Source organism: Heloderma suspectum, chromosome 6, assembly GCF_057233095.1.
Source record: "Heloderma suspectum isolate Gila_16-S chromosome 6, 16-S_ref, whole genome shotgun sequence".
Lineage (NCBI taxonomy): Eukaryota > Metazoa > Chordata > Lepidosauria > Squamata > Helodermatidae > Heloderma > Heloderma suspectum.
The window spans coordinates 100,388,245-100,517,128 of NC_139463.1; the positions used below are offsets into that span (position 1 = coordinate 100,388,245).

The following is a 128,884-nucleotide window of genomic DNA, read 5'->3' on the forward strand; positions in this document are numbered from 1 at the left end:
TTTGTTCCAGAAAAGGCAGCAGAGGAGTCTTTGGAGGCTGCCAGGAATGAGGAGAAAACTCCGGATGGCTGCAGGGGGGTCATAAGAACATAAGAAGAGCCCTGCTGGATCAGACTAAGGGCCCATCTAGTTCAGCATTCTGTTCACACAGGGGCCAGCCAGCTGCCTGTGGGAAACCCACAAGCAGGACAGGAGTGCAACAGCACCCTCCTGCCCATGTTCCCCAGCAACTGGTGTACACAGGCATACTGCCTCTGATCGTAATCTAATCATAACCTATTTGTCTGTGCCAGGAGTGGGAAACACGTGGCCCCATGCAGCCCCACTGCTCCCCGGTGTGCCTATACTCAATAGGGGACTAAAGTAGGTGGCCAGGTGTCTTACAAAACAAAGGATAGTCCTCTATTTGGGACAGCTCACAAAGCCCTGTCTGCTCTTTGAAGGCATCCTCTATTTGATGGGCTGCCCAGTCCAAGTCTGATGTAAAGATAAAGGATCAGCTAGCCAGTGTCAGGCCTCAGCAAGGGTCAAACTCTAGGCGGTCAGCTGGGGGAGCTGGAAGTCAGTCCAAGTGGGCCAGAAGCTGGTGCATGAGCCCAAACAGGCAGGGGCCTAGTTCCAGAGCAGCAACCAAAGATCAGAGGGAGCGAGAGCTTAGGCAGCCAACACCCTCAGACACAGACAAGTTATTCAGATGGAGGAGCAAGCTCCAAGGCTAGGACTATATAGGGCCTGGTGGGCTGGGATTGCCCTTTGGGGGGTCAACTGACTGAGCACCGAGGCAGGCTGGTACTGCGGCCTAGGAGGTGCCCCTGAAGCCCAGAGCTCAGTCTACCAGGCTTGCTGTGGAAACATTGGTGGCACGAGAGGTATGGCACCACTGGAAGCCCCTGGTTTCACACACACATGCTGGCACCCTACAGAGAGCAACTGCATGCATCAGTGCTGCTCACAGAGGTGCCCCCTGCGTCCTGAGCGGGGCTTGTTTCAGGATTCCGGAGGGCTCTTGGGCAAGCTGCTCTAAATGTGGCCCCCTTCCTCAGTGGGCTGGCCTCCCGCTCTTTGCTGCCCTTGCCACTGCCCATTTGCTTGTCTCTCCCTCTGGGCCCAATCCACAACACTTTCCAGAGAGAGAAGATAAGGTACGTGAGGCTCCTGCTTCTTCTTTTCCTTCCTTTCACTTTATAATTGCTCAGAGATACAGGTGAGCAGTGACAGCAGGACAAGGTTCCCTGTTGGAGCCTTAACAGGTGCCCAACAATGCTGACCCTTGAGGCCAATCCTGCTCCTGACTGCTACCAGTAAGGGCAGGAATTCCGCTCCGCCTTGATTCCCCCCCATCAGCAGCTAACAACTGACTTAGGGTGGCCATTTAGGCCTCACCCAAAAAGAGGACAAAAGGGGGTCCACATTTGCATGAAATGTGCACATTCTAATTTATAGCGAGAGATGCAACTTTGGAAATAATTACTCTAATTTAAATAGAAATATGGTACATCTCACCACAGGGTGGAAGACTGTGACCAGGTGACCTGTGTGCCTTGCTCCATCTGCTGTCCAGGTGCTGTTGATGGGCACCTTCAAGGCCCCTGGGCACTCCCTTCTTAGGGTTCTTCATCTTTAAACCAGGCTTGGACTGGACAGCCCCTCAAATAGAGGACTGTCCTCTGACAACCTTTCAAACAGGGAACTGTCCTCTCTAAAGTAGGACACATAGCCAGCCTAGGAACCATTTCACAGTCCACTGCCATCGCCCTCCTCATAACATCTTGTTGACAGCTAGCAATCGCTCCCCCCAGATTTCAGCAGAACATTCTAAACAACAGCCCACAGTTGCTTTCTAGCCAAAAATATAGATATCACAGTGCCTTGCTGAAGCTCTCACCCATCTCTCTACGGCACACAGGCTCCAGCTAACTCCCCCACGTAGAGAAGATCCCTGATGCATGACTCTCTCCATAAGCTTCAGGTGAATGTTATGTTTACACCATAATGATTCAAAGGCTGTCATTGCAAGGTGGTTCTTCTCAGGTAAGAACCCTTGTCCAAATGCTCCAGAATTCTTAACCTGCCAGACCCCTTTTTTCTGACCATCTTGGGTCGCTCACAGGACAATGTGTTTCTCTAGGACAGATGTGCAGGACCTCAGGCCCAGGGGCAAAATCCAGCCCTTGGGGTGTCCCTGGTGGCCACGTCCCTTCCCTGGCTCCACCTCCTTTCCCCTGTCAATCAATTATTTGATGGTTTCCTGGCTTTTGTGCAGTTTTCCCCTATTCTCAGTTATTGGCAGTAAGGGCTTTAAGCGAAAATATGCTGGTATTTTTGCCCCTGCCCCTTTTGGCTTTGGCCCCACCCACCACTGGAAGGTGGCCCCTGAGGGCTTCTCTGATATGGAATTCGGGCCTTGGGCTGAAAGAGGTTCAACAGCCCTCCTCTAGGGATCCCAGAGATAATCCCACAGTTGCTTATTCTGATGCAGGGATAAAGGAAAGATGAGTCAAGAGCATCTGATTTCTCTCCCACTTCAGTGCAGTTGACTCTCTGTTATTTCCCAGCCTCTCAAGGTCTGCTCTACACACGCAGTACAATGATGTGATAGAGTCCTGCAATGATAGAATGGACTGTACCATTTCAGAGAGCAGCTGAGGGAGGATAGTATTTTAATGATCCCCACTCCAAAGTCCTGCAAGCCAGCTTTCAGGTTCATTTTTATTGTTTAGCGGTTATAGAAACCTTAGAGAATTGCAACAGCCCCTGCAAGCAAAATATCAGCACATCAAGGGGAAAGCCTTGCGCTCAGCCCACTCCCTATCATGCTAGTTTTCTCCTTGTGGGGAGTTTTTCAGGTAAGGGAGCATTCCAAAATGTGATTTCCCCACCTCCAGTCTGAAGTGGTACAATCCAGTCTACCATCTCAAGTGTCTGATCACCTCATTGTAGGCCTCATTTAGGTCTTGAACAAGCAAATGGGAGATTGAAGTCAGTTCAGGAGTTATCTCCCATGATAACAACTGTGCTTTTCCCTAGAAAGTCAGGGCAACATACATTTGACTGAAGGCAGCATCCTCTTCCTTATTTCACAGGTGAAAGTAAGGATACGCTTGTAACACACTTTCTCTTATACCAAGGATTAGTACTTGACAACCCCAGCCCATCACACATGTATATTAAGAACATCAAAAGAGCCATGCTGCATCCGACCAAAAGCATATCAAGTCCAGCATTCTGTTCCCACGGTGGCCAACCAGCTGCCCATGGGAAGCCCGCAAGAAGCTCCCACTCGTGTTTCCCAGCAACTGGTGTACATAGGCATACTGCCTCTGAAATGGAGGTAATATACTGTCATCATGACTAATGGCCAGTGATTGCCTTATCCTCCATGAATCTGTCCAATCCCCTTTTAAAGCCGTCTGTGTTGACAGGCGTCATCACATCTCACTGTAGCAAATTCCATAGTTTAAGTGTGAAGAAGTGCTTCCTTTTGTCTGTCTTGTATCTCTCACCATTCAGCTTCATTGGATGACCCAGGGTTCTACAATTATGAGAGAGAGAAAAACATTATCCACTTTCTCCACCCCATCCATTCTTTTATAGACCACTTGTCTTCCCCCCCACTAAACTAAGTAGCCCCAAAGTTGTAACTTTTCCTTGTAGGGGAGGTGTTCCGGCCCAGTGATCATTTGGGTCACCCTTTATTGCCAAAGGCCCTGCTCCGTTTGCTCTATGCCGTCACATTTCCTGTACTGTTTTCGAAGCCCAGTTCTTTAGGTAAAAGCTATTTTAGAAAAACGTGATTGTCCAACCATCTGTTATCAACAGTTCAAAATGAGTCTCACCAGCATGTGAAATGGCAGGCTGTGCACTGCGTGATGGCTTAGAGTTCATGCACAGACGTTGACTTGCCTGTGCTCCAAGAGGCAAAATGCATCAATATCCCACTGAGAGATGTAACTTCTAGAGGTCTCCAGGGAATGAACAACCCTGAAGCATGTCAACGCTAGCAACGTGGCCTAACAAAATTTTAACAAGACACTATAAAGAGGCAACCATAGGCATAAAATCAAGACACTGATTGACCAGGAACAGGCTCCGGGAACTACAGACTAGTCCTGGTCCATAGAGACCTGGTCCATACAGCGGCAGAAGACCAACCCTACCATTTGGCAGAGCGAGGCAGTTGCCTCAGGCAGCTGATTTGGGGTGTCCTGAAATGTTAGTTATTTAATTTATTATTGCTGTATTTTCACTTCCAGGGAGAGGCACTTATTTATTTACTTGTAGTACTTTTATGCCACCTTTCAGAGGAAAGCCCTCTCAAGGCAGCTGACAGAAGATACATATACATAGCAGAGATATTATGCTTCCAGGTTATTTGGAGCACAATTCACTTGCAGTGCTTCCAGTCCAGGCCCCCAACGAAATCCCTTTTATCCATCCACTTCTGGTCCATTCTGCCATGCAGATCCACCCAGACTGTTCCCAGCCCTTCCGCCTTCCCTCACCCTGCCTCAGTCTGTAAAACTTTGCTCTAACGGCGGAAGGATTTTGCAATTTGCACAGCACCTGCGTTCATATAGTTAGACCATCTTGACTTTCTGCTCTCCAAAGCCCTTCACATCTGCATTGTCAGGCAGTAATTTGGTGGGTCATGGACCAAAGCACAATGGAGGGACTGCTGTTTCCTCTCCCTCTGCTGGCCACAGCAATGACAGTAGAAATTTGTGGGATCTTGTTCTTGCAGTATTCTCTTCGACTGATGCCCAAATAACTTAAGGTGCAATCCTATTGGATCCGCCCTTGATACTCACAAGCCTCTGAACTCCGAAGGTTTACGAGTAGCCAGCACAGAGCAGGAGGCGCAGTGGAGGTGATCTTTGCCTCTGCTGTGCTTCCCATGTTGCAATTTAGCTAGACAGGCTTTTTCGCCCATCTAGCTGGAGAGTAAGAGAGGGGGAGGGAAGGTGGTTGGGGAAGCCTCTGGATACGGCGTAAGCTGGCCCCTCCCCTCTCTGCCCACTGGCATGCCCCCTTTCCCTTCCCTCCAGGGTGGCCTCTGTGGCCTCGGGGAGGCAGCAGACGCGGTTCTCTCTGTGCTGGCTGCGAGGGGGTGGGACGGGGGCGGGAACCTCGGACTCCTGGGTCTGAAGTCAGAGTACCGTCTCTGACCGCAGATCCAGGAATCTAAACTATCCTATGCCCCCCCCCCCCCCGACTCTCTCTAGGGGCCATACGATTGCTCTCTCAGCTAGCCGTGGGTATTATGCACCTTGACTTGGTTGCCATGTGCTGTTCTGCCTCAGAGGCTATTTTACAGAGGACAGTCCTCTATTTTGGAGAGCTGGCAGAAGACAGTCCACTATTTGAAGGCCTGTCCAATCCACACAAAGACCAGTGCACCTTGCCTAAGGACTCAACATTTGAGCAATGTGTTCAGCCCTGTTTTCAGTGCTACTTTGGACAATGTCAAGTCATAATAAATAGAGGGTCACTGAACATATGCAGAGTGCACTGCCCTCCCCTTTGAATAAGCGCAGCCTGCTCCTGGCGAGGTGGCCAGGTGTCCTACTTTACAGAGAACAGCCCTCTATTTTGGAGAGCTGGCAGAGGACAGTCCTCTATTTGAAGGTGTCCTCTATTTGATGGGCTGTCCAATCCTAGTCTGGTTTAAAGATACTGAACCATAAGAAGGGAGAGGCAGGGGAGGCCCTGAAGTTGCCCCTCCACGGTTAGCAGCACCTGGAGAGCAGGCTGAGCAGGCAACCAGGGCACCTAGTGAGCCCTCCTCCCTCTGGCGAGAGGCCTGGCATTTCTATTTAAATCATGGCTATTATTTCTGAATTTGCACCTATACATATAAGTTTACATAGGAAAATGTTATGCAGATTGGTGTCGTCTTTTGAGTGACGTGTTTCCTCTTTTTTGATGATGGAAGTGGCCACCCTCAGGCAGTGAAATCTCTTGTCCTGGCCTTGGTGGCATGCTAGCATTTGAGCACGCTGCCGTGACGACGGTCTTACAGCCATGGAACATGGTTGCTAGCAAATCTAGAAAAAAGCAGGGAAAACACTGAAAATTGAGGATGTTGCAGTTGCAATGAAAAGCTTTGGTCTTGGGTCTTGAAAAGCTTTGGACCAGAGGGAAGCCTTTGGGGTCCAGGGTGCAGGACTGAGGGCCATCTACAGGCCTGGGCTGGGATACCCCCCCCATCACCACCAAATTGCCTGTTCAATAAATAATGTTGTGTTTGAAAGCGGAGTCTTTGAAGGGGACGTGAGCTGTGACTGCTGAGCATAGGGAAACATGAAGCTATTACAGGAGGAAAATGTACTTGGGAGGAGAGAGAAACAGAGACAGAAGACAATTCAGCACTTTGAGTTCGGGGTGCTGAGTTCAGTGTTATCTGACACCACCCTGCTGGTGCTGCTGCTGCTGCTTCTCCTCTGATCTTCTTTCCAAAATTTGACTTTCCAGAGCTCCTTCAGAATTGCATCTGGCCCTCATTGGCGGTATAGTTTGAGGATGGAAATGGACAAACTGGAAGCAGGCCTCAGCAGGGCCTGGTAGAGGGTGAGACCTTGAGCCGCGTAACACACTGGTGTGTTTTGATCCAGCCCAACCGGGGCTGTTTGCCAATTACTTTTGCTTCACAACTTTCAGTGTTAGGCAGTAGGGGCAATTATAACTCTCTGTATTCCACATGCATGTACATTTCACATTTGTGCAAGGAAGGAGGAGATGAAACCCTCCAGCAACTTGATCCTGAGGCTCCTATGTCATGGTAAGCAGGCCCGGTGTCAGCGGGCGACACGGGCGGGCAGGCACCAAGGGCCCAGAGACATCCCCGCCCCTGCCACAGCTGTTGCCACCAGTACTGGCTCCTCCTCCTCTCTCCTCCTCCTATCCCAGCCAGCCCCACTGGCCAAAGGAAGCACTGTGGCAGCTGGCCAGATGAGCCTGCATGGCCCGTGCCGTGCCGTTCCAAAGCAAAACTTTTTGTACCTTTTGTTTTGAGTGGCAGTGATCTGAACCAATGAACTGCTGCCTTTAGGAAGGGATGGCCAATGAGGGCACAGCAGTGGCAAAAAGGAGGGAAGGAGGGCTGGGCGGTGGCAGCATGGTAATGGTGGTGTGTAAGTAGGGGGGCCATCGGTAGCGCTATTCCAAGGGCCCATTGGAAGCTGGTGCTGACCCTGATTAACAGGCACCATGTTAAGGGCCCACTGGAGGCTGGTGCCAACCCTGATTATAAGGCACCAGGAGAGGTGAGTGGGTCTCAGACAGGAGCTCCCAACAGTCAGACTTCAGCACCTTACCTCCTGCCCCATCACCACTCCTCTTTCCACTACAAGCTTGGCAGATGGAGCTCTTGTTGAGGGCACCCTCTAGGCTCCGGAATCACCACCCTGCCCAAACATTGTCAGCTGACCACCAACGACCAATCCCTGGCCACCAGGCCTTATAAAGGCCTAGCCTCACAGCTTGGTCCTCAGTTTGAACAACTTGTCTCTGGTGTGAGGATGTCAGCTGACTAATCCCCTTCCCTTGATCGCTACTGCCCTGGAATTTGACCCATCCTGGTTTTGGCCGCACACCTGTTTCTGGCCCACATGGCTTGACAGCCATCTTCTACCACAACACAGTCTCAGAACCCGACCACCTGAAGGCTGATCTTTGCTGAGGCCTGACCGTCATTGAGAAGGGAAGAAAAGCTAAGGTTGAAAACAGTCTCTTCAGTTTTAGGAGAGTTGAAAGTGGTTTGAAAGAGGCATTGCTTCCCATGATATACATGCATAAATGGATTAAAGTAGCGGTGGGAAGAAAGCAGATCCAGATCTACTGGTAGCTCTCTGGGTGATTCAAAGAAGATCCACGAAGATTTCTGACTCCCAGTTATTTAACAATAGCAGCAAGAAAATCACCCACCCACCCCTGCCCACTCTAAATTATACTGCAGAAATTCTAGCACCCAAAACAAATTCTTGGACACAGAATTCTTTAATTCAAAGTGGATGTCTGTTGCACCAGGCTCTGGTTGGTGGATCTCAGAGTCTAGTAAAAGAAAATTAAAAATAAGTAGATCCTGCAAACTGAAGCTTGCCCACCAGAGTCCTAATTTGTCCCATTGATATTAATGAGTCTACTCTAAGCATGACTAAGTCTGGATTCAGCCCGGTGTCTGAAAGATCCATAGCTTCTGAATCTGAACTTTTTCACTTTGAGCTTCAAGAACTTTAGAAAATGTAAGGCTGACATGAACTGAAACACTCTGCTCACTCTTTTGCGTTTTAGTTTGTCTTCCTTGATTGTATGTGTGTATTAAACATTCATCATATTTATTTGATACAGAAGATGAGAGTTTCTGAGGCAAGGGAGCAACAAGAAGAGTCAGAGGCTGTGTTGTACAAAGGCCATGTTTGGCAGTCTCCCAGATTGCATTCCTGGACCAAAGGCTTGAAGACGGATTGTATTCTGCAACATTTGAAAGTACTTTCCCAACATCAGTAATCATATCCAGCATGGGAGCGGGCGAAGCTAGCATCACCAACATCACCACCTTTGAAGCTTGGATCTAACAGATTCGCAGCAGTGTAAATTGGCTGTGTAACAACGTTATTTTAAAACACTTCTTTAAAAAGTATTTCATTCATGCGTCTAAAATAGAAATGAGCTCACAAGATGGATTTCTGCCCCCCTGCAATTTCCCCCATATTTCCCATTTCACAGGGGGAAAATGTTTTTGGGGTCTTTACCCCACATTTTTCCTGCTGTTGCTTTTCTTTCCCCTTAGGGCCGGAGTGAGAAACCTCTTTCAGCTGGAGGACTACATTCAATTTTGGAGAAACTCAGGAGCTGCAGTGAGTTTGCAGTGGGGGCAAACGCGAAGGAGGTGGGGCAAAAGGGTCAGGGTCAAAAAGGCAAAAAGTAACCATATATTTTAGCTTAAAGCTCTTATTGCTGGTAATGAAGTTTCAGAAGAGGCATTTCAACCTTTCAGAATGCAAAAGCCAGGAAACTACCAACCAACTGGTGGTCAGGAGAAGGGGGCATGATCTCCTGGGGAACCCTAAGGGTCCCCAGAAAGGCTGTTGTGCTCCCAGGACTGAGGTTCCCTTCTTGCCCTAGACCTTCACATCTTTATTCAAGTTTTACCTCAGCTATGAATTCACTAGATGTATTTGAATGATGGAATTGTCCTACCATGTGTTATCCTCAGCGGCTGCAGTGTATATCTACATATGCACTAGAAATGACTGAGGAGCTTTTCTACATGAGGCTGTTAACCCGCTGCATCTACTCTCAGTTTTGCCAGAGAATTAAGATCCGAGCACTACACGAGGAGTGTTTCCTTTCTTGCTTTTCTGCTACATAACCTCTAGGTGGCACTGCGGTATAGAGGAATAGCGGAAATACACAAGTGAAAATAGTATTTTCTTTCGCTCTCTTTAAAGTACTCTTTAAAAACAAAAACAAAACTGGAGGATCGCAACATCATCTAAAGAATCCGTAAACAACCATGAGTAGGGAATTAAAAGCGCACAATAAATGCTTCATGTAGAAAAGCTCAAGGTGCATTCAAGCACCCATTCAGAGATGTAACTTCTGTTGATCCTGAGATGGGAGCTAAAGCCAGATGCCTGGCAAGAGTGGGATTCCCAAGTTAGTTAGAAAAGGAAGAGGGAATGGGATGATTAGAACAGGGGTGGGCAGAAGGTAGATCCGGATCTACTGGTAGATTGCTGGGTGACTGGTAATAGATGGACCAGCAAGTGTTCCCAGTTCCCAGTAGCTTAACTATAGTAAGTAAAATGGCAAGAAAAAAGATGGCTGGGTTTGTGTTAATTGCTTATGTGCCTCAGTATCATAAAAACATAAGAAGATCCAGTGCCTGACACTGAGCTAGATGGGCCAATGCTCTGTCAGTATAAGGGAGCTTCCTATGTTTAAGGAGGTAGGAAGAACCATGCTGGATCAGATCAAAGGCCTATCACTGTTCCCACAGTGGCCAACCAGATGCCCCAGTGGGAAGCCGCCAAGCAGGACATGAGTGCAATAGCGCCCTCCCACTCATCTTTCCCAGCAACTGGTATTCACCATCAGCAGGCATTTCAGCAAGCTTCATCAAGGGTGATGTGAGGGAGAAATAGGATCATTCCACCACCCATGCTGAAATAAATGCAGGTTGCTTTCCTGTAACTGTAGTTCTTTCAGTGGTCATCTGTGCATTCACACATATGGGTTCTGTGCCTGCACGGAGCCTCATTCAGGAAACTTTTATAGCTGAGGAAAACATTTTGGCGAGAACCTTCCCCCACTGTCCATTGAGCATGCCCCAGCGGGCTCCCACCTGTCTCCTCAGTTCCTTGAGACCGACTAGCTGATCTCTATACTGAGGATGACTTCTCACTCCAGCATTAACAACAGTAGCAACATTGACACTGAAGCGGGGACAGTGGGTGTGTTGTGTGAATGCACAGATGACCACTCGAAGAACTACAGTTACAGGTAAGCAACCTGCATTTCTTCTTTGTGGTCTCTGTGCATCACACATATGGGTGAATAACAAGCTGACTTACCAGGTGGGTAGGTGAGTCCTGATGTCCTACTGTAGGATGGACAACAGGACCACCCAACCAAAGCTGCAAACCTCTCTTGCTCGAACATCGAGCCTGTAATGAGAGATGAATGTCAATGGTTTCGACCATGTTGCCATGTTGCGAAGATCCAGTAATGACACACCCCTCCTGAAGGCAGTTGATGTGGACACAGCCCTAGCTGAATGGGCTCTGACGGGACCATCGAGATGCAGTCCTGCGAGCTGGTATACCAACTTAATGGCATGTACAATCCAAGCAGCCAGCCATTGGGACGATACCTGCAACCCTTCTTAGCTCCCTCAGAACATACAAAGAGTCTTTGTGTTTTCTGGAATGGCTTAGTTCTTGCTTTATAGAATGCAAGTGCTCAGCACACATCCACGGTATGATGCATAGTCTCCAATTGTGTTGATGGGGAAGGGAAGAAGGTCGGCAAGATAATGTCTTGATTTAGGTGAAATTCCGATACTACTTTTGGCAAGAAAACTAAGTCCAGGCAAAGAACCGCTTTATCCTTATTGAGAATAAGGTACAGAGAATGTACCTGCAATGCACAAAGTTCACTAGATCTCCGTGCTGTGGTAATGGCAATTAAAAACACCACCTTCCATGAAAGTAACCTCAAACCCACCATAGCTAGAGGCTCAAATGGTTTGGAAGTTAACATCTTCAGTACAACTGACAAACTCCACTGCAGAACAAAATTCCTAGTAGGTGGTGCTAAATTCTTAAGAACTTTCAAAAACTGATGCACAACAGAGTGAGTAAACATTGAAAAACCCTCACTAGGTGGATGAAAGGATGTAATAGCTGCCAAGTACACTCTAATGGAAGCGAGTTAAAGTCCTCTGTCGAAAAGCATATGCAGAAAGGTAAGTATAATCTGTAGCGGAGCAGAGTATGGATCGATGCCCCTTGAAGTTACAAAGGCAGAGAAAGCTTTCCATTTTTTATTATAAGAAAGTCTCATAGTCGGCTTACAAGCTGCATGTAAAATGTCCTGGACCTCCTTAGAAAAAGAAGCTACTGTGGAGGAAGTCTCCAGGCCGTAAGCTTAAGTGTGTTTATATCTGGATGACGAATGCAGCTGCTGTCCATTGTCAATAAGGACGGTATCGACAGCATTCTCAGGTTTGCTTGTTCAATCAACTGGATGAACCATGGCTGCCTGAGCCACAATGGCGCTATCAGGATGCAGTCTTTTCCCTCTCTCCGAATCTTTTGTAGGATTCTTGCTATTAGAGAAAACAGTGAGAATAGTTAAAAGAGGCTCCCTGTCCAATGAAGCTGACAAGCATCCCCCAGTGACCTCCTGCCCAGTCCCCCTCTGGAACAGTAGTTGCGACAAATTGCATTCTGAGTAGTAGTGAATAAATCTATTGTTGGTGTGCCCCATTTCCGAAATACGGAATTGAGTGAAGACTTTGCCATCTGCCACTTGTGGGATACTTGTGGGGGCCAGCTCAAAGAATCTGCCAATATATTATCCTTGCCTGGAATGCGAAGGGCTGTTAGTGTAAGGTCCATTGCAAGTGCCCAATCCAATAAGTTGACTGTCATTTCCACCAGAGTGGCAGAACGAGTACCCCCTTGCTTGTTCAGGTACCAGAGCAGTGCTGTGTTGTCCATGAGCACTTGAACATGCTTGTGCACAAGCTGAGTCTCGAAAGACTGTAGGGCCTTCTTCATAGCCAGCAATTCCAAGGCATTGATGTGTAGAGATTTTTCGTTGTTCTGCCATATGCCTCGAGTCTGTAGAGAACCACAGTGGGCTCCCCACCTGAGACAGGAAGCATCGGTCACCAAAATGCATGAAGGCATCAGAGGCAAGAAGGGCATGCCCTGTACCAGATTGCGTGGCTGCATCCACCACACCAAACTGTCTGCAACTATTCCTGGAATTGTTAGTTGCACTCAACGGGCTTTGGCAGATGGATCGAACAACTTTAGAAACCAGCTGTGAAGACAACACATTCAGAGCCTCACGCAAGCAATCACATACACCATCGACGCCATCAGCCCGAGAAGCCGCTGGATGTTGAACACTGTTGTACGATTCCGAAAGAGTTTTGTGGCTAAGTCAACCAGGGTGTTCTACCTGTTGGACGGTAGGTAAGCCCTCGCCGTCATAGAATCCAGGATTGTGCCAATGAATGGTATCATTTGAGTGGGTTCTAGACGCAACTTCTCATTGATGATTAGGCCCAACGAGTTCAGAAGATCTGTGATCAGCTGTACAACTTGGAGAAGAAGATGTTGGGATAATGCCACAATTAGCCAGTCATCTAGATATGGATATACCTCGAGTGCATACCTCAAGTGTGGAGGTCTGTACAAACGAGAGTCACGCACTTCATAAAAACTTGAAGTGCCACGGCCAATCTGAAAGGAAGCACCATGAACTGGAATATATCCCTTCCTATAGTAAAACAAAAGTACTTCTGGTAGACATTCCTGATGGCAATGTGGTCAATGTGGCAATGCATCTTTGGGATCCACCACTGTGAACCAGGCACCCTGATTGAGCAGAGGCATAATAGTGGCTAACGTGGTCATCAGAAACCTCCTTGTGCAGATGAACTGATTGAGATTTCTGAGATCCAAGATAGGACGAAGTCCCCCATCCATCTTCAGTACTGTGAAGTAGCAGGGGGGAAATCCGTCTATGGTCCTGTACAGAAACACTGTTCAAATGGCACCCTTTCTGAGAAGAGTATTTGTCTCATCGTGCAAAACTTTTGAAGGCGCTGTCACCTTCACGGTACCGAGGGGAGGGAGGACTTTGAATTCTCTCTGGTATCCAAATTGGATGATGTTGAGGACCCATGCATCCGAAGTTATAGCCATCCAAGTGGGTAGAAAGTGAGAAAAGAGGGAACCAAAAATTGGGAGAACAAAATTGAGGTGAATTGTGGAACCAAGTCAAAGTATCCATTTGGAAGAGTTGTCCCCTTAGGATGAGATTGGCGAAAATGACTTGGCTGTTGTTTTCTTTGTGAGTGCTGGGTAAACCTGGGTGTTCTATCTTGGTATTGACAGTGCTGATAGAATGGTTGCTGTTGGAACCATCTCCTTTGTCGATAAGGTGTGTGCTGGTATTCCTGCGATATCCCCACTTTCTTGGCCGTGTTCCTTGACTTTTGTATAGCATCCATCACCTCATCAGTTATTGCATTGAAAAGGCCTTCTCCATCAAAAGGGAGATCCTCAATACAGGGTCTTGCTTCTGGAATTAAACCTGCTGACCTAAGCCAAGCATGTCGCTGAAGAGCTACTCCACTGACCATCACCTTTGCATCACAATCTGCTTGGTGACGTGTGGTGTTAATTTGTTGGCATGATAATTATAGTGCCTCAGATTGAAAAATGCTTGCCAACTCTCATTGGTCATCTGGAAGGTAATCACAAAGTGACCCAATTTTTTTCCCACCAGAAAAGTTGATATCATGACATTGTGGCTTAATAGTTGGCCACTTTAAGTCCCAGGGCAGCAGAAGAATAGATTCCCCAGCCCAACAATCCCAAACGGTGCCCTTCCTTATCGGCTGGTGAAGCATCTATTTTCTGAGATTTTCCCTGCGAAGATTCTACAATAATTGAATTAGGGTGGGGGTGAGTGAACAAGAAACCTGCATCCTTATCCTGCACCTTATATAGGGATTCCAATCTCTTTGATGTAGGAGCCATGGATGAAGGAGCCTTCCATGACTCCTTAACTGTTTGGGGTAAAGTTGGCAGAAACAGAATAGAGACCAGTGTCAAGGATTCCGTGCATATAACATCTTGCAACCTCTCAGGAGTTGAGTTGAGTTTCTATTCCAAATTGTGCCATTCTCAAAATTTGGTCAGCAAAATGAAAAAGATCCTCTGAAGGTGAAGCACCCTCATGCGCACCCACAATATCATCTGGCGAGGATATGGAAGGTAGAACCGAAGAAACTGAAGATGAGTCTGATTAATAGTCCTCCATAGATTGTGGAGAAGTCACTCGTCCATGAGCTACCATCTCAATCTTCTCCTTTGGGAGAGACCATGAAGAATGAGGAGGAGGATGAAATGCATTAGTCAAAGGTGTAGACTTAGTAGCAGCTGATGGAAATCTGCCTCTGAAGATGGTTGGCCCCTTAATGAAGAGGATCAGGGAGGGACTGGAGGTGGAGGCAAGAAGGAATCCTCCACTGGCGGCTTTGACAGTGCTGCCTCTGGTGCCCAACTATACCGAGGGGAGGTGGCCCCAAGATAATGAGTACGCTCCTAACAAAATTCTCTAGGATCCTGCCAGTCCTCATACTGATATTGCATATGTGGGGGGGGGGGAGAGGCTAATCATAAAATCTGTTCCAAGCCCAAACAGGCAAACGGGATCTATAATATCTGTCCCTCTGGCAACGCTCATGATATGGCAACCCAGGCCTCTCGAAGTGAAAGGAATCCGGTGAAACATCATGAAGAAAGCATTCTCTTCATACCAACAATGAAGGAATCTGTGGTCACTGTGGTGAATCATGAATTACCATTGGAGGTGACTTGTCTCTTATCTCCCCTTCTGATATCGATGCTGTATGCATCTGCTCGTGCAATGGTATCGAAGGGGCTTTTGGCACCGATGTCGATACCAATGAAACTCTTGGTATAGGAGACTCCAATAATGGTGGAGACAGCGGAATCGGATTTGGTTGGGCAACAACAGGATCAGGGGTCTGTTTCTCATGCGATTTGGCCTTTTTCTTGACTTCAACTGAAGTCTTAGGTGCCCTAGCCTTTTTTGCCACAGAAATGGTGAGAGAATAGCCAGGAGTAGGCAGGTCCATCTGGCAGGTCCATCCAGCCCATGGCTAGAGCCGGGGACTTAGAGAGTGGAGGCGGTCATGTGTAAGAGTTCTCTGACATCGCCCCAGGCTGTGTCTTAGAGACCTTCAAAGGAATGGCATCCAGAGCTTCTAGCACCTTCTTCTACAATAGGGCATTTAAGCAGTCCGAGTGGTGATGCTTAGTTTGTTTTGTGAAGGTCAAACAATGCTTGCAGGACTCCACAACATGAGCTTCCCCCAAGCAAAGCAAACACAGGGAATGTCCGTCAGCGTGGGGGAGCTTTCTGCCACACTGAACACATTTACAAAAAGGAGTCTTAACAACTATACGCGCCTCTCGGCGATCCGAGATTGCGAAGAAACCAGAAGATCAACTAACTACTAATCTAACTTTTTTTAAAAAAAAATGCAGAATGGAGGAGGAGGAGGAGAAGAACATAAGAATGAGAACAAGAACATAACAGCTAAATAACAATCTCAAAAAGATGACGTTCCTAATGAGGTGACCTCTTATAAAGGCAGTCGAAAGAGAACTGAGGAGATGGGCAGGAACCCGCTGGGACATGCACAGTGGACGGTAGGGGAGGGTTCCCGCCAAAATGTTGTGTAAGAATTTTGTGTAAGAATCCCTGATCTGAAGTAACTCAGATGAAAAGTTGTCCTTGTATATTAGTACTGGTATATGCAGGCCATCCCACTGTATGGCTCATGGTGTGCAGGTAATTGGATCCATTCTACTAAAACAAAAATAAATTAGAACCCTCAAGGTTGAGGTTGGCCTGTGGAATACATTGTTTGAAACCCACAACTCCTTAGGGTTGTTTTTTTTTAGAAGAGATACCACCATAACCAAGGGAAAGGGGTTCATGCTATCCTCCATTAATTTGTCCAATCCCCTTTTAAAGCCATCTACATTGGTGGCCATCACTACATCCTGTGGAAGCAAATTCCATAATTTAATTATGCGCTGTGTGAAGAAGTACTTCTTTTGTCTATCTTGTATTTCTCACCATTCAGCTTCACCGGATGACCCTGGGTTCTTGTGTTATGGGAGAGGAAGAATTTTTTTCTCCACAGCAGGTTGAAGTCTGCCCAGTCATGGATTAGAATGGCTGAAAGACCTGACTCTGTAGGTTTTGTAGAATGGACATCACACCACCAAGTGGAAAAGGCTGGGGGTCTGGCCTTCTCAGGACTACTCCAGGCCCCTAACTTAATTTTTCACCATGTTCCTGGGGCATCAGGTGACTTCAGGACAGCAAATTAACTCTGAGGGTCCTCAGCTACTCCAGCACACCTGCGCACCGGGTGGCTCTTTTAAGTGCGCATATGCGCTAGATTTGCTGACACATGCCCACCTGTGGCACCTATTGCACATGTAACTTGCATGTGCCACACCAGTGAATAAGCTGAGTGCAGGAATAGTGGATTGCCCTGGGCATGTCATTGCTGATTCGCTGGGCAGAGAAGCAACCGGAGATGGGGAAAGAGTTGCATGTGTGTGTTTTAAAATTATATTTTTATTGAAATATTTTTAATTTTACAATTCAAAAAAGCAAAACACTGACACAAAAGCTGTAGACAGGGAAAGTTTGTAACATCAGTGAAGGAATACAGAAAGAATGTAACACAGCATCAGATCTATTAATGACATTTACTAGATAAATGGGAGTGGAATATAAGAGTATTCCATACTGCTCAGATCACTCGAGAAGGATTTATATTGGGTGAGTAAAGTAATGCTATAGTAGAGCAGTCTTCCTTAACCTGGTGCCCTCTAGATGTGACTCCCATCATTCCCGGCCAGCTGGGCCATTGGGAGGACACAAGGTTGGGGAAGGCTATAATATGGGATCAGTGGAGGCTGGTGGCTCCAATGTCAGTGGGGTAGTAATCCACTCTGGGTTTCAGTCAGAACTCTAAGGGAGCTATCCAAGCGCTCCACTGACATCGGAGCCACCAGCCTCCACTGTATCAGATCCTTATTAAATGTAAGAAATGAAACCAGTTGAGAATTAGTATTAGCTGCACAAATCTGTTGCGTCAATATTTCCGTTACAGTTAAGCTCCAAACTCTCTATCCCACACAATATTCGTAAGAGATTTTCAATTTTCTAAAGAAATATATAGACAAACAATCCTCCCTCACACCCCCTCGCCCCCCATTTTTCTGTGTCTGACTTCACATCTCTAGCTTTGCCCCTGGACTCCGACCGACCCTTCACTGCTGGGCCTTTTTCCCAGGCCCAACCCACACAGCAGATGTTTGACTTTCAGGGGTTGGCAGTGCTGTGACTTCACCAGGCCCCATCTTGTGCCATCACCAAGCTCCGCCTCTTGAGTCTCCTGCTTTGGAATGCTGGAAACCTGGTAACCCTTGTTTGGTTATCCTTGGTTAACAGCTGCTGCCAAGCTCACTTCAGCCACTATTTCTTTTATCTGTTCTAAGAATGAATTACAGGCTAAACCTACGTAAAAGAGAAGCGACCACCTACTCAAAAGAGAAGTGCAGGAGTCCCCAACATGGCGCCCGTGAAGTGCTCCTTGCCTTCAAAAATTTATTTTTAATAATACATTTGAAAAAACTTAGGGTGCCAGGTTCTCCTTCCAGTTCCTGAACCTGCCGCCGATCTGCTGTTCAGCGAGCAGCAAGAGAAGGAAAGAGTTGCTTCCTGGCCCCACCCAATCTTCTTCCATCCACACAGACCTTTCCCCATTGCTCTCTCTCTTGTCTCTCCACTCAAGTCCTCTAGCCTTGCTGTTTCTCTCCACGCACCTCTTTAGCTTGCTCTTTCTCCCCACTCCTAGCCTCTAGCCTCGCTACCTCTCTCCCCACACACCTCTTTTGACTAGTCAGGCCCCCACTAGCCACATCTTTACGCTGTGGTGGTGCCCACAACAATTTCTCAAATTCTGGAATGTGCCTAAGGGTCCAAAAAGGTTGGAGACCCTGCCCTAGTGTGTCTTATTATCTCTTTCTTGCTGGGATACCTGGAGAGCCAATGTGGCATAGTGGCTAGAGTGTTGGACTGGGACTCGGGAGACCTGGGTTCTAGTCCCAAGTCTGCCATGAAGCTCACTGGGTGACTTTGGGCCAGTAACTGACTCCCAGCCTAACCCTGCAAGAGGAAAAAGGCTGTTTTATAAATGTAATAATAAGTAATAATAAAAATATGCAAAAACAGGCAGAGCTGTTACCTCTGGTTGGTGGCATATACAGCATGGGTGGCAACGTGGGGGTGGAGGACACATCACATAGCTGCTACTGACTTAGAATTCCTTCCCCGCTCTTCCCTTCCGGTTGTTATCCCAGTCATATATTGTTGCTTGGGTCTTTGAGAAGTCACTGCATTTCTCTAGAAATTTGTAGCCCAAAGAAAATGTTACAGTGAGGACATGTTTGCCCCATGCCCTCACGCCTCCCCAGTAACATCTAGTAGAAGAACAGACAAAGGCCACTTGAACCTACCTGAGCCCTGATGTTGACATCGGAGATGCTTCTCTCAGACCTGTCATTACGAGATGAGCCTTTTCAGTGGTAGCCCCATGGTTGTACTCCCCAGGTAGATTCGCCAAGCTCCCTTTCTCCCCTCTATTAGGTGGGCTTTGAAAAGCTCTTAATTTGGAAGTCATATGTGCTGCTATTTAATGCTAGACTCCTGGATTTTATTTGTTGTATTTTTATTATTTCATGATTGGTTGGACTGATTTTAATTGCATTCCTAACGTGGCTTTATTGGGTTATGTAATTCACTTCATTGTTCTTGTTGTTGTAGTTATTATTATTATTGCTCAGTGTGATGTTGTCATAATACTGAAGGAGAAGGCAAGAAATGTTGTCATGTGTTGACAGTGGCTACACCTCCCCCATAATGCCAGTGTGATGGCCTAATATCATGATCCAAGCTGATCAGGAGTGATATGTAACTGGGACCTTGAGATGACAACCTTCTCATATATATATATATGTATATATATTAGAACAAAATCTCTCAGTACTGGGGCAGAGAGTTAAATAATTATGAGTGAACAGCTGGGTTAATCTCCTGGTTGATTAAAGACTAGAGAATAATAGAGCTAATAATGTCAGCAAAAGATCAAGAGATATATAGTTATGCCATAATAAATTTGTTAGTCTTCAGGGCAGCCTTCCCCAACCATGTGCCCTGCAGATTTGTTGAACTACAACTCCCATCACCCCCAGCCAGCATGGCCAATGACTTTAAGGTGCCACAAGATTTTTTCCCCTGTTTACATTGTTATTGTATGTTATTGGTTTTAATGAAGGAGGAACTTTTTTTGTTTTGTTTTTGTATCTTTTATATTTGATTTGATTTTAAAAAATAAACTTAATCTCTCAGCCTACTTTACCTTACAGAATGACTGAGGAGAAAGCAATTTTAAAAGATCCGCAGAGATAACGAATACCAAACCTTTGCTGTTTTCTCTCTACGCCTGAACCATCTTTCTCCTGTTGACTGTTTACACAGTCTCAAAACCTCATGGATTTCTCTCTGTCTTCCCTCATCTCTGCCACGGGAGCAGAGGGAGGCTGAGTTTGTATAGCTGGGGGAGTGAGGAGGGAAAAGGATAAAAGGCACCTTATGTTCTGTCACTGTCTGATGATAAATATATCCCCACATTCGCCCACACAAAATGCCTCGAGGCAAGGAATGGATGCCATTTGGTGCTTCTGCAGCACCTGATGCAACAGACGCCCAGTTCTGGAATGGGATAGGAAAGGACTGGCTATCTTGGTGAAGGATTGCGGTGGAAATCGGGCATTGGAACATCTAGTCTCTTTAGACTCTGGGAGTGCCTGGCAGTGGTCAAAGCTAGTTGATGGATCACTATGGAATGCAGGGTTGCCTTCTCCTTCTCCTTTCCTGGCAGGGCTCCTGGGCCTTTCACACTTGAATGACATGCAAAAATTCAGCAGGTACACAGAACACATCAAGCCAGCATGCCTCTGAGCATGGGTTGGGTGTTGGTCTCTCACTGTAGAATAACCCTGGCATCCACAGCTCTGTGATTAGGGGACACAGAACTCAAGGAGGCTTTTAGCCACAGTGCCTCTCTTTTTAAAAACTAATCATTGCACACATGCATGCACACACACTCACAGGGTCAGATGTCTGTTACTTTCTGCAAAACGATTACATGAACTTCCCCTCCCTCTGATCCTGCAGCTTTTGTCCACTCAATCATTCACCTGGCAGTTGGCCACAGTTCCTAATGGGACCTCAGCCCTACAGCTGTCCTTCTGGGGTTGCACTCCCTCCCTGCCTCTCTATCCCACCCCAGGATTATCAATGTCCCCTGAGTCCCACAGGTTGCTACTGCCTGGCCCAAAGAGCTTTAAGGCCAGTGGCCTCTTTTGCCTGCACTTCCCATCAGCCCGCAGGGTCCTTCCTTTACCTGTTGCCAGCTCACTGGGGCATCAGCTCTGCTGTGCCTCAGTCAAACCCTGCTGCTTCCCCTTTTTAGACGACGTCTATGTTCATGCAGCAAAATGAGGTGATAAAATGCTGAGGTGGGCCAAATGGGCTATACCATTTCAGACTGGGTTTGGGGCATGCTACTTTTGAATGCTCTCCCACATTTAAAAAAACAGCAACCCTGCAAACAGAAAGCTAGCCCATCAGGGTGAAAGGTTCTTCTAAGGCAGGGGTGGGCAACACGCAGCCTGTGGGCCACATGGCCATTTTTGTGTGGCTACCACCTAATTTAGCAGGGGGGGGAGCAGCAATTTTGCAAGGAAACAAGGTGTGTAGGGAGCACACACTTTGTTTGGAAGCGGAATCACGCTTCTGGGGGCACAGTGTGGTTCCTGGATGTTGTCCACCCCTGTCCTGAGCCAATGCTTTCCCTGGTGTGCTGATTATCTATTTGCAGGGAGGTAAAAAATAAATAAATAGAGGAGCATTAAAAAATTGTATCCCCACCACCACCACACACAGTCTGAAGTGGTACAGTCCAATCTGCCATGTCATTCTCTGGCATGTCTAGACCAGGCCTAAAGGGAAGCCTTTGTATCTTCAACAACTGCAGCAAAAGAAAAGCTGCCCATGGGACAGTGCCGTCCTATCTGCCTCCCTAGATCTCTTGGTGTTTTAACAGCCAGAAGTGTCAGGTACTGTAACGGTGAAACTGCCAGGACTCAAGTCTCCATGGAAGCTGCTTCCTCTGAACCTGGAAGCAACTTTCCTTTTGTCCAGGGGGGCACCTGTGGAAAGCTGGGTTCCTTCATTGGACCCCACCCCCGGCAGCTGCATCCCTCCCATGCCACAGTCACAACCGGAAGGTGCTGAGCAGCTGCATTCCCAGTGATTCTGCTGGAAAACAAGGTGCACGGGGAACATGCACCTTGTTTCTCAGTAGAATTACTGGGAATGCAGTGGCACAGCTGCAGTGGGGCCACAAAGTATCCCCTGTGGGGCCACATGTGGCTCACACCTGCCTTAGTGCATAGATGTGTGGGGCTGGAGTGTGATTACTCTGTCGTCAGTATGTTCAAAGGCTTTGCTCCTTCGTGCAATCTGTGGCTGCTGAGCCCTGGCCATGAAATCAGGTCCCATGAATGTGTGCGCAAATGCTAGGGCTGGACCTTAGCGATCCCTCCCTTGAGTCAATGGCCATACTTGCCGGGGATGATGGGAATTGTAGTCCAATACATCTAGACGACACCAGGTTGGGGGAGGCTGGCCCAGGCAGTAGGCAGACACACACACAGAGCGTCAGATGCACACAGCACTCAATCTATAATAATGATAAAGGAGGAGCTGTGTCTGTCTGTCAGTGCCATCTTTCCAGGGCTCTGAACCCTAGACACCTGAAACGTGGCATGCATACTAAGGGGAGCCTAGGGGTGTGCAGCTTGCGGTTATTTTGTTTTTAAAATGCATTAATTGTAATTAATTTCAATGTGCCCATGTTGTTGAAGCTTGCAGTACCACTGCCAGTCACTAGATGGCAGACTTCCTTAACCAGCATATAGTTTTACAGTCCATAGAGTTTGAAGGCAGGGGAGATTAGTAAACTGAGGGGCAGAATTATATGCTGCCCCATGGCTGTGGGGCAGCCCCCCCCAGGGGAATGGAGTGGACAGGCCCCTCCCTCAGGGGGCTATAGGGGTACTGACCACTACATTCAGCACCCACTCCTCTAGGCAGGGGGCGTGCCTAGAGGTGCCAGCAGGCATGGCTTCACTCATACGGGGCAGGCACAATGTCTCCAACTCTTGACAGCCGTGTAGATTTTCTAGAAGGCTTTGCTGTATCAAACTAATTTTGAGCTAACAAGCTATTCCAACCCATGTGAAGCCACTATCCACTAGTAGCTTTATAAGTGAAATGGAATATGCAAAGCGAACCAAGCAAGAAAGGACAGGAGCCTTTATTCCCAGGCAGCCTTCCCTGAGTATAGATCACTAGAAGAAACCTAACGTCCTTTGCAGTGCAGACAACTGGGGAAACACCCTGGAGCCCCAGAGTTTTGTTGGCTCCATAGCTGCAATGTTGCTGTGACATAATCCAAGAGTCCCTCCACCTAGGGATGGCAGAGAATTCCGCCACGGATTCCAGTGAGGCCAAATTCTTTAGAATCCGGCCCCCCCGGAATCCATGGCGGAATGGCCTCCTGCCCCCCGCCCCCCCTCCCCGCAGAATCCCCCGGGATGGAACTTACTTGGGGTGGATGCGGTGGACTCGGCAGCGGCGGCAGCGGTTCCGGCGGTGGCGGCTCTGGCAGCGGTGGTGGCTGGTCTCCTGGCCAGCTGTGGCCGGGCTGCTGTGGCCGCCATTGCTGTCCTTCTAGCTGTGATAGGCTACGTAAGAATTTACATAGCCTATCATGGCTAACCCCTAAAAAACCAAAAAAAAACCCAGCATACGCAAATGGTGGCGGCTATGGCGGCCGCCATTTGCGTTCTCTATTTTTCGCCGTTCTAGCCTACATAAATATTTATGTAGGGAATTACGGCGAAAAAAAGGGAACTGCAAATAGCGTAGTGGGCACTATTTGTGTTCTTTTTTTTCCGTTGTTCTAGCCTACGTAAATATTTATGTAGGCTAGAACAGCAAAAAAAAAAGAGAAAGAAACGCAAATAGTGCCCACTACACTATTTGTAGTTCCTTTTTTTTCACCATAATTGCCTACATAAATATTTACATAGGCTAGAACGGCGAAAAATAGAGAACGCAAATGGCAGCCGCTGTAGCCACTGCCATTTGCGTATGCTGGTGTGTATGTTTTTTTAGGGGTTAGCTGTGATAGGCTACGTAAATTCTTATGTAGCCTATCACGGCTGCCTGGCTGGATGCAAATGGCGGCCACTACAGCGTCCGCCATTTGCGTCCGCAGCAGCCCGTCCACGGCCGGAAATCCAGCTGCGGACGGCCCTGGCCGGCTGCTCTGCAGCCTGGCCGCGGAGCGGAGCCAGCCGTCGAGGATCCCAGGTGGAGGACCGGATTACCTCCTCCCCCGTCGAGGATTTCGGGGGGAGGGACGGAGCGCCCCCCCCATTAGCAGAATCCACGAACAGGTAAGTGACTTTCGTACATCCCTACCTCCACCAGATCACACTCTCAAAGAATGAACCCAGGAGTCCTGGTTCCCAAAACACGCCCAAGGTGACTAGGCAGGTACCTCCTAGAGACCTCCATGTGATGCTTCAGAACCGCGTTAGACAAGTTCAGTGGAGGTCCATCAACAGCATAAATGGTGCCTCCAGGCTGAGAGGCAGTATGCCACTGAATGCCAGTTGAGGGAGGAGCCGGCTGCAGGGCAGGGCTCTTGCCATCATGTCCTGCTTGGGGGCTTCCCAAATGCCAGTGTTGGGGGCCACTGGTGGATGGGACCAGAGCAAAGAGTGCAGGGCCACCTTCTCTCTGTGCGGCATGCCTCCCTCGGACTCCTCCGAGGACTAAGGGGAAGGGCAGGCTCCAGACTGAGGGAAGAGACTAGCACAGAAGCAGCCCCAGCCCCCTCACCACCTGTTGATGATCCATGCCCGGCTTCAGCCTCTCCAGAGGATTCAGAGGACGAAGTTCACTGGCCCCAGCAGAGTGAAGGCGGCTTCATGTAAAAGAACAACAGAGGCAAATCTCTGTCTGTTTAAGACGGAGAGGCTCCTAGAAGCCAGAGGACTGATTGCCAGCCGCTGCTCCAGGACACTGCAGTTAAAAGCAGGAAGCAGGCAGGGGCAAAACTGCTGGAGAACAACATTGTTTCCATGTGCTGGATCTCGTCACCCCACCTCGAACCTGAACCTCAGCCTTGCTTGTGAATCCCTGTGTTTGGACTTTGGACTGGAAATACAACTTCCCTCTGCTGTGTCGTCTTGGCTTTGTTTGAAGTTCCCAGCTCTGGCATTCCTCCTCCTTTCCTAGCCTTTATGACCCTGCTTATCAGCCAGTGAGGTATTGCTGCCGTTGCCTGCCAGCTGCAGTCAGCTGGCAAGGACTGACACTCTGACCCCCCCTCTTTCTTTCTGACACCCCTTCCCTCTTTCTGACACCCCCTTTACACTCTCTCTCTCTTTCTGACACCCTCTTTACACTCTCTGTCTCTCTTTCTGACAGCCCCTTTACACTCTCTCTCTCTTTCTGATACCCCCTTTACACACACTCTCTCTCTGACACCCCCTTTACACACTCTCTCTCTTTCTGACACCCCCTTTACGCTCTCTCTCTCTTTCTGATACCCCCTTTACACACACTCTCTCTCTCTGACACCCCCTTTACACACTCTCTTTCTGACACCCCCTTTACTCTCCCTCCCTCCCTCCCTCCCTCCCTCTATAACACCCTTTCTTTCTCTCCACTTGGTGGGCTGCCAATGGAGGAATATATTGCTTTTGCCAGACGTCTGAAGTGATAGCTTGCAGAGGGCCTTAGAAATTAGACCAAGAGCTGCATACAGCCCTAGAGCCACATGTTGTCCATCTGTAGATTAGATGAACCTTCCATTTGATCTAGCAGGGTTCTGGGTAATCCTCTTTCCACCCACTGCATCTTCTTAAAGGATTCTGGGGTCTTGTCTCCCAGTTTCTTCAACCTTCTCTAACCCATTGACTTCCTCCACACCAGCATGGATGGCATTAAAAGGGAATTAGGCAAAGTCAGGGAAGATAAAGTTATCAATTGCAACTAATCATGATGGTTATATATCACTTTCAGTTTCAGAGGCAGTATGGGAAAACTGGGATGTTGCTGGGGAACATGAGCAGGAGGGTACTGTGGCTCTTGTGCCCTGTTTGTGCCCTTCCACTGGGCATCTGGTTGGCTCTTGTGTGAACAGAATGTCTTTGGTCTGAACAGCATGGCTCTTCTTAGGGCAGGGGTGCTGAACCTCTTTCAGCCTGAGGGCCAGATTCCATTTCAGAGAAGCTCTCAGGGGCTGCATTCCAGCGGTGGGCAGGGCCAAAGGCTAGAGGGGTGCAGCCAAAATGCCAGCCTATTTTACCTTTAGGCTGCTAATGCTAGTAACTAAGCCTTAGGAGAGGCATTTCAACCTTTTAGAAGGGGGGTGTGCAAAGACTGGTAGCCAGGGGAAAGGGGGGTTCCATCTGGGGAACTGGGCAGTCCAGAATTGGGTCCAGGGTCTGAGGTTCCACTCCTCTGTTTTAGGGGGTCTGATTTCCAACTCATTTGATTCCCTTCAGCTTTCAAGGAATCCAGGAGTCCTCCACAGACTCCAGAACACTAGACTCCCCTCCTTTGTGCCTCCATGGCCAATCCCAGGAACTGCAGATAAGAAGACTCAGAACAAACCTCCTTTCCCCATTCCTCTCCTACTGCTGCTCACCCTAGACAGAGAGAGATGTGAATTCATGTGTATTACAGAGGTGTGCAATAAAGATGGGGGAGGAAGGTTATGCAGGCACCTCTGGCTTGGAAGTTCCAAGCCAGAGGTGCCTGCAAAATATTCGGATTATTCCTATAGCAATTATCTGAACAGGTTAGTTTGGTGGGACAGGGCCTTTTCTGTGGCAGCACCTCCACTGTTGAATTCCCTCCCTAGGGAAATTAGACTGGCCCCTTTCCCCTGCTTAGTTTTAGGCAAGTAGCAAAAGTGTTTTTATTCCATTCAGCTTTTGGTGGTTTTAAAATGGGTTGATAATTGAGTCTGCTTTCTTGGGTTGTTTTTTTTAATAAAGGATTGGTCTGTTTTAAATTGTCTTGTTTTAATTTGCTGTATCTCTCCTTGGAGGTCCTATGGGCTGACAGGTGGTTTATAAATATTTTAATAAAGAAATAAAATAAAATGATGAGAGCTGCTTTTATTAACGTTTTTAGTTAACAGTATTTGCTGGGCATTAGGTGTGACCCGGTGGTGGTGATGGTGGTGGTGGTGGTGGTGATGATGTAAATAAAAAAGAAAAGAAAGAAAAGAAGCCCCACCACACAGTGAATATCCAAAAACTGGTGGACGTTGCCATTCATATGTGAATGCTGACAGTCCCAGGCCAATTTTGTGAGTGTCGTAGGCACCAACGCGCGCGCGCACACGCACACACAAACACACGAAGGGTTGTACAGTACATTGTCTGAAATTTGTTGAACGCTGACACTTTTTATGAGAATGCTGATAATCCCGTTCAGCAACCATACACACAGAAAGAGCGAAAGTTACGGCAGATGTCTGAAGTCTGAAGAATGTCGACATTCCCCAAATGTCCGCACTTTCGGTGCAACCCGCTCCTCCTCCTCTTCCCTCGCTCCCTATCTGTTGTGTGCGTTTTCCTCACAGTCAAATCAGACCTCTTCCGCCTGCCCCCACCCCACCCCACCCCACCCCACCCCACAAGCCCGAATTTCCCCGGGCTGAGCGACCGAGCAAGCGTCAGCCCGGGCGGCCTGTCCCTTTAAGAGTGGTCCCTCTGACATCACGGCCAGCTGCAGGGAGCCGGGCTGGTGGCGGATGCTGGGCTGGGGCGATTGTGAATTCTCCTCGCGCCTCTCATCAGTTGCCAGCCAAGCGGATCCCGTGATCGAGCGGGATCTGGCAGCGGGGGCGCCCTGTGCGTGCCAGCCAGCCAGCCAGCCTGCCTGCCTGTGTGTGTGAGTGTGTGTGAGAGAGACAGAAAGAGAGGGACAGACAGACAGGCAGGCAGCCGCCTTTCGGCATCCGACTGCAGCATCACTGCCCGATCGAAGCCCCCCAGGACAAAATCGGTAGCAGCTTCCCTCCCTCCCTCCGCGCCTTCGCCGCATCCCACCTCTTTCCCTCTCCCCCCTCCCTCTCTCTTTTTCCGTCCAACGATCCCCCGCCCAAAATCACCCTTCCCCCCTTTTGGATCCTTTCAGAAACCATCTCTTGGCTCAGAGAGGATCTTCGCCCCTCCGCATCCCCTCCCCCCGCCTATTTATTTATTTCTCCTCCCCGCATCTCTGCCGCGTTCTGCTTTTTTTCTTTTTTTGCAAGGGTTTTCCTCCTGCTGCGATTCTTGATCGCGCGCTCTCTCTCTCGCTTTCTCCCTCCTCCCCGCATCTCCCCATTCTTTCTTTGCACCCCCTTTCCCCATCCCTCTCTCTGCCTCCCTCTAGCAATTGCGTCGCTTTTTCAGCCCTTCCTTTGCCTCCTCCTTGAACCCCCCTCTGCATTCGCCTCCCCCGGTGCCCCGGTGTCTTTCGCGCTCTCCCGTCGCTTCGCGTCCCTTCTGCAGCCTTTCGCTGGGGTCCTTTCTTCGCTTCCTCCGCGGAATCCGCTTTCACGGATCCCTCTTTCCTCCCCGCCCCACCTCTGCTGCACTCGTTTTCTCTCCCCTGCCCCTCGTTCTACCGTTTTTCCCGCTCCCCTGCCCTTTCTGCCTCCTTCTATCGCTTCTCTTCTCCCCTGCATCTGTCCTCTTGTCCCTCTGCCTCAGTCTGTCGCTCCTGGGGGCTGCTGCACCCTCACGCTCTCTTATTCCTTTCCTCGGTGCTGCTGCTGCATCCGTTCCCTTTTTCATCCTGTCATTTTCCCTCGTTGCTGCATTTGCCCCTCCGGCTCCCGGTTCGATAGCGAGCCATCAGCTCGCCCTCCACTACCTCCCCAGCAACTGCTGCATTCGCTTCCCTCGCTCCCTCTTTCATTCTGCCGTTCCCCCTCCCTCCTCTAGACCACTGCACCCTTTCTCTCCTCCTCCTCCTCCTCCTCCTCCTCTCACTTTTGGATGGAGCAAACTTCTGGATGGGGCCTTCGGCAGTAGAGCCCCTTTGTTTCGGGGTCGCGTAGCGCCGGCCCTTCCAGAGAGCGGCCAGATATCCGCCCCGCTTCCCCCTGAAGAGAGAGGGACGGGCGTCATCCCCCTCCGCACGCACGCCTCGGAACGTTGGAGCGCCCAAAGGGCGGGATCCAAGGCAGGAAAGCGATGCAGGTGCGGTGGAAGAGCAAGGAACGCCGAGCCCCCGCGGGATTCTAACAGCAAGGTGAGGGGGAGCCCCGCGCCCCGCGCCCCGCCTGTCTTTCCGTGTGCGTTGAAAGCCCCGTTAGTGTTATGTTAGTGCTACACCGTCTTCGCTAGCAGTGCTTTTCCCCTCAGCGCCAGTGTGGTCTGGTGTGTGTCTATCATCTGCGTTAGAGACGTCGAAACAGCAAGGTGGTATCATTTCTCAGAGCAGCCAGTAGTTTAAAGAGGAGGGAAGCTTCAGAGTTACACAGAACTCTTCCCGGAGAACCCCCCCCCCCGCCCCAAGTTCTACATAATTCAAAAGCTTGTGCGCTTTGTAACCAGCTGGTTGGTCCCGGAAGAAAGTGAAGCTCGCCAATTTCATGTTACTTTTTCGGGTTTCTATGCTGGCCGATTAATCCCTGTTGTGTCACTTTGAACAACTTTGGGCTGCGTGTGAGCTTATGGCCTTTCCTTTATGGCTAGTGGGTTGAGTGTTTTGTAGCACTTGTGTGTGCTGCAGATGCTCAACCTTTAAATCCTCTGGTTGGTGTATCTGTGAATTCCTTCAGATCCTCTTGGAATAGGTTGAGTTCTAACCGGCACATATAATACATATTGGCCAAGTGTCTTTTGATTCCTTGGTGACAGCAAGCAGGTATATGGTTTCCTTAAAATCACTTCTCTGATGCTCTGTTAGTGAGCATTGAGGCACACACTAAGTGTTTTAGTTTCCTTTTGCAAATTTATCTGGCTTTAACGTGAGCATGTATGTGTTAGGTGAGAGACTGACAAAGACACACAGAGAGACCAGCTGATTTTAAATATGGGTGCATGTAGCTGCCTTCACCTCAACTATATCATCTCCTATGGTGCTGCATGGATTAATCCCTTTGAACACTTGCCTGTCTTGCTAGTAGATGTTTGATGTGTAAGGTGTATGTATTTGATTTCTTGTAATAGGTATGTATTCCATTAATGCCATTTTGCGTTGCATTACAGCCAGAATTGCACATTATATGCATCACGCTATGACAGTATACAGTGTTGTGTGTGTTTGAAACAGTATCGTATGTAAATCCCTGTAACACCTTTCTCTGTGCACTGCATTAGTAGGCAGGCTGTGTGTTTGTGATTTTAAACGAGAGAGTGATTTCTTGTGGTGCTTTGTTACTATCTCTTTAGCACGCTTCTGATGTTGCGCTAGTATGTTATGCTTGTTTAATTGACTGCAATACAGGAAACAGTCTTAGAGGATATGGTATCTTTAACACCTTTCCCTGTGTCTTGCCCTAGTATTTGGCACATGTGTCTGTGATGTGTGATTTTCTACCATACTGTGTGTGTATGAGAGAGAGAGAGAGAGAGAAAGAGAGAGAGAGAGAGAGAGAGAGAGAGGGTTATTTTCTTCCATTCTTTTTACATCAATCTGTCTAGCAAGGTTTTTGTATGGAGTTTGTGCGTGTTTCGCTGGTTTCCTGAGGTTTTGTGTATGATTTTCATTAGCTCCGGTCTCTCTACCTTGTATTAGCATGTTGTGTGTGTAATTTCAAATTATGCTGTTAATGGGATTATTTTAATTATTCCCCCCACCACCAAGTGTTAGCACACATTGGGTGTGTGATTTATGGGTGGTTCCTTTAATGCAGACTTCCCCAACCTGGTGCCCTCCCTTAGGGATTTACCTACGAAAGGTGTTACATATGATACTGGACTACAATTCCCAGTGCTTCCGGCCAGCACAACCATTGGCCATGCTGGCCAGGGATAGTGGGAGTTGTAATCCAAGACATCTGGAGGGCACCAGGTTGGGGAAGGCTTCTTTAATGCCTCTGTGTTAGCTTATGTGGTGCATAGAGATGAAGATGTCTTTCCTTTTTAGTGTTTAAGGAGTCTTATGTGTGTGTCTTATTTAACTGTGTATGTGACAGTGGATTTAATGTTTGTATATTTTCTGTTAATTATTGGCTGATTGCACTCCATGGGAGAATATGTGTTGTGTACATACATTAATTCTTTTATCACTGGCATGTATGTGAATTCTCAACCCGTGTGTGTGTGTGTGTGTGTGTGTGTAAGAGAGAAAGAGAAAGAGAGAGAGCATTCTCAGTATAAGCACACAAGGATGAATTTTTTGGAATAGTGTCTCTCTCTGTATAGGCTGGCATTATAATATTTTTTTTAAAGTGTGCCAAGCTTGTGCCCAGGGACCACTGTACTGGCTGTGTGAGTCTGTTTAAAGAAGAGTCAGGGAGATCTTAAGTGAAAAACAGATTTTGCATTTGGAGTGTACATTTCCCCTCTACCAATGCTACCCCCCAAAACACTAACATCTAATGTAATCCCAGATGGTGACATTGCTGTGAGATTGTATTCCCCGCCACAAATGAATATAGTATAGTGATTGCTTGAGGGAGGTTGTGCAGTTGCTGTGGAATTGGGAGGGGGCAGAAAGACTTGGATCAGATCTGGGGTGAGTGTGCTAATGGGTGATTTAATTTTGCAAATGGGTGCAATAGCTGCAGAAGGGTCAAATAGGAAGTATGTTGCATCTCTGCTATTATTGTTACCTGAGAGCATGTGTGTGTGTGTGTGTGAGAGAGAGAGAGAGAGAGAGAGAGAATGAGAATAATTTATACAGTGACAACAGCATGGTATGGGGCTGAGTGTGAGGGAACCAGTGTGGGGGTAGTCAAGGTGATGGTGTTGGAAAAGGGATTCCTTTACTTCCTTCAGTGTGTTGCACTTGTGGGAGTGACATCCTTCTAAAGCTGATTGTGTGGGAGGCAGTGTGGTGGAGTGGCTAGAGTATTGTGCTTAAACCAGGGAGACTCTAGATCAAATCCCTCCTCATCCATCATGCTTCACTGACTGACTTTGGGCCTGCTACATTCTCTCGGCCTAGCCCACCACACAGGGTTGTTGTGAGGATAAAATAAGTTAGGGAGGACAATGAGTTCCACCTTGAGGGGAAGGTTGAGATTAAATTATAACCCTCAAATGGTTTCCCTTGGCATACTTCATTGTTAACTTTGGAGGCCTGTTTGCAAGGTAGAAATGGTCCCCTCAAATATATTCTTATAGGGATGTGCGAAAATCTCCTGAGAAATTTTATTAGTCTGATTGAAACTCATTTGGTTTCCTCTGAAATTCTGTAGAGCAGCCTTCCCCAGCCTGGTGTCCTCCAGACACCTCGGACTACAACTCCTACCATCCCCAGGCAGCAGGGCCATTGGGATGAGTTGCAGTGCAACACCTCTGGAGGGCACTAAATTGAGGAAAGCTCTGCCTGAGAAGGAACCTTCAAATTCACTTCCAATTGTACTTTCTGCAACATTTTGGCTGTTATTTCCCATTTGTGTGTTTAATAAGTTACACTAAAATCCCACCCTTCAAAGAGGTCAGGTTGGAATACATAGGCTTATCCCATTTTATTCTAGCAACAAACCTGCGAAGTAGGTTAACCTGGTTGAGGCATGCCACCTTTTTTACTGGCCTTGCCGGTATTACATTTCTATCTCAACTTCCAAAGAGTGATCCTGTCTCACCCACCTCACTCTGCCTCATGGTAGGGCCGTACCTGTGAACTAGGCCTAAGGAGATCCTTCACAACCCTGTGCACCCTGACTAACCCAGAGTCACCCAGTGAACTTCATGGCTGAGCAGGGATTTCAACCTGGGTCTCCCTAGTCCTAATCCACAGGGCCTGCCCTACCATGAGGCAGGGTGAGGCAGTCACCTCAGGAGGCAGATGCTCGGTGGTATGGAGGGGGCAGTGGTGGCAGCCTCCTGGCCATTCCCCTCTGTTGGAGCTGTGTGTTTTAGGCAGCCTGCCCTGAAGACCCTAAGGTAGCTTGTTGCCCTCAGGGGAGGTGGAGGGTGCTGTCCTATCAGCAGTGTTGATTCTACTGCTAATGTAGTCAGCTTCCATAGGTGGAATGGAGGTGGTGCCATCTTTGTTTCAGGCAGAAAAACATCTTGGGCCTGCCCTGCTGCTCCATCACTCCAACCACCACACCGCCATGGCTTAACGGGGGGGGGGGAGGGGAATGGTGGAAGAAGCTTCACCTGCTACATTTCTATGGCCCAGGCTACTCCAAAAGGCACAGGAATAAAAGCCGGGGGAAAGGCCGTTGCCCTTGCTATGCGAAAGTGAGTTGCGCAAAGGTTCAGGGACCTGGGACGTTGCCTCATGCCAGGCCAGACGATCTGCCCATTTAACTCAGTATTGCCTTCTCCAGCCTTGCAGTCCGACTCATCTGGAGGGCACCTGGGGTGGCCACTGATATAGCATCAAAAGAGAGGACATGCATCACCAAAAAGAGGACAAAAGAAGACACCAGTTTGCATAACGTCTGCATATACAAATGTGTGGGTGCAAATGTAACAATAATAACTGTTACTTAAATAGAAGCACAAGACATCTCACCCTAGTGGAGAAGACTGACCAGGTGACCTGGGTGGCTTCTCAGTGTACTGTCCAGGTGCTGCTGTTTGTGGATGGGCAACTTCAAGGCCTCCCCTGCTTCTCCCTTCTTCTTATGGCTGTTTGACTTTAAACCAGACTTGGACTGGGCAGCCCATCAAATAGAGGACACCTTCAAATAGAGGCCTGTCCTCTATAAAGTAGGATACCTGGCCACCCTTAAGGCACCAGGTTGGAGAAGATCGGTAGTGGTTCTCTACTCTGAATGGTAGTGGTTCTCACACAGATTAGTTGCCCCTTAACACTCTAGAAGGCATAATCCTATGCGTGTTTAGACAGAAAATGGTCCTACATTTTCCAGTATTTCCCAGCCAGCTATGCTGGCTGGCGAATGCTGGGCGTTGTAGGACTTTATTCTGTCTAAACATGCATAGGATTGCACCCTTAACCACTCTTTGGACTCATGGGAAAGGTTTTTTAAAAAGTGATTTTAAAAAGTGGATTTCTCAAACTCTTTCTAAACATGTTGATAAAGCAAGGATCTGACTGGAGCCAGCGATTGCTATTAATTACAGAGGGCAGTGGTTATTTTGGGTCAGTTACTTAGGCACAGAACGTCTCGTGTATGGACATCAGGACTTTGACAGTAGGTCGTATATCCATCGTATGTAATAAGGCAGACTTATTGCGTGATAAAACCACACACGCAGGGGCCAGCCAGCTCTTTGAACAACGACGCAGCTGCAATGGGGAGTTTCCACCAGTCCCTTTCTGAGCACTCCTTTCCTGCTGTTCACGTCAAGTGATCAGATTTTGCACACATACCTATCACGTTCCTGTGTGTGTGGATATTGGTATGAGAGTTTGAGAACCTGAATACGTTTACTGCCCTTAATTTTTAATCAGTCCTATCCTGGAGACTGAGTGTTAACAACAACAAACCACTGGTGGTAAATTATATACATAAATGACAAGAAACCTGTAATTCATTAAAGCGAGCTACAGAGAACAACCCATCCATGTCTGTCGAGTCCTATCTAAGCACCCATTACTCCCATAAACATGTGCGCAGCTATGCAGTGGAGCCTGGTGGCTCCAATGTCTGTGGGGCAGTGAATCCGCTCTGAGGTTCAGTCAGAACCACTCAGAACTCTAAAGGAGCTAGACAAGGTGCTTCACAGAGTAGAGTTCTGACTGGTTCTGACCTTGGCACCATGGATAGCTCCTTTAGAATACTGACTGGTTCTGACTGAAGCCCGGAGCAGATTCATTGCCCCACTGACATCGGAGCCACCACCCTCCACTGTGCACCTGTCTTTCATCCATCCTTCCTCTCTCTCAAGCATCCACCCTCCATAGAATCATAGAGTTGGAGAGGCCCTATGGAAGGCTACCTGGTCCAATACTCTGATGCAGGAAACCTGGAACAAGGGCATCCTCAACAGATGGGTGTCCATCCTCTGCTTGAAAACCTCACGGCCCCGAGGCCCATCCATCTCTTCCAACATCTATCTGTGTTTAAACATCTATCTGTTTGTCTGTCCATCCATACTTTTGTCTTTGGCTGTCCTTATAAACATCCTTCCCTCCTCCTATCTATTCCCATCAATGCCGGCTCCAGGTTTTGGAAGGCCCTTGGGTAAGACACCCTCAGTGGCTGCCCCCTCCTTCAGTAAGTTTAGCTTCTCACCACCACAGTCACTAGCTGCTATTGCTCATTTTTATCCACTTTCTCATCATTGCCACCACTTGCTTGTTTGACAGGCAGAGAACCAGGGAGCAAACAGGCACTGGCATCTGCTCCTCCTCCTCCTTGCCACCGCCATTGTCTAGGCGAGCGGCAGGTGAACAAGCAGGTTGCAATGGTAAAGAGGAGGAGCTTGTCCAGAGGTCTCTTGGCAATGGGCCCCTGCTGGGGTGTGGGCCCTTGGCAGGTGCCCAACCATGCTTACCCTTGACGCTGTGATTCTCACAAACTTATAATCTAGTTCTCTCTCTTCTTCACTCCCTCCTTCCATCCCTCCTCATGCACATACTCTTTCCCTCTTGTACTGTGTGTGTGTGTGTGTGTGCATGCACGTGTGCGCGCAGATCTAGAGCAGGAAGGGGGAATGTGTGTGAGTAGGGTAACCATATTGTGCCGCCTTCTGTAACCAAAATAAAACAACCGCATATGGGAGAAATCAAAGTGTCTCAGCCAGGAGTGAGGGGTAACACGTCACCGCCAGGGACTATAAACAATGCCTTGGCCAGGCAGAATGGGATGCTTTTCCCCAGGGAGAAGGGCAGGGGGGATTGAAAGTGATTCAAGAGGAAGGGCAAATAGAGTGGACTAGAGGAGGGCCCTTTTATCCCTGGGACCTTTAATAGGCTCTGCAATTCAGCTTTTGTCTCTCCGTCTGGTCTCCACCCTGCCCCCCCCCCGTCCTCTCTTCTAACCCAGATATGACTTTCCTATCCTTGACACACATGCATGCACACACACATACACGTGCACACACACTCAATTTGGTTGCGGAGGTGGGGGCTCCGTTTGGCACAGATGGAGTCAAGGAGGGCAAAAATAGAAACCCCTGGAGACACAAGTGAGGAAAAGTGCTTGAAAATTCATTGTGAGTGGGGATGATGCCGGACTTTGAAAGCACAAACATATCTTGGAGAAAACTATCACCATGTGACTGAAGAGACCAAGGCTTGATGGCGGGGTGGGGGTGGGGATAGAAGTGTGTGGTGTGCAAGGAGGCACGAGGAGAGGGGTGAGGGAGGTTGGGCTCAGGAGGTTGAATTCAGGGAGGTTGGATTCAGAATCTGTGGCGGAGAGGGATGCAGTCATGTTCTTGAAGCATCTCTCTCTCTCTCTCTCTTATACACACACACACACACACACACACTCCAGATGTGTCTCTCTTTCATGTGACTCTCATTGACGGGTCTGGGATTTGAGGATGGTTGGCACTAAATTAGCCACAGAGGCTTTAGGCTGGGTGGGCAGAGCGGCAAAAAGGAAGAACAGAATGCATAACTTTTCCTCTCTGCTCTTTTCAAGTGTGTTTCTAAAATGTGCACCATAAGGACCAGTACCATCAAGCGGTATTCAGTGGGGTGGGGGAGAGTGGATCAATATTCAGTTGTAAGAATGCATTGCATGGAGTGGGTAGATTGGGGCTAGGGTGGCCACTTATGCATTGCCAAAAAAGAGGACATGCGTCACTCAAAAAGAGGACAAAAGAGGACACTGATTTGTGTATAATTTGCATGTGCTAATTTATATGTCTAGATATAAGTTTAGAATTAATTGCTATAATTTAAATAGAAATACAGTACACCTCACCACGGTGTGAAAGCCTATGGCCAGGTGACATGCATGCCTACCTGTTCCGCCTGCTGTTCAGGTGCTAACTGTTGATGGGCAATGGTTCTTATGTTTTTTTATCATTAAGCTGGAATGGGACAGGGCAGCCCTTCAAATAGAGGGTGCTTTCAAATAGAGGACAGTCCTCTGGCAGCCCATGATCACCCAGGTGCCAGCATCAGGGGTTGGCATAGTCAGGCAACAGCTGAGGCCCCCTCCCTGAAGAGGGCTGACTGCCAACCCCCAAAGCCTCCAGGCCCTGCTGCTGTGCTGCTTCTCGCTGTCGCTGCCCGTTCACCTGGCCTCCCCAGACATGCCAGCAATAATAAGAGTGTGGAGATGGAGCAGCCTCCTCCACTCGCCTTGCACTCTCCCCCTGGTGGTTGTGCGGATTGGGCCCAGGCGAAGAAGGTAATTTAATAAGCAGCAGGGGTAGTGGCAAGGAGAGGGCACCCACTGAGGGGGCCTTGTCAAAGGGCCCCCCAAACCTGGAGCTGGCACTGGTGATCAATTATGGGGGTACTGTGGTTATGAAGGATTAGTGAAGGTCTAGAAGCCTGCAGCCAAACATTTGGCTAGTTATTTTAAACTGATGTGTGAATGTTAGCCTCCCTCCTGCTCTGTAGCTCCTGGTCATGGGCTGCACCTCTTTTCTGTGCACACCCAGTGTCCTTTGGCGCAGTGGAGGCTGGTGGCTCTGATGTCGGTGGGGTAAATCCACTCCGCTTTTTAGTCAGAACCAGTCAGAACTCTCAAGGAGCTATCCAAGGTGCTTCGTGTACTTCAGATAGCTCCTTGTGAGTTCTGACTGGTTCTGACGGAAACCTGGAGCACATTCACCGCCCCTCGGACATCAGAGCCACCAGCCTCCCCTGCTTTGGTGTGTGTTTTTTCCTCTCTCCCCTCCTCCCAGCTTCTCCTCTGGACTTCTCTTCTTCTCCTTCTGAAATTGGATAAGTTCAACCCAGCCCACCCACTGATTCCCTTCACCAGCTGCTCTCTTGGGCTCCTGCTTCCTGGCCCTGGCTTCATCTTTGCCTTCTCCCCCAACCCCAACCCCACTTCTTTAGGCCCTTCTGACCTCATTAATCCTCTGTAGAAGCCTTCCTCCAACCTGATACTCCCCAGATGTGCTGGGCTGCAACTCCCATAATTCCCAGCCACCATGGCTGTGGTATTATGGGAGTTGCAGTCCAACACACCCCGAGGGCACCAGTTTGGGGGAAGCCTGCTCTGTAGGATCAAAGCAGAACAGCCAATGGCAGCCAAAGCCCTATATGCTTGCCTGAACCCTATGTGACATAAGAGCAGCTCAGTTAATGGCTACCAGAAGCTTCAACACGAAATCCCTTTGTATATTACAGTACAGATTCTCTCCTGCAGCCCCAGCACAAGCTCTTCCCCTTCCTTCACCTCCTTCTTGCCTCTGTATTCTGCCCCATCCCCTTCCCTTTACCATGTCACACACCCTGGGCCCTTTCCTTTACTATGTTGCACCCCCTTTACCTTTACCACTGAAAGCCACATGGCCAGAGAAAGCAGCTGGCGCAGCTCTTCAAAGAGCCAGCCAGGCCAAAATGCCTTGCTCTGAGGGGATCCTTCCTCAGAGCCAGGGATGGGACACCCCTCCCAGAATGCCTGGCTCTGAGGAATGCCTGGAAGGACCACTCATAGCCAGGCATTTTGGCCCGGCTGGCTTCCTGAAGAGGTGCGCTGGCCTCTTCCTCAGCTGACATGGCTCCCCAGAGGGTGGGTGTTTTGGAGAGCCCCACTGGCTGTTCTCTCACTGTGGCAAATAACACAGCAGGAGAGCAGTTGGCAGGGCTCTCAAGAGCACCTGCTGGAGGCAGAGGCAGGCCCTCCTGGCAGGGATGATGGGGAGCAGTGCAATTTGCCACTCCTCTCACACCATTGCCTGAGGCAGGGGCTTCATCCTGGCTCATGGGAGGGCCAGCCCTACTCTCCTGTTTTTGCTGGATTAAGCTTAACATTCCACAATGGAGACAAATTAAATTATACAAATTTTGTGATGGGGTGCATCCAGGGCGGCCATTCTATGCACACATATCTGGAGGGAAACCCCACTGACTACAGTGGGACTTATTTCTGAGTAAATGTGCATAGGATTCTGCTGCACATGTATCGTGTCAGGGGTCAGCACTGTTGGCAGTTGCTGACGGGCCAAGCCCTCAGGAGGGCCCACTGCCAGGTCTGCCACCAACCCAAAATGTCAGCAATAAATACTTGGGCCATCAGCAGTTCTCTGAAGTGATCCTTAGCCCATTTGGAGCCCACATAGCTGTGGCTGGTGCCAACCATTATAACCTCTGGAGCAATGCCACACCAGGGCCCCAGAGGCATTATGGGGAAATTAAAATGGCAGGCACCAGCAGCGCTGCTTGCCAGCTACATTGGCTCTCTTTTTTGCTGCTGCTGCTGTGCTCACCTGATACTGGCAAGGGAAAGGAACCCGCCTCCCCCCACCACGCTGGAAAGTGGTGCCAAGGATCCCACCAAACCTTTCCTGCACTGTATGGGATCGTTTGGGGGTGTGCTGGAATCAGCTTTATACAGAGCATTTAAATTCAACAATGTGTCTTTATCTCTGTATTCATCTTGGTCAATATTAGCTGTTTATGAATAGGACCGTTTTTATGGTTGGAACAAGCATGAACCAGGTGTCCTATTTTACAGAGGGCAGGCCTCTGTTTGGGAGAGCTGGCAGAGGACAGTCCTCTGTTTGAAGGTGTCCTCTATTTGGAGGGCTGTCCAGTCCAAGTCTGGTTTAAAGATAAAGAACCATAAAAAAAAGGGAGAGGCAGGGGAGGACTTGAAGTTGCCCGTCAACAGTTAGCAGCATCTAGACAGCAGTCTGAACAGCCACCCAGGCCACCTACTCAGTCTTCTCCACTATGATGAGCTGTCTTGTATTTCTTGTAAGCAATTAAATAATTAACTATTTAAATACTAGTTATTATTTCTGAATTTGCACCTATACAGATCAGTTTGCATACACAAATGTTATGCAGATCAGTGTCCTCTTTTGTCCTCCTTTTTGGTGATGCATTTCCCCTTTTTTGATGATGGCCACCCTAGCAAGAAACGAATATGAGTCTGCAGTATTCATGTTGATGACTGTGATGAGCTATTTGAACCTGGGACTTTCTGCGTACAAAGCATACGTTCTGCCACTGAGCCTCAGCCCTTCCTCATATATATTTCGATAATGTATATTGCTTGGTTGAACATATGACTCCTGGATTGTTTTTGGGCTTTGTGCACGTAGCTGCTTAGAGTGGGAAAGCCACCAGGAAGTTGCAGAAGAAAATTTAGCAAAATAATTACCTCAAAATTGTCCTTTGGAGACAGTTGCCAGGCACCTACTTTCTGGCCGAGCTCACCACCTGTGCTCCCCTTAAAAAAAAAAAAAAAGATCCTCCAATAAGCATCAGGCAGCTGGGTCTGCTAGCTATCATTTACATTTCCCAGAATGCCCAGCATTGCACCTCTCCTGTGAGAAATTAAAATGGCCACTCTCACAGCTGGAATGGTTGCGGAATTGCTCCTAGGAGAAGAATTTCTGAACTGTATTTCTAGGAATGTTGAGGTTCCCCAGAAGCATTTTGGGAGTTCGTGGTTGACACCACTAATGTTTGCCCAAAGGACCGATTGTGTGCCATTACTAGTATTTCCCTGCCATATGCAGCTTTATTTTAGGGCGCACTCTTGTTTCTTGCAATGCTAAGCCCAGGAGACCTGTGAAAACTGAGAGAACACTTTAGCCTAGAACATATCCCAGAAAGAACCCTCTCCAGTGCTCTGGGATTGCAGGGCAGCTCTCCAAGAGTTCCATATCAGAAAGACAGGGAAAAAACCTGTCTATTCGGAGATGGTCCCCAAGAGATCTCTCAGGTTCATCATGTGGAGAGGAAATGTAAAGTCACAGGAGGTCCCCTCCAGCCCACCAGCTTCCCGGCTGCCCTGATCTCCACTCAGTTACTGGAAATAAGGGATTTCCCCTCCTCCTTCCCATGCAGCAAGGAGCCTTTTAAAAACTCTCCATTCATGCTGATGGGGACTTTTTAAAGTCTTATTGCAGCATGTGCAGGGGGGAGCATTTGAGGGGGTCGCTACTGGGGAGAGATGGGCTGAACGTCTGCTGCCCAACACTGTGACACGCCCTCCAAAAAATCACCCTCAGAGGGTGGGAGTTCTAGGTCCCAGGACCCTTGGGTTCTTTGGGAGGCTTTAGTGAATAAGGGTGGTGCTTAGAACCAATACTCCTAGGTTCTCTTGGTGAGCATAAAGGCCTTGAAGCGAAAGCAGAAGAATCTGGAAGTCCGCATCTCTTCGGGTCTCTCAGAATCAATAGGTTTGACTGGGGAGAATTGTTAACCCCAGCAATGGCAGGCAAGCTACGTAGATTGTGTGTTATTACTAGTATTTCCCCTGCTACAGGCAGCTCCAGTGGGCATAGTCTAGGGGACACTCTTATTTCTTGTGATAACCAAGCCCAGCCCAAGGTTAAAGTTATTGTGGTCTCTAGGAGGGGTAACTGTTGTGAACCTCTGAATTCTCTGGCTGACTGTTGTTTATTCCTTCTCTAGGTCCTTGCGCTGCATTTGGCCAGTGGCTCCCCCTGTCACCTAGGATGAGTAACTGCAGTAGCCGTGCCCTGACCCTGCTGTCTAGTGTTTTTGGAGCGTGCGGGCTGCTCCTGGTGGGCATTGCCGTCAGTACAGACTACTGGCTGTTCATGGAAGAAGGGATTGTGTTTCCGCAGAACCAGACCACCGAGATAGTTATGGCGCTCCATGCTGGCCTCTGGAGGGTCTGCTTCTTTGCCGGTAAGGGCTTTGGAAAGGCAAGATTCCCCTCCAGGACTGCTTCCTCTTAGGTTGGGAGACTCCGAAACAGACTGTGAAATCAACGATCTGACCACAACACTAGTCCAGATCTAGTCTGCTTTATTAGTCTTGCATAATTTCCTCTGCTTCCATAATTCAGGCTTTCCAATAATTTCACAGATGCTGGCAGCTAGAGGGGATGGACAAAGTCATGCATTGAGGCTAAAGAACATATCTGAGCTTTGCTCTATTTGTAAATGCCAGTCTACGTATAGTTACATTTGAACTCTTGCAAAGCTGGAGTTGCTGGTTATAACTGAGTTTCAGAGAAGCAGAGCTCTTCGGAGGAGATCTGGTGCAATCCAGCAGGTCACCTCTCAAAAAGGTTCTTCAAACAGCCCCCATTCAGGAACTGTCAAGGATGAAATAAACATTTGAGATTCAACTGCCAGCTGAATCTCCAAAAAGGTTGGAAAGGTAGAGCAACATTCATACTGGTAGCGCACACCCCCAAATGAAAAAGACTTGGCAGGTTTAGAACCTGCCTTTAAAATGACGAGGTTCAGCTGAATACTTCATAGAAATGCATCTTCCTTTCATTTAAAGCCACTAGAGACTTGTATCCCAAGCCTTGTCTGGTTAGCTTTTTAGAATGGGTCTTACCCTTAAAGACAGCCAGTGTGGTGTAGTGGTTTGAGTTTTGGACTGGGACTCGGGAGATCTGGGTTCTAGTCCCTACTTGGCCATGAAGCTCACTGGGTGACTTTGGGCCAGTCGCTGACTCTCATACTAACCTACCTCAGATTTAGTATTACATTTATTATAAAATGTAATAATTAATTAAAGGCGGCCTGAAAATCATTGTAAATAAAATAAATAGTTCCAATGATAATGTTCAATTCATCTCTCATCTGTTGTTGTTGTTCAGTTGTTCAGTCGTGTCCGACTCTTCGTGACCCCATGGACCATAGCACGCCAGGCCTTCCTGTCCTGCGCTCTGTCCCAGAGCTTGCTCAAGTTCATATTCATTGCATCGGTGATGCTATCTAGCCATCTCATCCTCTGCCGTCCCCTTCTCCTTTTTCCTTCAGTCTTTCCCAGCATCAGGGTCTTTTCCAGGGAGTTTTCTCTTCGCATTAGGTGGCCAAAATATTGGAGCTTCAGCTTCAGTATCTGTCCTTCCAATGAGGACTCAGGGTTGATTTCCTTTAGGATGGACTGATTTGACCTCCTTGCAGTCCAGGGGACTCGTAAGAGTCTTCTCCAGCACCACAGTTCGAAAGCATCAATTCTTCGGCGCTCAGCCTTCCTTATAGTCCAGCTCTCACAGCCATACATTACTACTGGGAAAACCATAGCTTTGATTAGACGGACCTTTGTCGGCAAGGTGATGTCTCTGCTTCTTACTATGCTGTCTAGGTTGGCCATAGCTTTCCTCCCAAGGAGCAAGCGTCTTTTAATTTCATGGCTACAGTCACCGTCTGCAGTGATCTTGGAGCCCAAGAAAGTAAAATCTGTCACTGCTTCCATTTCTTCCCCTTCTATATGCCAGGAAGTGATGGGGCCAGATGCCATGATCTTAGTACTCACCCCAATATACACACTTGGCCTTCCTGACCTGCGACCCTTGCCCACCTCTGAATCCCCCTTCTGTGCTCCTTTCCATGCAACAACACACAGTCTATTTGGCCCCTAGGCCCTTTGTGAGGCTCTTCCCCTCCCTGGCTTCTTGGCCCTTCCTTCCCTCAAATCCCTAATGCCTTTGCTTTGCTTTTCTGCAGGCCTGTATCTCCACCACCCATGGATCCCTGCTTCTTAGTTAGCTACTTCTTCTGACACTCCCCACCCCTCCACCCCACACACGCCCCCTTCCCTCAGTTGCTCTGCCTCTGCTCCTTGGTCTTATATTACTTCTGCCTCCATGCCCTCTTTCCTCTCTATCTAGTTCTGAGTCCCCCAGCACTGGCCCAAGATATTTTGCTGCATGGGGTGAAAGACAAGATGGCGCCCTCCCCCATTCCACGCACAGAAGCTGACCGGGCTGGCAGTTGAATCTCGCCTCAACACTGCTGACAGGAGAGCATCCTCCAGTGCACCTGAGACTAGCTGGGGAGGCACAAGGCCGGCTGCGTGGCTCTGTCCTGTAACATTTCGCTGCTGCTGCTTGCCCACTGCTCCACCAAGTCCCTGCTTGCTGCCCGCTCAAACCACTGCTGCACTGTGGCAGTGCCAGCGTGGCGTCACGTGAGCAGAGCAATGAAGGTGCAAGCACTAGGCCTGCTAGGATGTGTGGCCTGGGAGCCCTCTTCACTCGGGCCTTTCCCAACGGTGCTGTCTGTGACAGGTCGGGAGATGGCAACTAGGCTGAGGCAGCTAGCCAGCCCAGGCCAGCAGCAAGGCAGCATTGCTGCCACCAGGGCAGGCACCAGGTCAGGAGGATGGGGGCAGCTGTGTGGGCTCCGAATTTGTGCTTCCTGGGGTAGTTGCCTCCCCCTCTCTAGCGGTAGGGCCAGGCATCTTGCCAGTGCCTACCCCCACTTCCTACCAATGGCACAAAGGCGTTTCTGTCCTTCAGACCTGTATGCAGTGGTGCAGTTAGGTAATTTTAGACCTGGGACTTAATGATCGGGGGGGGGGGGCTCTTTAGATAGTAATGCACATTACTTTCCTTACTTCAGAACATTGTACATCAGTCCTGCTGCATTCAGGGACCCTGCTTCTCATTCTGCTGGACATCTGCCCCAAAGTCCTGATAGCGCCACTGCATGTACTAATCTTTCACCCCCTTCCCAGAAGCTACCTTGTTCTTTCCCAGTCCTTTCTTGACTGCCTTCATTGTGCAAACGTGATGTGTCTTCTCCTTCTGCAGGTCAGAAAAAAGGCAGCTGTGTTGCTTCCGAATACTTCCTAGAGCCCAGGCCTGACCCTGATCCTGAAGGCCCCCTCGTTACGGAGAACACAGAAAACATCCTCAGTAAGTAGATAATCTTCAATTTGCTGAGCATTAAATCACAACAACTTTAAGAGCCAAATTTCATGAAATTAGCAACAATGTGAATGGCTTATTTAAAGTAATAGCAGGCACACACCTCTAGAGTAAGGGTCTGATCTCCCTCACTAGGTATTCATTTTTAAGCCATTCACATAATTGCAAAGTGCACAAATGGCAGGAGCATGTCTAGTTTCAACCCTACAACACAGTAAAAAATCCTTCCTCCTAATCCCAATGCATGAAATCTCAAGCTTGCAGAGCAACTTTCCCAAATCTGGTGACCTCCAGAGGTGTTGGACTACAACTCCCGGAATCTCCCAATCAACCATGCTGGCTGGGGGGTGCTGGGAGTTGTAGTCCAACACCTCTGGAGGGCACCAGGTTGGAGAAGGCTGATGTAGGGAGAGTGGACATCTCTCCCTTATCCTTTGCCTTCTTTGGCTTCATCCCACCATACCCACCAGCACTGTACATCTGCATACCCTTCAATATTTCATAGTTAAAAATCAGGATCAATTTATGACCTGCCACCCCCACCCCCAACTACTCATGGTTGAAGGATTTTTGCGTGGCTATGAGTGCTCATTGGAAGGACAGATACTGAAGCTGAAGCTCAAATATTTTGGCCACCAAATGCGAAAAGTCACTGGAAAAGACCCTGATGCTGGGAAAGCAAAAGGAGAAGGGGGCAGCAGAGGATGAGATGGCTAGATAGCATCACCGATGCAATGAACATGAACTTGAGCATGCTTCGGGAGAGAGCGGAGGACAGGAAGGCCTGGCGTGCTATGGTCCATGGGGTCACGAAGAGTCGGACACGACTGAACAACAACAACAACAACAACAATTCTCCTGTTTTATTCCTTTATCCCACAATAGCCTGGTTTTCACTGATTAAAAAGGGTGATTGTTCCTTTTGGTTAAAGAGATATTAAAACAAAACAAACCGAGGACACAGTCCTATGCACATTTAGACAGAGAAAAGTCCTACAGCTCCCAGCATGTTGTAGGACTTTTGTCTGTCTAAACCTGCATAGGATTGTGCCCTTATTTGCCCTACAATATGCTATCAATGGTTGAAAATATATCTCAGCAGCTACAGTGTGCAAAATGGGAGACTTGTGTATTGCACAGTGTATTATGCAGGCCTTTTCCTCCATGTGCTCTAGAATTGACATCCACCTACCCATGCAGAGATTTAAAATGGTGTGGAGGGTGGGTGAGAACCATGTACTTCGTGGTCCTTGGAGAAAAAGTGGGATTTCAATGAAATTAAAAGCAGAACTAGAAACCATGAAGAGGAAGCTGAAGCTTGAAGAATGATAATGCTAGCAACTGAGACTAACCACATTTTAACTAGCTATTCTCCCAAAAGGCAACCCCCTCAAGTATTTATTTATATTCCATCTTTCCTCCAAGGAGTGCGAATTGGCACACATGTTTCTCCCACACACACGCACACATTTTTATCCTCACGACAACCCTGTGAAGTAGGCTGAGATAAAGTGAGCATCCCAAGGTCACCCAGTGAGCTTTATGGCTTAGTAGAGACCAACCCAGGTCTTCCCACTCTTAGTCCCACACTCTAACCATTACACCACACTGGTGCTCTAGTAGGGACAAAACTGGGGCAGTTTACCTTCCAGAAGACAGGGCCTACTAAATAAACTATAGGTGCATATGCAACACCCTAGCTTCCTCTTGGTCCAAATTTATAGTGGTGAACAGTGCCAGACCTACCATTAGGCAGAGTGAGGCTACAGCTTCAGGAATCAGATGCCGGGTGGCGGCAGCAGCAGCAGCAAACCCTCAGCCGTTTCTCCTGAGTCCCACAGCCATTCCCCTCTGTTGGAGTTGTGTGGGCCACAGGGCTCGTCCTGCACACCCTGAGCTAGCCTGCTGTGCTCAGGTGCAGCGGAAGACACCGTCCCATCACCAGTGTTGAAGTCAGATTCAACTGCAAGTCCAGTCAGCTTCTGTACGTGGAAGCGGGGGCACCATCTTGTCCTTTGCCTCTGGCCGAAAAATGTCTCGAGCCCACCCTGGTGGCAACCATTCACTTCTTGTGTGTGTCCACTTGGAAGTAAGGCCTGCTTTGTCCCATAAGTATAGATAGAATGGCAGTGTAGGGGTGTGAGCTGGAAAGTCCCCAATTCAAATATCACCACAGCCATGAGCTCTCTTTGTGACCTTGGTCCAGCCACCATAGTCTCAGCCTCAGCCTCCCATCTTAAATATGGAGACTTGAGCAAAGGGCTGGATGCGCCCGATCTCGTATGATCTCAGAAGCTAGCAGGGTCAGCCCTGGATAGTACTTGGATGGGAGACAACCTGGGAATCAGGCTTCCTGCATTGAGCAGGGGGTTGGACTCTATGGTCTTGTAGGCCCCTTCCAGCCCTATGATTCTATGAAATGTGATCTATGAGATCATAATACTAGCCTACATTGCAGGGCTGTTGCAAGGATTTGCTAAGATTTGCCCAGTTCAGATGTCACGGGCAAACATTGTGAACAGGCCCGTGCTTATGCACTCTCCTTCCACGGACCCTGATCCCCCCCATACTTCTCAATAGCTGCCATTGGCCATGACATCCAAACCAGGCAAATTGAGATTGCCATAAACAGGCTGCCTCCAAACCAGAACTAGAAACCCCAGCTTTCAAACCATGGTTTCCAATTCTGGTTTTCAGGAAAAACCTACCTTCTCACAGCCATGGTCACCAGCTGCTCCTCAGCTCTTTCCTCATGATTGCAACCATTGCAGAGAGGCAGTGAGCAAGCAGGCAGTGGCATCTATCGCACCTCCTTCTCAGCCACCACCGCTGTTTGAGCTAGAGCAAAAGGCAGGTGAACAAGCAGGTTGCAATGGCAAAGAGGAGGAGCAACTTCAGGGGGATCTTGTCAGTGGGCCCCTGCTGGGGTATGGGCCCTCAGCAGGTGCCCAGCCATGCCTACCATTGACACCGGCCCTGCCAATTTGGATGTCATAGCAAACTGTACAGTTACCAGGGGACAGACAGTGAAAAAACAAATTGATTTGAATCACACAAGAAGAGAGGCAAGGGGAGTGGAGGGGGAGGAGGATGTGCACAAGCATAAATCCCATTCATGATGGCCAAGCCATAGTTTGGTTACAACATGTGGGAACATAGGAACACAGGAAGCTGCCTTATGCTGAGTCAGACCCTTGGTCCACCTAACCTAGTATTGTCGACACTGACTGGCAGCAGCTCTCTGAAGTTTCAGGCAGGATTGTTTCTGAGCCCTATCTGGAGATTCTGAGGATTGAACCTGGGACTTTCTGCATGCAAAGTGTGTGCTCTGCCACTGAGCCATGGCCCCCTCCCTGCTGAAAAAGACTTCGAAGGGCTTTGAGGAGGAATTACCAAAGTAATGCTGTTGTTGTTTCTTCTTTGAACTCCAGCCTAAGGCTGCAGGTAGGTTGTATCTGTAGCTGTAGGAGCACTCTCTGGTGGCTCAATTCCTGCTTTCCCCAACCTGGTGCCCTCCAGATGCATTGGACTACAACTCCCACAATCCTCAGCCAGCACAGCCAATTACGAGGCTGCAGAGGCCCCATAATGCAAACCCTTTGCACAGCCTAGTTTTACCGCAAGCAAGCAAGACTTGCTCGTTTCAACGGAGCTCACTTCCAATCAGGCAGCCCAGTCGTATGGGAACCTGCAGGAGGGCAGCTCCTGCCACAGCGCTTACAGTGAAGCTAGTTGGCACCATCTCCCCCAAATGTCCAGCATGCTGCAAATGTGTAACTGGATTTTAACAGTGAGGACTGCAGTGCATCGTAGCAGCAGAACTCCACTGAAAGTTGTGTGTGTGTATGGATGGATGGATGGATGGATGGATGGATAATTGGACATTGGTTATTTTCAGCCTGCACAACACATGATCCACCATATGGTCATGTATGATGTCCCACCAGGGATTCAATGTAACTGACTTTTGCAGCCTGCTTGGGACAGTGTGTGTGTGCATGCGTGTACAGGCAGCACCTGCCACACCGCCAAAAATGTTTTTCCCATGATTTTTGTGACATAGGTGGCACTAGAAGGGGAGCAAGCATCTCCCTCCCCCCGACAAGTAACTTCCCATTTCACACCACTGCTGGACCCCTCTGGTTACTTGAAGAAAAGACACTTTTCTCAGAGTGCTTTTTCTTTATTATCATTCATATATATGAATATAGATATAGAAATAGATATATAGATATAGATATATATGAGCAGATCCCTGACAGAACTAGGGTAGGGAAGATAATGTTTTACTCCACCAAAAACAATAGGACATGCTTCAAAGGGAAAAAATATGGTTAGGATGGGAGCATTAATGTGAAATATATCATCATCTCTCTCTCAGAAATCTATCATGGGACACAAAGTTCACTGCGCTACAGGAATGCACTTTGACACTTCTGTGCTCTCCCCACGCAATATTTCTTTTTGTGGTGCCACCACTGCTTTAGGGTCAGGAGAGAGGGGATGCATGCACCCAGCATAGACCCCCTGCCCTATGGTTTCCCCTGCTGAAAAGGGTCATGCAATCTGGATAGCCTTGCCATGTGCCCAGTTTTAAAGGTCCAGGACAGGCAATGGGACAACAGATAAACTTGGGGTGGGGGGAGCTGAAGAGGCCAGGTGACCTAAAAAAAAAAGAACCACCCTAGAGTTGGTGTTCATGGGCTTGAATAGAAAACAGGCACCAGGCAACATATCTACTTCTATCTCTATGATTCTCACAAGATCTTGGCTTTAAGGTTGCCAACTTTTCAACCAGCCCCTGCTCCTATGCAGAAATTAGCAGATTCTAACACTTATCTCCATGCCCTGAAAAACTTCACCTGCTGATTTCTTACAACATCCAGCTGGTTTTACAGGCACAAGAGCTAAGCAAACTACTTTTCTGGTCAGTCGACAGTCCTATTTGGCTCTTATGACCATTGCAGTGTGGGATATACGTGCCACAATTTGTGAAGACTTCCCCCCTCCCCCACCCAGTACCATGACTATATACTGTGCAGTTATTGCATGCTAAAAAGGATTCTAGAGTGAACGTAATCTTGGAAAACAAAAACGGAGGGATAGGGGGGGAGGTGAGAGAGAATATGAATATATCAGTGCCCCCTGCTGGACAAACAAGGAATAGCCCAGCTCTTATTATTCAGACTGGAAAAATATTTCTAATTTCTCAGACAGAGTGGATCACAAAATGGGGCAGTCACAGCATGCAGGGAGTGCGACGACTTCTGCAGCTATCATTAGTGATATCACAAGCAATATCCCATTTCCCCAGAGAAATTGCAGTAGGAATAGATGCAATATCTAGAGGAAATTCATTTTACCATCCACATACTCCTGCATTTCCAGTGACAGGGCAAACGTAAAATATCCTCACACCAGAAGTGTAGAGCTTTGAGAAAACAGTCACATGGTGGATGGTGGAATGTGCACTTTAAACAAGAAACTAGTGCACATGATGTGCATGTGTGTGTTGGGGAGGAACGCTGACCGTGTGAAAAAATATCCCAGTGTGTTTTGGTTGGAACTATGTTACAGGCAGCTGCCAAAAACAGCAGCTCTGTGCCTCATTTTTCCCTTCTACCAATAACACCTGACAATATAAAATGCATGACCTGACATCACTGCTGTGTGCCGAGTTCTCCTGCCCTCACAAACGGCACCTAATGAAGAGTTTTTCATCTCTCCCATCCCCAGTGAGATCACTGTCCCGGTGCTGCTAATAGAGCCAGAACAGCATTTTTCTCCCCCACTCCACCTGGTTGTGCACCCCTGCCCTAGATGTTACCAAAGGAGGGATGGAAGGAGCGGCAGAGGAGACCCAGCGTTTTGCTTTTACCTGGATGCCTGCATCTGCTGCAGCACTTACTGGGTGTACATGTACATCAGAATGAGATGGTAGAATGCTGAGGTGGTAGAATAGACGGAACTTCTTCACACTGCAATGGGGAAACACATCTGAACACTCTCCTGCATTTTAAAAAAAGCAAGCCTCCTTGTAAGTAGAAGTCAAGCACAGGAGAGGAAGGGCTAGGCTAGAACCTTTCTCCCTTATGTATATCATTTACTACTTGCAGGGAGTTTTTACATGGAGGAGCACTCAAAAGAATATCTCTCAGCTGCAGTGGTGGTGCAACCCACGCTGCTACCTCAGACATTCCACCACCATTCTTTTGTATGGGCAGATCCCGCCGAAGCCCTGCAGAATGAGATGGTAGATTGAGATGGTAGATTCCTAAGGTGCAGGCTGGCCCCAGACATTTTGCTGCTTGAGGCAAAGGACAAGATGGCGCCCCTTCCCATCCCATGTACAAAAACTGCCTGGATTGGCAGTTGAATTTTCCTTCAAGACTGGCAATAGTGCTGCATGCTCCCCCTAAAGACAGCAGGCTAGCTTAGGGAGCGCAGTGCAGGCTGTTTCACACACAGCTCTCTCCTCCAACACGTTGCTGCTGCCTCCCAGCATCTGCCACCTAAAGCAGTTGCCTCACTGTGCCTAATGGTAGGGTTAGCTCCTTCTGCTGAGGTGGCAGAATGAAGCTTATCACTTCAGACTGCAGGTGGGGTATCTAGGGATGTACGAAAGTCACTTACCTTTAACGAAATTTGATTCGCGGTGGGGGGGAGGCGCTCCGTCCCTCCCGCCGAAATTCTGCCCGGGGGGGGAGGCGCTCCGTCCCTCCACCCCCGAATACTGGCCGGCCGGGCCCGCAAATGGCGGTGGCCGTAGCCGCAGCCGCTGCTGTTTGTGTCCCTGCAGTCAGCCGTGATAGGCTACGTAAATGTTTACGTAGTCTATCATGGCTGAGTAAAAAAAAAAAAAAGCGTGTACACAAATGGCGGCGCCCATGGGAGCCGCCATTCGCGTTCCTTATTTTGGCACGTCTAGTCTATGTAAACATTTATGTAGACTACGGCAAAAATAAGGGGAACACAAATAGCGTAGACACTACGCTATTTGCGTTCCCCTTATTTTCGCCGTAGTCTATGTAAATGTTTACGTAGACTAGACGTGCCAAAATAAGGAACGCAAATGGCGGCGCCCATGGGCGCCGCCATTTGCGTACACGTGGGGTTTTGTTTTGTTTTTTACTCAGCTGTGATAGGCTACGTAAACATTTATGTAGCCTATCACGGTATTTTTTAAAAATCTAGCCGTGATAGGCTACGTAAATCTTTACGTAGCCTATCACTTTTGTTGTTGTTTTTTTACTGGAAATGGCGGTGGCAGCAGCCGGTCAGAAGACCGGCCGCCGCCACCAAACCGCCGCTGGAGCCGCCGCCGCCGCCAGGAGGATTCGCCCAAGGTAAGTCCAGTCACGGGGTGGGGGTGGGGGGCAGACCGTTTCGCCACCAATTTCGGGGGGCCGAATGCGCTGGCATTCGGCCTCCCCGAGATTCGTGGCAAAATTCTCTGACATCCCTAGGGGTATCTCATTTTTAATGCCCCCCTATGTAAGAAAACACCTTGGAAGTACAAACTAGCACAACAGGAAGTGGGCTAGGCTAGCACCTTTCTCCCTGACGTTATAGGGAAGGGGTTTTTTTTACTTGTAGGGAGGGTCTTTTTGTCTATCGTTTAATTTTGAGGAGCATAAAAAACTGTGACCCACAAACATGCTGGAAGCCTGACATTCTACAGTACACTTTACCACCATCTTGGAATTCTACCACTCCATTCTGCTGCATGTGTAGACTAGGCCTGAGTCACAACCAAAATGGCTGTTCTCCTAGTCTAGGGGTAGGGGCAACCTGGTGTCTTCCAGATGTTTTGGACTACAGCTTCCATTCCCTGACCATTGGCCATGCTGTCTGGGGCTGATGGGAGTCGTAGCCCAAAACTTCTCTGGACAGCATCAGGTTGCAGAAGGCTGGTCTAATCTGCCTGGTAGCTTTTCCCCTAGTCCCAAACATGTAGGAGTTAGTGTGGGGGGAGGGGGCACTTACACCGAAACCTTAAAGAGAAAATGAATCATAAAGAAAGAGGACAAAAGAGGACACCAATCTGCATAACATTTGCATATGTAAACTTATATGTATAGGTGCAAATTCAGAAATAATAGCTATGATTTAAATAGAAATGCCAGGCCTCTCGCCAGAGGGAGGAGGGCTCACTAGGTGCCCTGAGTGCTTGCTCAGCCTGCTGTCCAGGTGCTGCTAACTGTGGAGGGGCAATTTCAAGGCCTCCCCTGCCTCTCCCTTCTTATCGTTCAGTATCTTGAAACCAGACTTGGATTGGACAGCCCATCAAATAGTGGACACCTTCAAATAGAGGACTGTCCTCTGCCAGCTCTCCAAAAGCTTGCCACCCCTCCAGGAGCAGGCTGCACTTATTCAAAGGGGAGGGCAGTACACTCTGCATATGTTCAGTGACCCTCTACTTATCATGACTTGACATTGTCCAAAGTAGCTCTGAAAACAGGGCTGAGCCCCTTGCTCCAGTGTCGACCCTTTGGGCCAGGTGCATTGGTGTTTGTGTAGGGTTACCATATGCAAAGGCGGCATGGGAGCTCCTGCCCTTTTAATACAAGTGGGGGAATGTTGGCAGGTGCAGCTCATCCTGCAGGGGTGAGGAAAGCTGCATCTTCCGAAATTCCTTCTACACAACTGTTAAAAGGTGCTGGAACCCCAGCCACCCAATCTGGGATAAACTCTGATAAAGGAATCAATGGAACTTGCAGTCACCAGCTGAGGGGAACTGAGGAATAGCTGACAGGCATTAATTGTGTCACCTTATCAGTAACAGTGATCCACAAACTTAAATTGAGGAGACTCTTTTAGAAATCAAGTTTTGGGGGTAATTAAATCTCATGTTCCAGAAAATCCAGTGTTTCGGGGGGGAAGCATATTTCAAGTAGAGAACTAAAGCCAGATTTAGGGGGGTTGTGGTGGGCTGGCAAATGAGATGCAACTGGGATCACACACTCCAACTGAACAGTACTACAGAATCAGTTTCAGAACATAGGGGTACAAGCATGGATACTTTCTCAGGCGATTATGTTGTTTTTATAGAATGGTACATTTCCATGTAAATGCAAAGGTATCTGTTTAGTTCATACTTCCCTAATCTGGTGCCCTCTAGATGTTTGGGACTATAACTCCCAATGTTCATAGAATAGTAGGATTGGAAGGGGACTATAAGACCATTGAGTCCAACCCCAATTCTTGACCTCATAGGCCATGCTGGCTGGGGCTGATGGAAGTTGAAGTCCAAAACATCTGGAAGACACTGGGTTCCAGATGTTTATACAGGAGATCAGCCTTCCTGAACCTGGTGCCCTCCAGGTATGCTGGACTGAAACTCTCATAACTGGGAATGATGGGAGTTGCAGTCTAACACATCTGGGCGGCACCAGGTTCAGGAAGGCTGGTGTAGCATGCTTGGGGATACAGGAGAATTAAGCTGTATTTAGATTAATCATTCATGTGTTCTCGTAAGTATGATTTGAACAGTGATGAGTGGAACATAGCATAGCTATGATCTGAACAGTGATAAGTACACGTGTGTGTGTAAAGGAATGTACTCTTGAGTGAAAGGGCAGAGAGATGCTTCTGCTACATGGGGGACTTCCACTTGGTGTGTTATGTGTAGGCCTATTTGGGTGCATTCAATGGGGTGTTAGTATAGCACATGTATACATTATTGTTTAAACATTTATATCTGTTTTACTCCTAATATTGAGGTTTTGGTATATCCATTTTTATAGTGCAGCATGATATGATATGATCATGATATGAACCATTTTGATATCATGATATGAACCATGATATCAGCATGATATGAACCATTTTGAGCACAAAGTACCTGGAAAGATGGATGAGCATTAAAATAAATAAAGACACTGCGTAATCTCTGAATGGGTGGGAAACTGCCGACTGATGTCATGTCTTGTATGCTGTGGCATGTGCACAAATGGGAATGCAGATAAACTGCATGTATCATGCTTGGTATTGCACTAAAATGCAAGTACCTCCAGCTGTTTGAGTTGCGATATACTTTTGCACAACCTCCTGCAAGGAGGTATCTCCCTGTTGCATCATAGTGAGCAAGGAGGCAGGATTTAGAGCTATACTTTGAGCTCTGATTGGACTTTAAACTCCCCTAATAACCACTTCAAACTCAAGTCAAACCATTGCTGCCAACCGCCAATGAATTCTGCCCCCTGCCCATACTACCCCTGTTCACCAAAGCCCAACCCTGAACCTACCTTAGAAATGTTGGAAGATCTTTCCTGGGTTGCCAGAATTAATATTTTACTGGATCTAAGGAGATATGTGGATTGGTTTTGGTGTACTTCAAAAAATATGTTTGTTTAATTGCTGGATTAAGACTGGTTTTTGATGTGGATATTTTGTGTGGGGTATTCACTTGTAACCTGCCCCCCAAATAATCAGAGTGCACAGGTGGGCAACTTGTCTAGATATTTTGGCCTTCAACTTCCATCACCTCTAGCCAGCATAGCCAATGCTGAGGAGTTGTGGGACAAAACATCTGGAGGGCCACAAGTTGCCACCCCCATCCTAGAGACAGGGCAGGCTATAAGTCTCAAATAAATAAATAGGATTTACTGACAGGATTCTGCACCTAACTCACTGGGGTGTGGTATGCAGCAGATTAATTTCTAAAAGATGCCAGATTTAAGCTCATCTGGAAAGCCCTGCCTTTAGTCCTGTATTACAGCCTGGACAGGATTCTGGGAGTTGCAGTCGAATGCTTTTGGAGGGCACCAGGCTGGGGAAGGCTGCTATATAAGTCTGCCACCTTCAGTTATTCAGTGATGAGGCAAAAAGCACTCTGTGCAGCTTCACATACCACAGGGCTGAGCCTTAGCATTCGAAACAGGCTGTGGGACTGAACTCTAGTGAGCACTGTCTCACATTTTACCTCAGGATATCTGACTTCTTTTTCTCTTTTCTTCTCTCTCTCTCTGTCTGGGCAGAAACCATTCGCACAGCCACCCCTTTCCCCATGGTCAGTCTCTTCCTCGTCTTCACAGCATTTGTCATTAGCAACATCGGACATATCCGCCCCCAGAGGACCATCCTGGCTTTTGTTTCTGGAATCTTCTTCATCCTCTCCGGTGAGGCATGGGGTGGGGGGCATTCAACAGAGGGCAAGAGTAGGGGCAGCTGTGCTCTAAGGGCAGCTTATGGTGATTTTCAGTGCAAAGCTGGAAAAGATCATGGGGGAAGCACCAATTTATTTACTTATAATTTTGAGTGATTTCTAGGCTGGCTTTAAGAGTAGAATCCTCTCAAAATTGTGAATCCCTTGTAATGGGACAGTGGCGTCTGGTAGGAGGAGACAAGCTCTCAGTCCTACCATGCAGCACCATGCAGTGGTCTGAATACTGAGAAAGACTGACAGCCAGTGTGATGTAGTGATTAGAGTGTTGGACTGGGGACTCAGGAGATCTAGGTTCTAGTCCCCACTTGGCCATGAAGCTTACTGGGTGACTTCGGGCCAGTCACTGACTCTCAGGCTCACCTACCTCACAGGGTTGTTGGGAGGATAAAATGGAGGGAGAAAGACTATGTAAGCCGCCTTGGGTTCCTTGCAAGAGAAAAAAAAAGTGGGATATAAAAGTAATAATAATAAAAGAGAGCAATCCCTTTCTCCAGGTCCAGATCACTTGGCTTCTGTGTGTCACAGTGAAGAGAGGAGCCCCCTTTTCACCACACAACGCAGAAGCCAAACAGGGTGTGTGTGAGAGAATATGGTGTATGTTGGTGCGTCTGAGTGAAAGAGAAAGAGAGTGAGAAAGAATATGGGTGGGTGGGTGGATTAGGTGTATATATGTGAGAGAATGGAGTTTGTGTTTGTGTGTGTGTCTGTCTGTCTGTGACTGAATGGGGGGGTGTATGGGGGAATGTATGTGTGAATCTGTGGGTGTGATAAAAAAATATGAAAGAAGCCACAGGAAAACATGGGAGGGTTATTAGTGGAAGACAATGACGTCTAGAACACCCCCACACACACACCCCCCACACACACCTCCATTCCTGTAAAATTCTGTGAACAAGGCAGTGTGATAGTCCTATGAAAGCCTTGTCTGGAAGCACCCTGAACGTTTGTGAGAATGTGTCTGAACTGGCTGTGGACAAGCATGTCAGGTCCGCATGCTAATAGTGAGGGCAGCCCCACCTGCTTAGGGCCGTGCCCCCCCTCACTGGCATGCGACCCCCTCAGGCCACAAAAGGTTATTCACCCCTGTTGTAGGAGTCTTCCTCCCAAATGTTACAGCTGGTTTTTAGTTTGGTTTTATACTGTCATTTTAAACTTTTAAAAGTTTTATATTATGTTTTACTATGCTGTATTTTATGATTTTAATTGTCATAACAGCCCAGAGAGCTTCGGCTATTGGGTGATATAGAAATGTCATAATTTTTTTAAAAAACTCTTAGAGGTAAAATGCCCCCTTGTCACGTTCATTGAGTGCAGGAACCCAGGTCTGAGACAGACCAAAATACAGAGCTCTGCAATTGTTATTTTTTATTTTTAAAATGGGGGAGCGGAGAGCACAGCTTTTTAATTCTGACCTGGGTGGATCAGTTATCAAGTTAGCTATCAGTAGCATCCAAGCTTGCCCCTTCACAGCTAATGGAATGGGCGGAGGAGGAGGCAATTTTTGCCAATTCCCCTTCCTCCTTGCAGCCCTCCTGTGCCCCCTGAAAGTGCTCTGAAAGTTTCAGGGACGCCCCAGAACAGCATGGGAGGTGGCACAGGGAACGGCACAGGGAGGGAGAATCAGTGAAAATTGCTTCCCCTCTTCCCATTAGGAAAAGCCAGTGCTAGGTCAAAAACCCTTCCACAAACAGGACTTCTAACGTTCATGAAAGGGCAAGATAGGATGAAACCCTATAACCTGGCTTGCACGTAACGACAATCCAGAGAAAGGGTTCAGTTCAGGTTGAGTATGGATTGTTGTTGAATCGTGGGTTGTCGTTATGCGTGAACCCTACACTATGGTCTAACTATGGGTTCTTAACCAGAAACAACCCAGAGTTCACAAGTGAACAACAAACCATGCATTCTCTTCCTGGGTTGTTTGTGATTAATAACCCATAGTTAAGCCACAGTGCAGGGTTTGCACATAACAACAACCTGCAATTCAACAACCCATACTCTGGGTTATCGTTACATGCAAACCAAACGTATGAGCTACTAGACTTTCAATTTGATATGCGTAGGATGTTAGGAGGGAGGGACAACTCTAGCTCCTTCCCCCTCCCTTTCCCCTGATCTCCCACCAGTCCTGCTCCTGTCTCCTCCTATCCCCTGCCGCTTCCATAGACATAAGAAAGTACTAGCTGCTTCCACCTGGGACCTCGCACTCTCCCCAGCAGCCAGCAGTGCATGGGGCAGGAGACATTGCCAAGAACAGGGGTGGGAAACCTGTGGCCTTCCAGATGCTGCTGGATTACAGTTCCCATCATCCCTGGCCATTGGCCATGCTAGCTGGAGCTGATATGAGCTGGAGTCCAACAATAACTGGAAGGCCGCAGGTTCCCCACTGCTGGCGTAGAATGTCATCCCTCTCTGCATCTTCCAGGGACACTTGAGTCTAGCCAGCGCCTCTTCCATAGGCTCAAACGGGCAGTGCTGCCACTGCCGCCACCACCACCAAGCAAGGAAGGGAACACAGGAAGCTGCCTTATGCCGCATCAGAGCGTGGGTCTGTATAGCTCAGTATTTTCTATCCTGGCTGGCAGCTGCTCTCCAGGGTTTCAGACAGGGGGTCTTTCCCAGTCCTACCTCAAGATGCCAGCGACTGAACCTGGGACCTTCTCAGCATGCAAAGCATGTGCTCAGCCACTGAATGATGGCTCTTCCCTCTGGGCTGTTCCTCCTGCCCACTCACTGAGTGGTAGCAACAGCATCACCAGTGGTTTTTCCAATGGCTCTCTGAGCTAAACTACACACCACATTACATGCGTAGCTGCTCCTACTTTTTTGTTGTTTACTTTAGTGTAAGTGTACGGGCCCCCAATCTATACTGGGACTACCACGCGTGGGTAGGAGAGGTTTAACCTTCCCACCCAGCTGCTTTGCCCCCTAAATCCCCCCACCCCTGCTGTGGGGGCTCAAGTAAGAAAGAAAAATCTCCACTGGCACCAATGGAGGGTTTTTTTTCTTTCTTTAGCCCCCACATGTGGGGTGGGGGGAGGAAAGCAGCTTGGCGGGGAGTTTTAGCCCTCCCTACCTGCGCATAGTGGTCCTGTTAGGATCAGCTACACGCTATGCATTTAATGTAACATATAGTTTATCCCTGAGAAATCACTGACTGCAAGAGAACTGCAAACGTCGGATCCATGGTCATTCTTTTTCTCTGCCTTCCACCACAGCCTACCCAAGCTGGGTTCAGAAAGCAGGTGAGCTGTTATTGCTGCCAGCACGAGAGAGAGCAAGAGCGCGAGAGAGTGCAGTGGAGAAGGGAAAGTGCTCCGAGCTGCTGCATACTGGCATATCTGTCCCTCCATTTTTGCCACACTCCAGCTCCAGCATGATGGAAGCTCCAGAGCATGACTTAAGTGGAAAATGGCTTTTAGATTTACAATAAAAGTCAATCTTTTCTTCCTCTCTCATTTTGCTGCTGTTGCAATCCCTGGGGTGAGGAGGAGGAAGGATACACAGCAGAGCAAAGCAGTCGAGCTACCTTGGGCCTGAGCAGCAGCATCTGTGCCGAAATGCAGGTCAAGGGATGAGAGGAAAGAGCAGCAGACAGGGCTGCTGGTGCCAATAATTTGGAGGGGGTGGGGGATGGAGAGGGTCTAAAGCAGCCTTCCCCAGCCTGGTGCCCTCCAGATGTGTTGGGCATGAGGCACACTGGGAATTGTCATCCAACACATCTGGAGGGCACCAGGTTGGGGAAAGCTGCCCTGAAGAACAGGTCTGTGAGGAAGTTTTAATGCTGGCACACAGCCAGGAAAGCTTGGGAGCTGGGAGTGGGCGGCAATAATTCCAGATTGGACTTGTTCAGTTAGGAGAATATTGAGGGGTGGAAGGGGAGTGCCAGTTTCAAGGCATCTCCAGGAATAATTTCCTCATCAGCTATACAGCACCTCGCTGGGCACTGCGTGGAAGACAGTAGAAGAAGACTGCACTGCGCCTTAGTGCCGGTTGTGTCTACGCCTGTGCTCCTTCTCTTTGTCATGTGCTGTCGTGACCAAGAAATGGAACCCAGAGTGAGGCTATGCAGGTGAAGGGAGTGCAGGAGATAGGGGCAGGCTTGGTTTTCAGTAGCTGTCACAGAGTTATAGAGGACAAAATCAACAACAGACTGCAGGTTGGAGGCACAAATATTACATTATTGTAATAGGGGCACACAAGGCACCCTATGAAAGTGGAGCAGGAGGGAAGAATCTTTATGTGCCTCTGCGCCTCGATGTAGCAGCATCTCCACACCAAGCTAAACTATCCCTTTCCTTTGCCAAGAGGCAGTTGCACAGCCATCGTATCCCTGCCTCAGGCATGAGATAACAGCCGATCTTCCTTCCTTCCTATCCCTCTCCCTTCTGTGCTGTTTTGCAGGGCTGTCTCTGGTGGTGGGCTTGGTCCTGTACATTTCCAGCATCAATGATGAAGTGATGAACCGTCCCAGTGGCTCAGAGCAGTACTTCCAGTACCGCTATGGATGGTCCTTTGCGTTTGCGGCTTCTTCCTTCTTGCTTAAAGAGGTACAGGGGAGAAGACAACCCTTCTCCGCTTCCCAGCATGCACTGCTCACACGCACATGTACGCGCGCACACTGTCTTGAATGGCGGATTAAGGTGTGGGCTATGGGGCCAGCTGGGAGGCAAGTTTTCACATCCTGGTCTTAAAGCCCGTTAAGACCAAGAATGGAAGAAAGAGCTCCTTAGGTAGCCATTGCATTATTGCCAGCCATTCTCCTTCCTAAAAAGAGTGCTCCTGGCCAGGGTTCCTAGCAGCTATTCCCACCACACATCCCTGGTTCAGTTTTTCTTTTACAACTTCCAGTGTACATTCAGTGACTCCTGAGCATGCTTATTCACTCACTGGGTTGATTTGTTACAATTTTCATACAGTTCAGATGCCCAGTGGAAGCTGGTGACTCCGATTTCGATGGGGCTGTGAATCTATTCCCGATTTCATTCAGCACCAGCCAGAACTCTCAAGCAGCTTCCAAGGTGCTGAACCCTGTCACCAAACTAGCTTCAGCACCTTGGATAGCTGTTTTAGAGTTCTGGCTGGTTCTGTCTAAAACCTGGAATGGATTCACAGCCCCACCGAAATTGGAGCCACTAGCCTCCACTGCAGGTTCCCCTGAATAGGACAATGCCTCCCTCTTATTTCTCAGCAGTTCCATTTTGGCTACTATCCTGTTGGCACTCACCACCTGAGTGGACTGAAAAAACAAAAGTTAGCAGCAAACTTGGGTTTTACTAGAGAGACTGAGACAGAGAGAGAGAGAGTTTTGAACATTTAAAAGTGTGCAAGCAGTCTGCATGCAGGTGAATGGTGCAGGAGGCATCTGCATGCAACTGAGGACTGGCTTCGACCTGGGTGGAGATCTGGGGGGCAACTTAAGTAAACTGCTACAGTTGAAGAGGTATGGGGAATTTTAGATTGGGGAATCCAATCCAGCCTCAGCTCCACTTCTGACCTGCAATATTAAGAGTGGATTACAGCTGCTGCAAACTACTCTCTCTCTCAGCATAACCCACCAATCTACAGAAGGGTTTCTGTAAATTGTTCTCTCAGTCCAACCTGCAGCCGGGAGATAAAAGTAATGGATAACACTGCAGGTTTGTTATAAGCTGCTTCCTCAGCTTCAGCCCAACCTTCAACCTTCAACAGGGGTCTAATACCTCTGGACAACACTGTGTGGTTGTTGTAAGAACCTGACCTGTGGTATTCAGTGTGAACTACACTGCAGTGCTGTTGTAAGGCATTCTCTCTTACCACAGACCCTTTCAACTAGTAATATGGGAAATAATCTGCATGGCTTTGGAATATGCATTAGCAGGATTTTTAAAAAATATTTCACACTAAATTGGAAGGGCAGGACCTCTTTTGTACTATCTTTGGGGTTTTGGAAGGTGGGTGTGTGGGCACACTGGTGTCCAATCCTGGCTACATTCAAATATCCACCGATTTCTCTGGGCAGCTCTCACTTCCGTCTCTGCGGATGTTTAAAAATAGCATCTCGGTGTGAACCAGGAAATGACCTATCCAAACAATTAGTTGATTTTCTCTGTACATTTAATCTGTGTGTGTCTCTTCCTCTGCCCTATTTTGTCCATTTCTGTCAGAGGAGGGAAATGGAGAAAAGGACAATGGAGGAAGGGACACATAGATTTAACTGCCCATCTCTGCTCTTTACCCTCTCTCTCAGCTAGCCCCTTCTAGCCAGCCCATTCCACTCCTCCACTTTTCCATCTCCCGGTTTTTTTTTCCAACTCACTCAATGTTCTGAGGTGACTAAGCATGCTCAGTCCTCAGTAGGTTGTTTTGGGTGCCCCGCCCCTGCAAGGTTTTTTTGTTTTTTTTCTGAAGATGGCACATACCTTTGGGTTCCCCCAGGCTTGGTGATACGTGTTTTGTGTGTGGATGGTGTCATTTTGGCTACATAAGGATTGGCACTCACCCCTGAACATCACGAATAAGATGAAATGATGATGTGTAGGCTGGCCCTGACTCTCATTCACAGTAACCCAGCAGTAGCCCAAGACATAGGGCCAAACTTTGGCAAGGGATCCATCAGCATATTCCATATTTGTGCGTGCACGTTTCCCCCTATTGGCGGGGGGGGGTGTCAAAGAGATTAAAATCAAACCCCTTTCCCCCACCCTATGACCTCAGTCTGATCTTCCCCCTCCCCAGAGATGCTTTGACCTCTAAAACAATCATGGTAGATCCTCTTCACCTGTCTGGTTTGGCCCACAAGTCCCCATAAAATTTCAGGACAATGGGCTACTGGTGAGGAGGATGTGTTTGTGATACAGCTCACACAATTGATAAATTTTATTACCACAATATGTGGTGGTGGCCTCTAGCTTAAGATGGCTTTTTAAAAAGGGTTTAGACATTTGTTTGTTTGTTTGATTGATTACTTAATCCGCTCAATAACCAATGTTCTCTGGGCAGATTACAAACTGCGAAGGGACCAACATGCCATACAAATGGTTAAAAATAATAAAATACAATACAATGCAAACAGCACATGAATAGATAAAACAGCCTTAAAAATCTAGAACTAGGTCTCTAAAATGCCTGGGTCTTTGCCTAGTACCAAGAAGATAACAATGTAGGGGTCAGGCGAACCACTTTGGGGAGAGAGTTCCATAAATGGGGTGCCTTGACTGAGAAGGCCCTCTCTTGTAGTCACCTGCTTAGCTTCCTTCACCGGGGGCACCCAGTGACCCATGACTGAAGTGTCCAAGGAGATACATCCAGGAGATGTTCCCTTAGATACCCTGGTCCAAGCGCTTTGAGCCTTTAGAGCTTTAAAGGTCAACACCACCACTTTGAATTGGGCTCAGAAATGGATTGGAATCCAGTGCAGCTGACAAAGCACTGGTGTCACATCATCATATCACCCAGTCCCAATTAGTAACCTAGCAGCAATGTTTTAAACTAAGGGAAGTTTCCGAACTCTCTCCAAAGGTAGCCGCATGTTTAGCACATTGCAGTAATCCAACTGGGAGGCTACCAGAGTATGGATAGCTTTCACCAGGCTATCTCTGTTCAGATAGGGGCACAGCTGATAAATCAACCTAAGGTGATAAAAGGCAGTCCTGACCACTGAGGCCACCTGGGCCTCAAGTGACAATGATGGATCCAGGAGCATCCCCAAGCTGCCTGCCTGATCTTTCAGGGGGAGCACAACATTCATAGGTTTGTCAAAGTATTAGAGAATTATTAGCCATGATGTATTTCCTTTCCTTCCTTCATTATTAAAGTTATATCCCACAAGCCTTCAGCATACAAGTGCTCTCAGGGTGGCCAACAACAGACAATAAAGGCAATACAATACAACCAACAAGTCACACGTAGCCACGGTAGCTAAATGGAACCATCATATACAAAGGCAGTATATACCTCTAAGTTTCAGATGCTGGGGTCTATGAAGCTAGATATACCTGTATCCCACACACAGCTCAACATTGTATCTTTCTCACATGCAGAGAGAGATGAGGTAACCTCTTCACTAGTTGAAGGTGTAGTCTTGAGAGTGTTAAAAAAAGCTAGCTGGCTAGGAGTAAGGAAAAGAGACTTTTCAAGTGCCCTGTCTGGGAGTGGTTCCTCAAGACTCTTCCAGCTCCTACACCAGCCTCTTAGCCAGTGCCTTCTTCAGGTTCTTGAGGGTCCCTGGGCAAGATACCCTCAATGGACTCCCTTCCTCAGTGAGTTTACCTTTTAACCACCATTGTCACCAGGTGCTATTGCTCCTTCTCTTTTTCATCGTGGCTACCACTCGCTTGCTTGTCAGGCAGAGAGCCAGTGAGCAAGCGGGCAGCAGCAGCATCTGCTGCTCCTTCTTCACACCACCACCACTGTGTGGACCAGAGCGAGAGGCAGGTGAACAAGCAGTTTGCAGTGGTGAAGAGGATCAATCCAGGGGACTCTTGTTAGTGGGCCCCTGTTGGGGTGTGCGCCCTTGGCAGGTGCCCAACCATTCCTACCCTTAATGCCAGCCCTGCTCTTAGTTGGTGGAAGTCTGTTGAGACTGGATGTATATTTCCCAAAGAAAAACAAAACAATTTGGGATGTAGAATATTAAAAACAATTTAAAAAAAACCCTACAAAATATACAAATCCATGCAGTGCGTTGCAACAGCAAGAATTAAAAACAAACAGCTTAATGGCCTCGTTAAGGGTGTCATGCTTTTTTGAAATTGCTGAGTTTGTTTTAAAATTTTTGCATATTTTAAATAATTTTTTTACAACTATTAATCATTCTTAATAATTAATGTTTTATTTATTTTGCAGGTGACACCACTGATATACTAATGTTGGTGTATTGCATTTGGCAAATTGGGCTGAAAAGCCGGGTATTGTCCTTTATACATTATATGAGAATTGGGATCATTAAGACTTTATTAGACCACTGAAAAAAACAAAAATGGTCAAAATACGTTTGGTTGTTTGTTACATATGAAGTGGTTCATGTCCATTTGCCCATGAGTGGCCATTAGTGGGTGTTCGTTTCATATGAAGGGATCCATGTATATTTGTCTGAAAGTGGCCACTGGGCTATTTGTTTTTAATTTTTGCTGTTATAAAATGTGTTACATGAATTTGTGTATTTTGTAGTTCTCTTAAACTTTTTTTTTAATACTATATATCCCAACTTGTTGTATGTTTCTTTGCAGTTTACCTGTTGGGTGTGATTTCTTTTGTGTTTTCCTTCTGATTGGATGTAAATTTCCCTCAACTGGAATAAAAGGATTATGTGTGAAATCCTAGAATGGAGTTGGTTGTCCTGCTTCCGCAGGCAGCAGAGGAAACTAATAGACTACTCACATACATGCATAAGGTCAGAGATACATGTAAAATAATAGTGACATGAATTTATAACCATAGACCTGGAATCTCCAACATGGAGCCTGTATTTTTATTATTTATTATTTATTACATTTCTGTACTGCTCAATAGTCAAAGCTCTCTGGGCAGCTTACAAAGATGAACACCATTAAAAATACAGTATACAAAGTTTTAAAAACCATATACATAAAAAGACAACAAACAGACAATACACACAGAGACAACATATATCTAAAAACAACTTTAAGCAATCAACCATAAACAAATCCAAGACCTGATTAAGATTTATCATATGCTGCCAAATGCCTGGGAAAAGAGGAAAGTCTTAACTTGGCACCAGAAAAGAACAATGCTGGCGCCAGGCAGGCGTCATTGCGGAGATCATTCCAGAATTGGGAGGCCACCACCGAGACAGCCCTCTCCCTTGTTGCCGCCTTCCAAGCCTCCCTTGGAGGAGGCACTCTGAGGAAGGCCTTAGATGCTGAACGTAGTGTATGGCTAGGTTCATGTCCGGAGAGGTGCTGTGTTATGAGTCTAAGGCTGCAGGTCTAAATAAAAATATTTGGTTTTCATGTTATCTAAGAATGCCCTATGCTTGCTCTTAAAACGTTGGAGTAGCTCATGACTTCTGAAACATTTTTTTAAAAAAACAGGCTGGGGAGGCCCGATGCAAAAAAGGCACAGACACCTCTCTTGCGGCCTGCCAGGTTCCCTGCCCCTCCTAATTTTTATTTTATTTCTTAAGATTTTTTTAATAAAAAAAATAACTAGGAGGCTAGCATACTGCAAAGCTCTCCATTATTTGGGCTCAAAAGAGTTGTTGTGTGCTTTGGTGCTCAGACTCCACCTTTGCCTTGTACTTTGGTTCTTGAGCAAGTCACTTTTCCTATAGTCTCACCAGTTTGCCTTCTGGGACTATCCATGTGCACCATGGCAGCCATTTTATGAATGGGCAAGCCCCCCCCGCAGCCATTTTGTGATAGTGCCTACTACACTGACAAAATTCCAAATGTGCCCATTGACCCTGCCATAGACAAATATATGGGACATATATCTAACCAACGTTTCGATTCGACCTATACACAAACACACACAAATATACCAATGCACAGCTCCAAAACATGCCCAGTCAATGATGAAAATAGAACCCCAACTCACGTGTGAATTGAAACTAGGTTTGGTGGTGGTGGTGGTGGGAAACGACCCAAATTTCAGATTTGCACATAGAAATCCAAATCGCATTTTCGTTCACTTGCCATTATACACTAGCGAAATGGGAATCATTATGACAGATAGCAAATGTGGTCTGTATATTGTAGATAGCCCCATGGGAGTGGCCAGTGCACTTGGCTTATTCTACACACAGAAAGACACATGGCTCACCCTCCCCACACACTGTGAGGTCCCAATAACATCTAAAACAGCGGTCCCCAACCTTTTTGGCAACAGGGACCGGTTTCGTGGAAGACAATTTTTCCACGGACCAGGGGGAGGGGGTCCATTTGCGTCCATGTTCTTTGCAGTAATAGGCTATGTAAAGATTTATGTAGCCTATTACTTGAAGAACAAGGACGCAAATGGCGTCTGCTATGCGGACGCCATTTTCGTCCCAGCGGCCTGAAGTCCGCCAGCGGCCAGAGCCGGCTGGCAGCTCCGTGGACTCACCGCGGAGCGGAGCTGGCCAGAGCCGGTGAAGATTCCGGGGGGGGGAGGGATGGATTGCCTCCCCCTGCAGACCCAAGGCAAGGGGGTTTCGCACATCCCTACGCTCACCTCCTGCTGTACAGCCCGGTTCCTAACAGGCCACAGACCGATACTGGTCCATGGCCCAGGGGTTGGGGACCCCTGATCTAAAAGATGCTTTAAATAGGGACTAACCTCATTGGATTATGTCCATAGCATTTAACATAACTGATATCTCAGTGGAAACTAAGATGGTGTAGTATAAAGTTTACACTGTAAACTGTCCCGCTGGGAGTTATTACTACTGGTGACGTATCACCCATTACATCACTTGTGAGAAAATATGAAGCCTGTCGCAATTGTGATCTTTCTCTCTGTCACTGTTCTGCAGGGTGCAGGCGTTATGTCTGTCTACCTCTTCACCAAACGCTACGCCGAGGAGGAAATGTACCGCCCTCATCCAGCCTTCTACCGCCCACGCCTGAGCGACTGTTCTGACTACTCAGGCCAGTTTTTGCACCCAGAGGTGTGGCACCGTGGACGCAGCCCCTCTGACATCTCCAGCGACGTTTCCATCCAGATGACTCAGAACTACCCACCAGCCATCAAGTACCCTGAACATATGCACATATCCACCTCACCTTGCTAGATGCGCCAGGGAACATGCTGGACAAGGAAGCCAGCCTTCGCTTGCAGACTATACTGTCCTACTCCGACCTGCCTAGGAGACTCTACCAGTAGGGGTCATCTTTCCCTCTCTGAAGACTCTTTACCACCTGCTCTACTAAAAACGTCCCCTCTCTCTCTCTCTCTCTCAATCTCAATCTCAATCTCTCTCTCCAGCTGGTGGAAACCATTCAACCAACTTTTGAGATTGCCGATGTCCCCACCCTAATATCCTTGCTTCTCCTGGGAAACTTTGCTACCAAATTGAAAGTCCCCCCTCAGAAAGTCACACACGCCCTGCTCATCTTCCATAGAGCAGTGGAAGATGCAGGGCTATGGAATATCTTTCCCAGTTCAGTTGTGCTGCCTCAAAATAACTCTCCTTTCATTCAGGTGGTTGGAAACCCTAACAGGAAGTGGCCCATCTAGCATGTTGCTCTCAGCTTTCTCCCTGAAGAAGCTTTAACAGGAAGTAGGCTCCAAAAACATCTGCAAATCTTGAGAGGAAGAAGTCCAGCAGCCATTTTTTTTCAATCCAGTTCTTGAGAGGAGACGTTTTCTTGCCACCGTCTTTTCCTGCCCACCCTCACTCCCCCACACTGCAAAAAATCAACAAACTTCACAGAAATTAATTACTTTACTATTGCCATAATTGACTCTCTAGTTTATTGACTGTAAATGACATCTTCTTGCCATGTTTACCTCCACCCCTAAAAGTCCATACTTTTTCAAGCATATCCACCTGAAAACAACCTTCTTTTCATCCCAGCTTCTTAGGTGATGACAGGAAATACATTAGACTGCCATCTTGGTTTGACCCAAAATGGCCAGCTAAAATTAAGTAACTTATTCTCCATTTTCCTTTTTGTCATTCCAGTTTGTGATATAGCTCTGAGAGCATTACTGTGTTCATTTGTCTCAAAATATCTAACCCTGACAGAAAGGTTTTCTCCACTTTATACCTGTCTATATGTCAATCTCAGACAAACTCTAGCATGAAACAGTTCCCTTGCCATTTTTCTGCATCCTAAATGTCCTGACAAGAAACGACTAGGCCACCATTTTGCTACGCTTACAAATGACCTATTTTGGCATGTATCCTATACAGTTTTGTTATTGCCTCAGACACTTTAAGCTGAAAGCAAACAGATGCACCATTTTGGTTGACTAAAATATGACCTCTTCATGTCAGGAAATGTCTGTCATGTTTTTCTCCTTTTCTGTTCCTAAGACAGAAGAAAATTACCTGACATCTGGAGTTTCTCCCATAGCCTCACACCATTTGCCTTCTTGCCACCTCTACTTCCTGGCTCTTCCACCATCTTTATTTTCTACAGCTTTGTGAAGAAGAACCCACTGTACTATTTGAAGAGACATTTTTATTTGTTCCCCCCACAAGTGAGAGGCAACTAAAATGTAATAATAGAGGGGTGAGGAAATACCTGTCTTCCAGTCGTCGATGCCTCAAATATTCCCACCCTACAATTTAATTGTCCATCAGCAGGTGCCACAGCTATGTCACGGTACCAATGGGAACTCCTAAGAACTCAAAACTCTTTTTCAAGCATGCTCCCTTCAGCCATGATGCCCCTTGGGGCCATCAAGGCTAAAGGGGAAACACACACAGAGAGAGAGAGAGAGAGAGAGAGAGAGAGAGAGAGAGAGAGAGAGTGAGTTTATTATCCGGCTGCCAAGCCAGCTACACTGGGGCATAGATTTTGTGTGTCCCGTCCCCCCCCCGCCCTTTCCTTTCCTTTCCAACAGTTCTCACTCTTGGTGTTCCCCTGTGTTCCTTTGTTTTGAATATATTCAAAGCCTTGTCCCTTCTGCTTTTGTTTGCTTGCCAATTTTTTGTTCCCTCTCCTCATTCTTCTTAAATTCACTTGTGTTTTTATTTCCTCATTGTTGTTGGTTCTAATTTACCACATTTTCATCTTCCTGTGCTTTCCGAATTATTTTATTGCTAGCTCACTCTTCCATAAGGACTCAGGAAGCACAACAATTTTCTGGTTTTCCTTTGTCTCTGTTTCTTCCTCCCCCCTCCCGATCTCATTTAATTCCTCTTAATATTTCTTGGCTTAAATATATGTATTTATTTCAATTTCCTCTTTCTTTGTAAATTTTTTCCTTCCCAGTTCCTCCATCCCTTCTTTCTCTATACTACTGTTCAGCTGTTCCTGTGCAACTCCAGCCCCAGTTCAACAGCTCCAGCTCTGTTGTTCACCCAAGAGGGGAACAAGGTTCAGCAAAGAAAAAGGAAGGCTGAAGTGAATTTTGGGAAGAAAGATGCTGACACAAAAAGGGCAGGGGAAGGGAACTGCTGGAGAGGGAAACTGAACTGAAGGAATATGGGAAAGGGGAAGGGAATAAAAGAAAAACAAACTTATATTGCATGTGGTGGAGAAATTGTAGGAGACAGTTTTAAACAAAAGAGATACTATTGGATATGAAAATATATCAAAAGAGGGGGCTTGGGAGAAATCTTGTGTTTCTGGCTGTTCTGAGATGGTCTTTTCCAGGGAAGCTCAAACTATTTTGGTTGCCCAAGTGAAAACGAATATTGCATGTGTGTCCCCCGCACAGTTCTTGCACCTTGCTTTAGCCAGTGCAGGGGGTAATTATATTTTCTCCTCAGTTATTTTTCTCCCTATCACCAGCCTCTTGTTCTGTTCCATACTAGCCAAAAGATTGAAGGGGAAAGACTTTTGCTCCTTTTTCCTTGTAAGGAATGAAGGAAAATTGGCAGTTTTGTTAGGCTGGGCCAGCCCTAACCATTTCCTGAGAGATGAAATAGTTTAACAGGAAAGAATGTCATCCCACTAGGAATGGAAAAGTTTCACTGTATCGGCAATTTATATTGCCATCTGGCCATGGGATTTCCTTATGGCACTGCTCCCTACTCCTTTTCCCAGTCTGAAGCTGGCTTGGCATCCACTACATTACAATCCCTCTGAGCAAAATGGGAATTCTCCAGGGATCCTGGGAACACAACCACAGTGTGGACTGTCTTACACAGATTCAGTGGAAATCGAGGGGAAGAGATGGGAGCAAGGACTTCTGAAGGATAAGGAGCAGATGCTTGCGACTGCTCTCATGCCGTGGCTATGTAAAGGCATGGGAAGAAAAGATACCGCTGAATCAGCTTTCAGCACAAAAAAAGTTCTGATTATCTTTTTCCGCATGTCTTCTGCTCCTCCCACTGCTGAGTCAGCACCAGCTGCAGCTAAGTTCACCTTCATGCGTTGCTTCAGAGATCAGAATTTGGCACTGGCCCTAGTGTGTGTGTGTGTGTGTGTGTGTGTGTGCGTGCGCTTTTCCTTGCCATCTATCAAGTGGTCAGTTGCAGCATCACTGTTTGCCATCCCCCCACATACCCCATTTCTTCTTTAAAGTAAGGAAGGGTCAACAAACATCACCTATTGCAAGAGAGGCTCCTGGTTAAGAAGAGTGGTCCTTTTCTTCAGGGAGTCACAGATCCTTGCCAAAGGAGAATCAGGTTTAAGAGGAGGTGTCAGAATGTCTCAGGACCAGAAGGCTGGGGATGTGATACAGAATCACATAATCATCTGCCCTCTAGGAGGTACTGTGAGCCCCACTACAGCACTGTATGTAATCTTACAGAGCAATCTTTTCCCCAAAGACCACATTTCTAGTCCTCTTGACATCATAGAGCTAAGACTACACTACCGTGACCATCAACCTTCACATCTTTCTCCTGTTTGAAAGCTGCTGTTTTGGTGGCAGGACCATAGTACAGGTAGGGGGGGTTGCTTTAGTATCGGGGGGACAAGCTCTCTTTGCCTAGCAGTTTTTACAGTGTCAGCCCCAGATTTTGGGGGCTGTTAGGCAAGTGGGCCCACCTCCTTGCTACTTTTTTCATTGCCCATTCACTTGCCCTCTCTCTCTCTGGACCCAGTCCCTACTACTGCCCAGAAGGACAGGGCAACACAAATGGAAGCTGCTGCTCCATCACTTTGCTCATCACTGCTCGCTCTCTTGGAGAGGGCAGGTGAATAGGCATTAACAGCAAGGAAGAGGAGATGGTCCACAGGGATCTGGAGGGAGTTTTGAGCTAGGGGGGTGGGGCCTCTTTCGCATCTTCAAATAGATTCCGCAGATATAGAAGTAAAAAGGGGTGCTCCTTGTTTTCCATGCTGATTTTTACCTCCCTTGAGAAACCCCTTGACTGAGGACCAGCTATTTCCCCTTTGAAACTGGACAACTGGCTTCCGTGAGTGCTTCTAGACAAACTGTCATCACCCTGCCCCATGTATGAATTTGATGGTGGTGCTGGGGGGGGGGGTGTTTCCAGATGATAATGTCTTCCACTCGTAACCCTCCTTTGTTTTCCCACCACTTCTTCCATCTTTTTTCCTTTCCACAGAAAATCCATTACCGAAAAAAGACGGAATTGCTGCACCATGCCTTCTGATTGTTAGTGATAGGGCCAGCTCTGCAATGAATGCAAAAATAAAAGCCTCAATGGGGCCAATTAATAGAGGTCATGGGAGAGGCCACCATAGCTGTGTTAAGAGCAGCTTGATGTTAGCAGGTGATCAGGTTATGAGTAGGCCTGTCAAGATTAAAGTAACTCTTACCATTCAGTCCTATGCATGTTTACTGGGACGTAATTGCCACTACATTCAAACTTCCTGATAAGGGGGTTTAACTGAAATACCCTACGACTTACCCATTAAACCAAATGGGACTTACTTCTAAATAGACATGTACTGTTAGTTAATCAAATCCGCATAAATTTGCATATAAGAACAATATTGTTATAAAGAAATAAATATATATTCTTTGTTTTTACATGATATTAATCAGAAGCAACTTTTTTAGTCAATCAAAATATTTTAATTGATTTAGGGCACAATCCTATACATGTTTAAACAGAATAAAACCTACAACTCCCAGCATGTCCCAGCCAGCATGGCTGGCTGGGGCATGCTGGGAGTTGTAGGACTTTTTTCTGTCTAAACATGCTTAGGATTGAATACTTAATAAAATTGATTAATTGAATCAGCATTTCAGCCGAGTTATGAGTATGTTATTTAAAGGAAACAGACTTGAACATGTGGGGTGAAAAAATGCTATTCCCTGCACCTTCTTCACAAGAGAGCCTGATAAAAGATCCTGTTCAGAACGTTCAATAAAAAAAACAAATTATGGAGATTTTTATGCCACCAACTGAGTGGCTCAAGACAATACACAAAAAACAGATCGATGCCAAAGTATATGAAACAACTGTAAAATCAGACAAGAGTTCACACAGAGGCAGTTTGAATGCAGGATCAAGTTGTGCTATGAAAAATGCAGCACAATCTGATGCGTGTTTATTCAGAAGTAAGCCCCACTATGTTTAGGGGGGTGGGCATATTCACCAGGCATGTGTGCATAAGGTTACAGCCTAAGGTGGGGAGGGAATTAAGCTGTTCAAGCACAAGACTAAGGAGTACTGATTGTGAATGGACATTATTTTATTAATTTGAAAAATTTATAAACTGGGCCTTCATCCAAAAAGGATTTCATGGTGGTGTATAAAAAACAACCTAAAAATAATACAATACAATAAAAACTATCTAAACATAAAAAATGGAGAGGCATAATGCTATTTCAACCAGCTAAAAAGATACAAAAGTACATCTAAATATATAAGGTTGGATCCAGATTTAAGCAGGATCAACTGAACGATCAGAAGTGAACTACCCTGCCCTCTCCTTCCCACAGCAGCCCCCTGAAAATGCTACACAGTCAAGAGACCCTGCTGAGTGCAGTGAGCTGTTGGAGGGAGGAGCCTTCCATGAGCAGAAGGATCCAACACATAAAATTTTTGAAAGTTTTGAAATGCCTGTGCAAATAAAAAGGTTTTCACGTGGTGCATTGGTACCAGGCGGATCTGCTGTGGGAGGGCATTCCAGAGTTGGGGCACCACCACAGAGAAGGCCCTGTCTTTTGTAGTGTTAAATGTACTTCTTTCATGGAAAGGGTACAGAGAAGGGCCTCCTGTGATTATCTTAATGCATGGACAGTTTGATATGCACTGGCATCCATACATGCAAGCAAGTGCTAGGGAATGGAAAAAGAATCAGCCCACCTTCCCCACACATGTTCTGTCAAGTTCCCATCTTTTGTATGGGCAGCCTCTTGTGTCTTTTAACTGCCTCATGAGGCAAAAATCCAACAGCAGAACCTATTCCTGGCTTGGAGATGCAGCAATGGGGGGGGGGGGGGAGAAACCAACTGGTGTTTCTGACTGCCATGCAGCTCTTAAAGCCATGGGAGCCTGTCCATTAAAAATGATGGCCACTGTCTTTTCTGTATTCCATACACCATGCATACTGACTCTTCTCCATCTATCCATGTGTATATCTGCTCCTCTCTGTGTCAGCTGAGGTGCTTCTGAGGGAAGGACAAAAACCCATATAGAAAAGGTAGCAAATTACCTTGAATAAGTTGACAGCCCTACTGTGAGGCTTTCTGTGCCTTTAAGAGTTGCATAGAAGGGAAAACTACAACATGCAGGAAAAGCCACACCTCTGGTGAGAATTTTTCTCCTGTGCAACTCTTAAAAGCATGGGAGTCCTCTCAAGGGTCTAGATTTGGCAATCCTGCATTTGAGGCTCTGTAGAATGCATAATAGCAGTGAGTGAAAATGTGTCATTTATACTATGTTCAGTTGTTTGCTGTCTTTTGGAGAGCATGGTTCCTGGGCCTTCTGCAGGTGCATGGCAAACAAAATTGCAAGAGGTGAAGCCTTCACTATCCCTGCATTTCCAGGCCTAGAAAAGCCTCTGTACCTGTTCAACTTCCATCCATCATTGTGCTGTTAAAAGGAGCCCTGCAAGAGAGGAGAAAAGGTGGCACTTCTGTATTGTCATGAATTTTGGTACTGAAAACATTAAAACCTTTTTAAAGCCTCGCTTCGCCCATGCACAGACACAGACACTCTTTGGGGTGCAAAAAGTCTTCTAAGGGCTAAAAGCCATCTTGAACATTTACACAGTCTGAAGAGAGGGAACACTGTCAGCACTGAAGTTAGGAGGCGTGTTTGGGGTATGCGGCATACCCATATAATTCCCAAAGGCAAAATATTATTACTTTTTATAGCAATTAAATCTTTACACACACACACACACACACACACAGAGAGAGAGAGGTTCATCATACCTGGAGAGAGGAAGTGGGAATATTTTGGTGGTGCTACAAGAGTTAAATTTGCACACACATGTGCGCGCGCGCACGTGCACGCAGGTCTTGGAAGCAGCAGCTGAGGATTTTATTCTGTATAAGAAGTTAAATGTAACATTAACAATAGGGGAAGGAAGTACCTGCCCCTTTGAGAAAGGCAGAGCCTGTAGCCGAGAGAAGGCAGAGCTGAGGTGCTGGTTTGGGCGGGGGGCCCTGATTCTATTTTCTTAGTCTGCATCCTAGAATTTTGAGGTGAATGGGGTTAGGGGAATCTAAGGGAGTGGGGAGGGGTTTAATTAACCAACAACGGAACCTGGGTTTTTAAAATTAAATTACAAGAAAATTGTTATTATTATTAATTATTATGATTATGATTAATAAAATGTCCCATCTCCAATTCTCTCCTTGCTACAGAGGAGGGATTGGGCCAAAAAGACCCATTATTTACTCTGTATTATAATGTAAATAAGACTTCAATAAACTTTATTTCAAACAAACATATAGCTTCTCTTCTTGACCATGGGGTAGCCTATGAGGTAGGATTGAGATGGGATTGACAGTAGGTACCACCCTAAAACCCCATACTATTACTTGGAATCTCTTCTTCCTAATCCCGCATATGCAAGTGCAAATCATGTTTATCTAGCTGCAAGGGGGGGGGGAGCATTCTGAGTGTGCTCAGAGGCACTCTCATCTTTATTATTGTTTCACATGTTCCAGAGCTCAGTTGTCTGAGAAGAAGGAACAATCTAGAGATGGCAGGGTGGCGTGAGATATGTCACAAAACCACAGTCTCTGTGGTTCCCAGGGAGTAGACCAGAGGCGAGCTCAGAGCTAGGAATCCTGCTTTCACAAAGAAGGGACTGGGTTCTGTGTGTGGGAGAAAAAATGGGAACTAAGGCATCTGGGTGAAGAGGGGAGTGAGGGAGATGCATAGATGCCCAGACTCTGGATCTTTTACCCATTCTTTGTGTGTGGGCTTCCCTGTCGCTCAATTTCCCCTAGTCTCCATCAAGAACCAGTTAGGGGAGCAGAAGGGAGAACCAATGAGCTACACAATTTCCAGAAAGAAGGGAAGGCCTAGCGATAAGAACAACATCCTGGCAAATACAGAAGGAGTTAATGGTTGCCATGGTGATGAGCTGGGAATGTGGTACCTTGGATGCACACGTGGCAACAGAGGAACTGGCAGAAACTGTGCCGCATACAGGAGTTGGGAGGGGATAGAGGCGGCAAGTTGTGGAATCAGCAAGGGTGCAATAGATGTGGGGTGTTGGGGAGAGGGAGACAGGGAGAATGAGAAGTAGCTTTGATGGGAGAAGAGGGAAGAGAGCAGAAGAGTTTGAGATATAATGAATAAGAGGGCTACAGTAGGGGCTGATGGAGGCTGCTGAATTAAGCAAACATGTTTGGAGGCATGCAGGATTTGGGGTGCAGGATATGGGGTGGGGGTGAGAGTTCTCCAGAAGGGAACAGGGATGAAAAGAAAAGACTATGTGGTGGGGGCAAATTTTGGGAATAATGACTGCAGCTGAGTTAACAGAAGGAGAATGCAAAAAAAGAGGGAAAGGAAGAAAAACTGGGGCTGCAGAAAACAAAAATGAGGCAGGTAGAATGGGAGGAACATGGGGAGAGAAAAGTATGGGAAATGAAAAAGAGTGGAGGAGGGAGTGGTGGTGATGGTGGCATAAAAAGAATCAAAGGATCTGCAGGAAATATAGGGAAAGGTAAAGAGTAAGGAAGGAGAACCTCTGCTGAGATTGGAAGGGAAGATCAATTAATCCAAAAACAACAGAAGAGGAAGGATCTCGGGAGCTAGAATTTGCAGGGTGTGGGGGAAGAGAATGTAGGCAGAATTAACTACACAGAGAGGCAGGGAGCGTGGGAGAGCGGATATGGGGGAAGAGATTAGGGTGAGAGGATGTGGGGGAGGAAATTAAGGGAAGGAAGGAAGGAGGAGGACGACGACGAGGAGAAGAATAAATTGTCTCTGGGAGACAGTAGGAGGGAGCGAGGACTGAGTGGGTGCCGGGAGAAAGGGAAGCCATAGCGCAAGGAAGGGATGCCAGTGGGGTGTGGGGGAAAGGTCAGAAGGGGAAGATGAGACCATGGGTGCTTCCAGATGCAGGGCTCCTAGCACTACCAATCAAAAAGTATTGTGCAGCTATTCTGTCTTTTTCTCCTTAACAGATTTTATGTGGTAAGAAAAAAGACGGAAGAAATAGTGGAAAAACATGGGAGGGTTATGAGTGGGAGATGTTGCCCATGGTTTGTTGTTGGGTTAGCTCTGGGTTGTTTAACCTGTAAATAATCCAGAGTTTCTGAGGTTCACATGTCACAAAACAACCCAGGAAAAGGGTGTTCCTGGATTGTTAATTGAAAGCGAAAATGACAGATGTGTGAGAGTCAGCATTCCTCACTTCACTCATCCCCAGCAATTCCTGGGTCGAACATTTATTTAAAATATTTCTTGGCTACCTTTAGGGCAGGAGCCCTCCCAAGGCAGCGTGCAATAAAACATATGATAAAAACTGATGCAGTAATAAGAATAGTAAAAATATAATAAAAACAGTAAAAACGCAATAAAAACAGCAACAGCAACAAACATTCTAAAAACAACAACAAACATCAGCACAAAATAAAACTTACAACAGACAAGTGCAGCTACAACCAGTCCGATAAAACATAATCAGGGGAAGGCCAGAGGAAAGGAGTAAATGTTCAGGGCCTTCTTAAAAGCGTGCAATGATGGGGCCTGGCAGACTTATTCCAGAGGTGCAGGGCCACTGAGAAAAAGGCCTTCTCTCCTGTGGTCACCTTCCTAACTGCTCCCACAGGTGGGCAAATGAGAAGGGCCTTTCTTGCTCATCTTAAAGTGCTGGCAGGCTGATATAACAACCCAGGAATTGCAGTGTGATGTGCAAACCAGGTCACTGCCTCCCTACAGGGCCAAATGTTATAGTTTGGTGTTCTGGGCACTGTCGAAACCTTACAAGCTGTATTTACCATGAGGTAAAAAGATGCCTGTAATCATCCAGCAAGAACTGGAGACACTGGGTGCTTCCAGATGGTGGGGCTCTAGAGTTAACCATCGCATTGTGCAGTGATTCTGTCCTTTCTTCTTTCACAGCTTTTTTTTTTTTCTGGTAAGGAAAAAGATGGAAGAAGTTGTAAGAAAACACAAGAGGACTACAAAGGGAAGACAATGTCATCTGGACTGCACCCCATTAAATGTGAAAGAAACAGGGTGATTGCACAATGAAAGACTCATCTGGAAGCACTCACACAAAGGAAGGACATTTGAGTTGAGGAACTAGGAAGGAGGCCATGGCTGGTAAGGAAATATGTGAAAGGCCCCACACAATAATTTAGGATAGGGAGATAAGGGCCTAGCAAGGTATGAACTGCAAAAGGTGAATGGAGAAAAGTGTGGGTTCAATTGGTGTAGTGTGGCCAGGAGCAGGAAGACATGTTGAGGGAACAAGAGAGGAGGGGACCAGAATTATGGAGGCACTACCTCATAAAATGAATTAAAATGGTTACGGTTTACATTGTGCAGAATGACAGTCACTTCTGTCCTATCTCCATTACAAACTTTCAATGGTTTTATACCACTTTAACTACAATTGCTTCCCCCCAGGGATCCTGGGAATTGTAGTCTGGTGAGGATGCTGAGTCTCTCTCCACACACATGCCTTGCAGAATTACCACTCTCATGATTCTATGGGAAGAGGAAATACCATACATCAGTTCAAGGTTGCGATTCTACGCACACTTAGCTAGGAGGAGTAAGCCCCATTGAACACATGGGACTTACTTCTGAGTAGACATTGCATGGTATTCCTATAGTGTGGGTATACTTTCAGTAAGAGGAACATCACAAAAGTGAGAAAATGTAGTTTCATAAGGAGAGAAGAAGGCTGTCTGATATATAAAATACAAACACACACATGAACACACACCGACACAGAGGGACACAGTGATAGTTCAAGGAAGTTTCTGGTGAAGTAAAGACAGCAGATGAAGCATTTCTAGGTGTAGGGGGCAGCACAGCAGGTAGCATGATGGCAGGAGGAAAAAGGAGAAGGAAAGAAGGTGGACAAATGAGCTTGTGGAGAGTGAGGAGACCAAGGGAAGGAGATTTTAAGTAAGAGCTCAAAGGTCTTAGCTAAAAAGCACTAGAATGAGGTGGGGCACACCTTTGCCTATTAAAGGTCATTGAGCCATGGGAAAAGTCAATCAGGGGCCACAGCCATTGGTGAGTGGAGCCAAAGCCAAAAGTGGGGAGAGGTTGAAGTATTGCAGGACTGCATAACACACTCTATCTCTGGCCACCCCATTTCTGCAGGCCAAACTAAATTAGGCTGAGAACCGCAGGTTCCCCACCCTGAGACTAGGAGCTTGAAGGTCATATGGAAAGCCAGTGCAGAGATTTAAGGTAAGGGTGAGGAAAGGTAGAATGTGCCAGAGAGAATAGGAAGAGTGCTAACTGGACCATCCTCCCCTCCACTGCAGAGGGAAATGATGAGCCTTCCCTAAACAGAAGGTCCAGCTTGTCTAGAATTTAGCAGTCTCACTTTCTCACTAGGTGGAACACAGGCGGGGGGGGGGGGGCATACATCAAATCTAGGGTTCATCACTTTTAGGGAGTGACACTATTTTAGCTCCTCTGTCCTCAGCACATAGAAAAACATATTATGGATTGTGTATTTTCCCCTTTTGTTTTCATTAGTTATTTCTCACAAGGACTGCTATCCCAATGGACAATGCTAAACTTTATGAGAATGATGAGTGACAGACAATGCATTCAAGGGTTTGATTGAAGGAAACGATGTGTTGTGATCCACATTGCCATCAACCCATGCTGCTTTGACGCAGTGTTGTCAGAGGACAATTTGCTGTTCCCAAGCTGATGAGCCCTAACATTCAAAACAGGTTGCAGGGATGAGCCCTCTCTCAAATTAACCAGGATGGTGGTGGAGGAGGAGAGGAGACAGGGAGTTCTTCATCATGACAGTTTCAGAATTAGGCCCCTATCCTAGCCTAGACTTCTGAGTGGGGAGAGATGGAGCTGTTAAGCGCTGGCATCTGCTGAACAGAGATACAGCATTCTGTGTTGGCATGGCAACTGGAGGATGGGGGAGGGAGGCAGCAGCTTAGAGATGCCGGCTTCCCGGCTGTGTCTGGAGCCCACACGCAGCAGCATATGCCGAAAGAACAGGGGCAAGCCACAGTGCGCAGGAATGCACAGCGCACCATGTGCAACAATGGACAGTTCTCATTTATGCGGGGGATGGGGTGGTCTTGGTGCTATGCAATGTGGCAATAAAGCTGTACACAACTTCACTGCACAATGACACAAACTCCACAGACAGCCATGCACAATGATAATGCAGTCTGCATGTGCACACTAAACAGTGATACACAGCAGGCACATTGTGCAAAGAGAATAAGACATGAAGCTACCCTGCACAACGGTGCCTGATGATACATGGCCAATAATAAAACACAAGAAGAGACACAGCACACAACTGTTTCCGAGTCACCAATGATTTGCAGAGCTACTACAACAAAGTGCACACAATACCACACAGAGTGCGCCTCTTTGTGATACACTGACGCAGCATGCTGTGGTAGCTCACGGTGCATCACCAAAGAGAACAAGGTGTATTAACCTGCAAGGGTGACATTTGTCACAGCTATATGACCATATACTCTTCACAGAGTACAACTGCCAAGGACATGATACAAAATGCATTATGCAGAAGAGCAGACAAGGCACAACTGGAGCAGATCCTCATTCACCGGGCCACACATGAAGCCACCTGTAATAAGCACACTGTGATGGCTAGTGATCACCCAGTCCTTAGCTTTTGTCTCTTTGTCACAATCTAGCACCATCATGAAAGGGAAGCCAAAGTGAGAATATACTGAGAGTAGCAGGGATGGTTCTTAGTGGCTTCCACGGAGTTCTGTGTGACACAATAAACACACTGTCATCTGGACACAGCTGAAGTGTGGGAAACCTGCCCCCTGCTGCCAGATCTTCTTGCCATCTACGGGCCCACGTTCCATGACCATGTCATCTTTATGGTAGGCGATTTGCCAGTATACAGTAATGACAGCAACGCACACTGATACCAAGGGCACAATGACACACAACATTCAGTAGCGAGCAATTCATGGAGATGTGTGGCGAAGAGTGGGGAATCGCTGTATCCTGCAAGGCGCACAGATCCATGCACACAGAAGAGGAGCTGGTACAACTGAGGCAGGGCCAGGACACTATGCTGAGCCATACGTATTCTGGCTTTTGTGAATGTTGGTGTGTAGGTTACATGTTAGCCCAGAAAGATGGACACAGACAAATGCATTCTGTCCCCTGTCCATAGCCCTTTTCAGACAACAAACCTGGGAAGACTGGAAGCAAGTGGGAACAGGGGAACCAGGCCCCACTTCCAAACTTGCATATTCAGTCGACTGTCAAACCCTGTTTCAGAACACGTTACATGAATATGTGGAGGGGGAGATGGGATCATGCACTCCTGACCTCCATGTGTTCATGATAATGTCTCAAAGAGCCCCAACATGTACAAATGTATGCACAGAGGGCTCTCCCCACATGATCAGGACCCCTGAAACAGCATATGCTAAGTACCTTCCATGCATGTACCGTTGTACATACAGGGCTCTTTCAGACATTGAGCTGGATCCAGATTTAAGCCCATGCAACTGGCCAGGCAGAAACGGACTTCCCTGCCCCTTCCTCCCCACAGCAGCCCCTCCAGCCCCCTGAAAATGCTACACAGACGGTCCCTGCTGAATGGGGTGAGCTGTGGTGCAGGAGGAAGCCCCTGAAATCAGGTGGAGGAACCTTCTGTGGGTGGAGCCGGTCCATCAATGGAAGGCAGATTCTGGATCCAGTCCCCTGTCGGGAACCATGTGGAGCTTGGGTAGGTGTAATCCTACTCCATGCATTCATATAATGTCCAGACAGGGCTTTAAAACAGGACCTACAAGTATACAAACTGTATGCACACAAGCTCTCTATGCATGAACAGGAACTGTTCCACAGTATGGTTGGCTACTGCAGGTTAAATTATATATATCTCTGGAGTGTGTGTGTGTGTGTATGATTAACACTTTCCCCACGTGTTGCAAGTTGTATGGGTTTTTAAGTGGCCCAGTCCATGGGACCTCTCAGCTGCTGAAATCATACTGCTTACTTCTTTGTTTCTGGGCACAATTCAAGATGCTGTGTTATTCTTGTTTTAACCTACAAAGGCCTAAAGAACCTGAGCCTTTCATGACTAAGGGCAAAATCTTAAGGGTACAACCCCATGCTGGCTGGGACATACTGGGAGTCGTAGGCCTCTTTTTCTTTCTAATCATGCATAGGATTGCGCATTTAGGGACCTTCTCATTTGAATCTTTCCATCCACCAAATTCTTCAAAGGTTTGAAAATGTCACAGAGCCTTTGTGGCAGTGTTCCCTGCATCATGCAACGTTCTCTCAAATGAGGGCTACCTATTTTTTCTGCCTTTAGGGCAAAAATGTCCCTTTTGAAGAAACCTTTTAAGGACAGTTCACAAAATAGTTTGGTTTCTTTAACTGAATATTTTGGCTGTATTCACCTTTAAGAGTGTGTGTGCCTGTTTTGAAATAACAGTGTTGTGAGCTATCTTGGAACATTTTTAGATAAAGGTGGACAAGAAATTTTGGAACCAGTGATACCAATAAGCAAGATGGGCACACTTTGCCCAGGGAACAATCCAGATGCACAACTCACAGCTGGAGCTGCTGGCTGCATGTGACCTTACTCTATGGAGTAAATAGCATAATGGTTAATAATGCCCTGGGAAAGGGGACTACTGGGGCGGGGCGGGGGGAGGGCTGCGCTAGTAGATGGAGGTTAAGTTTGTGTGAAAGTGTGAGGGCACCATATATGCCATATTCAACTGGAAGCCCATATTTCTCTCACAAAACCAGTGAACATGTAAACACGCATGTGTACTCACTCACTCACTCAGACAACACATGAATGCATTGCTAGAATGCTGAGTGTGGAACTTTGAACGCGAGAGACCTGGATTCAAATCCTCTCTCAGCCATACAGCTCCCTGGATGGCCTTGGTCAAGTCATTCTCTCTTAGCCCAAACTGGTCAAGTATTGCATAGTACACAAAGATACAGATGTATGCATCCTGGGTGTGTTGCCTACAACCAGTACACAACAATATGACAAAGGGTCCAGGTGTGGCTGCAATGGCAGGCAGTGCAGACTTGTGCAAAAAAACTCACACAAATTGTGCACAGACCCACAGACACTTGAAATTTCCTTATGTGTATATATACAGAATCATGGGAGAACATATGTAACAACATGTAAACACAAACCATCACATCTTGTAAATGATAACTTCAGGTTTACAGTGTTTGCGTGGGGGTGGGGGCTAGAGCACAGAAAAGCGAAGAAGAATGCATAGACACAGCAACCACTAACCACTCCAACTGCATGTTCACAAGAATACTGGAGTGACACCTCCACCCCCCAGGTCTCATAGTTTGCTCATCACACACACACACACACACACACACGGCGCAGTTTGCAACAGTGCTTAAGCGATGCATCCATGCTACACACAGCAACCCATTCCGGGGTGATGACCCAATGCAGAAACACACACACAATGCCTAACAACACACTGGCATCACACAGCCCCCCTTCCCCCCTTTCCTACATACACACATCCCAACCCTATATGCCTCTCCGTTCCTTTAACCAGCCTCTTTCGTTTGCTGCTGCTTCTTTTTTTCTTCCTCCGTCCAATGGTTTCTCCCAGTGACATAATAACAGCATGCTAGCATCTCTCTCCTATACAGCAAAATACCCCTCGATATAAAACGCCATTTCGCAGAATCTTCTCTGACTGGTGCCACCAACAACTCACTGCTGGGTGGGGGGACAACGAGAGAAGCCGTCTCTCACCTCCCCCAGTGTGTGACACCTTTGGAAAACAGACTCTTTTTTTGGTTGTTGTTGTTGAAAGGTAAGCCTGCTATGTCTCTCTCAATATTCTTTCCCCTGTTCTGAAAACGATATATGTGCAAGGCATTAAGGGGTTGGGGGTGGAATTTGCCTGTGATTTATAAGAGAAGGATTTTAGAACTGTGTCAGGATTCTCTCTCTCTCTCTCTCTCTCTCTCTCTCTCTCTCTCTCTCTCTCTCATGTGCCAAGGAATACATCCAAAACTACCTGGTTGCTAGAATGAATTTCTAGTTGCAGGCACTGCCTTTTTCCTCTTTGCTTCAGGTGATGACCATCTCTGGACCGCCTTTGCTAAAGCAAATATGCAACAGATATATTGGAATAAATTTCCCTTGGCATCATATTTCTGTCCTTTTCTGTTGATTTTTTCTTTCTTTCTGAACATCTGTGAATTTTTCTCCACATTTACTGCTTGCGCACATGTTTGCATGTGCACAGGGGAAAATAAGACATTGAAGGTGGGTTAAATTGTATGCTGGCCAGATTTCTGCACTGCATTTGTTTCTTTTCTTTTCTTTTCTTTTTTTCATTCATTCATTCTTTTCTTTTTTGTGGGTCCCACAGCACTGCTTTTAGAAACAAGGAAAAATGTCTCTCACATTGGGAATGGCAGCATGGTTTGAGGGATGTCGTGGGGTGCGGGTGGGGGTTAGATTAAATTCTCAACAATGCTGCAGGGTTTTGGCCTTACTGAGGAGAACCGCTGGTTGGGAGCAGCTGTTGAATGAATGGGGAATTCAGCCGGACAGGCAGGGAGGAAATCAAGCAAAGGAGGAGATACCCTAGTATTAGATTGAACTGTGCATGGCGCTGCCAGTTGGATGCTGGTTCTCCTTGGCACTTTGCATCAAGGCTAGGAGAGCCATGCCTTAATAAGAACATGGGGAATCACATTCTCCCCATTTCCAAGAGTTTGACAGCCGAAGTTAAGGCCCTGCTCTGCAAAGGGGCTATGCATCCAACAAGTCGCCAATGTTTGTCTTGCTTCCATGGTGGAGAGCCATAAGGGTGGGGGGGGGGGGCTCAGAAAATGCAAAATTTCAAAGTACCTGTAAGGGGAGCATGGTTTCAAAGGTGGCGAGGAGCCATTCCTGGATTTTCTTTCTTTGGGAGAGGAGCAGAGACTGGTGGGCTGTAGTGGACCAGGGACTCTTGGGTTCTGTTGAAAGGGAGTTGAGTCCAGTGGCTTACAACAGGGCATAATGGAAGGCAGGGCTCCTGGGTTCTCTTGGAAAGAAAGAGCAAATACAGATTTTAAAGTTAGATAAAGCTCAGGGCCAAGTTTCCAGGGCCCTGAGGAGCCATATCTAGCTGGTAAATAAAAACAACCAACTAGGACTTCTGGATTCTGTTTGGATGCTTTATTTCTAGTCCAGAGGGCCTTGTATTCAGACACAGCTGCTTAAGACGGGTCTCAGTCCTCAGCATTTCAGAGCCTGTGTATTCTAACTGGCAGTTGGAAGTGGCTTTTGACTAGAGGGTTTATGAACATGCTGATAGCGTTGACACTGGGCAATGGGGGAGCAGGGGCGGGGGAGCGAGAAAGAGAAAGGGAAGGAGCATGGCGACCTGTGCCAAATCTTTTGGTTGAGGAAGGTCTTCGCAGGATTACCTTGAGTATGGAGAACTGTGTTGTATTTGCTTATCTGGGGTCCAAATAAGGCGGTTTGAGAGGCAGTTTCAATGGTTCAGTTTCTTGATTCCTGTTGTGATGACAGTATTAGTTTTACAGTGGTGTTGTCTTTTATTATGGTTTTGCTGTACATAGGAATATATAGCAGTTGTAAGCTGCCTGGAGTATTCCAAACAAATCAGATAAATTATTATTATTATTATTATTATTATTATTATTATTGATGATGATGATGGTGGCTGGATAGAAGGTAAAGGATAAATATCTACCACTTAAAGGGATACAGAAAACTGATAAACATTAGTTAGGTGCCCATCAGGGGAAGATAGGATAAAAAGGTCAAGTCTGTCCCTGTGTTGCTGCCTCTTACAACTACTGTAAATTGCTTTGGGATGTTTTAAATGGAAAGCAGTGTATGAATATTTTAAATAAATAATAAACAAACCCTCTCTCATCATACATATGTTCTAGCGACCCATCTACTAATTAGTCAATTCACTGTTACACACAACTTTCTATGCATTAAAAGCCTTCCTTCTCCCCCTCTCTCTTACCACCCCCAATATCTCCTCTCATAGTATCCATTCATCTGTCTGTCTATTTGTCTGCCTATCCATCCAGCCATTACAAAACCTACACTCCATTCATAAACCCTCATCTACATAGCAAATCTACCTACCTACCTACCTACCTACCTTTCCTTCTTTCCTTCCTTCCCTCCTCCATACATGCTAGCTCTCCATTCACCTAACTACCTACACCCAGACATATGCTCATTCATTCATCTCCAAATTGCTCCATCTGTCCTTCATATTCTCCTGTCTCAAAGGCTCGAATCCAGATGTAAACTGCTCTTTGTTTTATTTTATTTAGCTTTCTCAGGCAAAGTTCTCACTTAGCAAACAAAATGGCTGAATGAATCGCATGAGACAGCTGAAAGAACTGAACAAAAGCAACTCAAATGGAAATTCAGATTGTTTCTTGACCATATTGGTCAGGTCATATAATGTCAGCAGAAGCTACCAGGCAAGTGAGACAAAAGATGACAAAGAAGTAAGTTTTGAATGGTCTAGTTATAAAGTAAAAACTCATTAAACAGTACAGGTATCAGAATACTGCTCACAATCTTAAAAGGTCTATTCATCCATCTGACTATCACCGCTGTAAAATATATAACCAGACCATTCTTGAAAATCTTCCATGTTTCAGTCATCCACCATGGAAAAGATCCCTAAAGATGGCATCAAACTGAAGAGCCTTGGTTCGTGCCCCTCCCCTATTCATCTGCATCTCCACAAGCTGTTATTCTCTAGGCCTCAAGTCTCTTAATTGGGGGGGGGGGGAGAATTAAAAGCTGGTACCAACATTTTATAAATGGTATCCATGGATACCGTTAGGATAGATTGCTTCCCACCCACCAGGGGCACTCTAGCAAAAGAACAGACACCGTGGGTTGGGGGCTATAAGCTACCATTCTTGGATTCCCTAGGTGTAGTGTGAAGCAGAAAGCTGTAGAATAAAACAGCAGGATGGGCCCAAGGGAGTGAGGACTCCTTGGTTCTCTGGCAGGGCAGTGGGGCTTTGGTGTAGTCTTTAGAATGGGGTAGAAGTCAGAACTTTTCAATTTTTTAAGAGGAATGAGGCCCAGAGGGTAAAAGAGGTTTGGATATAAGACTTACAATCCTATATTCTCTTACCTGAGACTAAGCTCCACTGAACTCAGTGGGGCTCACTTCCAAGCAGAAATGCATAGGGACTAAATTGCCTGGTTTTCTGTCTCCTACAACTGTACTTGTTTAATGGGCACCAGTTATTTTCTCAATAGATGCTTCTGGACAGAGGACTCCTACCAGTGAGAAGGCATTGCACAGCTATTCCATCTTTTGTTTCTTGTTTGTTAACGGATTATCTGTGGTAAGAGAACAGATAGAAAAAGCAGTGGGAAAACATTTTTCTCCTTCTCTCATAAAACTTGAACCTGGGGTCATCCCATGAAGTTGAATGGTGGAAGATTCGGAACAGATAAAAGGAAGTACTTCACACAATGCATAGTTATGGAATTTGCTACCACAAGATGTAGTGATGGCTACCAGTTTGGATGGCTTTAAAAGGGGATTACACCAATTCATGGAGGATATGGCTATCAGTGGCTACTAGTCATGATGGCTATATGCTACCTCCAGTATCAAAGGCAACATGGCTGTGTATAACAGTTGCTGGGGAACACAGGCAGGAGGGTGCTGTTGCACTCATGTCACACTTGTGGGTTTCCTACAGGCAACTGGCTGGCCACTGTCTAAACCAAATGCTGGACTAGATGGACCCTTAGTCTGATCCAGCATTATTTTTCTTATGTTCTTATGAAAACATGGGAGGAAGATGATGTCTGGCAACCCAATCATTCCTGATAAAATTCCATGAATGAGATAGGGCGAGGGAGCCATAAAAGCCTTGTCTAGAAGCACTCATCATGTGCACACCAGTTGCTATTGCACAGTTAATTGGTAAGGTACACTGAAGGTTACCTGCCAAATCAGTCTGTTTCTCTGGCACAGGTGTTTCCAGATGAGAGTTTTACAGCACCACCGCCATGCCTCACACATGGAGGTTTATGGGAGGGTTCAAATGCCATCGTCTTCTGGCTGTGACACTCCTGTGTTTTCCCACTGCTTCTTCCATCTTTTTTCTTAATGCAGAAAATCCATTAAGGAGAAAAAGATGGAACAGCTGCACAATGTCTCCACATTGCTAGTGCTCGGAGCCCTCCGCCTGGAAGCACCTGCAGTCATTGTTCTCATACTTACATAGGGACTGGATCTTGCAGTCTTCTGTCTGAAAAATGAAATATTTTCAGAGTGAGAGATGACTATGATATAGCTATTTAAATCTGGGAAAGCTGGAGAAGTAGACTCCTGATTTCTTTGCAAGAGAAGTAACAACTCTCAATAAGGCTGCCAAACCAAGCACAAGATGACCCCAATATTAGGTTCAGCCTCTGCCAGTCAGCCAAGGGAGGTCCGCAGCTCAGTGGTAGAGCACATGCTTGGCATACAGAAGGTTCTAGGTTCAATCTTCGGCTTCTCCAGGTAGGGCTAGGAAGGAATCCTGCCTGAATTCCTGGGGGGCTGCTGCCAGTCAGTGTCGACAACACTGGGCTAGATGGACCAAGGGCCTGACTCAGTATAAGGCAGCTTCCTACATTCCTAAGATTAGTATATATAGACTGGCTGAATTTGTCAAGCAAAGACACACCTAGAGGCTACTTTTACAAGTGAAGATTAAATCTGCATTTGTATTTTGTCTTGTACTTTTTACTCTCGGGGTCTCATTCCTCTTCTAAAAACTCTTCATTTGATTGGAAAATGTCTCTCTTCACCTTTCTAGCCTCCACTAACAACATTTACAAGGGACTCAGGCACCCCAGGTTTAACCCAGTTCATATTTCCACCTGTGAAAAGGCCGTCAGGGGAAGAGACCAGGTGGCCAAGACTCCTGACTTCGCTGGAGAGCAATGACAGAGGACGAGAACCAAGAGGGTTAAAGACAGGGAGGTCAGGAGTCAAGTTACTACAATGGCCAGTAGTCATGATAATGGCTATAAGTTATCTCCACTATCAGAGGCGGTATGCCTCTGAACACCCATTGCTGAAGAACACTGCAGGGTGTGTGTGTGTGTATTGCACTCATGTTCTGCTTGTGGGCATCCCATAGGAAGCTAGATGGCCACTGTGGGAAACAGAATGCTGGACTAGATAGGCATTTGATCTGATCCAGCATGACTCTTACTACGTTCTTTCAGTTCTTTCCTTGGCTGAGCCTTAGTGAACTGTTCTTCCTATTTCTCCATCCATGTTTTCCATTAAAAACAACAACAACAACAATCATCCTGACTTGGGATGCCCTAATAAACCTTTGCTTGTTGTTGTTTCACAGACTGCTTTATTTTATTTCAGATGTGTATCCCAATCCCCATCCTGCTTATTTATCATATATGTTTGTCACCTTTCTACAGTGTACTCAAAACAACATGCAGACATTTAAAGCACACAGTAAAAGATACATATGTTACATTACTAGAAATAGAATTAGGGACAAGCCAAAATAGGAATCCAGTTCCAAACTCTAGGCTGGCTTCGGCCTAATAAAAATGTTACAACATTTGACAATCCAAACGATGGAAATTCAAGCTGTTCTCCCCACCCGTGCTCGTTCCCATGGCAAAAATAAAGAACCTCAGAAACCACAGTATATATTTTAATATTTCCATTCATTTGCATCCTGTCAGGATAACCAGCTACTTAAATAAAACATTCTGGTATCTGGGCAGGGCCTGGGAAAAGAACCCACCAAGGCTTTCTTCACATGGAGATTTTATCCTGCAATTGCGATTGCTCCTTCACCGAAGTTTGCAGGCAGTTTACATGACCCCGTGATCATTCAAGGCGTCTCCTGCACTAAATGCCCTTTATCCCATTTTTAAACAGATCACAGATAATGAGGTATCACACCCTGTTGTGTTCCACTTCAGTTTCCTCTGTGAAAAGAGGAAAAGGGGCAAGAGGAGCGAGATCAATGAAAGATAATGGAAAGATATGAGAAGGAGGAGGAAGGGACTGGGGGAAAAGGAAGCACAGTGAAAAAGGGAGTCATTGTGATCCTGCATTTAAAATGGAAGCAGAAAGCCCTGTTTTAAATGCAGGATTTTAGGCTGGTGTGGAGAGTCATTTCAGGTGGGTCCTGTGGCAAAGCTCAAGAGTGTTTGGCCAGTCCAGGGATAGAGTCTCATAGTTTTGTATTTGTCAGGGAAAGAACCCAGAGAAATAACTCTGTAAGGTACACCGATAAAAGGAACTGCTGTCAGGCGGGCGTATCTACACTCATGTAAAGAGCTCGCAAACTTCTGTGAAGGAGCAATCTCAATCGCAGGATAAAAGCTCAGTGTGAAGCTCAGTGTGAGGGAAAGGAAAAGCAATCTTGTTCCTTTCTGGTTGATAGCATGATATTCCTAAATCTGTGCTAAAGCAAAAACAGTGAGATGCTTCATATTCTATGCTCCAAACCTGGCCTATTTTTATTCTTTTTCTCCACTGTATGTACATTGGGTGCAAGGCATCTCCAGTATGGTTTGCTAATGTGTGACTTAATTCATTTGCAAAGTCACTGTGAGCTTCTGTGCCATTAAAGATGTATACAGATAATCACCACAATTTTCTCCCAACCGTTGCTTTTTAGTTAGTGGCTTGAGCTTTTCTAAATAGCTATGCCACCCAAGATGCTGGGAATGGAGGGTATAGTGAGGAAAGGAAGAGGAGGGAAGAGGGCTGTGGTGTAAAGGAGTTAAGAAAATAAGCAAAGTATTATTATTATCATCATCATTTCTATACCACCCCACAGGTGAAGCGATCTGGTAAGTTTACAAAGATTAAAGAACATTAAAATACAGTATACAAAGTTTTAAAACCATTTTCAAACAAACAGTATACACAGAGACAACATATATCTAAAAACAACTTTGAGCAGCCAACCATAAGACAGATCCAGGACAAATTAAAAACTCATCATATGCTACCAAATGCCTGAGAAAAAAGATAGGTCTTAACCTGGCACTGAAAAGATAACAATGTTGGTACCAGGCGGGCCTCATCGGGGAGATCATCCACAGTTGGAGGGCCACCACTGAAAAGGCCCTCTCCCTTGTTGTGGTCTTTCGAGCCTCCCTCAGAGGAGGCACCCAGAGGAGGACCTTAAATGCTGAGCGCAGAGTATGGGTAGATTCATGTTGGGAGAAGCGCTCCATCAGGTATTGTAGTTCCAAGCCGTGTAGAGTTTTATAGGTTAAAATCTGCACCTTGAATCGAGCTTGGAAGCATATAGGCAGCCACTGCAAGTGGGCCAGAGTCCATATAATATGTTCAGACCCTCTAGTCCCAGTTATCAATCTGGCTTCCATGTTTTGCACAAGCTACAGCTTCTGAACCTCCTTCAAAGGCAGCCTCACGAAGAACGCACTGCAGTAATCTAATCTGGAAGTTAATCCTGCCTTATGTTCTCTACAACCTGGTGATGAGGATAGGACTTGAACCAGCATGTGTTCAAGGCACAGTGGATCAGCAACAACCCAGTATGTAACCACCAAGGCAATATCTTTATTACAAACATGCATCCATTTTATACCAGTTTAACAGTTATAGCTTCCCCAAAGATTCCTGGGAATTATAGTTTGGTAAGAGTGCTGAGAATTCTGTTTGAAATACCCCTCACAGAACTACAATTCCCATGGTTCTTTGTGGAGAGGGATTACCTGTTAAACCACCATTCATATCCATGATGTAGATATGCACTGAGTGTTTTATAATCAACAGAATCTTAGGTTTCCGTGGAAGCCAAACACCTCTGCCCCATGGAAATCCAATCACCTCTGCCCCATGGAAATCCAATCACCATAACTTCAGATTCATAGGGGCTTTGCTATGGCAACTCAGTAGTTAAGAAATCTCATTTAGTACATGTTCAGATGCACTCTTGTGTCAGGTCATCTTGCTTGTGAAGAAATAAATGGCCCCACCTCGTGCATGATATATTACTCAGTTTACCACACTGGTCAATGGTGCTTTGGTTATGCATTGCATAAACAAAGTGTATAAACATAGCTAAAAAATATAATCATGTCAAACTGAAGGGGGGAGCTTATGATGGAATGTTCCTGCACTAAATCATTATCATTATCATCAAAAACAAATCCATTCCTATACATAGAAAACTGAGCACATCAGGGAAGAAGTTATGCTAGAAACCTTCTGTCTGGCAACTTAGTTTTCTATGAGCAGATTTTTCTTGTTCTTTTCTTCTTTTTTTTACTGTTTGGTATTGGGAGAGCATACAGTCACATGCATTCAAACGTGGTACCGTTCAGAAGCAGGCTACCTCCTCAACTGCTGTCTGTGGGCCAAAGTAGACATGGCAATAGGGAGTGGGGACCATGAGTTCATCTTCCTTTAGCAAGAAATTCTTGATGGAACACAAAATCTCAACTCAGTGATTCTGGGGGTGATGGTGAAGCTATTTTAATCTTGAGCTTCACTTTAAAGCCTTGTGGGCTGGAAAGCAGGGGACAAGTCTGAGAACCTACCAGAGGGCAATTTGCCAATGGTGCTGAGGGACTGCAGGGCAGTTTGTGTTTGTCAAGGAGGATCCAGAGCCAGGAACTTCAGTCTTGATTAACTTTAAGCACCAAACTGAATACTTCTACACTGTTAGTTCATAAACAAAAGCACGCTCTAACTCTGTTAAAGAATATTAGAAAACATTCTAAGTAGGGGAATACTCAGCCAAATTTCTGTAAGCAAATCAAAGTTAGGAACATCTGTTTGACAACTTCCTCTACACCCCACCCCCCAAATTGTTACAGCTCTAGGCTAAAATAGTAATCATGTGAGGCCACGAAGTCCAGGAACTTCAGGAGGAGTATTAGATACCTGAGCACCTAAAGAACCACCTTCCATATGAATCTGTCAGCCAATGACATCTGCTTCAAAAGCCCTTTGGGCTGTCCCCACCTTTGTTCATTATGTGGAGAGAGGGGGCTCCAGAAACCCCCCCCCCAACATGTGCGGCTTGCACCTGTTTTATTATCTTTTACATGCCAGGCAAAATCCCTCCTGTTCTATACTGTTCTATACTTTGAATGTCTTCTAATAATGTCTGAGGCTCTTTTCATTGCCTTTTGCTGCTTTCCATTGTTTTTGTTTTTTATTGTTTGCTGGCTGGTTCTATCTGCTATCTATTTCTGCTGCTTTTTTGATGGTTGCTATTTTTTGTTTTAATTTTGTTATTGTAAGCTATCTTGAGACCACTAGTGATAAATTGGGATAGGAATCCTATTTATACATACATACATAAATATTATATCTAGGGACTGGAATACCTGCAGTCCACTCAGAGCATCAGGGAATGGGATGAGAACTCTTTCCCTACACATGTCTTTCATACTTAATTCTTTTCTTTTTCTGTCTCTTCATTTTTCCCCTCTTTGCCCAGAAATCATATAGTCACGCAGCTAGTTGGCTCCTTGTCAAGTTTATTCAGAGAGATTGAGTGATCCCCGTAAACCAATGTGTGCCTCAAACTGAAGAGCAGCAGCTGGAATTCAAGGTCTCCCAAACCCAGAGGAACCCACAAACAAAGGAAACAGAGGACAGACAAGCAAGGAAAGAAACCAAGTGAACTTAACATAAAGAAACTGGGAATATTCCCAGGCATTCCTGAAAAGTTCCTGAAGCTGTGTAGATTAAGATGGAACAAAATTTTTAGGAGTCCCCACAACACATCTTTGGTTGTTCTACTTTTTTCCATAGGACTGTTACAGTTTTCTGAGTTGTCATCCAGAAGTTTCAAAAAAGCAATCTAGAGACCGTCCAGATTTTTTCCCCAAGTCCCTGGTAGCTCTCTAGACATAATTCAGTAGCTCTCCAAAAAGGTTCTTGAAGGCTTCCAGAAAATCTCTACTCAGTATTTAGATATTTCAGAGAAGCCTTCCAGTATTCCACCAGTAGGCACATAGATGCTATCCTGTAATAGCCTTCCAGAGGTTTTTCTACAAGCTCTTCAAGATTTTAATATCAGTGATCTAGAAGCCATCCTATGATTCTCTCCTAGCTATTCATGACATTTCACAGTCTGCTAGCTACCCAAACCTTCATCTTCCAATAGTGTCCTTCACATAACATGTCTGGATAACTCTCAAAAATTATTCATAAATCACCCATATGCGTTCTTAAAATACCCACCTGTTCTCCAGAAATTCCTCAGACGATTCCTACAGCTTCTCTGGAAACGTGTCTTGAAGTCCATCTAGAGTTTTTTCCTGAAGAATATCTGAAAAGAGATATTCCAAGAGAACGTAATATTCCAGAAGCAATCCAGAAAAAAAACTCTATCAACATTCTTCATAGGATTCCCAAGAGCTTTGCAAGAACTGTTCAGACAATCTTCTTGGCCCATCCTAGATCCAGGCTCCTTCTATTCGTCGAACCAGGTAGAAGAAGATATTACCCTGCTGTCGTTTTTCAAAGGCTCTTGTGTTCCAGATTCTGTGTGTTGGAAGAGGAAGTCATCTGCAGTAGCCAAGGCACTCATCACCACTGGTGCCACTGCTTGGATCCACCACTGCTAGTCTTGTTTCTTGCCGCCAAGCTGGAGTCACTTAAGCGCTGGAATGAGGAGAGGATGGTCTGGTGTGAGAAAGGTGTCCAGATTCTACTCACCACCGTGGGGGCCTTTGCAGCGTTTGGCCTCATGATCATTGCCATTGGCACAGATTACTGGCTGTACGCCCGTGCCTTCATCTGCAATACCACCAACATCTCTACTGAGGAAACTCCCCAGAAGGACAAAAAAGATCCTGGAGGGCTCACCCATTCAGGGCTTTGGAGGATATGCTGCTTAGAAGGTGAGGAACCCAGTCCAAAGAAATTCATTCAACCATGACAAAGGTCTGGAATAGGCATCAGTCAGGGATGGCCAGGAACATGGAACAATCTCTGCTGGGAAGTAAGTTTAGGAAAACCCGCTGGAAAATAAGTTTAGGGGGACAGGAGGAGCAGCACAAAGTATTACACCAAACTTGAGATAACCCTGACAAAGGTCTAACAAGGGACTAGTCCTTACCAGAAGATTCATCCAGTAAGGGGAAAGGCTAGAGGCAGAGGACAAAAACCTTGTGTCAAGAAGTCTAAGGAAAAGGTGTAAAACACTGCAATTCTGTACAGAATGGCTCGCTTAAAAACCAAGATTGTTCCCACAAATGGGGCTCTTCAGTGCTGCCAAGGCATTGCTTTTCCCAAATTAGCTGAAAGCAGATTTCATATGATGGTTCCACATTGTATTTGACATTACATTGTATTACCCAGCAATGCCTGTCCTCATGGCTAACACTCTTCTATAATGAATAAGATCTGCTGCTACTTTAATTGGAAGCTTCCTTCTTGCTTCCTGTGCTGTGCGACATCAGCATTATTGACAAATCCTCTTAAATTACTCAGGCCCTGTTCCCCGTGGAATGGGTGGATTGAAATACTGATTTCCTCTCATTTTTTTCCTTTTCTTTTTTTAAATTGTGAAGTAATGTTATTTCTCAATAAGAAAAGGAGAAAAATCAGTGAGGGGAAACCAGCAATCAAAGCTCCTTGCCCTCACAGCGGGGCAGTTAAATTGCAATTCATCAGCTATACAGAACAGGAAGCAATCAGAGGCAGAAGCCACAAAGAGGAAACTTTTAATTAAAATCACAGTAGCTCTGAGAAGTTTCAATAATGCTTTCCCAGTCCATATTAGACAGGCTGGCACAGCAATTGCATTTTATTGCTAAATAAATAAATAATAAAAAGCAAGCACAAATCAGGTCTGAAAAATGATAGGAGGATAACAGAAAATGCTGGAATGCAAAATGTTGGCAACAACTCCATCTGGCTTTGCAGTAAAACACGACTGAACAAAGTATGGCAATTCCAGACTAAATCCAAAATTCCATCGTAGAAGCATGGCCAAATGACTGTTGGTGAGATGGGCTGAAAGGAAGGCAGCAAAAAAATAATAGTGTACATATACTATAAAAGCCAGTTACCAACATTCTGTCCCAACATTCTCACACACTTTAGTGTGACTGAAGGTCATAAAACAAGATGGAGCGATGGAGATTGGATTCTTAATGGTTGGGGGTCATCAGAGGACAGGTGCAGGATTTGTCCCAATCCCAATGGCATCCTGGCTGGTGCCTCTTTACTTTCTCCTGTGCATTCACTCCTATAAGGAAATCTAAAGCACTGTACTTGGGGATACTGTTGAGGTGAGGACAAAAAATCCCCTGCCATCCACCTTTGGCAGTGGGTGATTTGCCTGCTCTGACAGGAAATCCTGCAGGAGGTTACTCCATCCTCGGTGGGTGGGTGACTGTTTCCTTGCAATCTGCAAGCCAACCTTCCATATACTCTGACTGTCATGACAGGCATTACACTAATTGTATATAAGTTTATGTTATGAATATAACATAGGAGTCTCTTTTTCCTGAATTCCTCACCCTACCCACATAATAGTAAGCAGGCTGCCACATTGCCCACACAAGACTCAGTTAGAGATCCCAAGTTCTCACCTGGAAACAATGCTTTAAGTTTAAATATGCTGATGCCTTGAGCAAGGCTGCAGACACTGTAGATGCCACCCTCCTCTTCTGCCCATCTTTTCACTGTGGGGTAAATTCAGGGGTTTCCACACTAGCCATTTTCTCCAGAATTGATATCATTCCCTTACTCAAGTGTTGTGGAGAACACAGCCGGCATTGCTCCCAAGTAGCTGCATTCCAGTTTCTCACCTGTTGTCCCCACATCTTTTTAGGGTCAAACTAGATGTTCATGTTAAGTGCATCCTGGGGAGAGGGCGCTGTTGATCAGACCTCTGGTAGGAGGGGAGGAGAAGCTTAACCCTTTCCTTTCCTGCTTCAGTCCTGACAAAAATTGCTCCTCTGGAGCCACTATTTGCATTGGGAGGAAATCTCTCATGAGTTCTATGACATAGAGTCATGGGGTGCTTCCAGACCTAGTGCTAACAATCAGAAGGCATTGTGAAGATATTCCATCTTTTCTTATTTAGGGCGCACTCCTATGTCTCCTAGACAGCATCTGGGAGACATAGGATATTTCCGTTTCTGGGATCTGAGGTCAGAACCAGGGCTCCAACCTCAGAGCCCAGAAACCATGCTCCCCTTCCCCCCAGCCAGCGCAGTTCTCTCTGCACCAGCTACATCTTTGCACTCAGAACTGGAGCATGGAGACAGCAAAAAGGGGGCAGTCCCAGGAGCGGGGAGGGGAGGAGACCACGGAAACTGCTTTATGCAGCTTCCTATGCACATCCCAGCCTCCTTCCCTCCCCCTCCTTGAAGCTGTGCCTAGACAGGTGAAATTGCCCATCTAGGGAAACTGCAGGGCAGCTGGAGCACAGAGGTGAAAATCACCTCCGTGTTCTGGGCATCCTGCATTGGATATTCAGCAGCCTCTGACTTCGGAAGCTGTCGATGTCAAGATAGGATTGCACCCTTAACAGCTTTTCCATGGTAAGAAAAAGGATGGAAGCCACAGTGGAAAAACACAGGGGGGTTACGAGTAGGAGACATCTGGAACACACACATATAACATTTCATGAATGGCCCAAAAGGGTGATGGTGCAATAAAAGCCTTGACTGGAAGCACCCATGGTTTGTGGTGGTATTTCTGACTCTGAATGGAATTGCAGCACCAGCATTTCTTGTGCAGACCAGAAAAGCACAGCTAACCCATCTAGCATGGAGGAGTACCCTACGGTCTGTGATGTAGTTGGAGACGGGGTCTGTGAAGCCCCTCTGCTCCATGTTACCTGCCCTACATTTTCTCATGTATTGCCATCATTACCTATCTTGCACCCATGGAGCCCTTTCAGAAAAGTTAAATTCTGCAAAATATCTGTTCAGGAGTGGAGATGAAGGACTAGCTTCAGTCACTCCCTCCTTCCTGCACTGGCTGCTTACACCTCTACCACGGCATCTCCAGCAACAGTCCCTTTCCCCATTAGATTTTCAACAGCTTTTCTTTTTAAGTGTTTGTTCCATTTTTGCACTGAAGCACAATTTTTATTTTTATGAATTAAAACAAAGACCTTCTTTCCATAGCTGCTGCAGTAGTACTGCCCATATTTGCTTTCTCTAGGAGGACAGGCGTTGCAAGGATTCTGAGGTAAATATAGCACTGTTTTAAGTGATATATAGAATTGCAGTTAGATACCTGCTTCCAAGCTATGGATGAAGGCCTCAGCAGTGTAAAGGAGCCCTGGAGTAGAAGGGGCCCATCTAATCCACCATTTTGCTTCCCACAGCAGCCAACCAATTGCCTTTGGGAAGCCCATATGCAGAGCATGAAGGCAAGTCCCTCCCTCACAATTACATCACAGCAAATGGTATTCAGTGTCCTCTGAACATGGAGGTTCCAGTTTGTCATTGTGGCTAGGTAGCCACTGGTAGCCCCATCTTCCATGCATCTTTATTTTCCTTCAGTTTTCAGCAGTAGCTACTAAAGTGTATAGTACAGCTTTCTGGAAATAGCTAAGATTAACTTAAGCATAGTCTTATTTAAGTACCATACTCTCATTAGCTCTTGGGGGTGGGGGTTACCCAAGATAGCCACTAGTTTACCATGGTAAACTAAGTTCAATTTTAAAGGAAATACCAAGGGTAATGGTCTTTGAAATTATCTGAGCAGAAAGAAACATACTCATGTATTTGTATATATAGACTGCAAAAAAAAGTCTAGGGTTTTAAAAATATACACAAGAACTCAAATTAACATGCACTGAGCTGAGAAACCTACCGGGCTAAATTAAAATTGGAATACTAATCAAATAGTCAAATATTAGAACGTGATTTGCAGATTAGAACATAATGGATTTCCCCACACCAGTTATCTTCCATGCATTCGCCTAGTTCTCTAAGCTAGTGGGCCATCACCACATCTTGTGGTAGTGAAGTGGGGCACTTATTTAGGCACCATTTCTGGATGAGGAGCTGGCAACGCCAGGCTTCGCACTGCAAATGCACCGTATAGGTCTTAGACAGCCAGCCAGGCATGGTTCAGTTTACTGGGGGCCTATCAAAAAAGGGGCAGTGTTGGTAACCGGCCCTGCCACTCAAGGCCTGAAGAGGCTTTCTGGTGCCTCCATTGCAATGTGCCCTAGGTGCCTTGTTGGGCTAGCATTTAGTAGCAGGGCCTGGCATGAGACGTGGGCCCCATGGGCCCCCTGTCAGCTTGGAAGACTTGCCTGAGAGATTTTAGGAATGGTTTGGGCTTTGGTAGGGAATGATGTACCACAGAAAATTCAACATAGGGACTTGTGCAGATGCATCAAAACAGTGCTCCAACCTAAAGCAGCGTTCACAGAACTACTTTGAATCCTGTCATTTCTGTCTTTTTCTATCCCAGGGCTGAAGCGAGGAGTGTGTGTGAAAATTAACCATTTTCCAGAGGACACAGACTACGATCACGACAGTGCGGAATACCTCCTACGTACGTATAAATAGGGGGCTTATTCATTCCTGTTCCTTGGTTTCAGTGGTAAATTGTCTGAACTGTTCTCCGTAACCAGGGGAAACAGAGTATGAATACCACTGAGGCTCAGTGTCAGAGGTTGCTGCTGGGACTGAGATACAGAATTTGGTCTCAAAGTTTTAGCTGGGGATGGACAGAGGCTCCTACATACCAAAAGGGATGGGTCAGTTCTCAGATCTGGTGGTTTCCTTGCCTGGGGCAGGTGTTGTCATGTTTCAAATGGGATGCAGTTGTTTCTCAGTGCCAGGGATTCCTTGGAGTCCATCATTTGCAGAGAGGGAGTTGCACTCACATCTGGAGATTACCCCAAAGTTATAAATAGGCAGCAGCAGAGTGGACATGGCTGTGTCAGGAATTCAAAGAATTCCCAGTTCTGTAGTGCAGCTTCTTGTGTCTCTCCCCACTCCTCACCTCCAGATGAATACCAAATGCACAGCCAGAGTCATCATTATGCTAACTACTCTCTGGAGTAGGGCTCCAGCCAAATTAGGGCTCTGCAGTGATTTAATTGCCTTGAGTTTGCAAAAACAAAAATAGTGCCAATATTGTTCGTTCCCTGAATATCTTTCAAATTCCTGAAGCACCTCATCATATGAAAGTTATACCTCCTTATCAAAAGTCAAGGGACACTATTGGCCAGTTTTGAAGATGTAGGTAAATTTAAATGCACATCACTTGGTCCAAAGGAGACAGAAAGAGGATGCCTCTGTGCTTGCATGTAAGTAACATACGCCCTAGGGAGGTCATTCTTAGAAAAGGGTGGACATTCATGAAGGAATAGTGATTATTCATGACAGATAAATACAGCCCCCATATTCAGAAGCAAGATAGCTCAGATTACCAGATGCTGGAGAAAAGTGGCAGAGGATGCTGATCTCCATCTCTTTATAGACTTCAGGTCTAGATCAAATTGGTTTGCTTTTTAAAGCAATTTTCCAAAGTTACTTACATTCAAAGGAACACATTATAACAACAATAAAATAAATATTTAAAAAATCAACAAAAGCACTAAAAATACAAAGCGCCATTAAGAACTAGTAGAACAACACAGAAAAAGCAGCTGTCAATCATTTTTAAAAAGCTGTCACGCAAAAATTGGATTGGTAGGTAACATGGACTGGGTCTTCTTCGTGGCAGTGCCACTGTTGTAGAAGTATCCAACAAGCTCCCTCCCATCTCACTTTTAGCTGTGCTATTAGCGGGGAAGGAGGGTGGACCTCCCCAGGGAGAGAATTCCACAACTGTGATGTTGCCAGTGAAAAGGCCTGATTCATGGTAGCGACTAATCAGATCTGTACTAATAATGGATCAGAAAGCATGACCTCTGATGGTGATTTTAAAGCCTGGGCAGATTCATATGGGCAAAGGCAGTTCATACATTAATCTTTAAAGTCCTAAATGGTCTGGGACAAAGTTATTACCAGCACTTTAAATTGTGCCTGGAAATGAATTGGTAACCAATGCAACTGATATAGGATAGGTAAATGTGATCCAACTGCCTTGCCCCTACTAGCATTCTGGTGACTGTATTTTGTAGCGATTGTAGTATTCAAACTGTCTTTAAAGGCAACCCCTGGAAAGGAGCACAGTCCAATTCGCTAATAACTAGTGTATGGTAACTGAGGATAGATCCACATTCTCCCAGTAGGGCCACAGCTAGCAAACCAGCCAAAGCAGGTAAAAAACACTGTTAGCTTTGGATGACATCTGAGCATCCAAGGATAGCACCAGATCCAGGAGTACTCCCAGGTTGTGTACCTGATTCTCCAGGGCAAGTACAGCCCCAGCCAAAACAGGTTGTGTTCCTCCACCCAGCTCTTGCTCTGTTTGTGAGCTTCCTGGAGGCAGTTAATTGGCGACTGCTGGAAACAGAACACTGGACAAGATGGACCTCAGGTCTAGATCCAAATCTGGAATCAAATATTAATTGCTATTAACATTTTTATTTTTAAAAAATAGCATAGACAATGTTATTCACAGACTTCCTGCATCTCTCCAAGGGATGCTTGAGGATTTTGTCCAGTCCACATTTTCAAGCAAACCAACCTGATTTGTGCTTCCCAGACTCATACACAATGTGGGACACAACTTATCCTTCAGTTTTCATACATTTCCCAAATTTTGTGATACAGTTCTTGACTCAAAGAACATATAAAACTGTGTATTTTGGAGTAAAATGCATTTAAAAATGCACCTTGTACTCTTCAGCCTAACCACTGTTTGTGGTGGACAGGTGAGAAGGACCGCTGTTGATGGCCTCAGAGTGCAGGCAGGCATGGAAGAAACTAAGTAGTACAGCTGGCCCAGTCGCAAAGCTGGCTGAAGGCTTTGGTTTAAGCAGTATATTTAGGTCACACTTTAGGTCTGGCAAATGTTGGGACAGATGTTCCTCTAGAATGCTGCTGCTTCTGGACACTACCCTCCCCAGCCAAATTCACTTGCAGTGATAGCAGGAAGGTGGGGAGATAGTGCCCTCAGGCCAGTGATGGGCACTAACACATTTACTGGATTGGGTGCTCTGAGGCGGCATATTGTCCAACATGACATGGCTCTAGAGGAATAGCGTTAATGCAGCGGTTATCATGATCTCCAGTGCCATCTCTTGAAGGTGCTTCCCCACCATCTCCAGAGGAGAAAGCTGGCTATGTGCAGGGCAGGGGAAGTGGACAAAGAGGTAAAGTGCTCAGCACAAAATGAGTATGCATCTATATGGCATATTATTATTATTATTATTATTATTATTATTATTAACAATGAGTTAGATCCTGTTGTAATCATGCTTAAAGTAGAGCCACTGAAATCAAAGGGACAAGTAAGTCAGGACTAAGTTAACAAACATTAATATCAATGGGCCTACTGTAAGCCTGACCAAGTCTGGATACAACCCACTAACTATAATAGCGTTTACAGAGCATTTTAGGATAAGATTTATACCAAGATATGGCCTTTATACCAAGGGCCTCAACTCAGTTTTCTGCTTTGCAAACAGAAGGTCCTAGATTCGATCCCCAGGGTGTCCAAGTATAACTGGAAAGTACTCCTGTTTGAAACCTTGAGAGCTTCTGCCATTCAATGCAGGAAATACTGAGCTAGATGAACTAGCAGTCTGACTTGATCTAATGTAATTTCCTATGTTACTAAGATGTATAGAGCATGTGACCACATGGAGAGGTGGGGCCAGTCTAAAAGTGCCTTCCCTGTGGTCCTGCCGAAACAATCCATTCATCTCAGAATCAAGCTCTGAAAAAAATGGTCCTACACATATATTTGTTTATTTATTTATAACATTTCTAAACTGGCTTTTGAGTCAAAATGTCCAGGGCAGGTTACTATAAGTATTAAAAGCACAACAGAAACAGTGAAAGGCACCACAATAACAATTGCAGCAGGGGAAAACATACATCAGATGTTAGATGGCTGGAAAAATAAATGGTATTTCCATGGCATTTGAAGGACATTAGCACAGGCACCAGGCAAGCCTCCCTATGGAGAAAGTTGCACAAGTGAGGTGCCACAGCCAAAGGTGTTTACAGGAGACGTTGGCTGTGCATAGTGCTGATTGGCTGGCCCACCAGGATGTCACAATAAAACTCTCCCTGTCCCTGGTTTTTTTGCTTTAAAGGAGTAATGAATTGAGGTGATGAACGAACAGATAATCAACAGAATGAACAGACATTCAAGTACACTTTTAAAAATAAAATTAAAAAGGTGGCAAGCTAACCTGAAGCATGAGAGGTAGGCCATGGCTGACAGCTGAGCCCACATTTGATTCCCTAGTATGCATAACTCATTTCAGTTGCTCATCTCAGCACTGAGAGATTTGCTATGAGTATTTTTTCTATTACATCTAGAGTGTTCAAAATGTTATTGTAATCCTTACCAAAATCCTCTAATAATAATATCTAATATTATTAACACCATAACACAGACAGAGCGGCTGAGGCAGAGACAGAGCTTAATGGATTTACTGATTTAGTGGCAGAGTCAAGATTCAAATTGAGGTTACCTGATTCATAGCTGTGTTTCTATGCCATGGCAACTCTCTGACTCGTTTCACTGCCATTCTTTTGCTGTATAGAACCCTGTTCTGTGAGCAGGATTAGGGATCTCAACAAAATTCTCAACATCTTCCTTGTCAACTAAAATTCCCAGGTTTCTTTGGGATGGAGATACTTACATTGTTGGAACCAGCCCAAGACATTTTGTTGCCTGAGGCAAAAGACAAGATGATGCTCCCCCCTCACCCCAGTTCAATGTAAAGAAGCTAACTAGACTGGCAACTGAATCATACTTCAGTACTGGCAATGAGACAGGGTCCTCTGCCACACTTGGGGGTAGCAGATAAGGCTTTTTGGCAGTTAAGGCAGTAAATAAATGTTAATAATAAATAAAAATAATAGGCTAGCTTAGGAGGTGAGGACAGGCCGCATAGAAAACACACCTCTCTCACCAACACTTCACTGCTGCTCCCTGCCTCCCAGAATCCACTTCCAGAGTGAGGCAGCTTCCTCACTCTCCCTGATGGTTGATTGTGTAAATACACCTTTTGTCTTTTTGCCTCAAGTAGCAAAAAGGCTTAAGCCTGTCCCGCAACCTAAGGTAATCTTAATATTTTTTTCTTCCTCTCCTTGTTAATTAAAGGTTGACCAAGCATTTATGAGCAAAAATCCTTTTTGGCAGCTGCTGTTGTGGTTTTTCCTTCTTCTTCTCCAAAGTCCTCACCTTTCCCTCATATATATGAAAAGAATACAGACAAACTGTTCCTGACATTTTTCAAAGGGGAGGGAGGAGAAGGAAAGCTGTTGCACATTCCCCTTTAAAAAAAACCCTGCAACAATACCATCTTTGCCTTTCTCCCTTCCAACACCTGTGCAGCAGAGACACCAAAGCTCAAATTTTGGAACTGACATTAACCCTGGAGGCAAGAGCGTTCTCTCAGTTGTACCTACAAAAATCCATTCTGATTTGCCTGAGTTAGGAGGGAGTCACTTGCGCATACATAAATCTACTTTTCTACGCTGGGAGTCTAATATGTTCGAACTGTCCCTATTTAACCAGGTACAGTCCCCAGGTCCATGCCACTGTTTAATCACTTCCCCTGTTTCATTAGTGCGATTAGATAACTTTAGAGTCTGGATCTAACAGTCTTATAGTGGTGGTGGATTCTTTAAATGGTGATCTTTGATGTCTTAGGGCAGCCATTGGTGGTTAGGGGTGATGTGAGTTGTAGTCCAAAACATCTGGAGGGCACCTGGTTGGAGAAGGCTTTCCTAGGGCCTTATTGCTGTAGAGAGAACTGTAGAGGGAAGGGGGGAGAGTGAGAAGGTGGAAGAGAGAAAGAAAGAAAGAATGGGGGGAGAAGAACAGAGAGCGAGAGAGAAAGAAGGAAGGAAAGAAAGAAAGAAGGAAAGAAGAGAGGACATGAATGGATGGATTGATGGAGTGTGAATGGGGAAGGTGCATGTGTGCACATGTGTGTGTTTGTGTGTAAGAAAAAGATTGGGATGGCTCTGGCCCCACTGATTTTTAGCTCCAGCCCTGCCCACCTCTGACATACACCCCAGACTGCTTTCGCCTGGGGTAACTTGGCCCTCAGGGGAAACATTTCCCCACCCATGTCTGAGGTGAATTAAAATGTTGCTGATTAAAATGTAAACAATTCCCATGCTTCCAGAGCATTAAGGGGAAATTAATTCATGTCAGCTGACCAAGAACAATATTTTTCAAGCTTTCTACCAGCAGAGAACATTTTCTATGTTCGCTTCGTCTTCTGAAGATCCCTTCCCCATCTGCCATAATAGGACCCCTGTCTACTGGTGCCAGTGGGGGCTTTTTTTCTAAGGGTAATTGCTGTGTTGGGGACTTTTGTCAGGATTTCAGCTAGGATGGGAAGGGTTAAACCTCCCCCTCCCCACATGCAGTAGTCCCAATGAAAGCCTTCCCAATGAGGCTTCTGTGGTGCCATCATCCTGCCTCATTCACAGAATTTTATGGGAGGTCCAGACATCATTGTCTTCAACTCATAACCCTCCTATGTTTTCCCACTGCTTCTTCTGCTTTTATTCTTACCACAGAAAATCCATTAAGAAAAAAAGGCCAAATAGCAGCACAGTGGCTTCCAGTGGTGTAGTGGAGGCAGGGCTCGCAGGGACACAGCCCTGGCACTTTTTCATTAGCAGGGGCTCTGATGTCATCTGCCACCCCCCTCAGAATTCCCTGTTCCCGCTGAGCTTAGCTGTGATCCCCACTGTAGCTGTGGGGGGAATTAATTTTCCAAGCAACAATATATTGTTCCATGTTGGAATGCAAAGTATTTGGGATGACTTGGTCTGGAATAGGCAATTAAGACGTATTCCCTTTACCAAAGACGTGCTCCTGGTGGAGATGAAAACTCCTAGAACTGGTTTGTTGATATGGATCAACACAGCTGCCTGAAATTTTTGGACAGCCCTTGGAGACTGTCACAATGAGCTCCTGCATTTCCAAATTGACCACTACAGCACTGGTGGCTTCTCATTGGTAACGCTGGGAGCAGTCCATCTGGAAGCACTCTGGGTTTCCCTCCGTACCTGCTATTAATTTTTTAAAACATCAGACCTAGTTGTTAGCCACACATTAAGCATTAATGTCTAGTTTGGCCCCCATAGTGCATACACACTGGGCTCACACAGGGCATTGCCCCTTCCAGACAGAGGGCTACTAGTGCTATGCTGTTCTGCTGTAAATTGCATGAGGGATTGCAATGGTCTTTCCACAGTTTGAGGGATTATAGCACTTTCTATGTGAGTGCATGGTGCTATGTTCCATCCACACAAGAAAAAGGAGACAAAGACAGAATAGCTGCACAACGTCTTCTAATAAGAAGCAGTAGGAGCCTCCATCTGGAAGCACCTGAGTTAGGGTGGTCCTCAAGTAGAGGATGGTTCTCTGCCAGCCCTTCAAATAGAAGGCTGCCCCCTCTAAAGAGGGGACATGGTCACCCTAGCCCTAGTGGGCGGGACATAGTTGTGTGGGTAGGAAAGAGACAATTCAATTTCCCCCTTCGCCTCCTCCCTCCCTTCCCAAAGAGACTATTTGCGCTCTCACTCTCTCGCACACATACATACACACTCAAAACACAGTGGTTGAGAAGCTCTGAGGGAGATTTCAAACTCTCCCCTCCCACAGCCAGGTGGAGAAGGGTGGTTGGCTTACTGCAAGTTCACCTTTTCCCTCTTTCTTCACTGAAGGGTGCCAGCACTTCATGCTGTTGGTGCTGCTGCTAGTCAGGTTCACTCTCCCCCCCGCCCCCCGTCCACTCCCTGCCCCTCAGCCTGCTGACTGACTGGCTGAAAAAGCGGCTCCTTCCTCCCTGTAAGGGTCTTCCCAATCTGCCTAGTGCCCACAGTTGCTACCACAACAACTGCCCCCCACTTCATGCACACACCGCCGTTCCCATTCCTGGTAATGTTGCAGTAGGGAACTTTTTATTTCTCCTCAGGACTTGAGTTGTGCCAAAATTGTGTGGCAAATTGTGTAAACATCATCATCATCATCATTAAAGGGGGTGAAGAGGAGAAGTAAAAAAGAGGAGGGCACTATCTATAGATGTACCACGACTTTGCTGGCTTCTGGGCACCAGTGAGGGGAAGCCACAGGAGCCATTTCCTGTGCTCACCCAGGGAGAGAGCAGTGGCTTCTTGTAGACTGCTTGAGGACAGCTGCTTGCCTGCCTCCTGCCTTAGGAATCCCAGGCAGAGAATGATGCTTATTCACAAGTAAATGTGTTGAGCTGCCAGACTCCAGCATCAGGGCAGCAGAAGCAAACACCAGTTTTATGCCATCGTGGTGGTATGGTTTAAATGAGTTTAAAATGTGAGACAGCATATGCTCAAGAGTGTTTCTTTTTTGTTAGGGTTGGCAGACAAGTGTTTGTTTGTTCTAACATATCAGGAATATAGAAGCAGTTGCAAAGCATGGAATGGTTGTGGAAGGGAGGTGGGGAAGAGAAACGCTAGTTGTGTGCTTCACAACTTAAGCAATAACAAGAGCCATTTAAAGAGGACCCCCATAGGATCATTAAGTCCAGGGCCTAAACTTTAAACTCTAAAGTTACCTAACTGCACCAGTGGAGTTGACACTGCTCTTCCGTTCTTTCCAAACCAAAGTCAGACAAAATTCTGATAAAAGGAAAAAGAACAACAGAGAAAACACAGGAGGCTTTTGATTCCATAATGACATTTTGCCCCCCACTCTGAGTAAACAAAGTGTGGCAACTGCACACTAAACCCTCCACCCTGAAATATCCCAAGGCTGCGCACAATCATACCCTAAAACAGAAGCGGGGGGGGGGGTGTTCCCTGCTGCTGCTGTGGGGTGAGCTCTGCTCCCCACCCCCAACACACACTCTCCATTGTTCCTGTAATGACACATGCACAGCCTCTGGATCCAACAGGGTCCCATCCTCATCCACTCCTCACTTCATGTCTACTTTGTTAATATTTTACCTCAAGTGCCCTGTATGTTTATCTCCCAAACATTTGTTTGCCGCTTTATTGGTTTAAAAAAGTTTTTCTTTTACCCTCGCACCCCACCCGGCACACACAGTTTAAAAACTGCACCTAAGTCAGTGGGGGAGGTAATTTCCAGATTGACAAAGGCCAGCCAATCAGTATTGTGCACAGCTGTGCTCTGAGGAAGGAGAAGGGATGTGGCTTCACAACTGACAGAAGGGCCAGCCAATCTGATAGGCAAATTGTGTGAATTTGTGTGTGTGGGGGGTGTCCATGCAATTTTGAAACAAGTGGCCACCATGTCTCCCTATAAACTTCAGCTGGCCCTGGGGACTAATTCTCTGAATGATTAGGTGATCCATGAACAGTCATAACAGAGTTTGTTTCTGTGGAAAGAAAGAGTGCACTGGAGAATTAATGGCATTTTTGGTGATATCTTTTTACAAATGGACTTGTTAAACAAGGGAGAACAGGTAAGCACGCAGGCAGATAGTGCTAGTAGTCTGTAAAGCAGCATTAATTCCACCCCCAAAACCAGCACCAACGTGGATGGAGCCTTTCCCTTCTTCCCCCACTCCCCACCTCTACTTCCAGGCTCAATCTTCCAGCCAACCAAGAAACTCAAACCTCTGTCTCTACACTGGGGTGCATCATAGCTAATAGCTATCAATCACCAATGCTAATTGAAGAAACATCTTCTAGCCATCAAAAACCATTGAGCAAACATCTTCAGTTAGCTCTGGGATGATAACTTGACTGTGAATACCCATTAGCAACCAACCGAGTTAAGCAAAATATTATTCCCTTCAATTTCATATAAAACAATAGCATTTCTGTTGCACAAAGTTCAATCTGAAGATTTATATTTATTCACTAGCAAAACATGCCATTTCAGGGAAAAACTATTGTTAAATAAAACAAGAACTCCATACTATTCACCTGTCTCCCTCTCTGCCTATAACTAGGCATTTCCAATATCCAGTTTTGTACATCCAATAAATGAAGAAACATTTCAGAGAGTGTTCTGAGCACCAGTGGGTTGATTCAGCTCAGTTATAAAAACTGGAGAACCCTGGAACTGTGACATTGTTTCACGAACCCCTATCATGTCCTGTCTGTAGCCCTGACGGTTATAACGAATAGAACCTGGCATGCAAATGAAACTAGCTCCAGGGAAGTCATGTGTTCAGGCACTTCTGATGTAAAACATACCAGCAGCAGGATCTTGTGGTATAACCCTTGCAGGACTGCACCAATTCAGAGTACAGATGCAGACTGTGTATTTTAATACGTGTGTGTGTTATAATATACCTCCACAGAGAAAACAACCATATTAGGAGGAAGTCTAGTCCAGAACCCTCCCTGGCATGCCACTTTTCTATGTGCAGAGCTCTGCTCCCAGACATTTGTCATTTCCTGCATGATAATCTCCCATTGCCTCCCTCCCCAACAGGTGTGGTACGAGCCTCAAGCATCTTCCCCATTCTAAGTGCTATCTTGCTACTGCTGGGAGGATTCTGTGTGGCTGCCAGCCGTGTCTACAAGTCCAAGCGCAACATTATCCTCGGTGCTGGCATCCTATTTGTTGCTGCGGGTAAGTGGTACGATGGGGCCAAAAGAGGTTAAGTATATTCCGTGGTTGATTTGCTGGTCAATTCACTGGCAGAGAGGCTGCTATCCACCAAACCCCTTTATCTATTTCTCACCCTCCTTTATGACTTTGTGCATCCATCTTCAGGTTCGCATCCATAAACCTCCACCTTCTTATCCATTCCCTGCACATTTGTTATATGGTCATCCCATGCTCTGACGGAGTTTCCAGGAGGGTCTAAAGCTCAGTGTAGGAGCGCATGCTTGGCATACAGAATGTCCAGGCCAGATCCTTATCTACAGTTGACGGATCTTAGGTAGCATGGCTGGGAAAGACGTTCGCCACAGACCCTGCTGTCAGACAGGTGAGCTAAAAGCACCAATGGCCTGACTCAGCAAGAAGGAGTAAGTTCATATGTACCATGGTTCATACTTGCGTGGTTCATACTTGCGTGGTTCATACGTGCCATGCTTTCATCTGACTTCCTCAATCCTTCCTTGATATATCAATCATTCATCCATCTTTCCACCCATTTAATTTCCTTCCTCTCCAGAATTAGCCATCTCCCCTCTTGTACACCCCCCTCTGCATATTTATTTATTTTAATTTTTATTATTATTACATTTATATCCCACCTTTTTTTCCTGTCGCAAAGAACCCAAGGTGGCTTACATGGTCCTCCTCCTCTCCATTTTATCCTAAAAACAACCCTGTGAGGTAGGTTAGGCTGAGAGTCAGTGACTGGCCCAAAGGCACCCTGGGAGCTTCATGGCCGAGTGGGGACTTGAACCGGGGTCTCCCCAGTCCCAGTCCATCACTAACCACTGCACTACACTCGCTGTCCATTGAATGTTCCATGTTCACTGAATGCACAGGGAGGAGTAAACTACATACACCTATCGCCAAAGCTAGTAGATTTGAGACCCTGTGAGGTAGGTTAAACTGAGAGTCAGTGACTGGCCCAAAGTCACCCCGTGAGCTTCATGGCTGAGTGGGAACTGGAACCCAGATCTCCTGAGTCCCAGTCCAACACTCTAATCACTACACCACACCCCATACTCCTCTCTCTCCTCTACCTGCTCCTCCCACCATACACATCCAGACACCCATTCTGTATCACCAACCACACAACAATCCATCCTTCCATTCAACCAACACATTGTTAAGAGCTGAGCTGCAGGTAGCCATCAAGTGGGAGCAGGAGCCAGGAGTCAGAGCCACGGACAACCAAATGTCAGAAGAAACCAAGAGCAACAGACAGGAGATTTGCCCATGCAAAATTCCAGCCTGAACAGAAAACCTTTGTAACCCTTTCTGTTGAGCAGAATGTTGAACAGTGATGGTCATGATCACACCAAAAAATACAAGCTAAGATTTAATTTATTCTTGGAGTTTTTAATGCAGTTACTGGTGTGATAGCAAGGGCCACTCAGGATACAGAGCTAATTAACAGCTCCAGATGCATCAGAGGGCCTTGGGTGCTAACAGGGATCCCAGGGGGTGGGGGGAGGTAAATGTTGTCTAGCAGCCAGGTGGAGCCAAATAGATTTCCTTTTAGCCTGGGTTTCTTGTGTATAAAAAGACTTCCATGTTCACTATGTTCTGTAGTCGTCGTCGTCATTGTCGTCGTAGTTGTTGTTTTATTCTGTTAGATGCCTGGCCTGGTTTGCTCTGTTTTTGTATTTCTGGCTGCTTAGCCAGGGGACTGTTTATGACTCAGTAAAGTTTGTGAAGCCCTTCATGTTCTGGACTTTCAGTGTGCTTTATTCAGCCATTTCTGCTAATGTAGAGCCAGTAGCCAGCTTGAGTGGGTGGAGTCATTCCGGTACTTGGAAAACTCTTTGCTGATTAGGGAGATGCTTAACTGGTAAGTTAACCCTAGTGACTCAGTATACAGGGTGGTCATGCATGTAGCCCAGGGCTCCCGGTTCTAGCACTGGCAAGCCATTCATCCCCAGGTGCTCTTTTTCTCTTGTTTTCATCTTCCCTGAACATACCTTTATCTCCCTTCTCCTTCTTTATCTGCCCATACTACAACCTCTGTCATTTCACTGTCCTTTATTTCCACACCTCAGGCCTTAGTAATATCATTGGTGTCATCGTCTACATCTCAGCCAATGCTGGAGACCCTGGCACAAAACGTGATGATGAGAAGAAGAGCCACTATTCTTATGGATGGTCCTTTTACTTTGGTGGCCTTTCCTTCATTCTGGCTGAGATGATTGGGGTCCTAGCAGTCAATATATACATTGAGAAGAACCGTGAAGCCCATTGCAAGAGCCGCACAGAGCTACTGAAGAACCCTTCTTCTTCGTCGTCGGCCATCTTGCGCCTGCCCAGCTACCGGTTCCGATACCGCCGCCGGTCGCGCTCCAGCTCCCGCTCTACTGAACCATCACAATCTCGAGAAACCTCACCTGTTGGCCTCAAGGGCTTCCCCTCCACCGACATCTCCATGTACACACTGTCAAGGGACCCCTCCAAAGCCAATGTCAGTTCACTCTATGGTGGTGCCAGTGAAACAGCATCAACAGGTGCAGCAGCACCAGGTGCAACCGGTACTAGTGGTGGGTTCTTGCAGTTGCACAACACCTTCCCCAAGGACCCCGGTGTCACTGTCACAGTGACTGGGCCTGGTGCAGCAGGGGCAACTGGCACCCTGGGTAAAGATGCCTCCTCCAACACCAACACACTCAACAGGAAGACAACGCCAGTGTAGGGATGGAGGTAAGAGCGGAGAGGGCATAGGAAGGAGGAAAAGTGAAGAGAAGACACAGCTCTAAGTTATGTTGGGAGAGTCAAAGTGTTTTGAAGTGAGAAAACAATCCACATGCATCCTTTCTTTCTTTTTCCATTCCTTCCCTCCCTATTTCTTTTCCTTCCTTCCTTCCTTCCTTCCCTCCCTTCCTTCCCGCCCTTATTCTCCTTCCTTCCTTCCCCTCCCTTCCCTTCCCTTCCCTCCATCCTTCCTTCCTTCCCTTCCTTCCTTCCCTCTCTCCTTCCTTCTTTACCTCCCTCCTTTCTCTTTCTTCACTCCCTCCTCTCCTCCCTCCCTTCCCTCTTTCTCTTCTCTTCCCTCCCTCTCTTCATTCCTTCCCTTTTCCCTTCCTTTCTTCTCTTCCCTCCCTCCTTCCCTTCCTTCCTTCTCTTCCTTCCTTTTTCCCTCCCTCCCTTCTTCCTGTTCCTTCCTTCCCTTTTCCCTTCCTTCCCTCCTTCTCTCCTTTTCTTTCTTTCTCCTTTTCTTTCCTTCCCCTTTTCTTTCTTTCTTTCTTTCTTTCTTTCTTTCTCCACCCACCCATCCATCCATCCATCTCTCTATCCATGGACTCACATTGTCCGTTTTTACCCACCAGTGGGACCTGAGATCACATCTCACATCTTGTGGGAGAGAAGTGGAGGAGTATGTTCATCAACGGGACTTTCATTAAAGAAGTGGCAGAGATCAACCATTCATCCTACCTAGTTTAAGAAAAACAAATCAAACATCACTGTCCTTTAAGCAGGCACCTCGAGGACACCCAGGATGGATGTTTTTCCAGACTGGGCTACAGAAGACGGCATGCTGTTGTTGTAGCTCAGTGGTGCTTGGGGAAGGAGGGTAGTTCTTCCTGCCTACTTGGTTGAGATCTCTAATGGACAGCCAGGACTCCTGCAAGTGATGTGTATCGATGGAAGCCCAGGCTCCTCCATTCATAAGCCTCCTACAAGATGGCTTCCATAGCATACTGTGCCAAATTTGGGGCTGCAGTGTCGATCAAGAGAGCATTTTGTTCCTCAGTGGGTATAAGGGAACCCTCTCTTTTCCTCCACTGCAGCTTAATTAAGGGCTGACAAAAGTTTGTGCCAAAACACAGTGCCAGGAAAAAAAGAATCAAAAGGTGGGGGTGTTTGAAAATCTAGAAGGACCGATTGCCCCCTAGTGGTTGTCAGAGGTATTTTTAATCCACTAGGCTTTGCCGCATCTCTAATCTTTGACTGAAGTCTTTTCGGTTTTTGGCCCATCTCTAAGTCATGACTGAGCCATAGCTCTTCCTGAGGTGAAGCTGTCTCTGGGGAGGAGGGGGTCCCTACAGGTATCCCTTGCCCGATTTGAAATAATATTCAATTAATGACTTAATTTGTTTGTCTCATCCATCCAGTAGATAGGTAGATCAATAGATTCCCCCCCTTTTATCTTCTTTTCAATATCTGGGAGAAGAACTTGAAAATGAAACAAAGAGTAACAGAGATGGATTACACTTCTGCTCATCCCTACCTACCCCCGAATCAGCTTCCTAGGGAGAATTTTTACATGTATTATAAATATATAAATATATATATAGATATATATATATATACACACACACAAACACACACACATAGACATTTATGAGGAGACTAACAAAATGATTGTGATGTTTCTTAGGACTTGGTTAGTTTACTTTTTGTCAACAGTGCAATTACTGTTTTCCCAGAGGATCTCATTCTGGTTGGAAGCAGTTTTATGAAACAGGATATCCTGATACAGGTATTTTCTCCTCTGAACCATGCTCTGCTTTCCTTAACGTGCACATGCAGACATAGATCTGCAGATCCTCACTGCCAATCCGGATGGATTTCTTTTATGTGCAGCAGAGATCCCACGTGGACCAATGCAGAGTTTATTCTGAATTTATTCACACAAGCCCCCTTCCCATTAGAAACATTTTCTCCCACAAACTAGTTTATTTACTGCTTTCCTGGAGTCGTATCTTGCATCCAGCACAAGAGCAGAAGTGGAGCCAGTTAGTACCAGGATTATGAAAACTTATCCTATGTGCACTATCTGGCAATGGGATGTCAGATCAGTTCTATTTTATTTTATTTTTTACAGTGACACTAAAACATGGTCTTAGGGAGGGTTAAAATAAATAGATATTATCAAAACTGAGGAATGAACAATCTAATTAATGGGGAAGGGGCGCAGAGAAGGGGGAGAAGGCAACATTCAAAAAATAAATGCAAAAGTTACAAGATGGGCCATCGGAGTCAGTTGTGCTGTCAGGACAGGACTTTGGGGCAGAGGACTCAGCAAAATGACCAGGAGGGTCCCTAAATGCCAGCAGAGCTGGCAAACGGATATTATCATCTAAAGAAGGGGGAGCATAAGACCATCACATCCAGAGTCTAATGACCTAACAGCACCACTGATCAGAGTCCCACTTCTCTGCATTGAGCAGGGGGTTGGACTTGACAGTCTTATAGGCCCCTTCCAACCCTACTATTCTGATTCTATGATGCCATGAAGAAAAAAACCTATGGAACAGAATGTGTCTGCAAAAATACATTCAGATCAACTCAAAAAAAAATATATAACCAACCAAATTGAAGTAGGCTGTCGCAACCATAATTATACTTCATAGAAAGGTAACTGCTATTAGATGCTGCAGGACTTAATTCTGAGTAAGCATGCTTACTGTCTTGCTGTTAAACTAACATAATTCTGGTTACAGAATTTTAGTTTGGAATTCTGTAGTTGCAGAATTAACAGAGCAACCCTATGCCTGTTTGCTCAGAAGTAAATCCCACTGTATTGAATGGGGCTTTCCTTCTAGAAAGTGTGCTTAAGATGGCAGTTCTAGGTCCAGTTTATGCAGAGTTCCAGACCTCCTGAATACAATATGATTTGACCTAGCTATCTGGTCATAGAGAATATCTAAAACTTAAAAAAAAATGTTAGGTGATAGAAATACTGCTTGCCAAGATGTTCATTAGAGATATGCTCTCTTCTTTCAGTAGTTAATCTTATGGGAAAGCCTTGTCTGAAAACAGTTAGGAACTGTGATTGTCTCTTTACTGTTTCCTCTAGCCTTTTAAGAAGTACTTTTTTCTATTTGTTTTAATGAAAGTGTATAATTTTTTGGAGGGGGGGGGACTTAGAATTATGCTGGGAAGGGTGGGATTTTCTTTCTTCATTTTTTTTGTGGCAATGAGAGGATCAAACTTGTTTTAAAATTAAAAGTCTTTGGAGAGAAGAAGTGGACATTTAAAAATGTGCAGAGAGAAAGAGAGAACATAGTTCAATGGAAAAGCATCACCTGTTCCAAGTTTTTTTTCCTGTATAAAGTGGGTTTCATATTAAAAAAAGAGAATTAAAAATACAAGAACAAAAAAAAAGGCGAAATCCGGTGATTATGCTACTTACTGGTGAATATAAGAAGAGAAACTCATAGGGTAAACAAGTTAACAACAACAGCCTGTCTGTCATAATAGCAACAAAAATGCATGGATTTTTACTGCAATCTACCTTTCAAATAAAGTCCTATGAAAATAATTTCAGGGGGGGGTTGTTATTGAAGGAAAAGGGAAGCACAGAAAATGTTGTGCAGGTTGGAAAGGATGGCACTACATTTACCAGAGAAACCTGTTCATTTGGGCTGCTTACTAGAGGAAACCTCACATACACATCCATCCATACAGTATATAAAGTGTACGTTCCGGGAATCTTGAAAAAAGCTGACCCATCTTTGTGCTTGGATGAATGTGAGTGGCTGGGTAGATGGCTAACCCATACACAGATTTCTCTTGCACTCCTTTACAATTTTGGGTGCCATATCTTCCTTACCTTTGGCGATCTCACTGCTGGGAAGTGCTCAAATTATGGGAGAAAATGTAAGAGAAGCCATAGTTAAATCCACAAGCCCCCACCCAACCCCCCTATTTTTATTTGTTTATTTGTTTATTTACAATATTTATATACTGCTCCTCATCAAAAGATTTTGGAGCAGTGAACAGCACAGATAAAAGAATATAGCACCATGTTAAAACAATTAAAACATTTTAAAAGAAACAAATTCTGAATTTAATAAACCATGGCTGGTCACTTAAGGGAGGCCTCTCAAAATAACAATGTCTTCAGGAGGCACCAGAAGCAACACAATGTTGGTGCCAGCCTGACCTCCAAAGGCAGGGAGTTCCACAGGAAGGGGGCCACCACACTGAAGGCTCTTTTCCTGGTGGACTCCAGCCAGGCCATGGGTCCATGTGGAACCACCAGGGACATGCCCTCTGATGACCTCAGTGACCAGGCAGGTTGGTAAGGAAGAAGGCTGGACTGGAAGCTGGAGCTAGTGCAGAATGCAGCTGCTCAGCTGTTGTCAGGAGCTGCCCCTTTGCAGCATGTAACTCCTTTGCTGAGGTAAATGCACTGGCTGTCTATTCACTACCGGGCCAGCCCCACAAGGGCAGCCCCACATAAAGTGCACTGCAGTAATCCAATCTTGAGGTTACTAATGCCTGTACCACCGTGGCCAAGCTATCCCTGTCCAGGAAAGGCCGTAGCTGGTGAGCCAGCCGAAGCTAGTAAAAGGCACTCCGAGCCGCCATGCCCACTTGGGCCTCCAGCATCAATGATGGATCTAGGAGTCCTCCAGACTACGAACCTGATCTTTCAGAGGGAGTGCAACCCCATCCAGAACAGGCAATGAGTTTAACCAAAGCATGCTTGCCTGTAGCATTAAAAAAAAAAAAAAAGTAGGGATTGGGGGGGTCAGGGGGGCAAATATAACAAAAACAAACAAACAAAAAGAGGGGGGAAGCCACAAAGGGGGAGGGGAAGGAGGAAGAAAAAAGGAAGAACATATCATAAAATATATTCATACATAATTTAAATCACTCTTTTAAAAGAAAAAAGGATTTCACACACACACACACACGCGCGCATCCATACGAGATTGACAGCTGTAGGAGATATGTTCAAATGTAGCAAGACCAGTAAGATCTTCATTCCACTGAATGATAGGTGGTGGATTTTTATCCTTCCAAGCTTGAAGTATAAGTCTTTCCAACTGTAAGGGCTCTCAGCATCCACTTTTGTTGTCCATCCATTAATCCCCACATCACAGGGATGTAATTTAATAGCACTATTATCACAGATTTTTCAAGAACCAAGTTTATACAAGCAATGACTTCCAACCAAAAAGAAGCCACTACAGGACATGCCCACATCATATGCCTCAATGAGGCATTGTCCTAATTACATCTCCAGCATCTGGCAGAGCTAGCCAGCTTCTTCTTAACAAGTCTTTGTGGTGTCCAATATGTGCAAACCATCCATTTTTGGTGAATCAGCCTCAATTTCAAATTTACAGAAATAGTATATATGGAAGATAAGGCAACTTTCCACTGATTAGACTCTACAGAGCATTCCAACTCTCTATTCCATTCCTCTCTGATATTCTGAACATCTACTTTACTACATTCCAAAAGACTTTTATAAACAGCTATTGCAGGCTTAGCTTTCTGTAAAGAACCAATTAATTCCTCCAACAATGTGGGAGGTGCTGAAGCACTCATAGCTGATGGCCCATATATAGACTCCAAGAAATGCTGCAGTTGAATATACTGCCAGCTAGCACTAGATGGTAAATGATATCTATTATTATTATTATTATTATTAAATTTATTAATCGCCCATCTGGCTGGTCACCCAGCCACTCTGGGCGATGTACAACATACAATAAAACAGTTTAAAACAATAAAATTCTACAATAAAAACATTTTCTAAAATACCCTAACCCACCCCAAATGCCTGCCTGAACAACCACGTTTTTAATGCACGACGGAAGCTCATTAAAGAGGGGGCATGACAGAGTTTCCTAGGGAGGGAGTTCCACAGAGTGGGGGCCACCACAGAAAAGGCCCTCTCCCTCGTCCCCACCAGTCTAGCTGTCCTGGCTGATGGGACAGAGAGAAGGCCATCCGAGGCTGATCTTGTTGAGCGGCCTGTCTGGTGCTGCTGGAGGCGCTCCTTAAGATAGGCTGGGCCGCAACCATATAGGGTTTTAAAGGTCAAAACCAACACCTTGAATTTGGCCCGGAAAACAACTGGTAACCAGTGCAACTCCTTCAGCACTGGAGTGATATCTAATCCACAATACTAGTGAAAATGGTAAAAAAACAAAAACAAAAACCCCAACCCTCGTCATCTGATCCTATTAACTTACCTAAAGTATAAATTCCACTATCAGTCCAATTCCTCCACATAAAAGGCGATATCTCTATTTTCAAGACTGGATTCTCCCATAAAGTTAATTTAGCATAGGAATATGGATCAAACTGCAGCTGATGAGACATTGCATGCCAAGACTCCCTTGCTGCTATTCCGTTCATTTATTTTTGAAATGGTTGTTGTTCAGTCGTTCAGTCGTGTCCGACTCTTCGTGACCCCATGGACCATAGCACGCCAGGCCTTCCTGTCCTGCGCTCTCTCCCGGAGCATGCTCAAGGTTTTTTTTTTTTAGGAATTTTAGGTATTTCTGAAATACCTAGATCCTAATGCCATCTAGCCAGAAAGAGGTGCCAAATAAAAAGAGGTGTGAATAACAGTAGTTAAGGGGGGATGTATCACAAAATGTAAGGGGACGTTAACATAACATAAGGGGACACTGCCCCTCTGGTCCCCTGGTAATTTGAGCACTTCTGCTAGGCTTCCAAAGCACATCCATGTTGCCTCCCCATTCCAGAAGACACAAGAAGAGCCTGAAAGATCAAACCAAAGGGCCATCATCCCACTTCCCAAGTGACCAACCAGATCCTCCTGGATAGCCCAAAAGTAGGATAGAAGGCCAAAAGCCTTATGGGCATGGTGAGGAAAAAGGGGAGAAAGATGATACATCTACACTATACATTTATACCAGTTCCATTCTGGTTTAACTGTCACCAGGGTTCTTAATGACATGGAGAGCCTCTGTGGGTATAGGAGGTTCTCCTCTTCACACAGTTGCCTTCTATGAGCTGAGGGCAATGAATGTGACAACAGAGGTGGCTGGGGCTGAAGAATGCCTGAATAGGACTAACGTGAGCCCACTTTCCATTATGGGTGGAAGGCAGAAACCTACTTTATACCAAGTGAGAGCTTTTGTCCTTACAGCCCAGGATGATCAGACTGGTCATGACTCTCCAGGGTCTCAGGCAGACAGAGACCTTTCCCTCTCCAGTCTGATACTTTTAACTGGAAATTCCAGGGTTTGAACCTGAAAACTTTTGCATGCAAGGCATGTGCTTTATCACTAAGCTATGGTCCCAAATCATGACTAGGAACATAAGGTTGGATTGAGTAACAGTCATACTTACAGCAGACCCATTGAAATCAGTGGGACTTAAGTTATTCATGACTAACTTAAGTCCCATTGATTTCAATGGTTCTATTCTAAGTATGAGTAAATCTGGCTCTACACCATAGCTCTCCTGAAGGAAGTGAGCCACAATTTCCATTTTGTCCACAGCACTGGAATATCCATTGGAACCTGCATACTAATGAGCTTGTGCTTTGCAATTTACTCAAGTCATAGTTTGCGACCATGGTTAAAAAATAGATTTGCAAACTGTCATTTGAGCCAACCGTGATTTATGCAAATATTCAATACAGACTTTGGTGTGGTTTGCACATAACACTAAACCATGATGAGCTTCTGTGAGCCCATGTGAAGCCTCGGGCTCACATTCTTTCTCCTCTCCCCCTCTCTTACACAAATCCCCCCCCCCTTTAGATCTAACCATGGTGTAGTGTTAAAGCTGCATGTGCATGTAACACTAAGCCATAATTTAGTGCTACATGGATGAGCCTCTGCAAGCCCAAGTAAACTCTTGGGCTCACATATTCTCCCCTCTCCTCCTCCTCCTCCTCCTCCTCCTCCTCCTCCTCCCACACATACGAGAGGTGGAGTTAACCAGGATTCAGTTTCAATTCCTACTGTTTTGTTGTTACGTGCACTCTAGGAATTGTGGCTTAAAACAAACTAGTTTGTTAAACAAAGCTGCTAAACTATGTGCTCTACGTGTGGTTACCCTTGAAAACAGTTCGGAAGCTGCAGCCGGTACAGAACATGGCGGCCCGCCTGATTAAAGGCAGCCACCGGCAAGATCACGTCACTCCAGTGCTGAAGGAGTTGCACTGGTTACCAGTTGTTTTCCGGGCCAAATTCAAGGTGTTGGTTTTGACCTTTAAAACCCTATATGGTTCCAGCCCAGCCTATCTTAAGGAGCGCCTCCAGCAACACCAGACCGGCCACTTAACAAGATCAGCCTCGGATGGCCTTCTCTCTGTCCCATCAGCCAGGACAGCTAGACTGGTGGGGATGAGGAAGAGGGCCTTCTCTGTGGTGGCCTCCACTCTGTGGAACTCCCTCCCTAGGGAACTCCACCATGCCCCCTCTTTAATGAGCTTCCGCCGCGCATTAAAAACATGGTTGTTCAGGCAGGCATTTGGGATGGGTTAGGGTATTTTAGAAAATGTTTTTACTGTAGAATTGTATTGTTTTAAACTGTTTTATTATATAATTTGTACATCGCCCAGAATGGTTGGGTGACCAGCCAGATGGGCAATTAATAACTTTAATAAATAAAATAAATAAATAAACATAGTTTAAAGCTGACTTGTTCGGCAATTGACTAGAGCAGGAGTAGGCAACTTTTTTGGGCCGTGGGCACATCTGTCCTGGGCACCACCACAAAATGGTTGCCATAAGAGTGGTGACAAAGGACAAGTACACCTGCCCAAATCTACAAGGCAGATGGGGGGCCTGAGCCTCAACACACTAGACAACTTCTACAGTTGTCTAGTAGAACCCACAGTTTTCAGCACCAACAGAAACCCATTTCACAGAAATCCCAGCTGCCAGTAAGAACATTATTTTTTTTTTTAAGTGGGAGGTGTAGGACACCTTGGCGGGCCACAAGAAAGGAGTCTGAGGGCCTATTGGCACCAGTGGGCACCATGTTGCCTACCCCTGGATTAGAGTTTGTTTTAAACCACAGATCCAGTTTGGATGTCATGAAAAGTCAGGAATCATAAAAACTGAAACTGAATCCTGGTTAAGTCCTCCTCCTGGCCACAGGACAGAAGGAAAGGGGAACCCTTGAGCCTGAGGTTTGCTCGGGTTTGCAAAGGCTCATCTACTTAGCACTAAATCATGGCCTAGCATTCCGTGTGAACACATCCATTAACGCCACACCATAGTTAGGAGAACCAGCAGCATTACATCCCAAATGGGCCCCTGTGTGTCAAAGTAATAGTAGACTCTCCGTGTTCATTACCATTTTTAAGCTGCAATCCTATATCAACTGACCCAGGAGTAAGCCCCATTGAACTCAATATGACTTACGTCTGAGCAGACATGTATAGGATTATGCTGTTAGTGAATTGACCCACCAACACTTGTCTACTAAGAAACATTCACCACCTCCACCCTCAGTTTAAAGAGCCTATCAGCAATGCTTCTCCCCAGGCCGTCACTACAGATGAATTTTTCACATGTGAAGCATCCTCAAGAAAGGCTGTATACATTTCTGTGACTAGAACTATTGGTAGTAGGCAGTGTGGTGTAGTGGTTAGTACGTTGAAACAGGACTGAGAAGACCCTGGTCCAGAACACTGCTCAGCCATGAAGCTTGTTGGGTAATGCTGGGCCAGTCATGATCTCTCAGTCTGACCTACCTCACAGGGATGCTGGGAAACCATGTATACTACCCCGAGTTCCTCAGGAGATGTGTGGGGTAAAAATGAAATAAAATAAATACTATATAAATATCATGGGCTGGATCTAAATTTAGTCATATTTAGAGTAGACCCACTGAAATCAATGGGACTTGTTAGTCATGATTAAGTTATGGCCCACTGATTTCAGTGGGTCTACTGATTTCAATAACTCTAAGCATGCCTAAATCCGGATCCTATCCCATGCTTATTTCCCAAAATATAAACTCCTGTCATTTCTGTGCTTAGATGGCATCAGCTGCCGTGGTAGTTTTGAGGCACAAAGCATGCCAGCCTAGCTCGTTGCTATGGCAACAAATGTGGTATAACTTACAGTAAAGCTTCTGAAGGCCTCGCAGTACAACCCAATTTGGGGTGTAAATAAAGCGACACATACAAAAAAGAAGCAGCACTCGATTCATCCATCTTCCTAGCAGCACCATACGTGTGCTTGGCCTGCATCTCGCTCTCTACAGATCCTCAACCATCATTCTCCCCCCACCACACAACAGCTGTCCTCTCATGCTAACTCAGTGCTTTCCCTCGTTCAGCTTGTGCTGAGCACTCTGCTCCCACCACCCCAGGTGGTGGGGGGGGGGAGACAGTGGCAACAGATGCTTCGGCCTGCTTGTAACTGCATGGATGATGATCCTAAGATCACCACTTTGCCCTCTGCAGATTTTACTTAACACCTTCAGGCCTGGATCTGCTTGTCCCAGAGTCTTCCCTTATTCCTTGTCCAACTCATAGTTTTACGAGGAAATCTGCCTCCTCACAGCCCGAAGAAGCAGACCTTGGGCAATCTGGGTACAAGTGCCCAGCAGTGTTGCTAAGAAACCACAAGCCCTGCAGAAAAATGGGAACAATGGCATCCCTCCCTCCAACACTGATCTTGGGTGGCCTGTGTCAATCAGATTGTACGTGACCATCCACAAACAAAACGGATGTTCCGACACACCTGGGAGAAACCTACGGTTATGTAGAGGTTAAAAATACAAAAAAAACCCACAGACCTTCCAGAAAGGACACATTCCTCTCCCCCACCTCACCCAAAGGCTTGCAGGCTACTGAGCATGTGTGCTGCACATATGTGATGGTGCTCAGTTACTGTTATCTCCTGTTCTGATCAGGGCTTGGGCAACAGGCTTTCAAAAGGCATTGCCTTGGCTCACAGCTCTGTGTGCAGGGGACAGGAGGAAACGGGAGAAAGAAAGTGGTGGAGGAGGGAGGACAGAAGCAGAACAGAGAGCAAGAGACAGAGGGGAAAGGTGAGCAAGAAGGCTAGAGATGGAGGCGGTAGGAGGGAGTGGCAAGGCAAATGGCAGAGGAGGAAAGGGGGAAGGAGCAAAATGGAAAGAAAGAACAGCAGTGACTGAGAAAAGTAGGCACCAGGAACAGAGATGGCGGGAGGGAAATGAGAGGAAGAAAATGCGGAGTTGTGTGGAGCACGCTGAGGACACGGCACAACATTGTCTTGCAGGTTCCACTTGTGCTGTCAGGTTTTGAACAGCAGTCACTGTGACAGATCACACACACGCACACACACTCGTATGCACAGGCTGACAGCGTGCTGGGCCTGATCCCACTTCTCGAATTCCAGAGGTTCAACCATGCTTGCAGCCCACATAGGATATTGTGGCCTTGTTGATCCATGCCTTGATAGCCTCCCCTTATTTTACTCCAATGTGTTGTATGTGGGGCTGCCTTTTAAGGCAGTCCGGACACTTTATTTAGTACAAAATATGGCAGCAACAGCACTGACTGGAATCCAGCATTGTGATCATATTATGCCAGTATTGAACCATCTTCACTGGCTCTGAGTTTTGATTCTAGGCTCAGCTCAAAGTGCTGGTTTTGTCTTCTAAACCCCTTCATGGCATAGTATCTGAAGGACCACCTCTTGCCATATGTTCCAAGCCATGCTCTGAGATCATCATCACAGGCCCTGCTCTCAGTGAACCCACATAATAAGATTCAGCAGATGGCTACTTGTTGTGAGTGGGCCTTTTCAGTGGTAGCCCCCCAATCATGGACAGAGAGATCCACCTGGCACCAAGGGCAGAACTTTTTTTTATTCTGTCAGGCCTTTTAACTTGCAGTACACTTTACTGTTCAGTTGTATCTTAAAGTTGTGTCTTTGAGCTGTTTTTATCTGTCAATATTTTTCTTTTTCTTTTTTAGTATTTGTTGCTTTTTACATTTTAGTCTTCACTTTTTAAAGTTGTGTTTGTGGCTACTGTTTGTTTTTTTATTGTATTTAACTGGTTGTTGTTCAGTCGTTCAGTCGTGTCCAACTCTTCGTGACCCCATGGACCATAGCACGCCAGGCCTTCCTGTCCTGCGCTATCTCCCGGACTGTGCTCAAGTTCATATTCATTGCATTGGTGATGCTATCTAGCCATCTCATCCTCTGTCGTCCCCTTCTCCTTTTGCCTTCAGTCTTTCCCAGCATCAGGGTCTTTTCCAGAGAGTTTTCTCTTCGCATTAGGTGGCCAAAATATTTGAGCTTCAGCTTCAGTATCTGTCCTTCCAAGGAGCACTCAGGGTTGATTTCCTTTAGGATTGACTGATTTGACCTCCTTGCAGTCCAGGGGACTCGTAAGAGTCTTCTCCAGCACCACGGTTCGAAAGCATCAGTTCTTCGGCGCTCAGCCTTCCTTATAGTCCAGCTCTCACAGCCGTATGTTGCTACTGGGAAAACCATAGCTTTGATTAGACGGACCTTTGTCGGCAAGGTGATGTCTCTGCTTCTTACTATGCTGTCTAGGTTGGCCATAGCTTTCCTCCCAAGGAGCAAGCGTCTTTTAATTTCATGGCTACAGTCACCGTCTGCGGTGATCTTGGAGCCCAAGAAAGTAAAATCTGTCACTGCTTCCATTTCTCCCCCTTCTATAGGCCAGGAAGTGATGGGGCCAGATGCCATGATCTTAGTTTTTTTAATGTTGAGTTTCAAACCAACTTTTGCACTCTCCTCTTTCACCCTCAACAAGAGGCTCTTTAGATCCTCTTCACTTTCTGCCATTAGGGTGGTATCGTCTGCATATCGGAGGTTGTTGATAATTCTCCCGGCAATCTTAATTCCGACCTGTGATTCATCCAACCCGGCATTTCTCATGATGTACTCTGCATATAAGTTAAATAAGCAGGGTGACAATATGCAGCCTTGTCGTACTCCTTTCCCGATTTTGAACCACTCAGTTGCTCCATGTCTGGTTCTTACTGTTGCTTCTTGACCCTCGTACAGGTTTCTCAGGAGACCTGGTACTCCCATCACTTTAAGAATTTGCCACAGTTTGTTGTGATCCACACAATCAAAGGCTTTAGCGTAGTCAATGAAGCAGAAATAGACGTTTTTCTGGAATTCTCTTGCTTTCTCCATGATCCAGCGAACGTTGGCGATTTGATCTCTAGTTCCTCTGCCTCTTCGAAACCCAGCTTGTACTTCCGGTAGTTCTCGGTTCGCATACTGCTGAAGCCTAGCTTGTAGGATTTTGAGCAACACCTTGCTGGCATGTGAAATGAGCGCAATTGTGAACAAGGCAGTGATCCATGAAGGGGTATTTAACTGGACTGGATTGTTTATTTTATTTTATTTATTTCATTTCTATACCATCCAATAGCCATAGCTCTCTGTACAGTTCACAAAACTTAAAACCACAAAGTACAGCATAGAAATAATATAATATATAAAACCTTAAAACTACAGTATAAACATACAACCAGAATAAAACTTAGCAGCAATGCAGAGATTTAAAATACAGTAACAGATTTAAAACAGCAAAGCTAAACAATTAGAATGCTAAAATGCTGGGAAAACAAAAAGGTCTTCACCTGGTGCTGGAAAGAGCACAATGTAGGCGCTAGGTGAATCTCTCTAGGGAGCTCATTCCACAGCCGGGGTGCCACAGCAGAAAAGGCCTTCTTCCTGGTAACCACCCGCCTCACTTCCTTTGGCAGGGGCTCCTGGAAAAGGATCCTGGAAGATGATCTTAGGGTCCAGGCAGGTACATATGGGAGGAGACAATTCTTATTTTTTAAATTATGTATTATTTTGTATTTATGTATGGTACTCTGAGAGCATTGCCTATAAACTGACTCTCAAGTTGAATAAATGATGATGATGATGATAGTAGTAGTAGTAGTAGGTGTAGGTGGTTGTGGTAGTAGTAGTAGTAGTAGTAGTAGTAGTGGGATCTGCAGCATAATTGTGCAGTGTATATCCCTACCTTCTAAGAGGAGTACTGTTATTCAGGACTCCAGTCAACTTAGAACAGAGGCCTATAATGATAGTGCTGTCCAGGCCTGAATGGAATGCAGGGACCCAGCCTCAAATCAATGCATTTTCTAGCTTTATAGCGGATGAAGGGAGTGTTCTGGTGAGTGGGGAAAAATAAAATGTGCAAGTTTGCATGTCACTTTAAGCCATGGTGGTTTATAAGCTACTCACAGTCACTTATAAGGTACTGTATTCCCCCATACGATCAAACAAATAAGCTACTGCGTGTAGCTTATTTTTCCCACCCTCACCCTTCCTCCCTCTATAGTCTTCCTACTCAGCTGGGATGGTATCTCAGCTTCTTCTGTGCAGGATACTACCCCTCCCACCCCCCAGCTACAGTTCCTCTCTCCGAGCCGCCCTAAGGAGCGAAAACTACGTTTGCACCAAAAAGGGGGTGGTTTCTATAAACCCTTGGAAGTTTGCAGGATTGGGACCAAACATCACACACAGAAAGCCTCCCCTAGTAGGGGGCACCCGATGCTCCATCAAAACCCCTTTTCTTGCCCAATTGTGCACTTGGGAGACAGGGCAATTGGGGCTATATAGAGCAGCTCTCTTTTAAATTTGCCCTATGTCATGGTAGCGCGGTAGCACTATTTCGCTGTTGCATGATTGGGAGATAGGGCAATTTCCTCTATACAGAGGAGCTGTCTTTTTACTTTGCACTATGTCACGGTAGCGCGCTTGGGAGATAGGGCAATTGCACACTTGGGAGATAAGGCAATTGAAGCTATATAGAGCATCTCTCTTTTTACTTTGCGCTATGTCACGGCAGCATTACTTTGGTGTTTCAGGGGCGATTTAGAGCTTTTGCCGTTGGCTATCTGTACCTGGCTGCTAGGCAGTTCTCAGAAACAGAGTTCTTCTGGCTGTACAGAGCAGTGCCAGCAGTTTTGATCGCTCTTGACAAGTGACTATGTGGGGGCCCTTTAAACCACTCTTTAAGCCACTGTGGAGTTCCAGATGGCACAATAAGCCATGGTGGTTTATAAGCTACTGTGAGTAGCTTATAAACCACCATGGCTTATTGTGACATGCTAACCCAGTCAATGTGTCTTTTCTCCTCTCCTTCCTTCTGAAACGCTCCTGTACATTGCAGGAAGTATAGCTTTAACCTCACAGCATGCATTACCCAATCCTAACCCTGGCCCCTGCAAGATATTCTTCCTTCTCTGCCACACATTTTAAGTTGCTGCTGCTGCTGCTGCTGCTTCTTCTCTGCCACCTCAACATCCCAGAACTTCCTAGAAGCTTATAAGGCTTTGTCACTCCTATGGGGGAAGGTTGTTCAAAAAAAATGTTTCCTTTTAGTTTACAAACGTATATACCTCGGCTTACCTAGGGAGACCCCAGAGTATGCAGAAAGCATTGTCTTATTGTTGGGTTACTCCATTTCACTGCCAAACTGACAGGCATTCAACCACCTGAATTTGCGATTAAAGGGATTAAAATATTTTTTTATTATTCAAATATGTTTTGAAACTATAAGGTGCCAAGTAAGAGGAAATGTGAGGAGTGAAAAACCAGCTGTCAGCCATTGGGGACCACAATCACCTTTCACAGGGTACATATTCCAATTTCTTAATTCTACTCCTTTAATAGTGTAATCCTATACAAATCTACTCAGAAGTAAACCCCACTGAGTTCAATGGGACTTACTCCCAGGTAAGTGTTTGTAGGACTGCAGCCTAACCCTACATATTCACAAAGACAGCTAAATGGATGGAGTTTCCACCCCCGGACATATTCTCTGTGTTGTTTATTTTTGTTGTTATTGTTTCTGTCTTTGTTTAATGTTTATTAATGTGTGTAGCACTTTGCCACTGCTGTGTGGCACCATTAATGTTTGCAACATACAGACCTGTCCCAAGGAGCTTCCAATCTGAAATTCTGCAGAGGAAAAACAAGCCAGGGCTAAATAGGGGAATTTGTTGTTGTTTATTCGTTCAGTCATTTCTGACTCTTCATGACTTCATGGACCAGCCCACGCCAGAGCTTCAGCTGTCGCCACCCCCAGCTCCCCCAAGGTCGAGTCTGTCACCTCCAGAATATCATCCATCCATCTTGCCCTTGGTCGGCCCCTCTTCCTTTGGCCTTCCACTTTCCCTAGCATCAGCATCTTCTCCAGACTATCCTGTCTTCTCATGTGGCCAAAGTACTTCAGTTTTGCCTTTAATATCATTCCCTCAAGTGAGCAGTCTGGCTTTATTTCCTGGAGGATGGACTGGTTTGATCTTCTTGCAGTCCAATTTATTTATTTATTTATTTATTTATTATTTTTTATTTCATTTCTATACCGCCCAATAGCCGAAGCTCTCTGGGCGGTTCACAAAAATTAAAACCAAACAACACACAATAAAACAATTTAAAATATATAGAACAAGGCACTCTCAGAATTTTCCTCCAACACCACAGTTCAAAAGCATCTATCTTCCTTCGCTCAGCCTTCCTTAAGGTCCAGCTCTCACATCCGTAGGATACTACGGGGAATACCATTGCTTTAACTATGTGGACCTTTGTTGGCAGTGTGATGTCTCTGCGCTTAACTATTTTATCAAGATTTGTCATTGCTGTCCTCCCAAGAAGTAAATGTCTTCTGATTTCCTGGCTGCAGTCAGCATCTGCAGTAATCTTTGCGCCTAGAAAGACAAAGTCTGTCACTGCCTCCACATTTTCTCCCTCTATTTGCCAGTTATCAATCAAGCTGGTTGCCATAATCTTGGGTTTTTTTGAGGTTTAACTGCA

At 46.2% G+C, this 128,884-nt stretch overlaps 2 protein-coding genes across 3 annotated transcripts; both read left to right on the forward strand.

Moving 5' to 3' along the window:
- The first annotated feature begins 28,554 nt into the window (after positions 1-28,554).
- CACNG7 (calcium voltage-gated channel auxiliary subunit gamma 7) lies at positions 28,555-67,269 on the forward strand. Its single transcript, XM_084808464.1, has 6 exons — positions 28,555-28,818; positions 41,164-41,403; positions 44,273-44,377; positions 55,369-55,509; positions 59,961-60,106; positions 67,012-67,269. The coding sequence occupies exons 2-6, from the start codon at positions 41,208-41,210 to the stop codon at positions 67,267-67,269; spliced, it is 846 nt and encodes a 281-aa protein (XP_084664590.1). The 5' UTR covers positions 28,555-28,818; positions 41,164-41,207.
- A 27,090-nt stretch (positions 67,270-94,359) lies between these two features.
- On the forward strand, positions 94,360-112,086 carry CACNG8 (calcium voltage-gated channel auxiliary subunit gamma 8). Of its 2 annotated transcripts, XM_084808469.1 has the most exons (5): positions 94,360-94,609; positions 99,159-99,242; positions 109,230-109,370; positions 111,443-111,874; positions 111,917-112,086. In XM_084808469.1, the coding sequence occupies exons 1-5, from the start codon at positions 94,387-94,389 to the stop codon at positions 112,084-112,086; spliced, it is 1,050 nt and encodes a 349-aa protein (XP_084664595.1). In that variant the 5' UTR covers positions 94,360-94,386. The 2 variants fall into 2 exon arrangements, with proteins under 2 accessions (XP_084664595.1, XP_084664592.1); XM_084808466.1 differs by having other exon boundaries at positions 111,443-112,086.
- The last annotated feature ends 16,798 nt before the right edge of the window (positions 112,087-128,884 follow it).

What these genes read in the sequence shown, in the direction of transcription:
- CACNG7 (XM_084808464.1), top strand. Translation starts at nt 41,208, where the DNA reads ATGAGTAACTGCAGTAGCCGTGCCCTGACCCTGCTGTCTAGTGTTTTT. An exon ending in GAGGGTCTGCTTCTTTGCCG is followed by an intron (nt 41,404 to 44,272) that starts GTAAGGGCTTTG and finishes CTCCTTCTGCAG; the next exon opens with GTCAGAAAAAAGGCAGCTGT. An exon ending in GAACACAGAAAACATCCTCA is followed by an intron (nt 44,378 to 55,368) that starts GTAAGTAGATAA and finishes CTGTCTGGGCAG; the next exon opens with AAACCATTCGCACAGCCACC.
- CACNG8 (XM_084808466.1), top strand. Translation starts at nt 94,387, where the DNA reads ATGGTCTGGTGTGAGAAAGGTGTCCAGATTCTACTCACCACCGTGGGG. An exon ending in CAGTGCGGAATACCTCCTAC is followed by an intron (nt 99,243 to 109,229) that starts GTACGTATAAAT and finishes CCTCCCCAACAG; the next exon opens with GTGTGGTACGAGCCTCAAGC. An exon ending in CATCCTATTTGTTGCTGCGG is followed by an intron (nt 109,371 to 111,442) that starts GTAAGTGGTACG and finishes TCCACACCTCAG; the next exon opens with GCCTTAGTAATATCATTGGT.